Genomic DNA, 144179 nt, shown 5'->3' on the forward strand with positions numbered 1-144179 from the left:
TGCCATCACACCAGTGGCATCCATCCTGCACTATTAAGGGTGACTGAGATATTGTGTGTTAGATCCTGCATAAAATTTTTCTAAGTCTTTTCTTTGGGTCCAGTCATAGTCCTATGCAAGGGCTGGTCATTGGGAGTACCTCCTCAACATTTTTCTGTGTAACTCTAGTGCCTCATCAGGAATTTTCTTTTCTCTTTCTGTTACCTTCCCAAGACCTGCCAAGAAATGCTATATCTCTTACGGTCACTGTGTATCCATGAAGCACTGTTTTGGGCTTTGGACTGTTAGTGTGCTCTACATGATAGTTTGAAATCCTCTCAAGGACACGAATTTTTTGGAATTCTTTCTGAATCTTAATTCAAAACCTTGTATATTATAGACTTCAAATATACTTTTTGATTTTAAAAAATCTATAAATAATAAACGCTGGAGAGGGAAACTTCTTTCACTGTTGGTGGAATGTAAATTGATACAGCACTATGGAGAACAGTATGGAGATTCTGTAAAAAATTAGGACTAAAACTACCATATGACCCAACCCACTATTCAGCATGTACGCTAAGCAAAACCATAATTGAAAAAGACACAAGTATCCCATGTTCACTGCAGCACTAGCGACTTAGCAGCAGCAGCAGCAGGACATGGAATCAACCTAGATGTCCGCTGACAAATGAATGGATAAAGAAGATTTGGTACATATATACAATGGAATATTACTCAGCCATAAATGGGAATTCATCTGAGTCAGTTCAAATGAGGTAGATAAACCTAGAGCTTAAATTTATAAAGAGTAAAGTAAGTCAGAAAGTGAAAAGCAAATAGTATATTTTAATGCATATATATGGAATCTAGAAAGATGGTACTGGTGAACCTATTTCTAGGGCAGCTTTGGAGATGCAGATATAGAAAACAGACTTGTGGACACACTGGAGGAAAGAGGGTGGGACAAACTGAGAGAGTAGCATTGAAACATGTACATTACCATAGGTAAAATATTAGGCTGTTACAAAAGCAATTGTGGTTTTGGACCATGAATTTTAAATCATTATAACTAAGCTCAAACACATCTTTATTAATCAAAAGAGGAATCAGTAGAAGCAACACATTTTTGCCAGTGATAAAGTTCATTTATTCCTGTAGCATAAAAATCCATGCTCTGGGATTTGATGAACTCTTGTAAAGCATTTTCTGCCTCCATGCATTTTCTCTGCAAAAAGCTCTTGAGATGCTTGAAGAAGTGGTAGTCTGTTGGTGAGAGGTCAGGAGAATATGGTGGATGAGACAAAACTTGGGAGCGCAATTCATTCAGCTTTTGAAGCATTGGTTGTGTGACATGTGGTTGGCTGTGTCATGGAGAACTGGGCCCTTTCTGTTGATCAATGTCAACTGCAGGCATTGCATTTTTCACTGTATTTCAATGATTTGCTGAGCATAGTTCTCGGATATAATGGTTCCATTGGGATTCAGAGAGCTGTAGTAGGTCAGACCTGGCAGCAGATCACCAAACAGTGACCCTGAACTTTTTCTTGATGCAAGTTCGGCTCTGGGAAGGGCTCTGGAGCTTCTTCATAGTCTAACCACTAAGGTGTCGGTTGTCATACAAAATCTACTTTTCGTCACATGTTACATCGGTTTGAGAAACGGTTTGCTGTTGTTGCATAGAATAAGAGAAGATGACACTACAAAACGATATTGTTGATTTGCAGTCAGCTCATGAGGCACCCGGACTTCCCTGGTGGCTCAGCAGTAAAGAATCTGCCTGCAAAGTAGGAGACCCAGCTCTGATCCCTGGGTCAGGAAGATCCCCTGGACGTGGGCATGGCAACCCACCCTAGTATCCATGCCTGGAGAATTCCATGGATAGAGGAGCCTGGCAGGCTGCAGTCCATAGAGTCGCACAAAGTTGAAAGTGACTAAGCAGCAGCAGCAGCATGAAGCATCCACTTACCAATCTTTTTCAGCTTTTCAACTTTCTTCAAATGCCAAATGACCATATAATGATTGATATTGAGCTCTTTGACAACTTCTCCTGTAGTTGTAAGAGGATCAGCTTTGATGATTGCTCCCAATTGGTCACTGTCAGCTTTCCATGGACAGTCACTGTGCTCCTCATTTTCAAGGCTCTCGTCTCCTTGTCAAAACTTCTTGAACCTCCACCGCACTGAACGTTCATTAGCGGTTCTTGGGCCAAATGCATTGCTGATGTTGTGAGTTGCCTCCATTGCTTTACTACTCATTTTGAACTTGAATTTTTAAAAAAATTGCTCAAATTTGCTTTTTATCTAATATCATTTCCCTAGCATAAAATAAATATAAAATGAACAGCAAGTAATAAATCATTGGCAAAGAATGCAAGAAATTTACATTAAAATGGTACATAGCATAGCTACATTTATTTAAGAATGCCTTCCAATATCAAACGGCAAAGGTCAACAATGAAAAACCACAATTACTTTTGCACCAACCTAATAGCTAGCCAGTGGGAATTTGCTATATGATGCAAGGAGCTCAAACTGGTGCTCTGGAACAACCTAGCGGGATGGGATAGAGTGGAAGGTGGGAAGGAAGTTCAAGAGGAAGAGGACATATGTATACCTATGGCTGATTCGTGTTGATGTATGGCAGAAACCAAGACAATACTGTAAAGCAATTATCCTCCAATTAAAATAAATTATTAATAAAAGAAAAACATTTGATGATGAATTGGTCATGCTTACCAGACATAAGTTAACTGAATATTCTCACGGTAAAATTCAAGCAATGCTTCAGAGGAAGGGTGTTGGTATTATACAACAGCACATTGGTTTGGTTACACTATACATATGGTATGTTAATGGTAAGTTAAAAAATTGAAGAAAGTAGGGAAAACCACTAGACCATTCAGGTATGACCTAAATCAAATTCCTTATGATTATACAGTGGAAGTGAGAAATAGATTTAAGGGCCTAGATCAGATAGATAAGAGTGCCTGATGAACTATGGACTGAGATCAGTGACATTGTACAGGAGACAGGGATCAAGGCCATCCCCATGGAAAAGAAATGCAAAAAGGCAAAATGGCTGTCTGGCGAGGCCTTACAAATAGCTGTGAAAAGAAGAGAAGCAAAAAGCAAAGGAGAAAAGAAAAGATATAAACATCTGAATGCAGAGTTCCAAAGAATAGCAAGAAGAGATAAGAAAGCCTTCCTCAGCGATCAGTGCAAAGAAATAGAGGAAAAGAACAGAATGGGAAAAACTAGAGATCTCTTCAAGAAAATTAGAGATACCAAGGGAAAATTTCATGCAAAGATGGGCTCAATAAAGGACAGAAATGGTCTGGACCTAACAGAAGCAGAAGATATTAAGAAGAGTGTCTGAACTGAACTCAACTGAAAAAACTAAAAAAGCAAAATAATTTTTAATTTGTTATGTATTTTTATTATATATTAAATAGGGTCATTATTTTTATTAATATATAATGTTACATTCCACATGCTCTGTTATATATTATATATTGGTGCTCAGTTCATTTTAGTTTAGTCTCCCAGCCGTGTCTGATTCTTTGCGACCCGATGAATCACAGCATGCCAGGCCTCCCTGTCCATCACCAACTCTCAGAGTTCACTCAAACTCACATCCATCGAGTCAGTGATGCCATCCAGCCATCTCATCCTCTGTCGTCCCCTTCTCCTCCTGCCCTCAATCCCTCCCAGCATCAGAGTCCAATGAGTCAACTCTTCACATGAGGTGGCCACAGTACTGGAGTTTCAGCTTCAGCATCATTCCCTCCAAAGAAATCCCAGGGCTGATCTCCTTCAGAATGGATTGGCTGGATCTCCTTGCAGTCCAAGGGACTCTCAATAGTCTTCTCCAACACCACAATTCAAAAGCATCAATTCTTCGGCGCTCAGCTTTCTTCACAGTCCAACTCTCACATCCATACATGACCACTGGAAAGTACATGTTATTTATGTTGTACCTCTATCACTACTGTTTTACAAACATGTAAAGGACTAATTCCATATTAGTCAATAGTTTTAATCGATTTCAGTTTACAAATTTTCAGAATGAAAATCTGAACTTTCATAATCTCTATGGTGACCTTCAAAAGAAACAGGGATAGCTATCAACACGTACCATAAAAACAATGGTGTTTACATTTATATAAACTTTACAGAATACTTTACATTTTCAAGATACTTTCATATGTTAGCCCCACTTTAAAATATCCTCGAATTTCCTTGAAGCAAAGCGGGATATGTATAAGATTCTAAAACCTAGTTTAAAGATTAAAAATTCTTGTTTTCTTACAGCTAAAATAATTTATTTTCTTTGAAGCAATCTTATTGCCTGTAAAAAAGATTTACGGATGCAAAGGATGGTTGGATTTAACTTTGTTTTGGAAAAATATTTACTTTATCACTTGTGATTGGATAACCAAAGTTCAAAGTGATTGTATGGAGAATTCCAAATGCTGTCTTCAAGACCAGGAGGTAACTTCAAAGGTCCAAATTATGACAGATGCTCTGAGCCTGAAAGCCACATCTCTGGGAGATTGTGTCACAGATACAGATTCAAAGAATGAAAGGACCCAGAACCAGGAGTGGTCTGAATAGTTAAGATCAAGATGACCTAAAAATGGTCCAGAGCAATGTGTATGATAAGAGTGACAGAGGGAATTGTTTTAACTTTTCTTTTAATTTTGATCCTGTATTTGTTAATAGAATAATAGTAAAATGGGCTTCCTCTCACTTCATTTCTATATTTTTAAAGATTATATAAATTTTTCTCTAGTTTCTTTATTGAGTATAAATTTTTTAAAAAACTATTTTTCTTATTTTTAGAAGTTAATTGTTAATGAGACTCTGTTTATTAATTGCATCAATATATTTTGCATATTTTATCCTTTTTGTTAACTATACTTTTTGCATATTATACCTTTCATATTTCATTCCTTGGTAAAAACAAAATGCTTTCTTTTTTTTCCTTCTTTCTTCTTTCCTTTTTCCTCTTGAGAACAAAAATTTTTTTAAAAATGATTTTTTTAAGAGAGGACAGAATAGCATTTTAGAAAAATTATTTGCAATTCAACTAACTGTATGATTACACAGTACAGATGTTTTCATTTTAGGCTTCCATCCTTTCACCACACTGCCCCATGGTATTAACTTGCTACTAGAAAAGAGGAAATGGCAACCCACTCCAATGTTCTTGCCTGGAAATCCCAGGGACGGAGGAGCCTGGTGGGCTGCCATCTATGGGGTCGCACAGAGTTGGACACGACTGAAGCAACTTAGCAGCAGCAGCAGAAAAAAGGAGAACAGAGATTATGGTTGACAGTACATTTGAAACTTAGCAAAGACACATCTCTTGTTTGTGACATATGATCTCATTGATCGATCCTGTCAGCTTCTGTAATTTCCTTTCCTCTCCCGCCCTCCTTCTTTCTAGACAATAGAATCTATCATCTACATCTCTCTATGTAACTGGTTTATAGGTGGTAACTTTCAGCAAGTGGAACTGGATGGCTGGAGAACAGATGTGAGAGCATTTTTTATATTGCTTTTAGCACTTTGCATTTTATGCCTTGAGTGTTTATTCACCCAAATTAATAATTTAAATGAAGCTCTAGAAAGAATAATTCTTAAATAATAACACAATGAAAAGGAAAAGGAAAGGAAAGAGAAGAGAAAAAAGAACAAAAAAGAAAAAAAAAAAAACCAGAATGCATCCCAGGTGGCACTAGTTGTAAAGAACCCTCCTGCCAATACAGGAGACGTAAGAGATGCAGGATTGATCCTTGGGCTTGGAAGATCCTCTGGAAGAGGGCATGGCAACCCACTCCAGTATTCTTGCCTGGAAGATTCCACGGAGAGGAGTCTGGCAGGCTACAGTCCAAGGGGCTGCAAAGAGTCAGATAAGACTGAAGCAACTTAGCATGCACTCGAGATTAAATAAGGAAGACAAATCTGAAGCTATTTTTGAAATCAAAATTATATAAGATAATATAGAATGCTAGCAAATGGAAAAAGGGAAAATGACAGAACACGAACTTACTAATATAAATAAAACTTGGTTGATAACTGCAATCTAAATGTAAGCTCATTGATTAGAATACCAGAGTCATCATATCTCTGATATTAAAAATTAAAAGTACACAGTGTTTTCATGCAATGACCTGGTACATCAACAGACACTATAAGGAGCCGAGATTTTAGTAGTTTGGAGCAAATTGACAACAATGACAACAAAAATAAAAATAAGAATGACTCACTACAAAGAAGTTCTTAGAATTTACATTGTGCCCTTCCAGAATGTCATTCATAAAAACCTTAATCACAGAACAAATAGTAAGACACATTATCAAGAAGTGTGTCTAAAGAGCATGTATTTTATAATATTTCTTCACATATATTATACTAATGTGACAAAATTAGTTGTAATTTGTCACATTGGAAGGACTGATGTTGAAGCTGAAACTCCCTCTGCTACAAAATTACACAGTAAATTTCACATTTACCTAAATTCTGGTGAAATGGATTACTACAAGAAGAGCCATTTTCTCCTTTTCTACTTCAAATTCCACATAATTGTTGGATTCACCATATCTCCCAAATGTTGATATCCAGAAGTCATTAGTTTTTAGTGAAAGTCACTCCATTGTGTCTGACTCTTTGCAACTCCACAAACTGTATAGTCCATGGAATTCTCCAAGCCAGAATACTGGAGTGGGTAGCTGTTCCCTTCTCCAGGGGATCTTCCCAACCCAGGAATTGAACCAGGGTCTCCTGCATTGAAGAAGGATTCTTTACCAGCTGAGCTGGTAGATTAATCAATGAAGAAATAGGAAAAATGTTATCCTCACAAACACACCCCTTTGTCATGTTTTTCAAACTGTTCATGGGGTTCTCAAGGCAAGAATACTGCAGTTGTTTGCCATTCCCTTCTCCAGTGAACCACATTCTGTCAGACCTCTCCACCATGACCCGCCCATCTTGGGTGGCCCCACACTACATGGCTTAGTTTCATTGAGTTAGACAAGACTGGTTCCAAATAAGAAAAGGAGTACGTCAAGGCTGTATATTATCATCCTGCTTATTTAACTTATATGCAGAGTACATCATGAGAAATGCTGGGCTGGAAGAAGCACAAGCTGGAATCAAGATTGCTGGGAGAAATATCAATAACCTCAGATATGCAGATGACACCACCCTTATGGCAGAAAGTGAACAGGAACTAAAAACCTTCTTGATGAAAATGAAAGAGGAGAGTGAAAAAGTTGGCTTAAAGTTCAACATTCAGGAAACTAAGATCATGGCATCTGGTTTCACCACTTTATGGCAAATAGATGGAGAAACAGTGGCTGATTTTATTTTCTTGGGCTCCAAAATCACCACAGATGGTGACTGCAGCCATGAAATTAAAACATGGTTACTCTTGGAAGGAAAGTTATGACCAATCTAGACAGCATATTAAAAAGCAGAGACATTACTTTGTCCACAAAGGTCTATCTAGTCAAAGCTATGGTTTTTCCAGTGGTCATGTATGCATGTGAGAGTTGGACTATAAAGAAAGCTGAACACAGAAGAATTGATGCTTTTGAACTGTGGTGCTGGAGAAGACTTTTCAAAGTCCCTTGGACTGCAAGGAGATCCAACTGGTCCATCCTAACGGAGATCACTCCTGGCTGTTCATTGGAAGGACTGATTTTGAAGCTGAAACTCCAATACTTTGGCCACCTAATGTGAAGAGCTGACTCACTGAAAAAGACCCTGATGCTGAGAAAGATGAGGGCAGGAGGAGAAGGGGATGACAGAGGATGGGATGGTTGGACTGCATCACCGACTTGATGCACATGAGTTTGGGTGGACTCTGGGAGTTGGTGATGGACAGGGAGGCCTGGCGTGCTGCAGTTCATGGGGTTACAAAGAGTTGGACATGACTGAGCGACTGAACTGAACTGAACTGTCATGTTTTGAAAAACTGACAAACACATCTGACAACTTATATCCCAAATCACAGAAGATTTAAAACACCATATTGGTTTACCTCAGTGAATGTTCTATAAATAGTCCCAAGTTACAAATTGCTAAGGAAAATGATATCATTCTTACTGCATTAAACAAGTGCTAATTTTTAATAGTTTCTTTAAGATATGTAACTGCTGTCCATAAGATTAAACACCAACCTTTTCCACCTCCATGGTTCTGGTATTTTCCCTTTTTATTCACTGTATTTAAGTTCTTTCCAGACAAACAAGCTTCCCTACCAGGCAGGTGTTCCCAGTCCTTCCTAACTCTAATCATCACAACCCATGCAGTTTTATTTTTATTTACAGTACTTTTAGTTACCACAATGACCTGTGATTCCAGAAAAAAAGCCTGGCGGGGCAGTTCTGCTAAGATGCAGATCCCAACACCCTGCAAGAGTAGTAGGTACTACTGCTCATTGATTTTTACCCATCTCATTTCTGACATTCAAGGAACAAAAATGTTCAAAGATGCTTTGTCCTTGGAAGGCATTAAAACATTGAAATTTGAGGATATCCTTGTACAATCCTTGACTTTATATGACCTTGACTAGTAGAGCTTTTAGTCATTTTACAGACAGAGATGACATATAGAGGTCTTGTCAACAATCATGAAATATGAAGCATTTTGATTTAGTAATTTGTCAGTTCAATCTCAACTCTTTTCTTAAGGTTCTTTTACCTTAACAAGGTTCACTTACATCTATTCAACCACTGTATTTGACCTACTTTTTATAACTTAACAAAATGAAAGTATCACTAAGTCAGTCAGTTCAGTTCAGTCACTCAGTCATGTCCAGCTCTTTGCGACCCCATGAATTGCAGCACGCCAGGCTTCCCTGTCCATCACCAACTCCTGGAATTTACTCAGACTCATGTCCATCGAGTCAGTGATGCCATCCAACCATCTCATCCTTTGATGTCCCCTTTCTCCTCCTGCCTTCAATCTTTCCTAGCATCAGCCTCTTTTCCAATGAGTCAGCTCTTCGCATCAGGTGGCCAAAGTATTGGAGTTTCAGCTTTAGCATCAGTTCTTCCAATGAATAGCCAGGACTGATCTTCTTTAAGATGGATTGGCTGGATCTCCTTGCAGTCCAAGGGACTTTGAAGTCTTCTCCAACACCACAGTTTAAAAACATCAATTCTTCAGTGTGCAGCTTTCTTTTTCTGTTTTGTAAAGGCTTTTTCTTTTTTTTAAAGGCTGTTCAAACCCCATGAACAGTATGTCACTACCTAAAGCCTTAAAAAAAAAAAAAAAAACCTAGAGTCTAGTATGAATGATCAAGAATATTAAATGAGATATTTGACTGAGGTTAAACTTCCTAATTGAGATTTTTCCTTTAGTTTGAAAATAAGAGTCTTACCAAGTAATCCAAGTAATTTCAATAAAAATTCACCTTAAGAAATAGTAAGTATACTACTCCCGTAAAAATATATTCCCTGAAAAGTTACATTCCTCACAGAAGATATTTCCTAAAGGAACATTAAACATGGAATAAAATCATACATAATAGTGTGTTATTTCCTACTTCTAAAGAATGTTTAATCACAATTCAAAAAGACCAAAGCAAACAGAAAATGATAATAAATATTTTTATTCTAAGAATGCACTAGATAAAACTTCTTTGCAATTGGTTTTTTCTGAGTTTTTTTTCCAAAAGCTTTCTGATTTTATCTCAGTTCCTTTATTTATTATGAAGGTATTAAGAAACATTTAAGTGTATTATAGCAATAATTTTTTGTCTTCAGAAGTAAAATTCTACTGCCTCCCAGCTCCATTACCACACTGATACTTGGAGCTGATGAAACTTTATAAAAGCCATTGTTTTTAATGTATGTATAATTTTCAAGACAAAGCTCATGAGCTTGATATATTCTAAGTTAAAGGGCTATTGTTCTAATTCTTACAACTGGGTATCTTTTAAAACAGGTACATAGCAATGATTTCCCTTCAATTTCCCTTTCCTAGGATATTTTAGTTTTCAGAGTTTTCAAGCTAGAAGTGCAATATAAATATGGGAATTAATATTGCTGGAAAATGGGATTAATAACTGCAAAACTCTCACTAATTTTGCATTTCAGCCAAATCATTCTTAATAATGTTACAGTCAATTTATGGTCTTTAAGTAGTCATTTGTCGCTGTAGCCTGTAAAAAGATGACTGCTCTGGACAGTAACGTTGTAAGTGTTAATATATAAAAAAGAATTTGAGTTAGAGGTCAGAAAATATTTTTATCTTGAAAATATTTATAGTGAATGTGGCTTCAGTTCCTGTGGGTTCTTATCCCTTGAGGATTTCTTTGAGATCCAGGTTTAAATGAACCAGAAAACTTAAACTCAAAACTCATCTCACACTGCCAAACTTTACATGGTTTCTGCCTGAAGTAATAAATCAAACTTGAAATTCAGCCCAGATTTGTTCAAAACTCCAATTTCATGAAATCACCAAGGTCTTAAAACTTAAATAAAACTTGCTATAAGCCTAAAGCTAGTATGTAAATCAGAAATCAGGTAAAATAAAAATAAATCTACACAGTCAATATGGATCAATTTTTTAGTAAATAATCTTCACTCATCAATATTTCTACAGATTATATACGGGGACAGCATAGATAATTAACATAGGAAATTCAAAAGACAATATTTTAAACATTAAACACTTGAAGTTACCTATAAAGCTTCTCAAAATAGCACAGAAAAAGAAAAGAAAAAAAAAAAAGACTCTCTTCATCTTTCTTGGATTATCATGAAGTTCCAGATGATCCTGTCATCAACCATTAATAATAATTCTGCCCATATGGAAGCAATCATAAAAGCAAAGTAGCAAAAAGGAAAAGAAATATGAAAATTCTTAATCTTTTTATTGAATAAAGATATAAAACTGCCTACAAAATCTTAATGCATTTATTTTCTGAGTTTTAAAATTTAACTTCAGAGTATCACTGACTGAGTGAGTATTCCATTGCACGGAGGAGGAGAGAGATGAAATGATAAGAAAAAAGTTTTAAACATAAGGTAGCAAAAAAGCCATCTGGTGGGAATAGCAATTGAATGAGTAAGAAAACTGTGAATCTTAAAAAGAGCTTTATCTAAATGGGGGTTAGATTCTGAGGGTTTAACAGTGATGAAAGTCAAAAAGAATTTTAATTACAATAAAACATTAAGAATTTTTTATGTATTAGCACTGACAAAGACAGAAGTCAGTATCAGCTCCTGGGAATTATTCCCAATAGTCTTCAAAAGCAAGTACATATTCTCTACTGTTCATAGCTGAGAACAAAGTGCTTGTGTTTTTGTTGCTTTTTTGTTGACTATTTTAGAAGTTTTATTTGCATATTCTAATTGGCTGTGGGTGTAGAGCTGGGATTTTGTGGAGTGACAACAAATATGGGCAGAACCGAACTCAATATCTCATCCAATAGGCTGCTTCAAGATGGTAGAGTGGCTTGTTATTTGAAGTCACTCTACCAGCTGCACTGACTTCTCAGTAAACAGAGCACACTATTGATGACAGAAAGCTACCAAACCTAACCAGGTTTAATGATTGTAACTTCCAGTGTAGAACTGGATTCTTGATATTTAAATGCACCCACTATTCATACAATTCATTTTTGGAAAAGGGCAATGTGTTATTACCTAACGCCTCTTAAGAACTACTTAGAGGGCATCCTACATCGGCTCACTAAAATGATGGAGTGATTTATATCACGTGTCTCTTTCGTATGAACAAACACTCATTCTGACTTTTCATTCGTACTTTTCTTGATAGCTCTTTGGAAGTGTAGAGAGTGTGGTTGGTGTGGTTGTCTGAAAGTCAAAGCAAATAGTAGATTTGAATTGATAACCTTTGGACATCAGTAAAATCATTTTACTCTGAAAAGTCTTCAAAAGACAATAACACAGTATGTACATTGCACAAAGGAAATGCAAATGCCCTTGTGGCCTTAGTATTTCAAGGCCATCAGGGAAATCACCAGGACAACACTCAGAACACAGTATAAGATTCCTCATGCCATAGTATTGTTATGGCTTCTGTGAAATGTGTCTTGAGTGCCACCGGTGTAGGTTTTAAATTCTATATGCCACCCAGTGACTAGACAGTGATTCCATTTTGTTTGTCAAGATCAAATTTGAGAAGGAAAACAAAATTATGAGAGGGAGAGAAAGAAGATGCCTGTCTAACTAGCCATATCACCTAAATCACTGGGACTATATAATACATTTAGACAACCCTCATGCATAAAGAATGCACTAAATCCCAGATTGGATTTTCCAGAACAACAGTCCTTTTGTTGAGATGAGCTATACTAGATTTTTATGCTCTTCCCCAGATTCATTTAACTTCTCATTTTCCAGACTTGTCAACCTGTTTAATGAACCATCCTATTATGTGTATGTGAAATATTGAATACCTATGCCAACACATTGATGATAAAAGGAAAATAGCACATTCTTTATGCATGAGGGTTGTCTAAATGTATTACATAGTCCCAGTGATTTAGGTGATATGGCTAGTTAGACAGGCATCTTCTTTCTCTCCCTTTCATAATTTTGTTTTCCTTCTCAAATTTGATCTTGACAAACAAAATGGAATCACTGTCTAGTAGTAGTATAGAAGTAACTAAATGCTTTTTGCAACAACTTTCAAAAAACTATTGAAATTATGAACCTGTGACTGTGAACCAGGGAGATATAACACTAACAAAGCAAGATTTAAAGTCAAAAGGCATCAATTTTATTTTCTTTTCCTTTATTTCTCCCTGCTTTTATTCCCTTTCCTCTGCTCTTCTCATCCTCCTCCTTCTACTCTGACTGTATATCTATCCAATTTAAATTTAAATACCTTTTTGGAAACACACTGCACTATATCTTAAGCAGCACGACAACAGGGCATGCTGTAGAAGACTGACAGTATTCATCCATTCTACAACTATTTCTGGATCACATATTATATTCACTACTCTTCTAACTTCATGGGATATATTAGTGGACAAAATAAAATTCTCTGTCCTTGGGGTATTTATCTTCTAATGATAAAGGCAGACTTAGGCAACATCATAATAAAAATATAAGCAAACTTTACAATGTGTTGTGGAATGTGACAAGTCAAATGTAAAACATTAAGCAGGCTAAGCAGGCTAAGGGGGTCAGGAATGTGGGCACTCTGGGTGAGAAGAGAGGTGAGTAGCAAATAGCATTTGCAATATTAAGCCTTTTTAAAAAGCTGACATTTGAGCAAAACTATGAAGGAATTAGCCAACCCTCAAGTCAGACAACCCACTCCAGTGTTCTTGCCTGGAGAATCCCAGGGACAGAGGAGCCTGGTGGGCTGCTGTCTATGGGGTCGCACAGAGTCAGACACGACTGAAGCGACTTAGCAGCAGCAGCAGCAGCAAATCAGACAACCTCCAAGACACTCGAAGCTATGGGCAAGAAGTACATATGTAGACTAAACATGACAGAAAATACCAAAAAGCAATATATCTCATAGAACACACTGGTAGAATACAGTGGGTTTCTGTGGGTGCTGAAGAACTGCATAGCACAGAAATGATTCGCGTATAAGATGATAATAAGAATTGAATGAAAGGAAGAGAACATTCCTGCTGAGAGCTGAGTAGAGTTTAAAGGTGGAAAGAAAGAAATGCTGTGATAGGAATGAGCAAACCTTTTTAGTGAGGCAACTTAATTTTATCCTACTGATGACCTGGAAAGACCTTCAAATTGGGGCTTCTCTACTTTCAAACAAGAAACTTACACTGGGGATTTATGTGAGCCTAGGAAGGTTAACCAGATTAATTAAAAGGAATGACAAATCTGGACTCAACCTATTAACATAGAAGAGATAAGGATGAAAACTCTAAAATTATTAATGATGGTAAATCAGGTTTTGCAAAGCCAGGGAGTCAACAAAATACCCTGGGGTGTCAGCTTCAAGGCAGTGGTGCCACAGGAAGAAGGTGGCAGTGGAATGGGATAGAGAAAAGAACCGCAATCTTGCTGTGTTTTAGATGGCAATACACAGATGGCACAGAGGGTGTCTTGGAACTGAATTTTTAAACTCATAGAAGAAAAGAAAACATGTGAGCAAACAAATAATGGATAAACTTTAGCTTATGTATTGAAAGAAATGATAAGATAGCAATTCCAGATAAGCTCAAAAATGAATAAAATGCTAATAATATTGATGCTGGGAGGGACTGGGGGCAGGAGGAGAAGGGGACGACAGAGGATGAGGTGGCTTGATGGACGTGAGTTTGAGTGAAACTTGGGAGTTGGTGATGGACAGGGAGGCCTGGTGTGCTGCAATTCATGGGGTCGCAAAGAGCTGGACACAACTGAGCAACTGAACTAAACTGAACTGAACTGAATATTAGATACACTTTAGGCTAAAATGAATAAAATAAGTTATCGAGTTCAGAGAACTAATATAACTCAAAGTGTATCCAAGAGAATTAGCATAGTTTATACAATATTTTCCAAGTTAAGGCCATATTTAATGAATGAGTTTATATGAATATCTATAACAGATAATTTAGAGGTACAAGAAGTACATTAAGTCATTTATAAAAGTTAAAAGGCAAGTTAATAGATACATTTAACACTGTAGAACAGTCTGCTTTATATAATTTTCATCAGCACTTACATTTTGTTTGACTTAGGTTTTGCTGGTATATGGAAGAATGTGTCACCTTGGAATTACTTTTGCTCAAGTTCTCATGCATGGGATATCAAGAAGGGGAAAAAAAGTTATGCCTCCCAATATTTTTATAGAAAATGTGCCAACTCGGAAAGAATCTCATGAAAATCTATACCTCCTTCTATTATACTTAATAAATACATATTTTAAAATTAAAAAATTTAACTGGCTTAGTGTTTTCCTTTCCTTTGAAGAACCTAATGCACTTATATTCAACTTCAAGGCCAATTAAAACAAATTCAAAATCAAGACAACAACAACATCAACAACCAGTTATTTCCTGATCACATGACTCTGTCCCCAAGATTCTTTTACTACCAGAATAATAAAGTCTCAGAACAGTATCCATTGGTGTGACACTCTGGCCCTTCTGGTTCTGAAAGTATTGGATTTCTTACCCTGTGCAACATTATATTTAACCTGACTTTTAAGAGGGAAGCAGTCATAGTTTCCAAAGAATGAATTAAAATGGAAATTCATGATACTCTTTATATAGATAAACTACTTTTCACCAAAGTATTATATTGTCATTTAATGTTCTACGAGAAGAATGATGTATAAAAGAGATAAGCAAAATAAATTAGAAAAGCAATTTAGGTTTTCCTGTTTATATTAAATCCCATATTGGCTTTTCTTGTTTCTTTCTTGCCCATTTTCTACAGTGCACACATGTATGTGTGCTCAGTTGTGTCCGGCTCATTAAAACTCCACGGACTGCAGCCTGCCAGACTCCTCTGTTCATGGTATTTCCCTGGCAAGAATACTGGAGTGGGTTGCCATATCCTCCTCCAGGGGATTTTCCCGACCCAGGGATCAAACCTGCGTCCCTTGTCTCCTGCATTGGCAGGTTTCCCACTGAGCCATCTGGGAAGCCCTTTCTACAGTTGTTCAGTTGCTCAGTTGTGTCCAACTCTTTGTGAGTCCATGGACAGCAGCACACCAGGCTTCCCTGTCCTTCACCATCTCCTGCTGCTGCTGCTCCTAAGTCTCTTCAGCATCCCCTAGAATTGCTCAAATTCATGTTCATTGAGTTGGTGATGCTTTTCTACAGTATAAGTCAATAAAAATTTGTTCTAGGTAACTGATTTACCCAAGATGGAGACCAGTCACAATATAATCCATTACAAAAAATATTTTCTCAAAATTATTAAAAAGAAAGTACTTACATAACCAACTGCATTTCCAGCAGTAACTAATAATATTTTAATGCTAAAACAAAACCAAAAACCTCTCTAAGGACACCAAACAATGTAACTATCCAGGACCATGGAGAACACAGATTTTCGAGAAGAAAATAAGACTTGTTCCTATATGTTTGCTTTCCATCTTTTAAAAAACAAGTTATCTAAAGTCCTCCTTATGTTTATTTAATGGTTTCCTTGTCAACTTTTTAACAAGTCACTTTTCAGCTGAAAACATCAGGTTAGAATAATTAAGCAATAATCACCTACCTAATTCCTCTGTGTTTAAGCAGAATCACACTTTGAAGTTCTGAGACAAAGGAGTTTTACCTGTGATTCAGGTAGTCCAATGAAGGGAAAATTTGACCACAACACCATTAAAATTTTTTCAGCTTTGTTACCAATAGAAAGTAAACATAGTTTCATATCAACTACAATGTTGTAAATAGCTCAAATGACTATTTATACTCATCACCTTTGATCTTCTAACTTAATAAATTATTAAGAAACATATATTTATATATTATAATTTCATATTTTAGAACCATTTAAATAGTTTCATAAGAAGGGGTAAGGAAAGTATGGAAAGTATTAAAGAATTAAGATTACTAGCAAAGGTGAAATTAACAGATGGATAAGAAAAATGATGAGGAGAAAATGATAAAAAATAAAACAGTGCATTTTAATCACTGAGAGGTTGAGGTATGGATAAGCTTTCCATTTAGAGATGTCCAAGAAATCAGGACTGAACCTGTAAATTTATAAATTACATACATGACAGATGTAATTACTGAAATAATGAGACCAGAAGAGTTAAGTCTAGGGGCAGAACCTTGGGAAATTTATATTTATTTTTAAGATCAGAGGGAGACTTAAGAGAGAGATTGAGGAAGAGCAGCTGGAAAAGAAGATACTGAGAAGAGTCAAACCTCAAAGAATGCAATCCCTTCCAACACAAATGAATAAAATACAAAGAAAAAAAAAAGAAGCTATGAAGAAGCCATTGGATTCAACATAGAGCAAACTTTTGGAAACTTATGAGCACAGCTTTGGTAAAGTACAAAGAATAGGAATCACTCTGCAAGGACCTCATATTGACCCAAATTAAACATATGACTTACCTGGCCACTAAGGTCCCCATTGAGTGGGAAATCTACACCACTTTCCATCTAATGACTGCTACATAGCTGTCTGAACAGAAAGAAGTTTCATACTTTACAACATTCTTCCTGTTTATCTCTGTCTAGCATTGTCATTTTTTTCTATAGAAAAATAGCAACAAAAGTTGTACTCAACAAAAAAATTAATTTTCTTTTGATCAAAGGATATTTCCTATATAGTTAATGGATATTTCCTATACAGTTGATGCTTAAATACATATTTATTATATAATAAATGTCCCCAATTTTATCAATCTGCTTTATTTAATGTAATTTAATACACTTTTTCTCAGGAGTGTTTGGTTAGAATCCTCACGTGATACTGTGTGAGTGGAGATTTGAATCTTAAGATGATCAGAGTGAACAGTTTCCAGAAAAACACATGTTGAAAGAGATACAGTATATCTACCTTAAGATGTAATGACAAAAATTTCAATCTGCTTGCAGACACATCCAAACATATTATCATTTCATTATTGACTTAAGAAAATCTACCACACTATTTATGTTATGACATGAAACACTAATTATGAGGCAAATCTAAATGACAATTTTAGAGAAATCTGGAAGTAGAGTGTACTACAACCAGAATAATCATATTTATAACTGCCTTATTATTACAAAGTAAATTGCAACCTTAATAGTAACCTATTTATATTAACCTTAATATTAATCCAAATTTAAGAGAAGTAGTCAAGAAAAGTAAGTGATATTTTAAAATTTAATGTTTCACACTTTATCTTAAGGCCCATGTTCTATTCTAATTATATTAACTGAAGTAATTCTGAGTTTTCATCATCATAAGTTCATCATCATAAATGAGTTCTAAAATACACATTAAAAGAAATACTAGTTTGATTACTCAGCAGACTTCAAAAGACAGAGTATATCTTCATTTCAAAATAAATCAAAATTTCAAGAATATAAACTTAATGGGACACTAGTTTTATTTACAAAAACAGCCACAAGTGGTAGAACAACTTACGAAAGACCCAACTGGATTAAAAGTCTTAGGTTTGAATGTAAACAATGTGAGAGCAAAGACAGCCGATTTGTTCATTGCTGTACCGAGTCTAGGACAAATCCTGGTGTATATTAGACTCTCAATACTTGTCCCACTTCAGACTCCTTTCTATCACATCTGAGGAAAAAAATCTCATCTCTTGCTTTCAGTTAGAACTCTTAACTAAATCAAAATATTTAGAGGATTTGTTTTAAAGAACAATTTGTATATAGGATGTTTCTAAAATGGGATTTGATCATAGAAATGCAAATTTTAAAAAATACCAGCTAATCCTTTAGCTAAATAATCCTAAATTTTAAATTAATAAGGCTTGAATCTATACTATTTTTAAGAAAAGTCCAAGTTAGTCATCAAAATAAAACCAGTGGTAAAATTAGGTCCTGTTTACATTTCACTGTGGAATTTATTTTTCACCATTTGGGAGCATATGAGGGGGAAAAAAATCTCTTAGTTTAAGAATATTTTCTATGTTTCATTTTAGTTCTGTATTTTTCATTTTTAGATTATTATTTTTTATTTGAATCTGTAAAGCTGTTAGAAAATGTGGAATAAATTACCGAGGTAATCATCTGCTGTTTTACCATTTCCTTCTGGTGCCAGCTAAAATTAAAATGGGAATATCAGTGTTTAGAGGTTTAAATGTTAGGCATGATTGAAATAGTATCATTTGAAAGAAAGGCTCCCAGAAAAATCTCTCAACATGTATTGAAAAGGCAGCTGATTTTAATGAATACCCTTCAGGTTCCCCAATTAGTCTATTTAATGCATTTTTGCCTTTCCAAAAGTGCAGTCTTGATCAGACTACTGATGAAATGGTATAGCTTTATTGCTAGAATTTAAATCTGGTGAGAAATACAAAATAAAATCTTCCTAAAATGTCTAGAGAGTTAGCTGCTTTTCTCCCCCAAAATGTGTATTTCTAGCAGGTTTTAACCACAAAGTTATTGAAGTTACCAGAATTTCTAGCTAAAGGAACTGCAGTGCAGAAATTACTTCTTCTGAGCTAACAAACATGCTACAAAGGTAGGTCAGCTGGTACAGATTCTGACTGCAATGCAGGAGATCCCAGCGCCATTCCTGAGTTGGGAAGATCCCCTGGATAAGGGAACAGCTACCCAGGCCAGTATTCTGGCCTGGAGAATTCCATGGACTGTGTAGTGCATGGGGTCACAAAGAGTTGGACATGACTGGGCAACTTTCACTTTCAATTTTAACAAAGACTAAGGTGAAAAGATTACACCCTCTTCCCTGCATCCCCCACCACCCCATGTTCTGGAATCAGACCTTAGATTTCTGAAAGATAGTAAGAGGGACTCTATCTCTAGTGTAAATAGCAACTGAAGACTGTTTCTTGGGACAACTGTCAAGTTATACAATTTCTCCAATTATTTTGCACATTTATCAGACATACTGCCATTGAGTGCTATGTTTTCAAGGACTCAGCCTTTCAGCCCATATGAGTTTGTACTACACACTATCAAGATGTCCTTATTCTCAAGGAGTTCACCATACTTGGTCAGAACCAAAGCTTGAGTCACTACAATGAGAAAGACTACAAGGAGAAAGGATATATGTAAATTTCTTGTGGGTTAACACAGAGAGAAAAGGGACAAAAATCTATCCATTGTCTCTTATTTCCCTGAGAACCATTGTGCCTGAAACATAGTAAGTGAACTGAACATAGTAAGACCTGAGCAAATATTTGTTGAATAAACAAATGGATGTTTCAAGGTTTGTTCTAGGAAATGTGGGACATATAACTTGAGATAAGAGAAAGTCAGGAAAATCAGGCAACTTTGTGCTAGATTTGAATTTTAACAATAAAGCCATATCATTTTATCAGTAATCTGATGGTGGCTCAGACGGTAGAGCATCTGCCTACAATGTGGGAGACCTGGGTTCAATCCCTGGGACTGGAAGATCTCCTGGAGAAGGAAATGGCAACCCACTCCAGTATGCTTGCCTGGAAAATCCCATGGACAGAGGAGCCTGGTGGGCTACAGTCCATGGAATCCCAGAGTCGGACACAACTGAGCAACTTCTTTCACTTTTTCAATCTGATCAAGACCACATTTCTTTCCCTGTGTGAGCTCATGGATAGACATTAAAGACTGAACAGGATCTAGTATGAGTGCCAAGGTTATATTGGTATTGGAGGATATATTGTTCATGCATGATAAGTCGCTTTAGTCGTGTCTGACTCTTTGTGTCCCTATGGACTGTAGCCCACCAGGCTCCTCTGTCCGTGGGATTCTCCAGGCAAGAATACTGGAGTAGGCTGCCATGCCCTCCTCCAGGGGATCTTCTCGACCCAGGGATCAAACCCACATCTCCTGTGTCTCCTGCATTGCAGGTGGATTCTTTACCACTGGCGCCACCTGGGAAGCCCTTAGCCAAACTGAAATATATATATGTATATATTTTTGATGTAATCAGCAAGCCAAAAGGTAAACTTCTTAGTTTTAGGTACTAACTTAATTTTAGTTGCTTTTAAAATAATATTTCTATAGCTGTGTTAAGCCTTTAGACACCAAAATATATGCAAGTGGCTGATAAAGCATTAAATTTAGAAGGAATGTTTTCTACACTAAAGGCTTTACTATTGAAGCCCCCTTTAGACTCATCCTATATACTTAAACATGAGTCAATTTACAGGATTTTCAACAAAAACTAAAAGCAAGCAACAATAACTCTATTGTCTTTCAGCTTTGAACTCTCATGATTGGGTATGTACAGGAGGAAATACAGGGGTACCGTATGAATCCATTTTGAGGCCAAAAAAATATAAAGGAAAAATGGGTAATTATTTAAGGAAGAAAAGGATGACATGACGAATATTCAAATATAGTGTAGCAGACTGATCCAAAAAAAATCCTTGTTGAATGATCTAAGAAATTCTTGTCTCTTCAAGAGACAAGGAAGGCATTTTCCCACTTTCCCAGATATGTACATAAGGATCGGATCTGAGCTTCTTTTACCTCCAGGAACAACGGTTTTTTGTTTTTGAAAATGTAGCTCTCTGAAGGCATTATTCAACTGTTTTTGCCTATATAAAGAAGTGACTGACTAGAGCCTTGGGAACAGAAAGGGAAGTTGCCCAAGACAGAGAAGTGAAATAGTGTCTTTTCTGTAATGGTGAAGACCAGCAACGGAGCCTCAGACGCATGTCTCAGGAAGTGGGACATCCCTTGTGTTGCTTCAATGTTGCTAGAATCTGGGGAGAACTGCCTGGTGTGGCACTGAGTGTATAAACTCGACAGCAGAAATGCCGTCTTTTAAGCAGATCCCCAGGCTAAGTCAAGGTGCATCTCCAGTGGTGACCATAATATATCAACCAGTCACAGCTTCTCAACCCATTCTCTCAGCCTATGTAAACCCTAGGATCTCTACAACAAAGAAGAGAAGCGTGAATTAAAATGATTGCTCTTTCACATGCAGGGGCTGGAAAGAAATTGTAAGCCAGGTTTGATTAGAGTAATGATCAGACATAAGAAAGAAAGGAAGAAAAGGAGAGAGAGAGAAGGGGCAAAGGAAGAAGGGAAGAGGGGAAAAGGGGGATAAGAAAAGAAAAAACAGCAGAGAAAACAACTTAGAATTCTTAAAACCAGAGACTCGAAATAATTTAAGCCTGTTACAAACATATCAATATGTACTTTCCAGATGATAATGAGTATTTGTTTCCATTACCTGTTCTCATCTTTGCTATTAAGATTGCCGAATTAGGCATCAACATGCTCCCCTAGTAAACCATTCAAAACATACAAAGACCTGAAGAATCAATGTGTTGCTTTGTGTGCAGCCTGTTTACTTAAAACAGGAGAAAAATCAAACAGCTTAAGTGGAAAGAGTTCTCCTATTTTCACAATACTAACTTTGGCAGGCAGCAGATAATTTCTTAATGCTTTAAATTAATAACACTTATTATGTTAGATAGAACATTTATTTATCTTCAACAGTTTAGAAATATGACACATTTCAGTGAGATTCTAAAGCAGGAGTTTCAAACCTTATTCCAATTTAAGAATAACTTTCCATAATTTTTAAAATGTCTCAGGCTCACATACAATACTTTGTTTTATATATATATATATATACACTAGAGAGATAATTAATACTACAAAATACTTATTCAGTAATTTATATTTTATCAGTCAACAATTTCTCCTTATTTTAGAAAGAATACACATGTATGCAAGACATTTTTATTCAATCTTCAGATAATACTCATTTCTCAAATGAATTTGTGATAATTCTTCATCCCCTTAAAGCCAGTGACATACAGGTTAGAAAAGTACAATCACTTTGTTACCTTTAAAATTGAAAAAGAATATACATTTTGCTTTGGGACTAAGCGATATTAATTTAAGAAACCTCCTTTGGTTCCTTAAATGGTTTCTTCTGATCATACATATACTAGCATTTTTAATGTGATCAAAAGTAGTGAACCACTTGTCTTTAAAAGCTAATTATACCAGAAATGTTAAGTGTCTGGTATGCATACAAATAAGCTTAGCTTCAATTATTTTATTTCACTGCATTTGTTTCACTGCAGCATTTGCTTAACAAGAATTCCCTTTTTAAGTGTACACTTTATTGAATGCATAAATATGCTATTTTTTTGGTAGAGCACACTTAAAATGTCTTTGGATGTGCATGCATAACACTTCCTTAGAAAGATCAGTACAGAGTATTATTCTTTCAATTATGAACAATACATTATTTACATGTAGAACATCAGCTGAGTATTATTTAGATGAGTTAGACGTCATTCTAGTTGCTTGGCAATGATTTCTAAGTTTCTAATTAGAGGTTTCTAATGCATTCTAAAAGTTCTCTATATAAGAATCAGATTGATACATTACAACAAAAATAGTTATTTTTTTTCTATGAAGAGAAAACAATCTTTTGACATGTCATATTTATCTAACTGATGTCTCTATCTGTCTTCATTTACTTTTATACCTATATTTGCATCAATATCTATACCAGGGATTCATTTAGAGACCTAGTCAAGCAAGTTTAATTGCAGGGAAGTTTTGTATAGATTTAGGGTAGATGTTGTTAATATCGATCTGAGGTGAGCATTAATTTCTTGATCAGCTCAGCATTGCTCCCATCTCTTTTCTAGAAATATCCCTCCTCTTCTGACTTCAAACTTTAGTCCCCAAATCCCTGTATCCTTACAGCCTGAACATATGACTAACTGGTGACTTTCTCAAGCTGTTTTCAATCCAGAACCTAGAAAAGAGACTGTGTCTCTCAGGAAACAACACTGTGAGAAGTGAGTTCCCAAAGAAAAATATCAGTTTCAATAACAAAAACAGTTGATACTTGTTGGGTTTAACACTACTAAACATTTAAAATGTTTACAACAACCCTTTTCATACTGGTCATACTATTCATGGAGTGAGGGAATTTATTTTATTTTGTGGGGGGAGGGGCTCAAAAATCACTGCAGATGGTGACTGCAGCCATGAAATTAAAAGATGCTTGCTTCTTAGAAGAAAAGCTATGACCAACCTAGACAGCATATTAAAAAGCAGAGCCATTACTTTGCCAACAAAAGTCCATCTAGTCAAGCTATGTTTTTTCCATTAGTCATGTATGGATATGAGAGTTGAACTACAAAGAAAGCTGAGCGCCCAAGAATTGATGCTTTTGAACTGTGGTGTTGGAGAAGATTCTTGAGAGTCCCTTAGACTGCAAGGAGATCCAACTGCTTCATCCTAAAGGAGATCAGTCCTGAATATTCACTGGAAGGACTGATGCTGAAGCTGAAACTCCAATACTTTGGCCAACTGATGCGCAAGAACTGACTCATTGGAAAAGACCCTGATGCTGGGAAAGATTGAAGGCAGAAGGAGAAGGGGATGACAGAGGATGAGATGATTGGATGGCATCACCTACTTGATGGACATGAGTCTGAGTAAACTCTGGGACTTGTTGACACACAACGAGGGCTGGTGTGTTACAGTCCATGGGGTCGCAATGAGTCAGACACGACTGAGCGACTGAACTGAACAAGCCTACATTAGTCACCACATTTTATAGGTGAGGAAACTATATTAGAGTTATTACCCAAATCTTAGTATAAATGAGTGTCTGGTGTTTGAGGTCAGGCAGTCTGATCTCAATCTGGCCACTTTCAAAAGTACATTCCTTTCCGAGCAGCAGGATGAATGAAACCCAGTGAGAACGTGACACACACCACAGAGGAATCACACAAGACTGTCTGGTGGCATTTATGTCTGTGATTCCAATGGCTTCTGAGTTACGGCTATATTAGCTGTCCAGCCTCTCTGCCCCTCCTCCTGTTTAAACATTCCTTTCATTTTGACAGAATCTCCAATTGTTTCAATAAATTTCTTTTTTTCCCCCTGTAAGCTAGTTTGAGTAGGGTTTCTGATACTCCAAAGAAAGGGAGCATAAAGGTCCATCCCTTAGTGACGGATAGGGGGTTTGGGAGGCCAGATGGCAGTGGTTCTCTGCCTCCCTCCAAGGGCAGCAAGGCCCCTTCCTTTCTGCACCCTCTGTCTTCTTTAGATCTTACTCTCTCCCCCGCTGGTTTCCCAGTCTAGGCATTTTATGTTCCAGGGATAAGACTTTCCTCACTTCCTAGGGTCTTTGTTCTTTTTCCCTACACAATATATGAGTTCTTTTAAAGATATCATGAATTAATATAAATAAGTCTTCAATGTAAAACCTGGGCAGCGAATTACTTGAGTTAATGAAGATCTTGTGGAACTAGAAGGAAGCTGAGGATGGAGGGTGGGTAAGTTGGGAGGTTTATGGGGGGAGGTGTTATACCTTTTGGAGGAGTTAGGTGAAAGGGCAGGAGTTTTAGATTCACTCCGATCTAATTAGCAGAGAAATCAACAAAGCCCATTCCATGGTACAAACTGAAAGACTTCCCCTCAATACTAAACCTACTGTACATATAGTTCATTCAGAATTTATTCTGATATCCCAAGTGTGTGTGTTTTTACATCCTTTTGAAAGTTTGGGCTCCTTTTTTTGAGTTTGAAGAAAGCTCACCAGAGCTGCCAGAGTTGGATTTTAGCCATAGTATCTCTGTGCCTCCTACTCATTGTTTCCACAATAAGCATACTAACTCCTGGACAGACCACTTCATAAAATTGTGAGATTAAAATTATGTAATTAATGTGAACATTCTAGGAAAACTGTAAAGAATTAAGCATGGGCGATATGATTCTTAACCTGTTTTATCCAGAATAAGTAGTCAATATATTCTGTGCATTTAAGACACTATTATTTCAGCAGTTTTTTCAACTTGACTGAGAGGAAAGAATGACATTCAGCTATTAAAATAACAGATTTATAATGACACCTTGAAAGCATTTTATTATATGATGGATAGAATAAAGATGATAAGATCTATCACTGCTACTATAATTTTTTCTTCTGTCCAGATTTTATCTGCCTTTCTAACTGTAGTTCAGGAACCGTATCTCCAAATCCCTTTCAATTGACACATTTCTTTAAATTTCTATAACTTTGTCTGAATTATACAAATTGGTTTTTATAAGATAATATATATTCCTTTAAGACAGTGATCATAGTTCACTGAGCAGCACTCTGAGTACTCAATAAACACTAAAAATTTTATTTCTGAGTCACTTTTTAAACACTCATTTGGTCACTACTTTAAAGTCTTGTAACTATATTTAGCCAAGTAGATATAGTTTGTTCATTATAGATAGCATCTAAAATCAACACTATTGATTTTATTATTTAAAACTGCAAGTTACTCACTAAAAGTTATACAGTACTCTTCTTTCTAGTCTCTATCATCATGTTGATATTTAATCAGAAAAATTCCAAAATTGGTAGGAAATAGAGTAGTCAGAGCTTTATGTCTCAACAGAGAATAAATGTTCAACTTAATGAGGCGGGAGAAATAAAGGAGCTATTAATAAGTAGTTAAAATAAATGAATGACAAGAGACATCAGAGGGCTGGTGATTCTGCTCGAGATAAGTCAATTTTATTCAGTGGAAAAAATAACCTGAAGGAAAGCGTTTGCAGCAGGAGTGTTTTATACTACTTGTGCTTGCTGGTTCCTTCATTTACTACAGGGTTATTTGGTATCTACTGTGTGTCAACTGGGCTTCCCCTGTGGCTTAGTTGGTAAAGAATCCACCTGCAATGCGGGAGACCTGGTTTGATCCCTGGGTTGGGAAGATCCCCTGGGGAAGGGAAAGGCTCCCCACTCCAGTATTCTGGCCTGGAGAATCCCATGGACAGTACAGATCACAGGTCACAAAGAGTCAGACACAACCGAGTGACTCTCACTTCACTGTGTGTCAACTAACTGTGTCAACCACTCTAATAATCTCTGGAGGTAATTTAGCTTCTTGGTGTTTATCAGAGAGATGTGCAGAAAATGTGTCAAGTACTATAGTGAATCAAGGGGAGGATAATAAAGGTACCTTAGGTGCCTTAGGGGTGTGTGTGTGTGTGTGTGTGTGTGTGTGTTGGAAGATAAGAGAGTATCTCTGCCTTAAGGAGATTTTATACCAGTAGACAGTGTTTGTAACCTTTCTGTCTAGCGCCTTCCCTCCCAGATACTTATCTTTTCATTTGCTATATTTTCCATATCAGAAGTGGGTGAATATTATTCAATAATATATTACATGACTATAAAATTCCTGAAGGCTTCATGTAAAACAGAAGTCAGAGAATTGTAAGCCAGGAACTGGAAAATCTACATGGTATATCAGAAAGTTTCATTTTATAAAAGAAAAGCATCAACATCTGTAAGAACAAGTGATGCTTTGATTTTATGGCTGGTGTGACTATAAAAATTTAAGCCACAAAAAAGTAACATTCTCTATCAGAAACTAAGAAGAAAATATCAGATATTAAGAAGAAAATCCTTTCCAAGGGAATATTTTTCACCATGTGCCTTCCTTTGTAATCTTTTACAATTAAACAGCACATTATATGTTCTTCCCCAAATATCTAAACATCAATAAAGTCAATAAACTCTAATATAAACTATCAAAAGTATCCTAAGTTATCATTAAGAACTGCCAAAAATGTAAACTAATACATAAATGCTTTTTTAAAAAATGGTCCAACAGACTGATTATTCTACTTGAATTATGCCTGGGTATAAATAATCACTCCCTCTACAAATTACTATGAGCACAACAGCTAGAACCAAACTGACAGGGGACAAACAATGTAGGCTTGAATATAAATATCTAAAAAACAATTTATGAATTATTTTTCAAAAACTAAATTATATTTACCCAATGTAAACATAAATATCTCTAAGGAGATGCAGTTTCAATTTTAAATTTATTTTCCCCAATCCACAACATTTTAGCATGTTATGAAGCATCATAAACCTAGCCAACATATTTTGACTAGCTAAAATAATTTTTTAAAGCGGTTATATTTTTAAATTGTTAGACATATATTACTATATAAGCATCAAATAGAACCATAAATAGAAATTCAAAAAATAATACAAATGCCACGATGCTGACAAGAATATTTACACTGACTTTATCTAGTTTGATGTTACCAGGGAAAAATATAAAGGGAGGAAAAGAATGCAGGCTAGCAAAAAATAGACTAGTCTGCTACTAATAACCACATTCAGCAATAAATTTACTCTTCAGGGTCAGGTGGAAGAAGTGGAAAAAAGACTAAACATATCTTAATTCAAGGTGCAGGAAGTGCAAAATTAATAGAAGATATAAATGTCAAAATTCTTTTAACAGGGTACAAATGAACTTATATACAAAACAGAAGTAGAGTCACAGATGTACAAAACAAACTTATGGTTACCAGAGCATAAGAGGAGCAGGGGGCAGCAAGGGATAAAACTGTGGCACCGGTGGTTAAAAAAAAAAACAAACGCCTGACAATGCAGGTAGATGCAAGAGATGTAGGTTCTATCTCTGGGCTGGGAAGATGCCCTGAAGATGGAAATGGCAACCCACTCCAGTATGCTTGCCTGGAGAATCCTATAGACAGAGGAGCCTATGGGGTCTCAAAGAGTCGGATATGACTGAGCACACACACATGAACGGGACTGACATAAACACACTGCTATATATAAAATAGATATCTAGTAAGGGCATACTGCATAGCACTGGGAACTCTACTCAATATTCTGTAATGGCCACATGGGAAAAGAATCTAAAACAAAACAAAATAAAACTTTAATATGTAATACCTGAATCCTGCTATATGTCTACAAGTCCAAAAACTGCATACACGTGTATCTTGTTATCTATCTAAATATTACCAATCAGTTTACTTCTGACACTGTGTTGAAGAATGAATCCTAAGATTCCCAAGGCTGAGTATGTACAACTTAACCCTCACTCTGTTATAATTCTTCTGAATAAGTTTCAATTTTTAAAATTCTTTAGTGCTTCTTATATATGGTAGGTGCTTTACTGTGTACTCAAGTGTCCTCTTGATAGAGGCTGGAGGTGAGAGGTCCTACTTTGTTGACAACACTTTGCTTTCCTAACAACTGGTGTTTGTAAGCATAAGAAAAATGTTCATTGAGTAGAGAGGAAGATGTGGTTACCACAACTGAAGAGTGATCATAGTACTGTCTTTCATAGAGTTGGTCCAATAAATAATGAAAATGAATATATAATAAATGAATAAATTTCACATAAGTGAAATTCGTGATGATGACAACATTCTCCATATTTTTTCTTTTATAACAAATTCTCTGCTTTTCATATGATTTTCCTCCCTTCCTCCACTTTGACTATTTTTTAAAAAATTTATATTTTGTTTACTTTCCTTTATCCCACTTTATCCTTAAAAAAGAAAGAATGTGTGTGTGTGTGTGTGTGTGTGTGTGTGTGTGACACAAAAGGGCATAAGGCTTGAAATTATTGATGCAGCTTATCGACTGGGAAAGTTCACTGTTAGCACCAGCCAAAGTCACTCACATTTGTGCATGTACCTGAACATGAAACAGAAGTTTATGTACAATTAAAATCCAAAATAAAAATCCAAATAGAAAAAGGGTATTTTGTATATGTGAAAGTACTGATTATTAGTAAAAGTCTCGCACAGGGAAATGAAATCCCTTTTACTAAGTTTCCAAATCTAACACCTCTTTGTTGTCAAAATATTTTTTAATAAGTCCATGTTTCAGAATTGATTAAAAAATCAACAGTTTTTTCAACAATGAAACAAAAATGTATGGTCAATACAGACCTGATTTTAAGCTTGGCTCCTATTTAGTTGGCTTTGTTATTCTTCACATTTATGATAACACAGAATTATTTTTGTTTTGAAAAATATTACTTGTTTAATTCAACTCATGAATTTCATATAAAGAAAATAGTTTCCAAAGATAGGCTTATAGCTAGAAAGCATCAAAAATATGTCATGACATAATGATATACTAAGGTTGATCTTGTATCTAGTAATTCTATTTTTTTAAGAAATATTTCCTCATTTATTTATTTAATTTAAAAATTAATTCAGGGAAACATTAAATTTAGGATGCAATTTTATTAAAAAAAAGAGCCCTTCTACTCTCATAGAAATTTATTTTTTAAGCAGAAAATTCAGTATAAAAGAATATGAAATAATGAAGCAAAGCTTATATTATGCTTTCAAATAACAATAAACCTTTTCTGGTATATATAAACTGGAATCTAAACATTTTTAAAAAACCATAAATATTACTAAGTAACTGACAATACAACTAGAATAAAGCTTGCCAAAAGAGATTGAGGTAAACCATCTCTAAAAACAGTAAATAATTCTGAAAGTACCATTTCATTAAATCAAGACAACTTATTTAACTCTACAAAATATTCAATTACTTTTAAAATTTAATATACTTGAAATCTGTATAAAACATGAGGGAAGATATCACTACAATTTAAAAAAAAAAAAAAAAACCTCAGATGACTGAAATACATTTATGGACTCGAAATTCCTAGTCTAAACACGTTTCAGCAACTCTTGTCAAAAAGACTTTAGAACACAGCATTTTGTACAGGCTCCCATCCAAAAGGTTGATGTCAAACTTATAAAACAAATGATCAGGGAATTTTACCTTGTGATTTCAATTGTACAGTACTTTAAAAAAATTGTTTATGACTGTATATCTTTTATTTATGTAAATTTCCCCCATTTTATTGAGATATAATTGACATGAACACTGTATAGTTTGTAAAGTATATAGTATAATGGTTTGACTTACGTATATTGCTAATCTGTTTTGCTTTTTTACAGATATTTTATTGGAGTATAGTTGATTTACAATGTTGTATTAGTTCCAGGTATACAGCAAACTGAATCAGTTATACACATAACCACTCTTTATAGATTCATTTCCCATATAAGTGTTGAGTAGAGTTCCATGGGCTCTACAGTAGGTCCTTATTAGTTATCTGTTTTATATGTAGTAGTAGTGTATACATGTCAATATTTTATCACTGAGACTTTGCATTTTATACTGTATATACCAAGGAAAATAAAAAGTTAACTAGTTTGAAATTGTAAAAAAAAAAAAATGGAGCATTTTGTAGTAATTCTTAAAAAGTTAAAACAGATACTTGACATTTGGTCTGTCTGATATCAGTCAGTCAAGTTGGCTGCATATGGGTTTATTTCTGATCCTTGGTGCCAAAGAACATTTGTTGAGTTACTACTAAACACATAGCTGTATTAAATGATACTTGGTTGACACCAGATATGCCTCAAAATTGAGGAGCAAGTTTCAGGTGAGCACCTCGAAGTTCTTTAACTTGCTTTGTAAAATTTTAACAATTCATCTTTGAGATTGCTTCCCATTAGTTTATAAAGAGTTTATTAAAAAAACCTCTCTTCCCTCATCTCTCTCTCTTTCTCTCTCTGTCTTTTTCACTAATAGCTGCCTCTTATTCTATCACGATTGTAAAACAATTTTTATCCCATATCATATTCAAAAGTATAAACAGAATTCCCAATCTTTTGGAGCAGTGAATAACCATGCATTCTATAATTCTTGGTGTGTCTAACTGTATCTGCATGATGCATTTTTAGAAGGTGAATTACTGAGTTAAAGGATATGTATATTTTAAAGTTCAAAAGCCATACCTGAATTGTTCTTCATACAATTTTACCAATTTATATTCCTTCCAGTAATGGAGGAGAATATGTGGTCTCCAAACCTTTATCAGTAATATGAATAAAAATATAAGCTTTTCTTTTCAATTTGATAGATGAATTGATTTTCGAATGTTCTGAAAGTATTTTTCCCATGGTCTTCACTGTGATTGTAGTTTCAGTTTACATTTAACAATTGTCCATTTTGGAATTTATTATGATGTAGGATTTAAGATGTGCGTCATTTTTTCCTCAGATAATTACTAAAATGGTGTACATTATTTGTTAATGAATTCATCTTTTTTCCCCACAGACATGGAAAGCTCCTTTCATCATGTACTAAAACCTCACAAATAACTGGATTGTCTGAGTTTTTAACGTTTCATTGACCTATCTTCATAGTTTTACATATAAAGCTTTAAAACATGATTTAATTACTGATAAGACTATTTCTTCATTGCTTTTTAAATTTAAGATTTTAACTTTCCACGTAAAAAAATTTTAAGAGTTAAGTCCCAAGTTAGAAAGCGTACTTCAAGATGTTGTTGGGTTAAGGTAGGTCTTTTTATAAACAATCATGCTATACTTTAAAGAAGACTAATATCCTACAACATTTCCTTGCCAAGATAAAATATTTAAGTGATATGAGGGATAAATAGATTAGTCTTAGCAAGATAGCCATGATTCGTGTTAGCAGGATAGTTAGCAAATAATATCTATATCAAAATATTTTCCAAGTTTTAAATGACTAACTTAAAAACCAATTTTAAGTAGCTAAATTATTGATCTCAAAACTAATTTAGGAGTACAAGCAATTAGTGAAATGAAAGCTGACAACCAAAAGAGATATAAAATTAAAGATATTTTTGATACATCAATCAAAACAAAACTTTGTGGAACATTAAAACAGATGAAATTACTTAAATTTTATTTATCTTAGACAGGTTTACTGAAGCTAGGTTAATCTTAATAAAATATGTCTGCATTTTCAACCATGTGGAGAAATACAGTGATAACCTTGAGTGTCTAGCACCACTCCTTTACCTCTGAAACAAAATCGTCCTTCTCTTTCATACTTTCAGTAGCAACTGTGGAATTAACAGTCTACATATGGTATTCAGCCATGCTGTGGGCTCCAGGCACATGGACATGGGAGAAAAGCCCATACAAAAAGCAGAAGTGAAAGAGATAACATTGTTTCATCAATGAGACACCAGCAGTATTTTTTGAGGATAAAGAAGAATCAGGGAATCAAGCAAGCAGGTGGTCCAGTATCAATTCTGCAGCCCTTCCATAAGCTTTGGCCAGGAGCAAGTCTTCCAGCTCTTGCAAAGTGTAAATGTGAAGTGAAGTGTTCACCCTGCTCCACCCCCTCAGGTGCAGTCAAATCACCAATCATCGTTTTTGTCCAAGGGCAGTCTACACTGGTGCAGGAAAGGAGAAGAGGGAGGGTGAAGAGAGGAGGGATTGGCTAGTGTTAAAGGAGAGCTTTTCCACAGAGTTCTATGGTTGCTATAGTAACAGCTTCTTTTGTTTGTACATATTCAGAACAGCTGCTTCCTTTGGGCTTCTGGTGGCAGGGATATTATGGAGGTAACCCAGAGGGAAAGAAGCAGCACACTGACCATGGGAAATAGTTTCCATATCAGATCATTCTTGTTTAAATGAGTTGAACTTTATACTGGGGTTAAATGTGGGTTTTGAATGTTGGGAACAAGATCTTTTAAAAGATAAATTCCACCAGGCAAAGGCCTAGGTGTGCTGTGATCTGTAAGATGCCTTGAGCTAACCTAAACAACACACCTCCACTCTTTTGTGCCCTTGGGACTTGAAACCCTCCATTATCTTTCTACCTGGTGTACAGGCAACCTGTAGCTCAAGCTCTCTGGGAGGTATTTTTCTCAACAGGAAACAGCACTCCTTCCAAATGCTACAAATCCCTGTCCACCTTTCCAAGTCCTAATTAATTCCTCTAATTAGAGCTCTTTCTGGCAGAAACCATTTACAAAGTTGAGTTGCTGCTCAAAACAAATTGATGAATATTCAGAAATGTTGACTGTTGCGGACATCTACTGCCCTTAAAACCAGCCTACTAAGGCCTTTTATAGGCCTAGTAAAGATGGGTCATCTCCAAGGGAAACGTAGAGAAAAGTGTGGTTTCATTCTAAGGAGCAAATGCCCTAAATAACTATCTATGTAAAAATGTAGTTTTAAGAAACAAGTGTTTTACAACATATATAAAAACACACATATATATATTATACACACAAATATAGATGCATATATACATATCTAGTTATATATGTACACATATGTATATACTCATATGTGTGTGCACTTAGTCACTCAGTGATGTCCAACTGTGACCCCATTGATTGTAGTCTGCCAGGCTCCTCTGTCCATGGGATTTCTCAGGTAAGAATACTGGAGTGGGCAGCCATTTCCTACTCCAGGGGATCTTCCTGACCCAAGGATTGAACCCATGTATCCTGCATTGGCAGGTGAATTCTTTACCACTGAAACACTCGTAAAACTATACATATATATATACACATATCCTGGGTGTTCATTGGAAGGACTTATGCTAAAGCTGAAACTCTAATACTTTGGCCACCTCATGCGAAGAGTTGACTCATTGGAAAAGACTCTGATGCTGGGAGGGATTAGGGGCAGGAAGAGAAGGGGACGACAGAGGATGAGATGGCTGGATGGCATCACCAACTTGACGGACATGAGTTTGAGTGAACTCTGGGAGTTGGTGATGGACAGGGAGGCCTGGTGTGCTGCGATTCATGGGGTCGCAAAGAGTCGGACACGACTGAGTGACTGAACTGAACTGAACTGATACATATATCTGTAAATTCATGGTATAAAGTAGAAATCCAATGGGTTAAAAATAAAGCATTAAAAAAGGCATCTGCTGTTTGAGAAGTCAAATTTTGTAAATACAAAAATTTAAGATGCAAATAAGCAAAGCAGAAGACGCAGATGTCCTTATAAGCAAATTGATACTGAACATAGGTTTACTACTTGTTTCTAACCCTTTGGGATTTTGGAAAAGTGTAATAAGAAAGCAAAGTGATGCTCTTGTTTCTAAATTAAAATTTACTCATAATCTGTCAAATGAAGTGCTTTTAAACTTTGAATTTTAGTAAAATCCATGAAATATTTGGTTGGTTTAATTTGCCAACAACAGGTATCCCACATGCTATATCTCAGTTCATGTCAATTTGACTGTGTATTCGCTTGTGAATTTTCACAGAAAACAACTCATTTTATCCTGCATTGAATTTCAATGCATTTTATACTGCACTGAATCGGAATGAATAAACTTTGACTGATTTAAATTGGAAGGTAACAACAAAGATGTTTAGATTATTTCATTAAATATAGAAGTCCTGGCTTATTATTAGATCTCATGAATATACAAATTTATTTCACTTATTTAACAATATTTTTTAACCCAAAGATCTTGTATTAGCTTCAGTTAATTCAATTTAGAATTAACTAAAGGTGACAGTCTGAGTCCTAAAATAAGCACAAGTATTACAATTTCTGTGCCTTTGGACTGTTCAATTTGGGGCAAATTATCTAATCTCTTTGTGCATAAGTCTCACAAACTGTAAAACAATGATGTTTACACCTTTGGGACACATTTCTAAGAGAATCAATTAAAACAAGATGTAAAAATTCATGCAGAAACTGCAAACATCATATGATGCTGTTACAAAAACAGAGAAAGGAACTAGTGTTTATTATTTGTTCATCTTTAATTGTTTTGATTTCACTTTTATCTTCTTATATTCTTTTTTATTATCAATATGGTGATAACATTAAAATCTCTAAACTTAGTCAAATTTTCTCCCAAACTCCAGACCTGGATTTTCCAAATTTGTCAATGAAGTTCCTTTCAGTATCTCAAACACGTTGGACCCAAATCTAAGTAACTCATTTCATTTTCAAAATTTCTCTTCCTTCTACCATATTTCTAGTAAAGGCATTACTTTCCTCCAGTTACCAAGGCTTAAAAGTTATTACCTTTTCTTTATATCCAGACTGTTAAGTTTTGTACTTTTACAACCTGGAGCTGTTTCATGGATTTGAGTTCTCATTTTCATTCCTATTCAACTCTAGTTGAAATAACATGAATTTGCTCAAACTACTGCAGAGAGTCTCCAGAGCTCCAAGTTCCCCAACATATTGCAGATCAACTCTTTTTCCCAAACACATTAGTCTTCCTCAAGTAACTTGATAGTTTCTGGCTTCCAAATATACAGTTGAAACTTCTTAACCTGACCCGTAGGACATTCTAGAATCAAAATCCAGACTAACTATTACTGTTACTCTCATTGTAAAATAAAATTTCTGTTGATCTCCTAACATAATTCATGGATTTAAAACTCTGCTTTTTGCAAGTCTTTGCTTACTCTGTCTCCCCTGCATGTGCAACTTATCCTGTGCCCTAACTTCTTGAGATCAAATACCACTTTATAAAGTTTTTCTTAATTCTCACCCTTGTATTAAGGTAGACCTCCTTGGCCCATCCTCTGGCACTTACATTTGACTTTATGTCACTCTTATTTTTGTGTATTTCTGACTGCCTTGTGATATTTTTAGATATATTCTTTATTCAATTCAGAGTTCCCTATAGCAACAATTACAATCAACTTTAATATGAAAGGTATTTTAAATGTATAAAATTTCTACAAATCTCTAAACAGTTTATAAATGATTGTATAAATTCTTATTTATCAATGAAGTAAGTCTCAGAGTGAAAGTCAGATTTTTTTTGCAACCTTTTATCTGATTTCATACTTTTTAAAAAACTTCATACGTTTAATCTTTGGCATATTTCTATCGGAATACATCAATAGAATGTATTCAAAACTATTTGTACATTGCTATATAGTTTACACCTTCTCTGGTGGTACAGATGGTGAAGAATCTGCCTGCAACGCAGGAGACCTGAGTTCAATCCTTGGATCAGGAAAATCTTCTGGAGAAGGGAATGGCAACCCACTCCAGTATTCTTGCCTAAAGAATTCCGTGGACAGAGGAGCCTGTGGGCTACACTCCATGGGGTCACAAAGAGTCAGACACAACTGAGTGACTAACACACATATAGTTTACAAACAAAATATTGCTGAGAATACCTAATGAGTAGTCATTGCTCTTAAAAAGAAATGTGTAAGAAAGACAACCCTTTCTCTTTTTGTAGACAGCTGATGCTGAAGACTGAGGTATCTACCTAAGGATCCTAGAAGTGACCAGCTTAAGAGGACAAGCCTATAAGCTGAGGTAGACATGCATAAAGATAACAACCTGCGTCCATGGCGGCACAGAAAAGCTGTTGAGTTACCAGCTCTGGATCTGTTCTACCTTAAAACTTTTTGTTATATAAGTTAATGAACTTCTTGTTGTAATCAGATTTTATATTACTCCTGGCTAAAAAAAAAAAAAAAAAAGCCACAGGAATTCAGAGAAATGACTTGATGACAGACACAGATCATAGGGAGAGAAAGAGGCAGATAAGGAGAATAGTCACAGTGACTCTCAAATTTTATGAGAAAGGCTATACTTCTTTTGATTAGCCCTTAATTTCCTTATTTCTTTTAAAAATATATTCTTATTTTATTTGAATTAGTAAATGGATTTCAGGTTCTTGAATCCAAATATATCTTAAAAAAGAAAATACATATTATCACATTTAATTAATCAATAAGTAAGTAATTAATGACAATATTAATGTAAGTATTATTACAATATTGGCAATTATTACAATAATGACAATATTAATAGTAAGTATTAATGACAATAGTAAGGAAAATATTAGTATTTCCTCTATTTTAAAGATAAAAAAATTAACGGTTGCAAAAATTCACAGCCAATATCCTAGGAAAATTTGAACTTGAACCCAAATTTTCTGACTAAAAAGCTGTTCTTTTCCATCATGTTATGTCCTTCCCATCGCATTCATTTTTAGATCATTACAGTCTTTTATTTCCAACTTTTCCCATAACATCAATTATATCACCCTTTGACTTCATGACAATGAAATTCTTTTCTAGCTCAGTATATATATTTCATGCCTCCATTCAAAATAGTATAGTTTTTCCTCTTGGAGTATTTATTAAATCTGCCTTCCTTTCCCCCACTGGTCACTGGCCACAGGTATTGTTAAAATCAAGCAAGTACCAGAGTAGCCAGCTAAGATACAGCTGCAAACACATCAGTCCATTTCACACTGAAGATCCTCAAAGCACACAGGATCAAGAAAAAGTTAGTCGCTCAGTAGTGTCCAGCTCTGTGTGAGCCACTGCCTGTGCAGCCTACCAGGCTCCTCTGTTCATGGGATTCTCCAGGCAAGAATACTGGATTGGGTTGTCATTCCCTTCTCCAGCGGATCTTCCGCACCCAGGGATCGAATCTGGGTCTCCTGCATTTCAGGCAGATTCTTTATGGTCTGAGCCACGAGGGAAGCCCTTCGTTTTCCTTCTTCAACAAATCAATGTTAGAGCTCAATTAGGACATTAACTAGTCTAAATATGATTCTAACTTTGACATCTCCAGCTTTCTGTCTCTCTTTTCTTTCTCCTGCATGCATGTGTGCTAAGTCACTTCAGTTGTGTCCAAGTCTTTGTGACCCTATGGAATCTAGCCTGCCAGGCTCCTCTGTCCATGGAGGTTCTCCAGGCAAGAATACTGCGGTGGGTTGCCATGCCCTACTCCAGGGGATCTTCCTGACCCAGCAATCCAACCATGTCTTCCTGTTGACCTTGTATTGCAGGCGATCCTTTATTGCTGAGCCCTGAGGATAAGCTCTTCTTTCTCCTACTTCAACAAATTCAGTGTGTTTATTTGTTTATTGTGTGCCAAAGTGAAAGATTCCATTCTTGTCTTTGAGAAGTTTATACAGTGAGGAAAGAGACACAGACAACTCAGAGAAGAAAAACAAAGGGGACTATTTTCCACTTTTTCTGAAAACAGGAAAAATTGGTCCCTACACAGGACTAGCCTTATCACTCTCCCTGAAGCTCTGAATTATCTTTTTCCAAGTGACTGTTATCAAGTCTAAATTGGATCAGTTCACCTCAGTCACTATAGTGACCTTTCATATACATTTATATACAACTGTACTTTCCTCCTGGGTCCAAGTTCTTACTATAGTCTTTTTCTCTTAATTTCCTCAGTTTTAAATCAGTACTTAAAATAGTTTATTTTATATTCAATTTTCACCTTCAACTTGAATAAATTCTTGTTCTCTTTTTATTCTCTTATATTGCACTGATTTTATCACTTGCTCTTATAATGATCAGCAAAACAAGGATCAGAAGTGGAGAGATCTTTTGTACTCAACAGAGAGTGGGCAGAGTGAAGCACTTGGATGAAAACATTTGACTCTATGTGGGTAGATAGAGTCAATCTGTGAGATAATAGAAAATGAAATAAATATTGGTCTTGGTCTGCAGTCCCTGACACAGGGCTCCTAAACCCTTATAAATTCCTAAATGATGAAACACTGGGTGGGCTTGCAGGTAACTCCTGGATGGGGCTGGTCACCAGAAAGACCAAGACAAAACCCCTCATTCTCCAGAGACAGGGGAGGGGCTAGAAATGGAGTTAATAATTGATCACTCTTACATGAGGAAGCCTGCATAAATTCCTGATTGTAAGGGGTTCCAAGAGCTTCCAGTTTGGTGGACACTTGTGCATGAAGCTGTAGGAAAGCAACTGATATCTTCCTAAGGAACATACTTATATAGTTTCAAGTATGCTGAGTTTCATACCTAGGAAGGCCAATCCATTGGCTAACACAAATGACCTGGGGTAAAACCTGCTCCTCTCTGGGAATTGTACTTACAATAGTGAAATACTAAGCCAATTACATTCTTGGGTAATGGGCTAAAAAGATATATTGATTTAAATACTGCATGTTGAACCAATGACAGGTGAAAAATACTGGGTTTGTGGGGGGGAAAGAGAGAGAGAGAGAGAGAAAAGGAGAAACAAAAAAGGCAGAGGTGAGAAAAAGAAAAAATAGAGGGAATGAGGGAAAATAAAGAAAGAGAGGGGAGTTTCAGAGGGTGGTCTGGGAAACAGAAGAGAAGGAAGAAAGGACAGAAGATGGAAACTATGTAGCCTCTGAGAGAGAGTAGTTCAGGCTAGGACTTAGCGATTCCTGATTTCCTTTTCCATGGGGTATGACTGTATTTTATTATCTTGGATGTCAGTGGGATTTCCTCTCATGTTCTTATAACATCTGCTATTGTTTCACTCTCATTTTTACTTGAGATATCTATGTGTAATTTTGTCTCTCATTCTTCATTCTCATTCTTTAACTTTAATTAAGGCCATACACTGACTCAGTGGACACGAGTTTGAGCAAACGCTGGCAGACAGTGAAGGGCAGGGAAGCCTGGGCATGCTGCAGTCCATGTGGTGACAAAGAGTCAGAGACAATTGAGTAAATGAACAACAACAACACAGCAGATAAATATGAAGTAACTTCCTGGCTCGGGCAAGGTGGAGGCAGGGGGCCAGCTAGTCCACAAAAGCTTCCTATATAAATCCTTAAAAACTACTGTCCTCCCGCGATCCTTGTTTTCAGTCCTCTGTTGTTGGAGATGTACTTGGAGCCCAGTGTCCACTCACCATCTCAGGCCCCATATATATATAAGCTGAGTGATTTATCTTACAATGGGATTCTGGAATCTTTATTATTATTCTGCTGTTCACTAAACAGTATTCTCTTTTAGTGGCATTAAAAATAGGAGGGTAAATATTAAAAGTGAGGAGACTAGTATGTCTTATATATGCTATTTTAAGTACTTAATATATACTAATTATATTACCAGATTTTACTCTCCAGCAACTTTGTGAGGTTTGTACCATCCTCATAAAGAAGAAAACTGCCAGTCTCAATAAAAGGAAGCAACTTATCAAAGGCATTAAGGATAGTAGCAGAGTAACTCTGGTTAAAATCCATGGCTCTGAGTAAATTTACAACAGGTACCAATAGAGAAGACCTACCAGGAACTTTATTTGGTTCCTTGTGTGAAACAAGGTAAACTTGTGACATAAGTTAACCTTCATGAATTATTATACTGAAAATAACATTAAATTGAAATAGATTTTAAAACACATCATTTTTCTAAGACTTGTTCTTGTTATTTGTTAAAAAATATAACTTTGGCCTATGTAATGATCCTTGTTGGCATTCAAGTAAAAGGATCATTAAATACAAACCCAATATGTGCACCAAGAAAGATTTGAAATTAACAAAGAGTAAGCAGTAAGTTTAAACCCACTGCCAACTGCTTAAAAAGATAAATCAAAATGCACTAAAGACAGCAATGTATATATGAAACAAGAGGATGAGTGCTCAGTGAGCCAGCAAAGAACCCATCAAGGTGAAATCATACAATAAGTGAAACCATGCCTGCATGAGGGATAAAACATTAGCAATAAAATAAATACCAATGTCAGTGGTGTGATACATCAGAATTCAGGACAACTGAAAATACTTTACACATAAAAAAATACACTAGAGGAGACCAGATGAAAAAAGAGACACAGTATCAAAATGGACTGACATAAACACATTTCTTTGCTTCAGAATAACCTGGGGGCATTAAGCTTGTTAGTCTTCTATTCACATATGTCTAAAGGTCAGAAAGAGTTCTGAGAACAAACTGATGTTCTGGGTGCACACTTACTCCCTTACACTTAATGTTTCCATGTGGAGAAACTTTCTTTAGATGAACACTCTTGACCTTTCATGCCTCTACTAAGTGGCAATGTTTAAGGATCAAATGAACAAGAAGCATCATCAGGTCCATTTGCTTGCATCCAAGCGAAATCTTATTTGAATATTCACTGGAAGGACTGATGCTGAAGCTGAAGCTTCAAGACTTTGGGCACCTAATGCGAAAAGTCACCTCACTGGAAAAGACCTGATGCTGAGAAAGATAGAAGGCAGTAGAAGAAGAGGGCAACAGAGCATGAGGTGGTTGGATGGTATCACCAACTCAGTGGGCATGAATTTCAGCAACCTCCGGGAGATGGTGAAGGACAGGGAAGCCTGGCATGCTGCAGTCCATGGGGCTGTGAAGAGTCAGACATGACTGAGCAACTGAACAACTACAAAAAAAGCCAAATCTAGTGTTCATCAGTAATAAAATTGACCCAGTCATTTGACCACTCCAACTAATTCTCAATTCATTTCTACATCAGGTAGGAAAGAAAAAGTATTCTTTTTACTCCCTAAATGTCTAATGGACTTCCTAAATGTCTAATTATATGGGTCTGAATGCGTATATGTGTTTAGCACCTTAAAAGCCTTTAAACTGTACATATGATCATTCATGTAAATATAAGACCTCTTCACTGACATTACATTAACCCTAATCCTTTATCTTAACCCTAACCCTGTATATTACATTACATTATCTATGTTTAACTTTAATTTTTCTATTTGATTCATGGGTAATATGTAACAAACATACAGAATGACCAGTAAGGTTTAGAACCTCAAAAAGACAAAAATTTTCTAGAGGAATTCTTGGCTGACTAGGCAGGCAGCAATGCCAATCTAATTATGTCCTAGGATAGATGTAGAAAGAAAAATGATGAGGTTAAAGCATTTATTAAAAATAAAAATAAATGTGAAGTTGGAATACTAAATTTTCAGTAGAGAATAATCCATTTAATTATTTTAAAATTATACCAATTACAACAAATAATTCTGTAATGTTAATAAATCATTTTAATTTATTCTTCAATGCCACAGAAATTGATATTATGCCAGTAAGTTTCCAACTTGGACATTTACATGCCAAATTGTCTATCTGTCTATTAAGAACGGAAGTATAAAAGGAGATGATTGAATAGTAAGAAATAGGCCAAAGTGAAACTAGAGGTTCACTTTTGACACACATGAAAATGAAATCTCCTTTTAGTGTAATGTAATACTTATAATGATGGCTTAATTTCCAAAATCCTTTGACATATAACAACTTTATGGGCAATAATAAGAATAACTTATTATCACTACAATTGCCTAACATGTCCCAAGTACAATGTTAACTGTATGTCATCTCATTTGACCTCCTCAAAACACTCCAGTGCAGACACCATTACCCTCATGTTACAGAAAAGGAAACAGTCTGGAAAAGGTTATTTTTCCCTGGTCTCATGTGTACAAGTAGAAGAGCTAGAACTCGAACCCAGATAGCAGATCTGAAGTCTATGCTCTTCCCACTGTGCCATATTTAATACATTATTTATTTCTAAAATAAATCTCCATTTTCCTCTATAGTATTTCCTTTCTTGACTTTCTTATGTCTTTACTCATTCACCAAGGTCCTTTGGCTCAGCCTTGGGTGTTCTTCCACAACTGTGTTCTGTCAGTTCCTAAGTTCACTCCTATCCCTTCCTGCCTAGTCCTACTTGGCGAGGTTCCCACCACTTCTATCTTGCAATAGCAGTATGAAAGTGAATGAATGTGAAAGTCGCTCAGTTGTGTCCAACTCTTTGCAACCCCATGGACTATACAGTCCATGGAATTCTCCAGGCCAGAGTACTGGAGTAGGTAGCCTTTCCCTTCTCCAGGGGATCTTCCCAATCCAGGGATCAAACCTAGGTTTCCTGCATTGCAAGTGGATTCTTTACCAGCTGAACTACAAGGGAAGCCCAAGAGTACTGGAATGGGTAGCCTTTCCCTTCTCCAGGGGATATTCCTGACCCAGGAATCAAACTGGGGTCTCCTTTATTGCAGACAGATTCTTTACCAACTGAGCTATTAGAGAAGCTCAATAATTCCCTATAAATTCATCCTGCATGAGCAACGTTAACTGGCTCATATACATCTATGTCTATATATAGTTATTCAGTTACATTTGGCTCTTTGTGACGCCATGAACTGCAGCATGCCAAGCTTCCTTGTCCTTCATTACCTCCCAAATTTGCTCAGATTCATATCCGTTGAGTTGGTGATGCCTTGCAACTATCTCATACTCTCATCCTCTGCCACCCTCTTCTTAATCTTTCCCAGCATCAGGGTCTTTTCCAGTGAGTCAGCTCTTTGCATCAAGTGCCCAAAGTATTGAAGCTATGGCTTAAGCAACAGTCCTTCCAATAATATTTAGGGTTGATTTCTTTTAGAACACACACACACACACACACACACCATTTTATATGTTCCACATAATCCACTTCACTTGCTAACAGCTTTCAACATCTCTTTATTTTTCCCTATAAGGTAGAATTAGACAAAGTTATTTTCTGGAAAGAACCAGATAGAAAATATTTTAGGCTGTGTGGGCTACATAGTCTCTCCATCAATTGTGCAAAAGTAACCACAGACAATATTAAAAATATGAGGCACAGACTCACAGAAGTGATTGTGCCATAGTTCAATAAAACTACTTAAAACAAGAGGGCAGGCTGGATTTGACCCACAGGCTATGGTTTAACAAACTCTGGTATAGGATAAATGAAAAATAGGAACATCAACTTGTTCTTCAACATCCTTTATAAATTAATAAATAAAATAAAATAAATATTATTAAATATTTATTTCAGCGAGTCAGGTTGCTGAAATAATATCAATATCAATAGTAACATCAATAACCTCACTGCCCCTACTCCTAGCTTTTCTCTTTTTTTTCTTCTTTTTAAATTAACATTATTGGAATATATTTGCTTTACAATGCATTGATTTCTACTGTATACCAAAATGAATGAGCCATACATATACAGGTATCACTTCCCTTTTGACTTTCCCATTCAGTTCACCACATTGCATTGAGTTCCCTGTGTTATATCATATGTTTTTATTACTTATCTATTTATACATAGTATTGAGTGCCTGCTAATTGCTTCAGTTGTGTCGACTCTTGGTGGCCAGATGGACTGTAGCCTCTGTCCATGGGACTCTCCAGGCAAGAATACTGGAGTGGGTTGCCGTGCACTCCTCCAGGGGATCTTCAGGCCCAGGGATTGAATATGAATCTCTTATGTCTCCTGCATTGGCAGATGGATTCTTTACTACTAGCACTACCTGGAAAGCCCATACATAGTATTAATAGTGTACCTGACCCGCCTCTTGAGAAAACTGTATGCAGGTCAGGAAGCAACAGTTAGAATTAGACATAGAAAAACAGACTGGATAGGTAAAGGAGAACGTCAAGGCTGTATATTGTCACCCTGCTTATTTAACTTATATGCAGAGTACATCATGAGAAATGCTGGGCTGGAAGAAGCACAAACTGGAATCAAAACTGCTGGGAGAAATATCAATAACTTTGGATATGCAGATGACACCACCCTTATGGCAGAAAGTGAAGAAGGACTAAAGAGCCTCATGATGAAAGTGAAAGAGGAGAGTGAAAAAGTTGGTTAAAGCTCAACATTCAGAAAACTAAGATCATGGCATCCGGTCCCATCACTTCATGGGAAATAGATGGGGAAACAGTGGAAACAGTGACTGACTTTATTTTTCTGGGCTCCAAAATCACTGCAGATGGTTACTGCAGCCATGAAATTAAAAGACTCTTACTCCTTGGAAGGAAAGTTATGACCAACTTAGCATATTAAAAAGCAGAGACATTACTTTGTTAACAAACATCTGTCTAGTCAAGGCTATGGTTTTTCCAGTGATCATGTATGGATGTGAGAGTTGGACTATAAAGAAAACTGAGCACCAAAGAATTGATGCTTTTAAACTGTGGTGTTGGAGAAGACTCTTGAGAGTCCTTTGGACTGCAAGGAGATCCAACCAGTCCATCCTAAAGGAGATCAGTCCTGGGTGTTCATTGGAAGGACTGATGTTGAAGCTGAAACTCCAATACTTTGGCCACCTGATGTAAAGAGGTGACTCATTTGAAAAGACTCTCATCCTGGGAAAGATTGAGGCCAAGAGGAGAAGGGGACTTGGATGGCATCACCGACTCTATGGATATGAGTTTGAGTAAGATCTGGGAGTTGGTGATGGACTGGGAAGCTAAAGTCCACGGGATCCCAAAGAGTCAGACACAACTGAATGTCTGAACTGACTGACAATGATTCTTCTGCTCTCTCAAAGAAATTCTGCACAATCTAGTGTCACTGTTTTGCTCTTTAATTCCTTTCTGTATCTTAATTAATTGCATCATAAGTAATTTCTCAATGAACTTATATGTCCTTTTAAACCCTCCTCCTCTTCCACTCCCAACTGCCTCCACTTCTTCTAGGTATATGTCTGTTTTCTCCTTCCATCTATTTCAATTGTGAGTTAAAAAAAAAAAATCTTCCTAGTGTGTGATTGATTAGTATATCGAGTATTATCCATATAAATGTATCCAAGGAGAGAGTAAAAACAAATTTAAGCTGTCTTATTAACCTCAGATATGCAGATGACACCACCCTTATGGCAGAAAGTGAAGAGGAACTCAAAAGCCTCTTGATGAAAGTGAAAGAGGAGAGTGAAAAAGTTGGCTTAAAGCTCAACATTCAGAAAACAAAGATCATGGCATCTGGTCCCATCACTTCATGGGAAATAGATGGGGAAACAGTGGAAACAGTGTCAGACTTTATTTTGGGGGGCTCCAAAATCACTGCAGATGGTGATTGCAGCCATGAAATTAAAAGACGCTTACTCCTTGGAAGAAAAGTTATGACTAACCTAGATAGCATATTGAAGAGCAGAGACATTTGCAATTTTTTAAGGAATCTCCACACTGTTCTCCATAGTGGCTGTACTAGTTTGCATTCCCACCAACAGTGTAAGAGGGTTCCCTTTTCTCCACACCCTCTCCAGCATTTATTGCTTGCAGACTTTTGGATTGCAGCCATTCTGACTGGTGTGAAATGGTACCTCATTGTGGTCTTGATTTGCATTTCTCTGATAATGAGTGATGTTGAGCATCTTTTCATGTGTTTGTTAGCCATCTGTATGTCTTCTTTGGAGAAATGTCTATTTAGTTCTTTGGCCCATTTTTTGATTGGGTCGTTTATTTTTCTGGAATTGAGCTGCATGAGTTGCTTGTATATTTTTGAGATTAGTTGTTTGTCAGTTGCTTCATTTGCTATTATTTTCTCCCATTCTGAAGGCTGTCTTTTCACCTTGCTTATAGTTTCCTTCGTTGTGCAGAAGCTTTTGATTTTAATTAGATCCCATTTGTTTATTTTTGCTTTTATTTCCAGTATTCTGGGAGGTGGATCATAGAGGATCCTGCTGTGATTTATGTCAGAGAGTGTTTTGCCTATGTTCTCCTCTAGGAGTTTCATAGTTTCTGGTCTTACGTTTAGATCTTTAATCCATTTTGAGTTTACTTTTGTGTGTGGTGTTAGAAAGTGATCTAGTTTCATTCTTTTACAAGTGGTTGACCAGTTTTCCCAGCACTACTTGTTAAAGAGATTGTCTTTACTCCATTGTATATTCTTGCCTCCTATGTCGAAGATACGGTGTCCATAGGTGTGTGGATTTATCTCTGGGCTTTCTATTTGATTCCATTGATCTATATTTCTGTCTTTGTGCCAGTACCATACTGTCTTAATGACTGTGGCTTTGTAGTAGAGCCTGAAGTCAGGCAAGGTGATTCCTCCAGTTCCATTCTTCTTTCTCAAGATTGCTTTGGCTATTCGAAGTTTTTTGTATTTCCATACAAATCTTGAAATTATTTGTTCTAGTTCTGTGAAAAATACTGCTGGTAGCTTGATAGGGATTGCACTGAATCTGTAGATTGCTTTGGGTAGTATACTCATTTTCACTATATTGATTCTTCCAATCCACGAACATGGTATATTTCTCCATCTATTAGTGTCTTCTTTGATTTCTTTCATCAGTGTTTTATAGTTTTCTATATATAGGTCTTTAGTTTCTTTATGATCCAGAGAGATGATATGGGGTGGGAGGTGTGAGGGGGGTTCAGGATTGGGAACTCATGTACACCCATGGCAGATTCATGTCAATGTATGGCAAAACCAATACAGTATTGTAAAGTAAAATAAAGTAAAAATAAAATTTTTTTTAAAAAAGAAAGAAAAGCAGAGACATTACTTTGCCCACCAAGGTCTGTCTAGTCAAGGCTATGGTTTTTCCTGTGGTCATGGATGGATGTGGGCGTTGGACTGTGAAGAAAGCCATGCGCCAAAGAATTGATGCTTTTGAACTGTGGTGTTGGAGAAGACTCCTCAGAGTCCCTTGGACTTCAAGGAGATCCAACCAGTTCATTCTAAAAGAGATCAGCCCTGGGATTTCTTTGGAAGGAATGATGCTAAAGCTGAAACTCCAGTATTTTGGCCACCTCATGCAAAGAGTTGACTCATTGGAAAAGACTCTGATGCTGGGAGGGATTGGGGGCAGGAGGAGAAGGGGACGACAGAGGATGAGATGGTTGGATGGCATCACCAACTCGATGGATGTGAGTTTGAGTGAACTCTGGGAGTTGGTGATGGACAGGGAGGCCTGGCATGCTGTGATTCATTGGGTCGCAAAGTTGGACACGACTGAGTGACTGAACTGAACTGAACTGATTAATTCATTTTAATGATGAACTACAAAAATAAGTCTCTCTCTACTTTCCTTGTTTCCAGAAAAGCAATTCTCTTTCTCAGAGGTTGTATTATACAGACATAATCATAGAAATATTTTCCTCAACAGAAGTTATAGCTTATAAATCAGATTTTTCTGTGCTTTCATTTCCACAATAATGTATTTTCTTTTTCTCTGTTTTCAACTGAATGATAATTCCTTCATAGTATTGTGTTGCTTTCTACCAAACATCAGCGTGAATCGGCCATAGGTTTACCCATGTCCTCTCCCACTTGAACATCCCTCCCACCTCCCTCCCATTTTCACAATAACATATTTTAGTGATATTTTCATTTAAGTAAACAAGGAGCTGTCTGATCCTTTTTAAGGACTGCATACTATTTCACTGTACAGTTGTGCCTTGTTTATGTAACAAATTCTTCACTAAAGGATTTTTAAAGTTTCTAATATTTTGCTACTATAAAAAAAATGTACTGTGCCAATGCTAGGGTAGTTGTGCACCAAACATAAAAACAGTAACTGAGTCCTAAGGGTAAGGGGAAAAATATTCACTTTTTTGAGATGTGATTCTTGAGATGAAATAAAAATAAAACACTAGTACCCTCAGTTTTGTGACAATATCCAAACACAACTTTCAAACTCTACAAAACCATTTTTATCACATCTTTTTAATAAAAAAGTTAACTGAACTTTTTCCCAAGCATGAAAAAAATGACCTCTTCTCTGATCTTATATGCTTGTAAAAGGGTTTTAGAGTTCCTAACTCAACAAATTTGAGGACAGGATCTATTTCTAAGGATGGTATTTCCTGCAGAAAACATTATTTCAATTACTTATTAAACAAAACATCTTACAAATATAAAATTTGAAAAGGGTACTACCTTAAATTAATATGATTTCTTCCTTAAAAGAAATAACTGTTAAAAATAGCTAATAGCTATGTATAATGACTGTAATAAATCGGTGTGATGAATTAAATATTCCATTACTGTCATTGTCCAATTAATTTAAAAGATTCAATACAGATTACATTTTGTTTATATATCCAAACATGTACCTTTGAACATATAATCTGTAATTCCGAAATACTGATTTTCAGTATCAATAATTTGAACATTGATTGTAACACAGATTTAATGTGTGCTATGTCTTCAGCATTGTGCTAAATATCTTATGTGTATTTACTCATCTAATCCCCATTATTATCTATTATCTACTATTATCTATTATTATTTAAACAGATAAGACTTAAGGAAATAAAAATTTTCAGAATGTTAGACTGCAGTAAATGGTAAAGCAAAGAGTAAATTTGGGTTGTTAATTTTAGTTCACATTTTTATTAAGTCCTTATGTTTATTAACTGACCCCAAACGCAAATCTCTTAATATTATTTGTGCAGATGCTCATGACTAGGCAAATGGGAGCAACTAAATGTTGCAGAAGAGAATGAGGAAGATAAAAATTGGATTGAAACTGGAAAAAAAATGAAAGGAATAGCAGAAGAGATTAGAAGAGTAGTATAATAAGTAAGTAAAGGTGTTTCTGGATTTAGTTATATAATTTTTACAAAAGTTCATTTTGGTCATGGGTTCCCTAAATATTGGGGTTTCCCTGGGGCTCAGATGGTAAAGAATGTATCTGCAGTGCAGGAGACCCAGGTTCAATCCACTCACACTTCCACTTTACTTCACTAACAATAAATTAGTGGCTGCACAGTCAATGTAAGAAATCAACCAGTAAATCTAGACAACTGGTTTTGAATTGTCCTCCCCATAAGTCACCAAGGCCAATCTTTAAGATTTAAGGGGGATCACTTAGAAAAGTGCCTAATTTAGGGCTTTGAGATGAGACCAAATTTTTTTTACCAGGACTGAGAAAATCCTTTTGTGATTGGCTGTCACAAAGGTAGAGATTTAGATAGCTAGGTAAATTCAACAAACATTCTTTCATGCTTCAAGTCTCATCATTAGTGAAATAAAAGGTCAGAATGAAAAACTAACAGGAATCTAGATATTTCAAGTGTAATTAATTTTGAAATATGGCATTTAAAATTATTCCTTGCATTCAAAATACAAAACCCCTCACAATCTTTATGAACAGAACAAACAATTCTGTGACTCTGATTATTTCATTGAATATATTCACCAAATATTTGTCCAGTTCCTACTGAATTACCTGTTCATCAAGCACCAGGCACAAATTTCTGCCCTCATGGAGCTTACATTCTTGAGTGGGAGAAAAGATAGCACACAAAATACATATGGAGTGTATTATATTGTCTGTTAAATAATGAATAGGACAATGAGAAAAACAGATCAGGAAAGATATACAGGGAGTCAAGGGTATAATTTTAAATAAAATAGTCATGAAAAGCTTTTCTGAGAAGTTGATATTTGAAGAAAGACCAGAAAGAAATGATGGAATGAGTCATGTGGCTATTTTGGAGAAAAGCATTCCAGGAAAGGCAAATGAATAGGCACTAAGGCAGGAGAATGTCTGACATTTTTCAAGAAAACCTTGAGGGGGCCAGGGTGCTTGGCATGAGGGAGGAGACAGAGGAGCCTGGGGGATAAGGTCAGAAAGGACATCGGGAGTCCAAGCTTCAAAACCTTTTAGGTCATTGTAAGCTCTTTGGCTTAACCACTGAGAAAGAAATAGAAAAATCACTGGAGAGGTTTAATGAAGAAAACACCCAAGAAATAAGAAAATCAATGCCTCCAAGTGTTTCTGTTGAAGTATTCTGACAACAGAATAAAGTCAAATAGCTTCAAAAAGAGACTAAACATCCTTCACCAAAGACAGCAATGAAACGGGCATCTGTAATGTGGATTATGGAGCATACTGTGATTTGTACTGTGTATCTGGTTAAGTTAGAAACTGTGTTTCCCAAACCCCTTTCTCTAGTGTGACTGCCCAATATACCTGACCACAAGGGGAGTAGGTGCAAGACCTGGAAGGTGGAAGGAGAGCAGTCCAGTAGTCATTACTCTGTGAGGATCTCATCGTCAGATGCTGTGGTAGACGGGTGCAGAGGTACCGAGCAGACTTCAGCCGGATCTAACTCTCCTCCATTCCCCATCTGGCATCTTCCTGGTCACTAGTCCTGTTACCCAACAGTGGCTGGAGTCACCGAGCACTTCACTGTGAGGCCACAGAAGTGGTGAGGTAATAAGTGCCTAGAGATTCCCACCCCAGCTTGCCCTTGGCAGTCCTACCTGGTAGCTGAAATGCATGTTATCTCAGATTGATTCTCTGCTCTGATGATCCAGCTATCCTTCCTTTACTTCCACAGCTCCTTCTGCAATAGTGGAAGGCCTAATTTTTATGATGAATCCTTTATCCCATAACAGTCATTAGTGACTCTGCTCCTGTGCCTGAACTTGCCCAATCTCGCCCATCTACAGAAAACTGTCCATTTATTTTGACATTTGATAGGTTTGGGTGAACTCCGGGAGTTGGTGATGGACAGGGAAGCCTGGCGTGCTGTGATTCATGGGGTCGCAAAGAGTCGGACACGACTTAGTGACTGAACTGAACTGAACTGAACTGAAACTTAGCTAAAATTAGCAAGTTTGGGAAAATTTGTAAAGTAAAGTTAAATCCTTTGCAGGACGTGTTTGGTTCAAGCCAATAATATTTTAAGACTTTTTCAGAAAGGCTTTCTCTGCAGCAGACGGAATGTGGTTTTATAGGCTGATCCAAGGTTTAAGAATAACATCTAATCCCAAATTCTGCTTCCGAATGCTGTCAATTTGGAAAATGAGAGCAGATGTTGACAGAGATGTATTTGCCAATCTGATGCCTCAGCAAACACTTTGAAGGAAAGACAGTGTGAGACTACATTGAATAAATATCCTCTTTTAAATTTATTTAAAAAACCCTTTTGGCTGTATACCCTAAAGGTGACATCTCTCAGATGACGACTACAAAAGGGTGTTGTCAGTAAAACATAGCAAAGTTTTTGTACTTTAGTATCACAGCTACAACCTAAGAAACCCACATTAAAGAGAATCTTTCTGCATGCTTCCGTTTGAAATGTAAATGAATGTCTGATTTATTCATCAGTGATTCCAGACTTCAGAGTTTCTCCTTTCTAAACGTATTGAGTGCATTCAAGTTGCAGCTCAAAGAGCTTATAGCTGGTATGTCTGAGTAAGAGATGTGTAGATACCCTTTGGAAAAAAAAAAAAAAAAGTTGTGTGGCACCATCTTGATTTTTATTCAAGCAAAACTCCCATTTAATCTGAATTTGCACTGTTTGTACAACTCAGTGTTTGGACTTTGTGAAATGCAGAATGTCTGCAGAAGAGCAAGAGTCTTCAACAAATTAAAGATTAAAAAGAAAAGTCTTATGTTACTTGTTAAGTATTGATCCAAAGTCAACAACAACTTTTTGAGTTAATATACTTCAGAAATTCTCTATTACAATGCTTTATTAATCTTCCTGGCCATCCCGTGCACTGGCTTTACAGCATATGGACATTCGGAGAGAGTAAATCACGTGCATATTCTTAACACCAGTGAGGGGCAGAGCTACTACGTGCCTGCGTGCATGCTCAGTCAATTCGCGTGACTGAGTCATGTCCAACTCTTTGTAACCCTAAGCACTGTAGCCTGCTATGCTCTTCTGTCCATGGGAGTCTCTAGATAAGAATACTGGAGTGGGTTGCCATTTCCTCCTCCAGGGGATCTTCCTGACCTAGGGATGGAACCTGCAACTCCTGTGTCTCTTGCATTGAAGGCAGATTCTTCCTGTGTCTCTTGCATTGAAGGCAGATTCTTACGCTGGCATACTGACTACCAATGAGAATTCCTTTCTTCAATCTCTGTCATAGTAGTGTGTAAATAACACTACTGACCCCAATATTTATTTCTCATTTAATCCTTACCAGAAATGTGATAATTCTCCTATCCTCAATCATGAGTACTGAATAATTAACTTCTACTTGAGTGGTTTCATATTAAATTTTATTTAAATTTCTTTTCTAATTCCATTAAGGAGTACAAAGAACTTAAGCCAGAGGATTCCACATGCACCCTTTGGAAACTTGGCAACATTGGGTGAGTGACTCTCTAAGCTTCATTCTTCTCATCCACAAAAATAGCAGCCAGATCACCTTACCCCAAGATTGCAGTGAGGGTCAAATGCAGTCAGATATTCAATAAGGATTAGATTCACTTCCTTTCCTAAAGGTTTCAGAAAATAGCACTAGTTGGGATACATTATTTGGTTTGGATAGTTTCAGCAAATACTTAAAAAAAAAGAATCTTTGATAAAATTACCCTATGTAAGCCACAGTATATTTTACAAGCTTCTAATATAGAATAAAGTCTGGACCAGTGGGGTACAATGCTTTCTAACTGCTGGTTAATCTCCACAGATTAACCAGTTACAACCAGTTCTCCAGGGGAGAAATGGGGAAGGGGGAGAGGAGATGAGATGGTTTTGGAATCATTGTATCTTAGGTATCTTCCAACTTGGGCTCACATTTGTAAGAGCTGACATGGGCCCAAAAAGAATGACTCTATTATGCCAAGACTGTACTACTTTTTAATTTTTTAAATCAATCTCAAATGTTGTCATGTATGTATATATTTCACTTTTAAAAGAAGATTTTAGCTTGTCATGAAATAGCATAAACCAAAATACTACTAGTCTTTTTTTAACAGCTGGGAATCAAATTTAGCTGGAGATAAATATACCAGTTGTGAATCCCATACTTAAGATTAGTGGTCTTAAATACAACACTTTATTAAAAACCTTACTTTTCTACTAACTTTTTATTCTATTATTATAGCTCTTGCTTAATATAGTTAGTTTTAGGATGTCACTACCATTTAGTAATTTATATCAAGTTTTCCAACATTTCACTGATTTATTGACCTATGATCATAGTATGCTATTAGTTAGATATCTAGACTTCCTTCTTCAAAGTTTTATTTTCTTCCTGCAGTTACTTATATTTAACTTGCTTTAAAAAGAAATCATCAACAAAACAAAAGTCTATGGAATGGGAGAAAATATTTGCAAATGATGTAATTGACAAGGAGTTAATTTCCAAAATATACAAACAGTTTACACAATTCAATATCACAAAAACAAATGACTCAATCAAAAATGCTCAGAGACCTAAAAAGACATTTCTCCAAGGAGGACACACAGGTACACGAAAAGATGTTCAACATCACTAGTTACTAGAGAAGCATAAATCAAATCCACCCCACAATGTAGTATCACCTCACATCAGTCAGAATGCCTACCATCAAAAGTCTACAGATAATAAAGGCTGGACAGAGCATGAAAAAAAGGAACCTCTCCTAGGCTATTGGAATGCCAACTGGTGCAGTCACTACAGAAAGCAGTATGGAGACTCCTCAAAACAGTATGGAGATTTATGGAGGTTTCTGAGAATAGCGTTTAGAGTTCCTAAAAATAGAGCAATCCCACTCTAGGATTTTTCCAGAAAAGGACATACATCTGGAAAAGATGAAAATTCTAATTTGAAAAGATACATTACTCCAGTGTTCACAGCAGCAGTACTTACAATAGCCAAGACATGGAAACTTGAGTGCCCATCAACAGATGATTGGTTTAAAGAGATGTGGTATATATATTAATACAATGGAATATTAATCAGACATAAAAAGAATGAAATATTGTCATTTGCAATAATATGGATATACATAGAGAAAATTATACTAAATGAAAATATTATATATCATTTATAGAATATAAAAAATAATACAAATGAATCTATATATGAAACAGAAATGGATTCACAGACACAGAAAACAAACTTATGGTTATCAAAGAGGAAAGTTAAGAGGAGAGCAATAAATTAGGAATATGGAATTAACAGATACAAACTACAATAACAGATAAGCAACAAGGATTTGCTATAGAGCACAGGGAATAATATTCAGTAACTTGCAATAACCTATAATGGAAAATAATCTGAAAAGAATATATATGTCATACTAAAGTACTTCGTTATACACCTGAAAATAACACAATGCTGTAAGTCAACTACACTTCAATTAAAAAAATAAAATACCTAATTTGCTTTAGACATTCAAGTAACTGAGGTAAAAGGAAATCTTTTCTGCATTTTGGATTTTCTTCTGACTTCAATTACCATTCTTTATTCAGGGTGCATGTGGAGATTTTTGTTTTTGTTTAGCAAAGGTTGGAGAAGGCAATGGCAACCCACTTCAGTACTCTTGCCTGGAAAATCCCATGGGTGAAGGAGCCTGGTAGGCTGCAGTCCATGGGGTTACTAAGAGTCGGACATGACTGAGCGACTTCACTTCCACTTTTCACTTTCATGCGTTGGAGAAGGAAATGGCAACCCACTCCAGTGCTCTTGCCTGGAGAATCCCAGGGATCGGGGAGCCTGAGGGCTGCTGTCTATGGGGTCACACAGAGTCGGACACGACTGAAGCTACTCAGCAGCAGTAGCAGCAGCAGGAAGTATGTGGGACTTTGTTTTCATTGTTTTTATTTGTGGGTAGTTTGGGTTTGGGGGGACAACTTTCTCAGGAAAGAATCTGAAACCAGCGCTGCTTAGAAGCCCCTGAGAATGGATACTGAGGTGTGACTGCATCAAATCTATTGGGGCATTAATTTTTCAATTATTTAATGAATTTCCCATTTTAATGGCTCTGAAAACCCCTGTTGGGCTTAAAGCTCAACATTCAGAAAACTAAGATCATGGCATCTGGTCCCATCACTTCATGGCAAATAGATGGGGAAACAGGGGAAACAGTGGCAGACTTTATTTTTGGGGGCTCCAAATTCACTGCAGATGGTGAGTGCAGCCATGAAATTAAAAGAAGCTTACTCCTTGAGAGAAAAGTTATGACCAACCTGCTGCTGCTTCTGCTAAGTCGCTTTAGTCGTGTCTGACTCTGTGCAACCCCATAGACGGCAGCCCACCAGGCTCCCCCGTCCCTGGGATTCCCCAGGCAAGAACACTGGAGTGGGTTGCCATAGCCTTCTCTAAAGCATGAAGGTGAAAAGTGAAAGTGAAGTTGCTCAGTTGTGTCCGACTCTTCGTGACCCCATGGACTGTAGCCTACCAGGCTCCTCCGTCCATGCGATTTTCCAGGCAAGAGTACTAGAGTGGATTGCCATAGCCTTCTCCAAATGACCAACCTAGACAGCATATTAAAAAGCAGAGACATTACTTTGTGAACAAAGGTCCGTCTAGTCAAGGCTATGGCTTTTCCAGTGGTCATGTATGGATGTGAGCGTTGGACTGTGAAGAAAGCTGAGCACCGAAGAATTGATGCTTTTGAACTGTGGTGTTGGAGAAGACTCTTGAGAGTCCCTTGGACTGCAAGGAGATCAACCAGTCAATCCTAAAGGAAATCAGTCCTGAATATTCACTGGAAGGACTAATGTTGAAGTTGAAACTCCAATACTTTGGCCACATGATGTGAAGAGCTGACTCACTTGAAAAGATTGAAGGCTGGAGAAGAAGGGAACGACAGAGGATGAGATGGTGGGATGGCATCACTGACTCAATGGACATGAGTTTGAGTAAGCTCCGAGTTGGTGATGGCCAGGGAGGCCTGGCATACTGCAGTTCATAGAGTCACAAAGAGTCAGACATGACTGAGTAACTGAACTGAACTGAACTAAAAACCCCTATCAAAACAAGTAACATGAGCCTACACTCACAGAGTATCTATTAGTCAATAGGCACTGCTTTCTTTGTCTTGACGTATATCAACTCCTCCTTACCACAATGCCAGTAGTAGGTAGTTACTGCTGCTGCTGCTGCTGCTGCTGCTGCTGCTAAGTCGCTTCAGTCGTGTCCGATTCTGTGTGACCCTATAGACGGCAGCCCACCAGGCTCCCCAGTCCCTGGGATTCTCCAGGCAAGAACACTGGAGTGGGTTTCCATTTCCGTCTCCAATGCATGAAAGTGAAAAGTGAAAGTGAAGTTGCTCAGTCGTGTCCGACTCTGACACCCCATGAACTGCAGCCTACCAGGCTCCTCTGCCCATGGGATTTTCCAGGCAAGAGTACTATTACCCACTTATTCTATACACAAAGAAACAGGCACAAAGCTAAGTCACTTGCCAGAGGACACACACGGAAGTCACAGAGCCAGGATTCAAGCCTGGGAGTGCAGCTTCAAAGCCTCGTGCTTCTGTGAAAAACAAAACAAGTTTAAAAATCCTTGGTTCTATACTGAGTTGGCCAAAAAGTTTGTTTGGGTCTCTCCGCAAGATATTTTATTTCACTAAAAAAAAAAAATGTATAATGTCTTTGAAAATGTTTCAAAATTTTAAGTATATTCTAAATAAAGTGTTTTTGAACTGTTTTCACTTTAACCAAACATTCTGAATATACACTACTGTCCAACAGAAGTACACTTTAATTTACCATGCACAAGTGTGTTAAATTTGAGGATTATCTAGATGTTCAACTTTTAGGCTGAATGATTAAAACAAAACTTGCTGTTTGTTACTTGTTTCTCATCTCAGAATTTTGCAGGCATAATTTCAGATATGTTAAAAAAAAACTTAGCCTTCATATTGAACGAAAATTCTATGGGAAAATAAAGAAGTAAAAACTGATGAAAGCAAATCTGAAAAAAATGGTATAGATGATCTTATTTACAAAGCATAAATAGAAACACAGAGATAGAGAACAAACATACAGATACCAATGGGTAAAGGTGGGGCTGGGATGAATTGGGAGACTGGAATTGACATATATACACTATTGACACTGTGTATAAAATGGATAACTGCTGAGACCCTACTGTGTGACACAGGGAACTCTACTGAATGCTTGATGGTGACCTAAATGGGAATGAAATTTAAAAAGTGGGGATACCTGTATGCGTATGGTAGATTCACTTTCCTATGCAGTAGAAACTAACATAACACTGTAATACAACCATACTCCAATACAAATTTTTTAAAAAAAGAGATTCATGAATGCATAGCTATCTAGCTAGGTAGTAGAGAAAAAAGGAAGAAAGAGAGAGAGAAAGGAAGGAAAGAAGGAAGAATCCAATCATTTGTGTACCAGAGACTAACTCAGGTGTATCATATACCTGGTGTTTGGGCAGGCTAAACACTCCATGTTCTTTCCCACAAAGAATAGGCACACTGCAGATAGCATCACTTTTTCCCTCCTCAAACACAGTTCCACTCAGTGAGGGACCAGAAAAAGATCTGAGAGACACTGGAGAAAAGATTCACTCTAATACTCATTCCTTAATTGCCAGAATAATCTCCACAAGCATTTAACAACCACTGTTCTGAAATGGCAACCCACTCCAGTGTTCTTGCCTGGAGAATCCCAGGGATGGGGGAGCCTGGTGGGCTACCATCTATGGGGTCACACAGAGTCAGACACAACTGTAGCGACTTAGCAGCAGCAGCAGCAGTCCTTGAAATGTTTACTCTTTCTCTTTTTCTTTCATGTATATATTCAATACACATATACTCTTAATCCTTCACCTATACTTCTATTGCACATATGAAAAAAGAGTCTCCGAGAAGTTTTACTGCAGTGAATTTGCCCAAGGTTGCCCTACTAATTAAGCTTACTAATAACTAACCTTTATTGTACCATTTATGTATTCTGATTATTAATACATAATAATGCCTTCAAAAAAAGTCTAACTTCAAACTATAATATGGTTTATGTCCTAGAAAAATTTGACATGGAAAAATGACCTTATTAATATGTATAGAAACACATTAATTTTATTTCTTGATATCCTGCAGTTTTAATAGTTTTAAAAGTTCTAATTCATGACCTTGAGTAAAATACATATCAGAGTTAATGAAATTATACCGCTTTTTTTTCCTTTTTTTGCCCAGTTAGTCAGTAATTAAGAACATGCTTTAGTTTTTAACATCATAAAAGTGAATAAGTAACCACAAAATCTAAAAATCTCTTCTCAGACAGTTAACTCATTTCATAGATATAAAGGGATTCATTAATTAATTGTAGATTAAGGTTTGCCTTGCATGTTATCAATGATTTAATGTTCTATGATTCAGTAGTTAGATAATATAATTACAATATATTAAAGTCTTTTTTATCATTACAGAATTTAGTGGATAAATTGGAAGAAAATTGTCTAAAACTTTATAGTGTCATGAGAATTTGATGGTGAAGGGACAGAGAGAAGATAGACAAGGAGAAGCAGCAACAATTACAAGGAATCTGGACTATACCAATGTAGCTCCAGAAAAGAAAAAAATTTTTAGCTCCAGGGACACTCGCATTTTCAAAGGCCATCCCCCTCAAATGGAGTCCCTCTGGTGAAAGCAGAGTGAAGTCTACCCTGAGGACAACCCCCACCTGCTGACTTCTTACAGCCCTTGTGTCCTATCTTCAGGATCCACACTTTGACATTCACTATTAGCTCTGAAAATCTCCAATTTCAAATCTAGTAAACAAGAAGAATGTCAAGGAAGCTGTGAAGAAGGTCCTCATCTGCATTCAGATTCTGACACTGAGGACCCCTGAAGTTATACTGAGAAGCATCACGAAACCGCCTCTGCACAACAGGGACCGTTTCTTTGAATCTTACCTTGAGACATGCCCAGAATAGACGTGTACATCTGCAGGATCCATAAACAATTTAAGACAATAATTGTGGACATCATGCTCTGATTACTTCCATTTCTACAGTGAGAGAGGAATGAATCCTGGGTCCCTCTTATGAGCAATTTAAAGAGCAAGGGTCATGCACATACTCTGTATACAAATATTGGCTCTGTGTACAGATATTGGCTATTTTACTTCCATGAAGTAAAAGGAAGAGCGAATAAAAAGAAGAAACAAAGAAGAACACAGGGTGAGAACGGTGCCTCAGAAAATCAATTCCAAGACAAGCACTATCAGGTCCAAGGAACAAACAAACGGGAAATTTGAAATTCTAGAATAAGTTTACTTATACCAATAGCATCCATGTTTTGCTTAAATGAAAAGTTGTCTATGTACACTGCAAATGACAAGAAAGAAAGAGCATGGGCACTGAAATCAGAGGCCGGGGCTTGAATCTCGTATCTATCACTGATGAGCTTCATGACATTGGGGAAGTTATCTTTCTAAACTTTAGTTTTCATACATGTAAAATGGGTATAACAATATGAATCTGAAAGTCTTCTTGAGAGAATAGAACATGTACGTGAGGTGCCAAGGAGCTAAGCACAGAATAGGCTTGTAGCCAACACCGCTTGACAAGGAGAATTTCCCACTGATGCTGAGTAACCCAGAATGCACTGGTATGCTCAAACATCTGCCTCTGGTGAGCTTAGTGGGCTCAAGACTTCCCAGTGATAGCCAGTTTAGAGGCTTTCTCCTCATGGAATCCAGGTAATACAAGTGGTCTATAGTCATACACTACCCAAGCGACTGAACAGCTTGTCTTAGCTAACGTAAAATGGATGACAGTATTTCACATCTCTTATTATCAGAAAATGTTTCTGAGGATAGGCACTGCCTGTGGTACCTAAGCAGTAGCATCTATCTACACCATATTCTATACTGCACTTAGCATAATGCATATGTGAACATTTCTTCTAACGAGCCACAGTTTCTATGCTCTAGCAACAGCAGGGTATCTAAAAGAGAGCTGTAGCTTCAATAAAATAAATTGTGTTCCTATTTGTTTGACAGTAATCACTCAGGAGTTAAGAATCGGTTTCTGCTTAATAATGTTTTATTTTTAAATTTGGAATCCCTTTATAGTTAAAAAGTTGTAGCAGGAGACAGAGAGTCAAAAACCTTGGCTTAATTTCATTCCTATTACCTAGGCAGCTTTCCATACATAAAGCTCTGAGATAGGTGCCACAAGTTATTTAGATAATTTGAATGCACACCCACCAATGCTGGGTTACAATCTAGTTGAAGAACGGGGTTGGGGGTAATATGGCAAGCACATAATTATAAAGCATAATATGGTAAATTCTTACCGATTGGAACTACAGAAGTTAGACAAATGCTAATCTCTCACAGTCCATGGCCACCAGTAGCTACAGTCTCTCCTCATACTTGGATTTGGTCTCAGAAATCTTGCCAACACAATTCACTGTCAAGCCAACAACCTTGATCAGAGTCAATAATCTATTTAGTATCCCTAAATCATGATATTGCTGATTCTTGCTGGAAATACACAAATGACCTAAGAGAATTGATTCATTCATTAGTAGTTGTTGGGATATTAACATTCCTTCTTTGGACAGAGAGGTCCAACATTACTTAGGAGAAAATAAGAGCTTTCATAAGGATGAAGAACTAATATATCTTGATTATTACCAAGGTGAGTAATGATCAGAAGTGGAAACAAAAATTGGTGGACTAAGGTTACTGCAAAATAGACACAAAGGCATTTAAACAGAACATTGTCAAGAATAGAATGAAAGCAAACTGAAGGATTCTCTGGGCTACTTCTGAACCATTGGCCATTGTTTGTAAATCCCTGACCTGTGACCTAAATATTAAAGATATGGGAACAAAATTATCAATGCAAATCTTTACACGTGATAGCACAGTTGACAACTCTGACCCACAGGAAGTCCTTAGTAGAGTTCCAGGGACCAGAAGTAAATTCATCACTTTGCCAGAGGCAGCACCTAACTATTAAAACTGGTAAATAGACTTTCAGGCCAAGTTACAGCTCTGGAAATCCAGCAAAAGTTGTGTGTGCTGTGCTAAGTTGCTTCAGTGGTGTCTGACTCTTTGCAATCCTATGGACTGAAGCCCACCAGGCTCCTCCCTCCATGGGATTCACCAGGCAAGAATACTGGAGGTGGGTTGCCATGCTCTTCTCCAGGGGATCTTCGTGATCCAGGGATTGAACACACATCTCCTGTGTCCTCCGCATTGACAGGCAGGTTCTTTGCCACTAACACCACATGGGAAGCCCGGAAATCTAGCAAAAGTTAGAGGGAGATAATAGGAACTTAGCAAATTAATGAAGTGTATAACATTATGGAGCTAGAAGTTTCAATTGCCTCAGTAGTTGTCTATAGTGACGCATTTCAGAATTAAATAGGAAACTAATTTTTATCTTTTTTCCGACTTGATAGAATGAAGAATATTGTGAATAATGGTTGCTGTTGTTCAGCTGCGCAGTCGTGTTTGACTGTTTGTGACCTCATGGACTGCAGCATGCCAGGATGCCCAGTCCTTCACTATCTCCGGGAGTTTGCCCAAGCTCATGTTCATTGACTCCATGATGCCATCCAACCATTTCATCCTCTGTCATCCTCTTCTCCTGCTTTCAATCTTTCCTAGAATCAGGGTCTTTTCCAATGAGTTGGCTCTTCACATCAGGAGGCCAAAGTATTGGAGGTTCTACTTCAGATTCAGTCCTTGCAATGAATATTCAGGATTCAGGGTTGATTTCCTTTAGAATTGACTGGTTTGATCTCCTTGCTATCTAAGGAACTCTCAAGAGTCTTCTCTAGCACCACAGATTGAAAGTATCAATTCTTCGGTGCTCAGCCTTCTTTATGGTCCAACTCTCACATTCATGCATGACTACAAGAAAAGTCATAGCCTTGACAATGTGAATAATGGTAAGAATAATAATACTCTTTATAATGTGCATTCAAGCAATCCTTAAAAATACATAATTTTTCTGCCTTCAGTAAATGAAAAGCAAAAAGCTTTGTTGCCTTGTGCCTCTATATACACTATATACAGATATAGATATAGTTTATAACACTTTTCTGTTTTCCTTACTAGAAACTTCCTTTCTAGAGACAGGAGTGTTTTATCCAGAAAATGAAGGTGGTTGGCCCTATGGCTTTTTAAAATTTACTTTTTATTCCTCTATGAATTTTATATCCCAGAAAATTGTTTAAGTATTGTAGAAAAAAATTTCAAACAAGCTAATTTTTGCCAAAGTTTTTATTTGCACTGTAGTGGTATTATTATGGTAAGATTCCCAAAGAGACGCATGAATTTCAGAAAAATTTATGTGACTATTTCCAAGGATTCATTGAACATTCTACATTTTATATGACAGAATCTTGAATAAACTTCTAGAATTTATTTTCTATGAACTTTTTGCTTCTCTAGTAGAGAAATATAGTTACAGATCTCCTCCAAACACATAATAGTTGAAATTTTGGCTCAAATCAATATAATCCACAATATACATTGAATCCTTTTTGTTTGTATTTAATTTTGTTACTTTCTTTAAAAAAAAGGCACTATGATAAATCTTTCAAGATTTTTTTAAAATATTGTCTTCAAATAATTTTTAAGTTTCAAAATAGAAAAATGTCCCATAGAATGTGCTGCTGGAAAATCTATAACAATATTTACGTTATTTTTATTCTTATCCAGTACTTAGTATGTGTTAGGCACTACACTATGAGTGAAAAATGGTTTGCACCCATAATGAGCTTCAGATTCTTCAATGGAGATAGAAATATAAGTATAAAGTCGCTGTGGGAAACCAGATATCATGCTTCACTTGTCAGGCCGTGTGTCTTGTATCTGCTACTTAACAGTGCAACATTTGTAGGCTAGAAAAATTATACAGATGATCTTACTTATAAAACAGAAGTAGAGATAGAGACATAGAGAACAAACACATGGACATCAAGAGAGGAAGGAGAGGTGGGATGAATTGGGAGATTGGGACTGATATATATACACTACTATGTATTAAACAGGTAACTAATGAGAACCTAATGTATATACAGGGAACACTCCTTGGTTCTCAGTGGTGACCTAAATGGGAAGGAAATCAAAAAAGAAGGGATACATGTATACATACAGCTGATTCACTTTACTATATAGTAGAAATTAACACAACATTGTGAAACAACTATACTCTAATAAAAAGTAACTTAATAAAAGTCACTAGAAAACTTTAAAAAAAACTTTGGTCACTTAAGATTAAAACTGACATATTCTTTAATTTAATTTTTTATGTAGTAAAAGAACATTTAATATGTGATCTATCCTCTTAAAATGTTAAGTGCACAATACAGTTATTATTAGCTACAGGCATGATGCTGTACAATTCATCTCCAGAACTTACTCCACTTAAATAACTGAAATGTTACACTCCTCAAATAGCAACTGTCTACTTCCCTTTCCCTGCCCAGCCCTTGGAAACCACCATTCTACTCTCTGTTTCTATGAGTTTAATTCGTTAAGATAACTAGGTAGAATCACAATATTTGTCTTTCTCTGACTGGTTTATTTTACTGAGCATCATTTCCTCAAGCTTAGTTCATGTTGTTACATAGTGCAGGATTTCCTTTTTAAAGTATGTCTATACTGCATTTTTCTTTACCCATTCTTCTGTTGATGGATATTTGGGGTTTTTCACATCTAAGCTATTGTGGACGATGCTGCATTGAACATAGGAATGTGAATATCTTTTCGAGTTCTTGATTTCAGTTGTTTTAGATGAATAGCCAGAAGTGGAATTGCTGGATCCTATGTAGTTATATTTTTAGCTTTTTGAGGAACCTCCTACGGTTTAGGAGTTGCACCATTTTATATTCCCATCAACAGTGCACAAGGCTTCCAATTTCTCCACATCCTTGCCAACACTTGCTACTTTTTGGGTTTTTGATAATGGCCAATATTCTTGGTTTGCTTCTGTTATCCAAAAAAAAAAAAAAAAAAAAGACCTGCTTCCCAGTCAGTGACAGACAATTCCTGTATCTCAAATTCTGGCAGTTAAAAGAATTTTAAATTGACTCGAATTCAGCAACATACAACTGAAAGAAATGGGAATAACGAAAGATTTTGAAAGATATTCTTGATAGAAATTCTTAGTTTGTTCATGATTTTCATCTATGGACCCTAAAAGAAATGAGCCCTGTTACCAGGTTTGCTGTTGGGTAGTATTGGAGCAAATTCAGTTATATTTGTATTACCAAAGATCCTTTGTGTAGAAACCCACTGGAGAAATATCTTTTATTCTTTAAGTACTAGGGAGAGCTTTGCTTCCCTGAGAAACAGATGTTTTCTCCTTTTTTAACTGGCCCTTTCTTCATTTCCCTTAAGCTGTCAAGAAATTCAGTGCCAAATTCTGTGTTCAAATATAGCGACTGAGAGGTCTGAATGGTCTTTGTGTTATTTTTTCTCCATAAATTTTTCATTTAATTTTTGAAGATAAGTGAGCTTCTGTTTAAAATTTGGGAAAAATTGTATTATTAAATTGCATATGTTTTTGCTAAAGTGGTTATATATTTCTTGTAGAATAACATGAAACATGAGCCATAATTAATCAATTAGTATTATTTCTAAAATTAGGTAAACATCAATATCATCCATCATTATAACCCAGATATTAAATATTTAGGAGATTGTTTTGTGTGTCACTATAAATAGTTATGGAGAAGGCAATGGCACCCCACTCCAGTACTCTTGCCTGGAAAATCCATGGATGGAGGAGCCTGGTAGGCTGCAGTCCATGGGGTCGCTAAGAGTTGGACACGACTGAGTGATTTCACTTTCACTTTACTCCTTCATGCATTGGAGAAGGAAATGGCAACCCACTCCAGTATTCTTGCCTGGAGAATCCCAGGGACAGAGGAGCCTAGTGGGCTGCTGTCTATGGAGTCGCACAGAGTCAGACACGACTGAAGCAACTTAGCAGCATAAATAGTTATAAGTAATCTTTCTTATTTTATCAAATAGTCCTATTCAAAAAGTATCTTATATTCATAAAATTAAAATGTATCTCAAGTCAGATGTAAGAGTATATAAATGGGCAGTTCCTTTTCACCCCTAGAATACTCAAACATTTTGAAGCTAAAAGTATGCCAAGGGCCAAATTTCAATCAATTTGTGTATTATAGCAAAGCACAGGTGCAGCTGGAACAAACTGCTGTCATACAAGAAGACATTTTCATTTTTGGTAAAACAATTTGCATGTCTGGATTTCACTTCAAAGCTTTAGAAAGTCTAGGGCATCATCAATTATACATTTGTCTTTTCTGTAGTTCTGTACTACTAGTGCTTACCTAAGAGAAGAGTCTTTGTAATATAAACATAAAACATTTTGTTTCACACATATGGATACACACACACATCTATATGCATATGTACAAATATACTATAAATACTCAGAATGGGCTTCAAATGCAATAAAATATAAATTGTGCCTATTTTATCTTTTGTCAGAGAAACAGATCTCTTACTAGCCCATCACCATAACAAACAACGGGGCATTGTGCCTGGGGTCATACGCTAAACCCTCTGAAAAGAGGAAAGAAGCACTGTTGGTGGCAAAACTTAAATCAGTTAAAAAAAAAATGACCAGGTGAAGCACTGTAGAAAAGGAAAGTAAACAGCTTTCCTAGAGCTTCTACCAGATCATTTTAATGAAAGTCATGTACAGTAATAGTGGTTTGTTTTTTTTTAATTTTTACTGGGCATGCTATTATCACCTATGTTAATCTGCACCCATCATCATCAAAACTCTGATTAAAAGAGTTTAACTCCAGGATACCTCAAGCTCTGATTCCAAACACTCCATTAAGTGCCCTTTGAAGCATCTAAGCCCACCTGTCATGGTAAAGAATAGTACTTCTCTTTCACCCACTCAAAATGGACTATAGCATTTTTGGGTCAAATACTACATTTTTGACAAGGTATTAGTTATGCACATGAATAAGCATAGCACTTGTTAACACTAATGAAGAGAAAAGCTGCAACAGCTTTTATTAATCCTATGCTTTAGATGACAAAATACAATAGTCAGCCTTGCTGGCATAGATGCTATCTGCCAGAATATGAGGTCTTTGATACCTTCATTATGTTTAAAGTTCTTTGAAGAATTCCCAGCTGTAAAGTGGTAAAAGTAATGCTGTGTCCTTGTACACTTATCCTGTTTATTTAACATTTCTGTCTTGTATGTTGAAGAAGTGCTTGGAAAAGGAGGCTATAGGGTTGAAAATAGTTAACAGAGCTTTTTTGCTGGAATTTATCTCTGCATAAGAAGGTGAAAATGTACTCAAGTAGTACATGCATATATTGACTTTTTATTTTACATTTTAATGTAAAATTCATGTTTCATTTCTTTTAAATCCATATTTAGATTTCTGTTGAGATTGAGAAAAAGGCTATCCATTTTTAAAAGAAGGAAAAATTCATTTTGATATATTTCAAACTAATTTTAAAAGGGTAGATATGTTTACAAAACAGGTGCACAATACTCTATAGACTTGATAAAACCATCCAAAAAAGTAAATGAACAATAAAAGAGAAAGTGGATTATTGGGAACTTAGAATACAAAAAGGATAAGCTTTTCCTTCTCAACTTAAGTATTTAAGCTTATATATTGAGAATGCTAAATATAACAGCAGGTATATCAAAAAAAGTAATTTTCTTTTTAATTTTAACTTACACAAGCAAAACTGGAATAAAAAATCAGTCAGATTTTGAAGTGATTTCTTAAAACACCCTTTTTTCCTTACCAAGAATGTCACATCCAAAATAATTTAGCACCATAAAAGTTACATAATCATTCTGACATTCTCAAAAAGTAACACAAGAGTGCCTTAAAACTAACATATCCCATTCAGCAATTCTATGTACACTATGAAGAGCAAAAGCATTGTGGCCTATTAGACTCATGTCACAATAAACCAGGAGTTGCTTTAGGATGCTAAGCTGCTGCTGCTGCTAAGTCGCATCAGTCGTGTCCAATTCTGTGCGACCCCAGAGACGGCAGCCCAGCAGGCTCCCCTGTCCCTGGGATTCTCCTGGCAAGAACACTGGAGTGGGTTGCAGTATACTCCATTAAAGCAAAGAATACTCCATTAAGGCAATTGATAACTAAATACTAAACCAAGAAAATCCTTATCTAGAGGTCTTCATGAAGACTAATGATTTAATACAAGAAGCTGCTCGAAGTGGGAGTCATGATTATGACTGTGCATTAATGAGCTCCTTACAGCTTCAGTGCTTAATTATGGCTTTATAGTTATAAATATCTGTTGACTTACTGATATCTCAATTGATTAGTTAGTAGGACAGTTAGCAAGAATATTATATTCCAGTAGAAGAATGTTATATCTCAGTGGTTCACAAACTTTAGTGTATCAAAATTATCTGAGGAGCTGAAATTGGAGATTCCTGATCCCAACTCAGAGTTTCTGATTCGGTCCATTTGGAGTGGGGCTGGAGAATTAGCATTTGTAGTGATTACCAGATGATGCTGATGATGTTGGTTCTAGCACTACTTTGAGAATCATTCTTGTGGTTTAATAACTTTCTAGTTTCTTTTACAAAGAATGAGAGGTACAATATGATCAAAAGTTTCCCAATAGTCAAGTGAATCAGGAAAACCTAAGCTATTACAGGTTAGGTAAAGCTGTCTGTCGGAGAAGGCAATGGCACCCCACTCCAGTACTCTAGCCTGGAAAATCCCATGGATGGAGGAGCCTGGTAGGCTGAGTCCATGGTGTCACTAAGAGTCAGACATAACTGAGCGACTTCACTTTCACTTTTCACTTTGATGCATTGGAGAAGGAAGTGGGAACCCACTCCAGTATTCTTGCCTGGAGAATCCCAGGGACAGGGGAGCTTGGTGGGCTGCCGTCTATGGGGTCGCACAGAGTTGGACACGACTGAAGCGACTTAGCAGCAGCAGCAGCAAAGCTGTCAGTAGCACTCTAGCTAAAAGACAGTTTTATATACTACTTGCTAAGATTAAACTCAGTAAAAATTTCTGACAGAATCTGTAAGAGCCGGCAACTTTTGTTTCCTCTGCCACAAACTACCTTTGCTCTCCCAGCTCACATTCTAAGCTTCGTTTGACTTATCTGGGACTTGATCTTCCCAGTGTGGGATTTTTTATTTTGCCATCTCTCTATATCATCGTTGTCCAACAGAAATAGAATGAAGGCCATAAGTTTAATTTTATATTTTCTAATAGCTACAGAAAAAAAAGAAAGAAAACAGGTGATATAGATTTTAACAATATATTTTAATCTAACCCAATAAATCAAAAATATTATCATTGCAACATGTTATACAAAAATTGTTAATGTGATATTTTACTGTTTGGCACTAAATCTGTGAAATTTTGGTATCCATTTTATACTTACAGTACATTTCAATTTAGATGCTAAATTTTCAGTGGTTTAAATTAAAATGTAATTTGACAGAAACAATAGTTTTGCTTAACAAAAAAAGTATTTAGACTGCTTTAAGTTTACTTAAATCTAACTAAATAAAGATTGAGGGCAGGAGGAGAAGGGGATGACAGAGGATGAAATGGTTGAATGGCATCACCAACTCAATGGACATGGGTTTGGGTAGGCTCCGGGAGTTGGTGACGGACAGGGACGCCTGGCGTGCTGTGGTTCATGGGCTCACAAAGAGTCGGACACGACTGAGCAACTGAACTGAACTGAATACAAAAAAAAAAAAAAAAAAAACCAGAAAATAACAAAATTCAGTTTCTCAGTCATGCTAATCTGATATTTAAGTTCTTACTCGCTACATATAGCTAAGTGTGCCATAAAGGACAGCACAATTCTATATGTTTAACAACCACACGGATCCATTTTCTTTGGTAGGAAACTTGGGAGAGCCTTGAAGCAGCTAACTATTGGGGAAATTCTTGAACCTCCCAAATAACCCACAAGCTCTACTGAAAGTGGCAGAGGAAAAACTGGACAGCTTGAAAAGGAGTAAACCTCTGTGATGTGACATCACCAGTCAGAAGAGGAAGGACTCTGTCCACACTGAAAATGTCTTTTGTTTAAATAATAAAGCACAGCTGAGAGTATAAAATCCAATGATCCCACACAATCAATTTATTATTCTACTGTATTTATTGTATTGTATTCTACTTAGCTTCTCCCAAATTTCTATTGTGAAAACTAAATACTATTCTAACCTAAGCAATAGTTTTACAATTCAAATATCACTAGTGAGATAGCCTGGAGAAGGTGATGGCACCCCACTGGAAAATCCCATGGACGGAGGAGCCTGGAAGGCTGCAGTCCATGGGGCCGCGAAGAGTCGGACACGACTGAAACGACTTAGCAGCAGCAGCAGTAGCAGTGAGATAGCCAACTTCTTTACAAATAAAATTCTAAAATTCTCTACAGACTTCTTCAGAAGGGATAATTAAACTATTTAAAATGTATTTCAATTTTAGATCAATTTCCTTGAGAAATTTACTTTAATTAATATAATTTTAGAAATAGACAAAAGGAAAGAGGGAGAATTTTAAAATACTTCTGGAACAGTTGCCACTGACAATATGTTTACAACAAACATAAGACATTTTTATGGACATACTTCCATGAGATACTTTAATTACAACATTGGATTTACCTCTCCACTCATAGAGCTTTGCCTGTTTTAATATGAGGAAACTGAGTATGTGATTTTCTTAAGGACACATAGCTAGTAAATTTTTTCTGCCTGCAAGTAAGTAAGTGAAGTCGCTCAGTCGTGTCTGACTCTTTGTGATGCCATAGAGTGTAGCCTACCAGACTCTGAGGAGCCTCTCAGTCCATGGAATTTTCCAGGCAAGAGTACTGGAGTGGGTTGCCATTTCCTTCTCCAGGGGATCTTCCCAATCCAGGGATCGAACCCGGGTCTCCTGCACTACAGGCAGACGCTTTACTGTCTGAGCCACCAGGGAAGCCTAAATTGTTTCTACTTTAAGACTCTGGTACCACAAACTAACAAAGAATTTAATTTCTGAAGAATATCATTCACAGGCTGATAACCTGAGAACTAAAATTACTGACAAATATTTCATTGTAATCAGAGTACTTCTGGAATCTTAGTGTTTGAAGAGAACAGTTTTCACTTTGGTATATAATTCACAGAGTAGTGTTTAGGGCAATAAAAGAACAAAATAATTTACTGGAATTTGGACCTAAGCTGATGCTGCACTTAAAATTACAAGTGTTCTCTCCTCATGTTCCCTTGTCTTCATGCCTTAGTTACAGAACATGTGGGCAATGGCATATTCAGTAGACATATTGAGGTGTCTCCAATTTTCTCCAAAGAAAAAACCAAGGAATGTTCCTCCAAAAATGTTTTAAAATCTAAGTAACTTCATTTCATTTTCATCTCCCTCACAGGCAATTATACTATATTTGAGACTACCTAAATTCACAGACATGAACTTCTCTAATATCACTACATCAAAGAATTATGCAGATTTATAAAACCACTCTAAACTAACTCTAAGTTTAGGTAACTCCATTTTAGGAATAGCAGCTTGTCTTTTCATAGTTCATCTTGAATAGAAGAGCTTTTGGATGAAGATAATAAAATGCTCTAACTCACAACTTATTGAGTTCTTACTTTGTGCTCTGTTCTGTGATACAAGAAAATAGCAAATGCCTTTGAACTGTATCTGACACAAATTGTTAGTGTACTTTATAGATTTCCTTGTCTCAGTAATTCATGGGTAGAGAGCAGGCAATTAAAAATAGCTGTCATTACTGTCAATAGAAAAGGAAAATATTTGGCTTTCTAGTCCTCAAATTTAGCTCTTCAGCAAATTTACTTTGTACTCTAGGGCATTCTTATGGAGTCTTCAATGAAGAAATATTAGTAGTCTGAGATAATATTACATAAGTTGTACTAATAAATACTTTGTATTCCATTAGGAATTTATACCACTGGCAGTAATATGTTTGAATAAAATTTGTGATTTCAGTAAAACTGAAGTTGTGGGAGTAAGGAGAATTATTTTCTTAATGAGGTCAAAACAAGGAAGGAATAAATAATTACTAGTAATTAGATAAATCTTAAACTGGAAGTACTAGTTAAACTAGCTGATATTGATCATATCATCATATGTTTAAAAATACTATACAGAAAATCACTAAAATAAAAAACTATAGTATTAGAAATAGAAATTGTAGCATAGACATAAAAAATATAATAATATTAATAGAATTGTATAGAAATAGAATATAAGAAACTGCAGTAATAGAAACACAATAGACGAATAATAAATGCTTTCATGTAAAAAATGTTAAAAAAAAAAACTTGCAAAATATTTACCCCAAAGTGTTAACTTTAATAGTAACTGAAAATTCAGAAAACAATCTTGGAGTTTATTTGCATTTATAAAACCTAAAGTCTAACATTCCTTTGCATCCATTTACAAGTTGAAAATAAAGAAGACATGATGTAGAAAAGTGATTTTCTTTCTTTTTTTCATGATTTAATAACTCACTTCTTTTTAACACTGAATAATATTCCTTTGTATGGATATACCACAGTATATTTATGATTCATCCACCGAAAGACATCTTATTTTTGGTAATTATGAATAAAGCTACTATAAACAACCATGTACAGATTTTTCTCTGGACCTAAGTTTTCAACTCCTTTAGGAAAATACCAAAAACATGATTTTTGGATTACATATAAGAGTACATTTAGATTTGCAAGAAACTGTCAAACTATCTTTCAAAGTGGTTGTACCATTTTGATTTCTTATTGGCAATGAATGAGAGTTCCTGTTGTTCCACATCTTCACCAGCATTGAATATTGTCTGTGTTCCAGATTTTGGCCATTCTAAAAGGTATATAGTGCTATTTCAACATTTTAATTTACATTTCCCTTATTTGCCATCTGTATATCGTCTTTGGTAAGATGTCTTTTAAGGTCTTTGACCATTGTTTTCATAGTTTCATAGTTTCATGATCTTACTGTTGAGTTTTGAGAATTATTTATATATCTTGGAAAAGAGTCCCTTATGCTTTTTGCAAATGTTTTCCCCCAGCCTGTGGTTTGTTCTTTCATTCTCTTTATTGTGTCTTTTACAAGACAAATTTTTTTAAATTTTTTTTTAATGAAGTGTAACTTATAATTTCTGGTTTTCTTGGGTCATGCTTTTGGTGACACATATAAAGAGTCAATGCCTAGTCTAACAATCTAGATTTTCTCCTATAATATCTTCTAGAAGTTCTATAGTTTTTTAAGTTATACATTTAGGTCTGTGATTTGATTTGCAATAGTTTTTGTGAAGGGTGTCAGTCCTGTGTCAAGATTCTTTTTTTTTTTAATGTAGATGCCCAGTTGTTTTAGCACAACTTGCTGAAAAGACTGTCTCGGTTCCATTGACTTGTCTTTGCTCTTTTGTCAAAGATACATTAACTATATTTATATGAGTCTATTTCTGAGCTTTCTATTCTGTCCCATTGATCTATTTGTTTATTCTTTTACCAATACCACACAGCCCTGATTACTATAGCTTTAAATAAGTCATAATGTCATGTAGTGTCAATCCTCCAGGTTGTTCTTCTCCTGCAAAACTGCATTAGCTAATTTGGATCTTTTTACTCTCCATATAAACTTTAAATCAGTTTTTTGATACTGAAGATTAATTTGTTGGAATTTGATTGGCATTACATTAAATCAAATGGATCAAGTTTGAAAGAACTGACATCTTGGTAATATTGAGTTTTCTTATCTATGAACATGACATATCTCTCCATTTATTTATTTTTTCTTTGACATCCATTCTATTTTTTCAATGAATATTCAGTGAATGCCAGTATATACCAGACACTATGTGAGGCTCTGGATCCATGGTGATAGTCTTTATCCCACAGAGCTTTTAGTATAGAAGCATTCACAAGAGGCTAGCTAAAAGGAGTTACTCTTTTTTTTTTTTTTTTTTTTACTTTATTTTACTTTACAATACTGTATTGGTTTTGCCATTCATTGACATGAATCCACCACGAGTGTATACAAGCTCCCAATCCTGAATCCCCCTCCCACCCCACATCACCTCTCTGGATCATCCCCATGCACCAGCCCCAAGCATCTTGTATCCTGTATCGAACATAGACTGGCACTTCGTTTCTTACATGATAGTATACATGTTTCAAAGCCATTCTCCCAAATCATCCCACCCTCTCCCTCTCCCTTACTCTTAAAGGTGTAGAGCTGTATTGAAAAGGAAGATAAGTAAGACTCTGACTTTTTACTTTATACTATTCAGCCTGGGCTTCTTTTATAACTAAATGTTTATTATTACAAATGTATTTATTTTTTAACTTAGAAATTGTCAGTATCCATGTAAAGATCAGGCCAAGAAGAAATATAACAATGGAGTACGAATGTTAACAGATTTGAAAATGTGAGCCACTATCTTATGCCCGATTTCTCCAATTTACTTCCATTTTAAAGTGTACCATATACATGCATGCAGGTCAGGAAGCAACAGTTAGAACTGGACATGAAACAACAGACTGGTTCCAAATAGGAAAAGGAGTACATCAAGGCTGTATATTGTCACCCTGCTTATTTAACTTAAATGCAGAGCACATCATGAAAAACGCTGGGCTGAAGGAAGCACAAGCTGTAATCAAGATTGCCAGGAGAAATATCAATCATCTCAGATACGCAGATGACACCACCCTTATGGCAGAAAGTGAAGAAGAACTAAAGAGCCTCTTGATGAAAGTGAAAGAGGAGGGTGAAGAAGTTGGCTTAAAGCTCAACATTCAAAAAAATAAGATCATGGCACCTGGTCCCATCACTTCATGGCGTATAGATGGGGAAACAGTGGAAACAGTGACTGACTTTATTTGTGGGGGCTCCAAAATCACTGCAGATGGTGACTGCAGCCATGAAATTAAAAGATGTTTACTCCTTGGAATAAAAGGTGTGACTAACCTAGACAGCATATTAAAAAGCAGAGACAGTACTTTACCAACAAAGGTCCATCTCATCAAGGTTATGGTTTCTCCAGTAGTCATGTATGGATGTGAAAGTTGGACTATAAAAAAATGCTGAGCACCGAAGAATTGAAGCTTTTGAACTGTGGTGTTGGAGAAGACTCTTGAGAGTCCCTTGGATTGCAAGGAGATCCAACCAGTCCATCCTAAAGGAAATCCTGAATATTCATTGGAAGGACTGATGTTGAAGCTGAAACTTCAATACCTTGGCCACGTGATGTGAAGAAGTGACTCATTTGAAAAGACCCTGATGCTGGGAAAGATTGAAGGCAGGAGAAGGAGACAACAGAGGATGAGATGATTGGATGGCATCACCGACTCAATGGACATGAGTTTGAGTAGACTCTGGTAGTTGGTGACGGACAGGGAGGTCTGGCAGGCTGTAGTCCATGGGGTTTCAAAGAGTCAGACACGATTAAGTGACTGAAGTGAACTGAACAGATATATGCATGCACACACTTGTACATGTATACATGTGCATATTTATACATGTGTGTATAAACATATGAGATACAATAATTCTATTTTCCATAAAGTAATTTGGGGATCAGTTTCCATTTTATAAATATATGCAGCTGTACAACATAAAACAGCAGGAAGAAGGGTGCTGGGTGGTGAGGTAACAGCACTTGGTAGTTGAACTTTGCTCAAGATAAACCCTCGTGCTAGTCCTATTTTAGATAGTCTACTGTTTGCTCTGCAAGGCTCAGTGCTTGGAGGGTGAGCATTGTCTGTACGCTACTGATCAGCCAGAATCTCCTAACAGATTTTTCTAATCCATTAATAATTGAATTCAGCAGACAAATCTGAGTCATGACTGAGATGGAGTCATTTTTGAGATCCATCATCCAAGAGTTAGTTTAACTAAAGAATGATTATTATCACCGACTACACAGTGATATGAAGCTATATTATTTTATGAAGCTTTTTGTTATAAAAGAAAATTCAAAGAAAAAAAAATTATCTGGCTACTCTTTCCATCCATTTCTTGAGGCAATCTGAATAAGAAATTCTAAAACTTGTATTTTCTACTCATACCATTTATGTCATATGTCTGTTGACATTCTTTACTTTCTCATTTCTTATGATATGAATTTATTAAGAACTACATTTTTTTCAGAAGATGCTCTTCCTTTAACTTAGAACACTAAGAAATGTTAGAATGACATTTTAGAAATTCTTCTTATGCCTCTTCCTAAAATAAAGTCAATACTTTATTGATATGTAACTCAATCTCACTGACGGCAAAGCTTTATTCAATACTTATAATGCCTATAATAACAATGTTCATTTTACTAAACAACAAATGTCAGATTACATATCAGAAGCAAATTTTGCTGCAAATATTTTAGGAAGCATAATAAAACCATTAGATCTTACAAAAAATAAAGCTTTATTAAAGCATCTTTCTTTTAGGATACCCAAGATAATCCAGGTTTAACTATTCCATGTCATATAAAGATTTCTAGAGATTTTTAGGTTAATAAATATATAAGAAAAAGATAATTTGCAAATTTTCACATTACTAATTGACAGGATCAGAGGTAATCTGGAATTTGAATAACACTAACTGGTGCATTTGAATCTATAAAAGTTTTTATAACTTTTGATTGCTAAACATTCAAAGATTTTAGAATTCTTTTGTAAATCATTCTCACCTATTCTTGATGAGAATTCTCACTTATTATTGATTATATATACATTTATAATAACATTTATAATAAATCTATACTATAATATTCATATAATAGTTGAATAAAGCAAAATCAATTGAGGTTATGCTTTTAAGAGGATGATACAAAATAAGTTTAGAATGTTAAGAACATATTTCAGAAATTCAGAGAAAAATAAGAAAATCGAGATACAAAGTAGGTGTCAGAAGAAAGTCTGTCAGAAATATATCATCATACTAAATGTTACATGTTTACCACATATAATAAAAAAAATGAAACAGAAAAGAAAAAATAGGTTATAATGAATTTAATTTGAAGGTAGATAACTAGTAAGGAATGTCATATTTATATTCATGTAGCTTATCTCACCCTTCTTTAGCCTTTGTATCTGTAATAAGTCCCTACTGCTTATGCCATCTAACTGATTCTAGATAATTTATGCCAGCAAGTTCCATTCTTGGGAGACTTGGTGAGTAAAAAACTATTTTTTAAATTCAAAATGCTTAACAGACATGATTTTATGTGTGTCACTTTCCTTTTAATCTGCATATATCATTGCAAGAAAGTTGAAACTGAATTTAAATTTAGTTCTAAAATCTGATGCAATATGTGCCTCTAAAACTTCGTGTCCTAGTTTATCTTAAAATACAAAACCTTCCTTTCACAAATTTAAAATAAAATAGCATCTCATAATTCGTCAAATAAACCAGTTATGCTAAAGGCCAAACTACCACCTTTCCAAAGATAATGAGGAATTAGCTCAAAACATTCCCTTTTTTATTGCAGAACCTTTTTTTTATTTTTAAGTGAAACATACTTAAATCAATTTGATTTGCTATAAGTAACCTTCAGAGATTGTGGCCACAAATCTTTTGAACAAACATTCTTCTCCAAAGGAAACCTGATAAAGAAGTTAGTTGTAGCTACTTGCTCTAGAACATTAGAAAGTCAGGTATTGAGTACTACATGGGGAGACAAGAACCTGAAGACATCCATAATATTCCCACTTATTGTTCATTTGAACTTGACTCAAGCATAAAATTTAGAAAAATATGTCTAGTGGGCAATTGGCATAATCAGAAAAGAGTAACAGGAAAAATAGAGAAAGCATTACATTTGAAAATATTATAAACAAACAGAAGGAAAACTAAGCAATAGATGTAATAAAATGTTTATGCACCAGGGCAGGATTTTAACAACAAATATTCATTGGGCCTCTACTGTACACCAGAGGTTTTCAATGAGCCTTCTCATTTTATCTTTTTGGCAATTTTCTAGTTAAGGATTTCATCCAAGATCACATTTTACAACTAGAAGAGATAAGATTTGTCTTTAGACTTCTGAAACTAAGTTTTTTTCACATCATCACTAGATCCAGTAGCTTGAAAAATGAATTTAATACTTTTATTAATATGTCAATATTAAAAGTACTTAATATCATTATTTTGACGACTTAGACTGCTGTAGGGAACATAGTGCTATTCTTAATCAGTTTACAAACTAGATAGTCAGAAAATATCAGGTTTACTGTTACAGTTCAGTTCAGTCACTCAAACATGTCCCATCCTTTGCAGCCCTATGGACTGCAGAACGCCAGGCTTCCCTGTCCATCACCAACCCCCAGAACTTGCTCAAACTCATGTTCATAGAGTCAGTGATGCCATCCAACCATCTTATCCTCTGTTATTCCCTTCTCCCGCCTTAAGTCTTTCCCAGCATCAGAGTCTTTTCCAAGGAGTCAGTTCTTTGCGTCAGGTGGCCAAAGTATTGGAGCTTCAGCATCAGTCCTTCCAATAAATATTCAGGACTAATTTCCTTTAGGATTAACTGGGTTATCTCCTTGCAGTTCAAGGAACTCTCAAGAATCTTCTCCAATACCACAGTTTAAAAGCATCAATTCTTTGGCACTCAACTTCCTTTATGGTGTCATGTCCATACATGACCACTGGAAAAATCGTAGCTTTAACTATACGGACCTTTGTCAGCTATATAATGTCTCTGCTTTTTAATATACTGCTTAGGTTTGTCATAGCTTTTCTTCCAAGGAGCAAGTGTCTTTTAATTTCATGGCTGCAAGTCACTATCTGCAGTGATTTTGGAGCCCCCCCAAAATAAGTCTGTCACGTCTCCATTGTTTCCACAATTATTTGCCATGAAGTGATGGGACTGGATGCCATGATCTTCGTTTTTTGAACGTTGAGTTTCAAGCCAGCTTTTTCACTCTCCTCTTTCACTTTCATCAAGAGGCTCTTTAGTTCTTCGCTTTCTGCCATAAGGGTGGTGTCAACTGAATATCTGAGGTTATTTATATTTCTCCCAATAATCTTGATTCCAGCTTGTGTTTGCTTCATTCAGTTCAGCATTTCTAACAATGTACTCTGCATATAAAAACTAAGTGTTGTGACATTATACAGCCTTGACGTACTCCTTTTGCAATTTGGAATCAGTCCTTTGTTTCATGTCCAGTTCTAACTGTTGCTTCTTGACCTGCATACAGATTTCTCAGGAGGCAGGTGAGATGGTCTGCTATTCCCATCTCTTGAAGAATTTTCCAGTTTGTTGTGAGCCACTCAGTCAAAGGCTTTGGCATAGTCAATAAAGCAGAAGTAGATGTTTTTCTGAAATTTGCTTGCTTTTACTTTGATCCAAAGGATGCTGGCAATTTGATCTCTGGTTCCTCTGCCTTCTCTAAATCCAACTTGAACATCTTCAAGTTCTGTTTCATGGACTGTTGAAGCCTGACTTGGAGAATGTTAAGCATTACTTCACTAGTGTGTGAGATAAGTGCAATAATGTGGTAGTTTGAACATTCTCAAACATTTTTTGGCATTGCCTTTCTTTGGGATTGGAATGAAAACTGACCTTTTCCAGTCCTGTGGCCATGGCTGAGTTTTCCAAATTTGCTGGCATATTGAGTGCAGTACTTTAAAAGCATCATCTTTTAGGATTTGAAATAGTTCAGCTGGAATTCCATCACTTACACTAGCATTGTTCATAGTGATGCTCCCTAAGGCCCACTTGACTTCACACTCCAGGATGTCTGGCTCTAGGTGAGTGATCACACCATTGTGGTCATCTGGGTCGTGAAGATCTTTTCTGTACAGTTCTTCTGTGTATTCTTGCCACCTCTTCTTAATATCTTCTGATTCTGTTAGGTCCACACCATTTCTGTCCTTTATTGTGCCCATTTTTGCATGAATTATTCCCTTGGCATCTCTGATTTTCTTGAAGAGATCTCTAGTTTTTCCCACTCTACTGTTTTCCTCTATTTCTTTGCATTGATCACTGAGGAAGGCTTTATCTCTCCTTGCTATTCTCTGGAACTCTGCATTCACATGGGTATATCTTTCCTTTTCTCCTTTGCCTTTCACTTCTTTTCTCAGCTCTTTGTGAGGCCTTCTCAGACAATCATTTTGTCCTTTCTCCATTTCTTTTTCTTAGGGATGGTTTTGATCACTGCCTCCTGCACAATATTATGAACCTCTGTCCATAGTTCTTCAGGCACTCTATCAGATCTAATCCCTTGAATCTATTTGTCACTTCCACTGTATAATCATAGGGATTTGATTTAGGTCATACCTGAATGGTCTTGTGGTTTTTCCCTACTTTCTTCAATTTAAGCCTGAATTTGGCAATAAGGAGTTAATGATCTGAGCCACAGTCAGCTTCTGGTCTTGTTTTTGCTGACTGTATAGAGCTTCTCCATCTTCAGCTGCAAAGAATGAATCAATCTGATTTCGGTATTGACAATCTGGTGATGTCCATGTGTAGAGTCCTCTTGTGTCATTGGAAGAGGGTGTTTACTGTGCATTCTCTTGGTAAAACCCTGTTAGTCTTTGTGCTGCTTCATTTTGTACTCCAAGGCCAAACTTTCCTATTACTCCAGGTATTCTTGACTTTCTACCTTTGCATTCCAGTTACCTCTGATGAAGAGAACATCTTTTTTGGTGTTAGTTCTAGAAGGGCTTCTAGGTTTTCATAGAACTGTTCAACTTAAGCTTCTTTGGCATTAGTGGTTGGGTCACAGACTTGGATTACTGTGATATTGGATGGTTTGCCTTGGAAATGAATAGAGATCATTCTGCATTTTTGAGATGGCACACAAGTACTGCATTTCAGACTCTTTTATTGCCTATGAGGGCTACTCTATTTCTTCTAAGGGATTCTTGTCCACTGTAGTAGATACAAAGGTCATCTGAATTAAATTTGCCCATTCTGGTCCATTTTAGCTCACTGATACCTAAAATGTCAATTTTCACTCTTGCCATCTCCTGTCTGACCACTTCCACTTTACCTTGATCATGGATCTAACATTCTAGCTCCCTATGTAATATTGTTCTTTACAGCACTGGACTTTATTTCCATCGCCAGTCACATCCACAACAGGGTGTCATTTTCACTTTGGCTCAGCCTCTTCATTCTTTCTGGAGCTATTTCTCCACTCTTCTCGGGTAACATATTGGGCATCTACCAAATAGGGAATTCACCTTTCACTGTCCTATCTTTTTGCCTTTTCATACTGTTCATGGGGTTCTCATAGCAAGAATACTGAAATGGTTTGCCATTACCTTCTCCAGTGGACCACATTCTGTCAAACTCTCCACCATGACCTGTCTGTCTTGGGGGGCCCTACATGGCATGGCTCCTAGTTTCATTGAGTTAGACAAGGCTGTGATCCAAGTGATCAGTTTGGTTAGTTTTCTGTGATTGTGGTTTCCATTCTGCCTGCCCTCTGATGGAGAAGGATAAGAGGCTTGTGGAAGCTTCCTGATGGGAGGGACTGGCTGTGGGGGAATCTGGGTCTTGCTCTGATGGGTGGGGCCATGCTCAGTAAACTTTAATCCAATTTTCTGTCAATAGGTGCTGTGTCCCCTCCCTGTAGTGTGGCCTGAGGCCAAACTATGGGCAATGACAATCTCCTTCAAAAGGACTTATGCCAGCACTGTTGTAGTCAGTGCTCCAGACCCCATGGCAGGCCTCTGTTGACCCACGCCTCCGCCGGAGACTCCTGGACACTCACCGGCAAGTTGGGCTCAGTCTCAGTTTTTTACTGTTATAAAACCACTACAAAATCAGGAGAGGATTATGGGTCATCTTGGGCAGATCTGCTTGGGTTATATATGTTGTCCTTCAGGAATTGGAGATTTTTAAGAGCCTAAGCTGGCAGAGATATCTTTATGATTAGAAGATACTTGAATTGGAAAAAAACAGGAATGAAAACTCAGAGAGTTCTTGTGCTTATAGGGTAGAGATGAACTCTCCTGGAGAGAGTCAAGGAAGTAGAATGTGAAGAGGTGAGAAATCTGAGAAGCTGGACCACTTCAAACTATCAGATCATGACAGGAAGTCAGTTTAGGGGCTCAGAAACTTCACATTTTAAAGGAAACAAAAAAGAAAATAAGAGTAAATTATACGTAGCTTATGTAAATATTATTTCAAGAAAGATATTTCAATTACATGAGTGTAAAAGAGTGTGTATTTATGTGTGCATGTGCACAAACACTCAGCTGCAATATAAAATTTTTTCTCTGGTTATTGTTAAAAAGTTTGACAAACATCAGGCTGGAGAATGGAGTTAGTTCATGGGAGACCTTGAAACTTAACCTGTATCAAGAAAGACTTTATACAGAAAGATGAAAGAAATGGGAAGCCCTTGAATATTTTGATAAAAAGGGACACAAGTGAAAACAGGGCCAAAGTGAGGTCAGACTGGCAGTGAAATACAGGATTGAACTGCAGTGAAGTTTAAATAACCAATAGGCATTAAGCAATGATACTTTTTTTTTTTTAATTGGAGCACAGTTGGTTTTCAATGCTGTGTTCATTTCTACTGTACAATGAAGTGAATCAGCTGTATGTATACCTAAATCCCCCTAAATCCCCTCCTTCTTGAGGCCTCCCTCTCATCCCCCATTCCACCCCTCTGGATCATCACAGAGCATGGAGCTGAGCTCCCTATGCTATACAGCAGCTTCCCACTAGCTCTCTCTTTGGCACATGGTAACGAATATGTATATGCACACATATATGTATGTCAATCCTACTCTCCCAATCATCTCACCCTCCTCTTACTCCTCCATGTCCACATGTCCACTCTCTAAGCCTGCATGTCTATTTCTGTCTTGAAAATAAGTTCAATTTGACTAGACATGGAGACGGTTCCACAGATAGGAATGAAATTAAATTACAAATGAAAAAAATAAAAAAAATAATAAAGAATTAAGGTTCAAAGATAGCACAAGATGAGAATCAAAGAAACAATCAGAGGGTAAGGACACTGCAATATCAGGAAAGGTGAGAAAGGAGAGTTGTGTGGGGTATATTCTGAAGAAGACCAGGTCGACCCTGCTGTGAAGAGATCCTTGGTGACCTGTGTGAGTACAGTGTCTTGAGGATGGCTGGGATTCAAAGATTTCTGAGACTCAAAAATGGAAAAGGGAGTGAGGAAATGCAGAGATGGTAAGAAGAAGAAATCTGATCATTCTTGGGTGGAAAGAAAGGGTCAAAATCAGAGAGGAACCAACAAGAATAGATCTCCTCTCTACCCTCCTTCTACAATTTAAGAAATGTCTTAAATATTCAGAGTCGGACAAGACACAACTTCAGAGACGGGATTGGAAATGTTAAAGTTGAGATATAAATCAGAAAATACAGTGGCCTGTACAGTTAGCATAGATATCTTTCCTCCCAGAACCCAAGCAGGTCCAGGTCATTCTCAATTCATAGAAAGATAAAATAATAGTTCCCAGGTGGCTCAGTAGTAAAACATCTCCCTGCCAGAGCAGGAGACACAAGAAATGCAGGTTCAATTCCCAGGTTGGAAAGATCCCCTGAAGAATGAAATGTCAACCCACTTTAGTATTCTTGCTTGGAGAATCCCCTGGACAGAGGAGTCTGACAGGCTACCATCCAGGGGTTACAAAGAGTCAAACATGAGTTAGCGACTCAGCACACAGCACGCAAAATACCTGTAGATGAAATTTCAGGCCAGACTTGCATTCTCTCCTCTTCCAGAACAGTCTTGTCATCAGGCGCACTTACTGCATAGACAATAGTGTCACTGAACAGTAGTGAAATGTTAGACTTCCACTGAGGCTGATTGGTGAGGCTCATCAAAACTTGAAGAGTCTTCTAACACCTTTAGATGACACTTTTTGTCTCCTATTCACTCTCAGTTTTTCATGGGAAAAGCTATTCAGGCACTGAGAGACTGAATTACTTCCCACCCATTATAAGCCACTGCTCACCAAGTTTTACATATACAACAATTCACCTGAATTTATCTTAGGTCTATCCTTAGGAAAATTAAATTTTAACATTTTTACATTTTTACCACGCTAAACATGACAGGAACATCTAATAAACCATGCCCTAGCATTGTTTAGAACTCTGGAAAAAATCATACTTACAATGAATTATCTTAGCAGTAATATCATCTATCCCTTTCAAGATAGTTCTGGTAACTTCTAAACTTCATTTTCTAAGAAACTTCTAAGCAGATACATAAAAGGAATTCACAAAAAATTCTTAAACTTTTTATTTGAATAGCTATTATTGAGACAAATTCAGGTATGTTGTAACAATTCAGCTATAGTAAAAGAAACTGTGAATCATTCCATCAAGACATTCTTGATAAAAAAGAATTTTAGATATAAAAACCTATCATCTCATGCATGAATGGTACAATCTTCTACATTCCCTCACCTAATAAGTAACTCCCTTCCCCAATTTGACTCTAGTGAATTTTCTACGGCAGCAGAGAAAGAAATTTACCATATCAAGCTTTCCTAATGGAAACTTGCATTTAAGAATGAAAATCGCTTAACACTATGTAGCCACTAGTAATCCACATTTCAAGGAATTTTGAAACCATGGTATAATTAGAATTCTAGTGAACATTAGGAGACAATGCTGGACTTAGCTAATAAATAATAGTTTCCTCTCATTCTAGACTTAAACCAAGCAAGACAGCTAGTTACATTGTTTATACTGAGAAAAAAATCCACATGTGTAATTAATAGACATAATATAGAAGGGGGAGGGGCAATATAGGGGTAGGGAATTCATAGGTACAAACTATTATGTGTAAAATATATAAGCTCTAAGGATATATCGTAGCACACAGGGGAATAGAGCCAAATAGTTATAGATGGAGTATAACCTTTAAAAACTGTGAATCACTATGTTGTACACCTATAACATAATAATCAACTATATCCCAATAAAAATAATAAGGCATAGTGTGATACATGCATAAAATCAACACATACAGTATATGATACTTTGGTAATTACAGGCAGTATTGCCATTCCTATTAATAAAATTCTGAAGTACTTCTGCATACTTTGGCAAACAGCCACAATCACAGCCCACTGAATGTTGCCCACACTGCTCTGGCTGCACTGGACCCCATGAATTACCACATTATCCAATTACTACAGGGTTATTCCTGGCGCAGCAGGGGCCTCCAGGAATCTGATCCTGTCTACTTCGGATGGCTCTCTATCTTTCTGGGAAGCAGTCTTTTCTCACTGATGGTCTAAGCCCATGTCGCGTGTGTGTGTTCAGTCACTGAGTCATGTCCAACTCTTTTGTGACCCCATGGACTGTAGCCCACCAGGCTTCTCTGTCTAGTGGATTTCTGAGGCAAGAATCCTGGAGTGGGGTGCCATTTCCTACTCCAGGGGATCTTCCTGACCCAAGGATCAAACCCACGTCTCTTATGTCTCCTACAGATCAATTAATATTTCATCCATCTCATGTAAATAAAAAGTTTTAAAAACAGCCATATTATTATTATGACTCCCAACTCTGGAATCTCTTTATCTTCTTAAATACTATACTGCATTATAGTGGCAGTTACACAGGTTTATAATTGCTTTCTAATAAAAGTTAGTAATAAGATTTACGTGGAAAGCTACTTCGATAATGATCCCCTCCCATGTTTAAATGTCTCAAAGACTTTGTGCATGAGTACATGCTCACTCACTAAGTTGTGTCCGACTCTTTGCAACCCCATGGGCTTTAGCCTGCCAGGCTCCTCTGTCCATGGAATTCTCCAGGCAAGAATACTGGAGTGGGTTGCCATTTCCTTCTCCTGGGGATCTTCCCAGTCTAGGAAATGAACCCACATCTTCTGCATTGGCAGGTGGATTCTTTACCATAGCATCACCTGGGAAGCCCCCCAATATCTTGTAATACAACATAAAAGTAAATGAGAAAAATACTATATTAATGAAATACTATATTATATGTTTCTTTACCATTTAGGAATTAAATTAAAAAATCATTTGGAGAAAAAATGAGCCACAGACACATACACCTTTGAGTAAAAAAAAATAATATGATTCTCACAGAACACTATTATTCTTTATTTAAAGATCTAAGGCAAAAATACGTTAACAACATTCATATACAATAATATCAGGGTAACAAAGACCTCATCTACCAAAGGAGGGTAGAGGCAAATGGAATTGTATATTTTCAAAATTCTAACCAAACACCCTATCAAGAGATAGAGTTTTAAAAAACTGAATGTTTCATTGTTTATTAAAAGTACAATCAGCAGGGCAGATCATACAGAAACTAAAATATCATTAACTGGGGTTTCTGTAATTGTGCTACCACCATCTTCCTCTGGGGCACACTGAGAGCCAAGAGGGCAATGGGTAAAAATAATCTGTAGGATGGAGGTGCTTCAGCTAGGGCATAATGTCTAAGAATTGTATTCAATTTCTGAAACTCTACTGAGAAAAATACAAAAAATACACAAACTCAAAAAATCTAGCTATAACTAGAATGTACTATCCTCATTTGATTTTCCTTTCTCCACAGTGAACTTGAGTTGTCTTCATGGCATAGATAAGCCTGGATGATATTAGCATTTCTTATGGACACAAATACTAGCATTCTCTAAAATTCTCTGCAACAGCTCATTAACCAAAAATACCAGTGGGAGCTCATAAAACAGAAGAAATCAGATTCACCAACTCAGACCAGCATTTTGTTTCATTTCTAATGCCCCTGTAGATGCACTGTAAGAGATGAGTTCCCTTCTTAGGATATTGCAACATCATTTTATGGCAAATACTGGTGCCCTATTATTTTAATATACAGTACAAATAGCACCATTCCTTCTTGAGTGGCTTAAATCAATTTATAGATTCATATACTACACATATTATATTGGGGAAAAACAGTGTCATGAAAGGTTGTATAAAAAACACCAAAAGAGCAAATGAAATGCTCAGGGTGGAAATAGAAAGCTATGGGATTACTCAAATTCAGTGAGAAACACTGTTTTGAAATGCAGGCAGAGTGTTCTTCATCATGAAAAAGAAACTAAATCTTTATTTATACTTATAAGAATATTGCTTGTTTGTGAACATGAGCAAGAAGACAAAGCTTTCACCATTAAATGGGAAATCCAGTCCTATTTTAGAAACTGTTAAGATGTGAGTCCTGATGCCAAGTGAGCCTGGACTAGTTGCCTGGCCTTGGTTTATTCATTTGTAAAATAAAGGCTGTTGAAGGAAAGAAGAAAGAGAGGAAAAGAGGTAGGAAGGCAGGCAAGCAGGAAGCTGGTTAGTGAGCATTTTGGGGGCACTCACTCTGTGCCACTTCCTAAAAAGCATTACAGATGATCTCAGTTTCTTACCATCTTAAAATTCTGTGATTCTGCAGCATTTCATCTCTAGACCCTATTGTTTTAAACTGACTCAAGGGAAAAATGTCACCATCATTAGTATCTTGTTTTCCACACAGTTCAAGCTAGTTGCTTCACCAATGAGGTGTGGACGGCAAAATATGCCCCCAAGTATCAGCTTCTACTTCTAGAAAAGTAATCTTTTGTTTGTAACAGAGACCTGTTATCTCTCAAGGGGAAGTTCTTTCATCTGTGTAACTGTCAATATATAGTTCTCACACAATAAGATATAATGAATTCCAGTGCTGCTGCCTTTGTTACTGAAACAATTAGGGTGTCCTCTTATCCATTATTCATCACTCTTGCCTCAGCTCCAAATAGAACAGTAAACAGATCTAAGGAATAAATATTCTTCGCGCTGAAGAATTCATCCTTCTAGGATCATGGTGTCAGTCTCAGATAACCCACTTGAACTTGTCTTGTCTGAGATTTCACTGGCATGTTTTCTTTTGAGGGAAGGACTAGCAGTCTATTTTTTATTTTTTTTCTAGTTCTTTCTATTATTCCCTCATTATCTTGAAGCAGTTGTCCTATCTTATTTCTTATTTACTCTCCACTACAGGCTTTTATATATGTTTTTTTTTTTTTCCACTTCACAGTTTTCCTACATTTGAATCTTCTCTCCTTTTATTTCTTTCCTTCCTCCCTTCTTTCTTTCTTGGTTTTCCACTTCTCTTTTTACCCCTTCCAATAACTGAGTAGCACACACAAATTTTGTTTTATACTCTGAAAATCTCTTTTTTTTTGCATAGAAAGTAATCTCCCCAAATATTTTAAGTTTAAAGACCATAGATCTAAATGTAATGTTTACTACAATTAAAGGAGAAGCTACATCTTATCCTCCTATGTATCTAAACATGATAGTTCAGTTTATAATTAGAGGAACAGTATGAAAATAAAGCCTCTGTTTAAACAAATAAAATTCTAAATATTACAAACTGATAGAAATAATCAGAATGAAAAAGTAAAAAATGAGAGACATGATTTTTCCCAATAAAAATATAAATATGTATTCAATTATGATTAGTGGCCTACCATGTGACAAAAATGAGAATATAGTTCAATTTTTATTATGGTAAATGTGAGTATGTGCACTCGGTTTAAGGTGTGGTTTTGAGTTGATTTTCAGCTATTATACATAAATAAGAATAAAGAGAAAGACAAAACTTGGGTCAGAATGCCCTGAAGAATAATGCCTATTAGAAAGCAAGGTGGGCACCGAGGGATGGCCACATGAAGCCTGATTGCCTTTCATGTCAATGTCAAAGTCAATAAAATGTTAAGTTTGCATCTCTAACTGGTCTGTGGTGTTGGAGAAGACTGTTGAGAGGTCCTTGGATGGCAAGGAGATCAAACCAGTCAATCCTAAAGGAAATCAGTCCTGAATATTCATTTGAAAAACTGATGCTGAAGCTGAAGCTCCAATATTTTGGCCACCTGATGTGAAGAACTGACTCACTGGAAAAGACCCTGATGCTGGGAAAGATTGAAGGCAGGAGGAGAAGACAGCAGAGGATGAGATGGTTGGATGGCACCATCGACTCGATGGACAGGAGCTTGAGCAAACTCCAGGAGTTGGTGATGGACATCGAAGCCGGGCCTGCTGCAGTCTATGGGGTCATAAAGAGTCAAATATAACAGAGCAACTGAACTGAAGTGAACTGGTCTAGCTCAGCTCTGACAGCGTAAATAAACTTTTCATCTAAGATATATTTATAAACTCAGCCAATATCATCTCTTGGGGAAAGTCTTATTGATTCCATATAACTATACATTTAAACATGATTTCTTTCAATCTTCAAAGAAAGTTCTATCATTCTGGGCTTCTTTTGGTGAAGAAGCATCTGGCTACATGACTAGCATGTACGTATCTCTTGGATTACATAATTAATTTTCTCATAACTTTCATCCTCCAGATTAAAAAAAAGCCTACTTAGAAATCCACCCTACCAAAGAAACCCTTTGTCCTATTCTTGTTTCCTTTCTTTACTGACCCATGTTTTCTTTTAGTAGAACTCTTTGGCTCAGCATCTAAGAAAAAATGACTTTCATTAAAATGATCATTTCTGCTCTTCCCCATAAAATTGCCTTGAAAACTACAAGCAGAAATCAATAGCAAGCACTCTACCCTGAAGGGTTCACAGATTACTAAAGGTTCACTTTCCACTTAAAAATAAAAATACCCTTAAACAAAACTGAAATACCACTGATTAAGGAGAAAGACTTAAATGCCATTGGTTTAGATGTAGTTTTAAGATGAAATGTTGAATTCAAAGTTATAAAATACCACTTTTACAAGGGATGAAAGTGAATAGAAATAGATCAACATATAATAAAAAATAGATTTAGTTCCTTTGAGGCATTTCTAAAATCTGAGAGGCCACTGGGGAAAACAGACAAAACTAGTTGCTAAGCAAGCATGCAACCTTTTTTCCTAAATCCTGGCCGGTAATCATGATGTTACTAACATCTTTAAATTTAGGGAAAAAGGTGGAAAATGAGCTATGGACTGTGATTTTATTGCTATGACAAAAATCCAATCAGTGCAATATTAATCTTGAAGTCTATATTAGTGAAACTGTGCAGTATTTATTTATTTATAAAAATAAAGCTTTTTGCCGAGTTTTGAGAGCCACTCATTACCTTTTTATATCAATATTTTATTTATTGCTGACTGGTGTACTGCTGATGACTATTTGTTGCTGTTGTTCAATCACTCAGTCGTGTCTGACTCTTTTGTGACCCCCATGGACTGCAGCACACCAGGTCTCGCTGTCCCTCACCATATCCTGGTTTGCCCAAGTTTATGTCCATGCATCAGTGATGCCATCCAGCCGTCTCATCCTTTGATGCCATCTTCTCTACCATTTATTTAGATATTTTCCTGTTGGTGAATATTCACGTTGTTTCCTGACTTGTTGCTCTTCAGTCACTAAGTCATGTCTGATTGTTGCAAGTCCATGGACTGTTACCTGCCAGATTCCTCTGTCCATGGGTTTTCTCAGGAAAGAATGCTGGAGTGGGTTGCCATTTCTTCCTCCAGGGGATCTTCCCAACCCAGGGATCGAACCCACGTCTCCTGCATTGCAGGCAGATTCTTTACCACTGAGCCACCAGGGAAGTCCACTTCCTGACTTGGGCTATTACAAATAAAGCTACTGAGAACAATTTATACAAATCATTTTATGGATATGAATTTTCATTTCTCTAGGAGAAAGACTTAGGAGAGGAGCTGCCAGACCACAAAGCAGGTACATTTTCGTTTTCTAGTGAAGCCTAAACAATTCTTCAGTATTAACTCTATTTTGTAATCTTACTAGCAATGGATGAGAGCCTCAGTAGCTCCACATCCTTACCAACATTTGATATTGTCAATATTTTAATTTTACCTGTTCTGGTGGGTGTTAAATAGTATCTTCCTTTGGTTTTCATTTACATTTCCATTTTCAGGTGCTTATTGGCCACTGTGGATCTTTCTTTCATGAAATACCTATACAAGGCTTTTGACCATTATTTTCATTTGTATTTTATTATTGATTTGTAGACACATACATATATCTGTTCTATCTACACACACATATAATTACTTAGTCAAATAAATGCATTGATGATATTTTCTCCCAGGCTATGTTAATTTTCATGCCTTTAATGAAATTTTTTAGGTACTACATTTAAGGTTTTAATTTTGATGATGTACAATTCATTTTTGTTTTTAAGGATAGGATCCTTTATATACTTTCTAAGAAATCTTTGCCCAGTAAAAGTTAAAAGACTTTTTGGGTGGTTATTTCTAAAAAAATTATAACTTTAACTTTTATGTTTATGTTTATAATGTTAGTGAGCATGCATGCTCAGTCATGACAGCTCCTTCCAATTCCATGGACTGTAACCTATCAGGCTCTTCTGTGCATGGAATTTTACAGGTAAGAATACTGGAGTGGGTTGGTTTCCTACTCCAGGGAATTTTCCTGACCCAGGGAATGAACCCACCTTCTTGGTGGCTCCTGCATTGGCTGGTGGATTCTTCACCACTGTGCCACATGGGAAGTATATTTAGGTCTATAAATGACATCAAATTAACTTTGTGCAAAGTATAATGTAAGGATCTACTTACTCCCATGTATTTTTTCAGTTAATTTAGCTAATTTATTGAAAAGCATCATCTTTCCCCAATTAAATTATCCTGGTACCTTTATCAAAAATCAGTTAACTATATATGTGAGGATCTATTTATAAACTATTCTGTTCCATAGATCTCTTTATCTCCATGTATGCCAAAAGCTAGAACTGGTCATGGAACAACAGACTGGTTCCAAATAGGAAAAGGAGTACATCAAGGCTGTATATTGTCACTCTGCTTATTTAACTTATATGCAGAGTACATCATGAGAAATTCTGGGTTGGAGGAAGCACAAGCTGGAATCAAGATTGCCAGGAGAAATATCAATAACCTCAGATATGCAGATGACATCACCCTTATGGCAGAAAGTGAAGAGGAACTAAAGACCCTTTTGATGAAGGTGAACAAGGAGAGTGAAAAAGCTGACTTAAAACTCAGCATTCAGAAAACTAAGATCATGGTATCTGGTCCCATCACTTCATGGCAAATAGATGGGGAAATGGTGGAAACAGTGACAGACTTTATTTGGGGGGGCTCCAAAATCACTGCAGATAGTGATTGCAGCCATGAAATTAAAAGATGCTTACTCCTTGGAAGGAAAGTTATGACCAACCTAGACAGCATATCAAAAAGCAGAGACATTATTTTGTCTACAAAGGTCCATCTAGTCAAGGCTATGGTTTTTCCAGTAGTCACGTATGGATGTAAGAGTTGGACCATAAAGAAAGCTGAGCACAGAAGAATTGATGCTTTTGAACTGTGGTGCTAGAGAAGACTCTTGAGAGTCCCTTGGACTGCAAGGAGATCCAACCAGTCCATCCTAAAGGAAATCAGTCCTGGGTGTTCATTAGAAGGACTGATGTTGAAGCTGAAAGTCCAATACTTTGGCCACCTGATACAAAGAGCTGACTCAGTGGAAAAGACCCTCATGCTGGGAAAGAATGAAAGCGGGAGGAGAAGGGGACAACAGAGGATGAGATGGTTGGATGGCATCACCGACTCAATGGACATATTTTGGGTAAACTCCAGGAGTTGGTGATGGACAGGGAAGCCTGGCGTGCTGCAGTCCATGGGGTCACAAAGAGACATGACTGAGCAACTGAACTAAACTGAACTGACTGATGTAGGCCAATACTCATTTTCATGATTGGTGTAATTTATAGTAATTTTTAAAATCATGTGGTTCAATTTCTCCAACTTTCTTATTCTTTTCTGAGATCTTTTTTGGCTATCTATATCCTTTGCATTTTCATATAAATTTCTGAATCAGTTTGATACTTTATATCAAAAATCTGCTATAATTTTGTTAGGATTACAGGTCAATTTGTGAAGACTGGACATCTTTACAACATTGAGACTTGCAGTCCATTAACATGGAACATTTCTCTATTTACTTATTTGCTCTATAACTTCTCTTAATAATATTTATTATTATTTTCCTGTAGATATCTTGCATGTTTTTGTTAAATTTATCAACAATAATGGGACAAACTGACATTCCATGATTCTGGCAATTCTGTAAAGGATACGACATACAAAAATTTTCAACTTGAATCAAGCTGTGAGGACTCATCAAACAAATCCAGATTGAGCATTCTACAAAACAATGAGTTTGTACTCTTAAAGAATATCAATGTCATAAAGACAGGAAAGGCCGAGGAACTGATTCAAATTAAGAGATTAATGATGAAATGGGAGGTTGGCGTGAGCAGATGTAAATTGTTATATATAAAATGTATAAATAACAAAGTCCTATGGTACAGTACAGAGAACCATATTCAAAATCTTAGGATAAACCACAGTGGGAAGGAATATTAAAAATCTTAATATATATATATAACTGAATCACTCTGCTGTATAGCAGAAGTTTATACAATATTATAAGTCAACTATAATTCAAAAAATAATTTTCAAAAAAGGAGACTGCAACATATGATAATGGTTTCAATTCTGAACTCTTAAAGACTAATTAGCTAATTACCTGGGTGAGTGACAAGCTGGAATCAAGATTGCCAGGAGAAATATCAATAACCTCAGATATGCAGATGATATACCACTCTAATGGCAGAAAGTAAAGAGGAACTAAAGAGCCTCTTGAAGGAGGAGAATAACAGAGCTGCCTTAAAACTCAGTATTAAAAAAAAGAAAAACTAAGATCATGACTTAGATCCCATCACTTCATGGCAAATAGAAGGCGAAAAGGTGGAAGCAGTGACAGATTTCCTCTTCTTGGGCTCTAAAATCACTGTGGATGGTGACTGCAGCCATGAAGTTAGAAGATGATTGCTTCTTGGCAGGAAAGCTATGAGAAACCTAGACAGTGAGTTAAAAAGCAAAGATATCACTTTGCTGACAAAGGTTTGTATAGTCAAGGCTATGGTCTCTCCAGTAGACATGTATAGTTGTGAGAGTTGGGCCATAAAGAAGGCTGAGCACTAAAAAATTGATGCTTTCAAAATGTGGTATTGGAAAAGACTCTTGAGAGTCCCTTGGACAGCAAGGAGATCATACCAGTCAATCTTAAAGGAAATCAATCCTGAATACTCACTGGAAGGACTGATACTGAAGCTAAAGCTCCAATACTTTGGCCATCTGATGTGAAGAACTGATTCACTGGAAAAGACCCTGATTCTGGGAAAGACTGAAGGCAAAAGGAGAAGAGAGTGACAGCAGATGAGATGGTTCGATGGCATGACCGATTCAATGGACATGAACTTGGGCAAACTCTGGGAGATTGTGAAGGACAGGGAAGCCTGGCATGGTGCAGTCCATGAGGTTGTGAAGAGTTGGACAAGACTTGGTGACTGAACAACAACAATTAGCTAAAAGAAAATATTGGGACAACTGACAAAATTTGATCATGGGGTGTGTTAGATAACAGTGCTGCATCAACATAAAATTCCCTGAATTTGAAAAGTAAGCTGTAGCTACCTAAATGTGTTTCCTCTTTATTAATTTATAAAGCACTGAAGTGCTTTATAAGTGCTACTCAAGGATGAAAGGTCCATGATCTGTGTAGAATTTTTAAATGGCTTAGCAAAATAAGTAAATAGACATAAGACAGCAATGTGTATATATGTTATATGGAAAATACAAAGATAAAGCAAAGGTGGCAACTTGTAAAACAGGTTCATATATATCAAGGTAGTGTGAGAATTCATTGCAATATTTGGCAACTCTTCTGTATGTCTGAATATTTTTCAAAATAAAACTTTTAATTAAAGTGATAATAGTAGATTAAAGTATCACTTTAAAGTGATAATCTTTTCTGTAAATTTTCAAGAATAATGCTAATTTGGTTGTACTTGAAAGAAACCAGTAAATTTTGCCCTTTTCAGCTGTCAAAGATTTCTACCTTGTCTAGTTCACTTTTCTTTGTTTAGAAACAGGACAATATTTTTCTAGAAAAAGGAGCAGAGGAAGAATGCAGGGTAAGGGACTAGAAGAAATCACTCCTTAACTAAGGATGCTCTTTTCTATAACTTTTCATTAAGGATAAATTGACAATAATGTTGACAAGATCTGTGTATTTCTTCTATCTTAGTTCATTAAAAAGGGGATGGACACATTTTCATTGAAAAATATATGACCACCCACAATAATACAACTTCTATTTCTACATATCATATAAGTTCTTCAATATCTGTGAAATTTTATTTAGCAATTATAAAGTAAATGGGACACCATAAGTCAAAAGGAAAAGAAACAGATAAATGTGAAGGGTATAATTTCTCATGCCTTAATATTTTTCCCACATCCTCCTGGTAATGTTTTATCATGGGCAATGATCTCAAAAACCAGGGGTAATTTAAAATGAATAATTAGTTGGATCTGGAAGGGAAAAAGGATTTTTGTGATTACTGTTATTCATAGGCTTTTGTCCCCTTTTTGAATTGTAGCACTGCAAAAGCTAAATTTACTTACAAACTCAATTTTCACAGACAAAGATGATTTCCCTTATGTTTGTGCTGGATCTGGGAAAACACAAACAATATGAGAATACCAGCTGTACCGCTTTCATCTAACTTTCTTCTGGAAAAATAATTCTTACTCCTTAATTTTGATTTTCTGATTCTTGCACTTTCTCCTCAAATTTGGAGATCAATTTTCATTTAAATTCATGAGAACTAATAAGTTCACTTCTGAACTTATAGTCAAAATATGAATAAATTAACTAACTACTTTTTAAATTGTTTTCATTAGAATGTTGATAACTTTATGCTTAATGCTATTTGTGCCAACTGTTCTGGAGTTGTCCTTCCTTCTTAATCTTTTAGACAATTAATTTTACACACAAAGCAAGGCTAACTGTATCACAGGATTACAAACAGATAAATACATATGACTAAAGCCTAACAGAGAAGATAGAAAAGAGATGGCTGTGCACTCATCCTGTGCACACCCATGGTTTAAAAAACAGATTCAGAGATAAGTATCCTTTCTAAGATCTTTGAAAGTCAAAGGTATCCTTTAAAGAACTGGTGGCATTCAACAAGGAACTCAGTCTCTTTGCCTTTTGTCCATTCTGCTCTCATGACTCACCATGGTCCACAAAGTGGTTAAGGTTAATTCCTTTGCTGAGAGCCTTTAACATGGTATTTATAGAAAGATTCATTTGTAGTCTCGTTTCAAAGAGGTCAGCAGGTGCAATATATTCTTTAGAGGAATTCTGACTCATTTCTCCAGATTGCAAGATACTGCCTTTGTCTACACAGTAAGCATTTTAGGCATCACAAGAATGAATGGCTACATTTTTAAGCTCATCATTCTCAGGAATCTAAAAACTGTTCATGAAAAATATGTACTATAGAATGGATTACGTTTTGAAAACCCTGATACACAGTGACAGATATAGGTTGTATTCAGAGTACTCATTCATTTAATTTGTCTGGACAGTCCTGGATTTCTCCTGTCCTCCTGTTATAATTATTAATAACTTGCCCTTTTACATTAAAAATAATCTTGCTTTGGATTATAAATGATACGGTCACCTTAACTATGGTGTCAATATTTGGGTATTTATAGTTATATATTTTCTCCAAATCAGTAGGTTTCAATTAATTCCACATATTCGTCTTAAATAAGATTTATCTTGATTTCCACTAAATGTAGGGAGGAGGAAAGGTAAACTGAGCTTACACTTCACTGTGACTTGAGGAACTACTGCTTTCAAAATGCACTGGTTTCTGGAATACTATTCTGGAACTGGTGCAGTGTAGCTGAAAGATAGCTGTGCAGAGAAAAATTGTAAAAAATTACCCAGACTGCTGACATTTTCAGGGCAACTATACCTAAAACAAAATGAGCCTCAGCATTTCAAAATAGGTATAAAAATAAATTATACAGAATGTGATTGAGGCCATAATCTCCAGAATAAAGTCCCGGGAATTTCACATTTTAAATTTTCAAGAAATACAGTTGATGTCTTCTTTTACCTACTGACATCAAAATTTCATTCACATTTTTTACTCGGTCACACATGCGGCTCCAAATTTCCTTTTGAGCATAACAGTCAGTAAGTGTATCAACTTTTCAAGTATTTTTAACCCAATCTCTTTTTCACATTTTTTTCACATGTTTATATAATTTTATTTGTTAACACTTACATTGCACTTACTGGGTACCAGGAGCTTCTGTAAGTGCTGTCACAAATACGGACAAATTTAGTCTTCATAAATCCCTGCAGGATAGGTCCTATTATTATCATGGTTCCCATTTCACTCATGATGAAGCTGAGGACAGGGCAACTAAGTAACTTGCAGATCACACGATGAATATTTCAGGATTTAGACCCAATCACCTGACTACGGAGTCCATGACCTTAGCCACTATGCTAGGTTTCTTTTTTTCTGTGCTTTTGTTTTACCATTTTAACCATTTTTAAGTGTACAGTAATGTTCATTATGTGCACACTGTTGTACAACAATCTTTGGAACTTTTTTTATCTTGTACAACAGAAAGTTGATATCTCAAACAACTTCACTTTGCCTCCTCCTACTATGCAGAGTACATCATGAGAAACGCTGGGCTGGAAGAAGCACAAGCTGGAATCAAGATTGCCGGGAGAAATATCAATAACCTCAGATATGCAGATGACACCACCCTTATGGCAGAAAGTGAAGAGGAGCTAAAAGCCTCTTGATGAAAGTGAAAGAGGAGAGTGAAAAAGTTGGCTTAAAGCTCAACATTCAGAAAACGAAGATCATGGCATCTGGTCCCATCACTTCATGGGAAATAGATGGGGAAAGAGTGGAAACAGTGTCAGACTTTATTTTTTGGGGCTCCAAAATCACTGCAGATGGTGACTGCAGCCATGAAATTAAAAGACGCTTACTCCTTGGAAGAAAAGTTATGACCAACCTAGATAGTATATTCAAAAGCAGAGACATTACTTTGCCGACCAAGGTCCGTCTAGTCAAGGCTATGGTTTTTCCTGTGGTCATGTATGGATGTGAGAGTTGGACTGTGAAGAAAGCTGAGCACCAAAGAATTGATGCTTTTGAACTGTGGTGTTGGAGAAGACTCTTGAGAGTCCCTTGGACTGCAAGGAGATCCAACCAGTCCATTCTGAAGGAGATCAGCCCTGGGATTTCTTTGGAAGGAATGATGCTAAAGCTGAAACTCCAGTACTTTGGCCACCTCATGTGAAGAGCTGACTCATTGGAAAAGACTTTGATGCTGGGAGGGATTGGGGGCAGGAGGAGAAGGGGATGACAGAGGATGAGATGGCTGGACGGCATCAATGACTCGACGGACATCAATCTGAGTGAACCCCGGGAGATGGTGATGGACAAGGAGGCCTGGCGTGCTGCGATTCATGGGGTCGCAAAGAGTCAGACACGACTGAGCGACTGAACTGAACCATACTCTGGCAATCAACATTCTACTTTCCATTGTTAAGAGTGTAACTATAGTTGACACCACATAACTGAATTATTTCACTAAGAAACTGTCGTTAAGGTTCATCCACGTTGTAGCATGTGTCAAAATTTCATTCTTTTTCTCAGGCTGAACAGTATTCGCTTGTAGGTATACATCACACTTTTTCATTCATCTCTTGATGGACTCTAAGGTTGAGTCTACCTGTTGGCTACTGTAAATACTGTTACAACAAACATGTAGGTATGAAAATATCTGTTCAAGAGGCCGGTGTTTCTCTTGAAGGAATATCTGAATGGTATGCTCCTTCTTTATCATCCCTTTCAAACAGGCAAAAGACAACTTACACATTATTGAAGAAGTAACAGACAGATCAAATGGTTAAGAGAGTTTGCTTCAGATTTAATTCATTTATATATTTATTTAAAGAAATTATTTGTTGAGCACCTACTTCAGGCATGGGGGAAACAGAGGTGAATTTAAAGTATTTCTGAAACACCAGAAATACATGTTTACTTAATTGCATTTGAGAGAAAATTAGGAGCCTCAAAATTTAAAACATTTAAGTGTCTAAAATCCAGAAACAATTTACATTTTTCTATTAAGATGGAACTTAACTCTAATGTCAAATTTGTGTGCACTGTGTGTTTTAGAGAACTTACATGGACAGGAGGGGGCCTGAGGTGGTGCAGTAGAGTTCTGAGGGCAGAGGCTCCGAAAGAAGACAAGCTACACCTAAATCACAGCTTTGTTATATTTCACTTGGGTAGCCTTGGGAAAACTTACTGACTTCATCTTTTCAATCTATAAAATGGGAATAATCAAATACCTACTTCATAAGATGTCCTGAGGATTGGGGAAAAAATGAGATGGGTACATGGTAAGTACCCAATAAATGAAAGTTATTAATATCAATTAAAGTGCTCATACCACAGTCTACTACTTAATTCATCCCAGTTACAGAATAACTTGTCCACTGCTATAGATAATTTCGGAAGCCTAGACTTTGAACTCATTAGCAAGATACCAGAGTACACAAACGTAAATAAACTAAAAGCAATAAAAAGAAAAAATTTCAAGATCTGATTTTTACTTGAGTTATGATTAAAATGGGTGTGCGGATAGAAGAGGATGGTTATTCTAATTCTAGAACAAATGGTAGCAAGAAGGCCCTGCCTGGTTATAATTCATTTCTTTAGAATAAGTTTTCTGGTTTTTCTAAGTGCATGTTTGTTGAACTCTTTAACAGAATTAGCATGATTACTTCTTCTAGAATGAAAAGATAATACCTGGAATTTCTTGTTTGTTTTTTCTCAGGATTCTAACATGCACCTAAAATAATTAAAAGGTCAGTTTCATCCTCATTTTTTATATTTTAATATTTTAATTCTATAACCTCAGATATTGTAGCTAAAATCTCTAAGTACTCTCTTCTGAAAAAAATTTTAAATGTTACTCATTATGTTTCACATGTCATATATGAAGTATTTATGAAGCTTCTCTTGCCTATTTGTTTACAGTTGAGGTTAATTTTCATTTCTGTAGCTGAGCTGTAGTTCAAACATTTAGCTTTATTTTCTATTAGTGAAAAAAACTCAAGAGTAGTGTAAAATTCTTACTTGGTAAAGATTTAGAAAACACATTCACCATTCCTCATATTTTCGTAAAAATTTAGATTAACAACAAAAAGTACTAACTAACAGAATTCTTTTAAATGAGTTATGCTCCAGAGGGAAGTTCATCATTTAAGTTATTGGCATCCTCAAAGGAGCCAATATTTAAAACAAATGCTATGTAACTCACACTGTACTCACATTGTTCTGACCTTATTTAAAATAATGAACTGAGGGGTATGAAATTTTAGTAGGACGCCTTCTGCTCAACTCTAGAAACATGAACTGTGCAAAGAAACAAGCCCTGCAATTTTAGAGTGAGAACTAAATAGACGCCAATGAATAAGACAGTTGAAACTATGCATCATTAGTGGAATTTTTGTGTAGTCCTTCCTTCATTCAGGGAGCAAATTCTGAGAACAGCAATTTGGGAATCCATAAATCCTTCGGAGTCTTGGTTAAGTGACATTCATTATAAAGAACACCTGGAGGGAAAACCTGAGAATTGAGTCACAGCTAGAAAGATCAGATTACCCGAGCTCTGCTTGTCCTGATTAAGTAAGGCAGCCTAGGAAGAGAATGATCTTTCTCTGCAGTCATTTCAATAGTATTATATTGGGATAAAGTTAGCAGTCTATTTAATATTATGTTGAGTTTCTGTTGCTTGTATATTTCCTCACATATTATTGTGTAATTTTGAGTAATTGATATCATTTATAGTTATAAGTACATTTTGGTTGAACGGCATCATTGACTCAATGGACATGAGTTTGAGCAAACTCTGGGAAATAGTGAAGGACAGGAAAGCCCGGCTTGTTGTAACCCATAGGGTCGGCAAAGAGTTGGACACGACTGAGTGACTGAACAACAACATTTCTCTTACATGGAATCCTTGCTGGAAGTTTATTATGAATTTATTACTTTTCATGCCTATCACTTGAATCTAAACAAAGCTATAAAATTTGAGATGTATTTACATATATGACTATATATTCATATGCAAACTACTGAATAAAAACTTTTCACTAATCAAGATTTTCATCAGAGTTTACACAGACAATAAGCAATACTGAAAATAACTTAAAATCAAACTCGTAAACAGAAAGAAAAAAAAACTTCAAGGAATGCTGCTAAACAGTCAATAATTGGGATGAGTTTGTGAATTTGAGACTTGGAAAACTGCCAGAAAATCACTGAAATGAGAATGTGAATGTGAAAAGGAGTTTTTGGAGAGAGAACCTGGTATAAGAAGGGGCATCTACACTGGACAGTCCTACAGCTCCATCAGCTCAGTTCAGGGCCCTCAGTCGTGCCCAACTCTGCGACCCCATGGACTGCAGCACAGCACGCCAGGCCTCCCTGTCCATCACCAACTCTGGCGCTTGCTCAAACTCATGTCCATTGAGTCGGTGATGCCATCCAACCATTTCATCCTCTGTCGTCCTCTTCTCCACCTGCCCTCAATCTTTTCCAGCATCAGAGTCTTTTCAAATGAGTCAGTTCTTCGCATCGGGTGGCCAAAGTATTGGAGTTTCAGCTTCAGCATCAGTCCTTCCAATGAATATTCAGAACTCATTTCTTTTAGGATGGACTGGTTGGATCTCCTTCCTGTCCAAGGGACTCTCAAGATTCTTCTCCAACATCACGGTTCAAAAGCATCAATTCTTCAGCACTCAGCATTCTTTATAGTCCAACTCTCACATCCATACATGACTACTGGAAAAACCACAGCTTTGACTAGACGGACCTTTGTTGGCAAAGTCAAGTCTCTGCTTTTTAACATGCTGTCTAGGTTGGTCATAGTTTTCTTCTAAGGAGCAAGCGCCTCTCAATTTCATGGCTGCAAGTCACCATCTACAGTGATTTTAGAGCCCCCCAAAATAAAGTCTCTCACTATTTCCATTGTTTCCCCATCTATTTCCCATGAAGTGATGGAACCAGATGCCATGATCTTAGTTTTCTGAATGTTGAGTTTTAAGCCAACTTTTTCATTCTCTTCTTTTACTTTCATCAAGAGGCTCTTTAGCTCTTCTTTGCTTTCTGCCATAAGTGTGGTGTCATATCTGCATATCTTAGGTTATTGATATTTTTCCTGGCAATCTTGATTCCAGCTCCTACTTCATCCAGGCCATATAGCTCCATAGGCTCGGCAATATTGAGCACTGTTAGAAATGGCAACCCACCCCAGTATTCTTGCCTGGAGAATACCAGGGACGTGGGAGCTTGGTGGGCTGCCGTCTATGGAGTCGCACAGAGTCCAGACATGACTGAAGTGACTTAGCAGCAGCAGCAACAGCTCTAAAGATTTTCTATACATTGTCTGACAGAAATTTTGGAGTAAATTCAGTGATCAGACAGTAACATACTATTTAATGAGTCAACAAAAATTAAAATGAGTACCAAGTTTTATTATACACAGGAAATATGTACTTAAGTGGAACATAATTTGACAAGAGGAACCAAAGTTTTGGAAAATTTCATGAACAGAGAATCCTAGTGGGGTATATAGTCCATGGGGTCACAAAGAGTCTGACGTGACTGAAGTGGCTGAGCATGCACGCACACAAGCACCAAAGGTTTTTAAGGTACACTTACCACTTTACTCAGCAATTATATTTCTAGATGTACACAGTAAGGAAAAATTAGTCTGTTTTTATAATTATGAAGAATTGGAAGTGTTAGTGGTCAATAATAAGATATTATTGGTAATATGTTACTTCCTTCAAGGTAACATTTTGTGAATATTAAAATAATTTATAGACTTGCCATGTAATACATATTATACAATCATTAAAACACATACCTGTTCAGGATAAATTTTTCAGTGAGGGAAACAGGATAGAGTTTGGTATATATAGTGCTATTCTGATCGTGTAAAAAATGGGTGTGCACATATGTAAGTGCATGTGTGTGTGTGCATTATTTGTATAGAAAAATTATGGACCATATGCATACCATCATTTCAACAATGGCTATCTCTGAGGTTCGAGATTATGTCTTTTATTCTATTTGTTCTCTTCTCTTCTTTTTTTTTTTTTTTTGACAGTGGAATTAATCCACTTTGAGAGATTTAGAGACATGAAATCCTTGCCGACTGAAATCCTGTGTCAGGATATGACTAATGAAGTGTCTGCTGATACCATACAGACCTTACAATCTCAATCCATGACTCAGAGTTGGGGTAAAAGAATTAAATGTGTTTGGAGACACATGTAAGTACCAGGCTGTTTTCAGTGTGTTAAGAAAGATAGCAGAAAAAGACATCAGAATAACTGCAAGATTGCTGAGAAAAATATCAATAACCTCAGATACGCAGATACCATGACCCTTATGGCAAAAAGCGAAGAACTAAAGAGCCTCTTGATGAAAGTGAAAGAGGACAGTGAAAAAGTTGGCTTAAAACTCAACATTCAGAAAACTAAGATCATGGCATCTGGTCCCATCACTTCATGGCAAGTAGATGGGGAAACAACGGAAACAGTGAGAGATTTTATTTTGGGGGGCTCCAAAATCACTGCAGATGGTGACTGCAGCCATGAAATTAAGACACTTTGCTCCTTAGAAGAAAAGCTATGACCAACCTAGACAACTTATTAAAGAGCAGAGACATTACTTTGTTAACAAAGGTCCGTCTAGTCAAAGCTGTGGTTTTTCCAGTAGTCATGTATGGATGTTAGAGTTAATTATAAAGAAAGCTGAGCACCGAAGAATTGATGCTTTTGAACTGTGGTGCTGGAGAAGACTCTTGAGAGTTCCTTGGACTGCAAACAGATCCAACCAGTCAATCCTAAAGAAAATCAGTCCTGAATATTCAGGACTGATTGGAAGGACTGATGCTGAAGCTGAAACTCCAATACTTTGGCCACCTGATGCGAAGAACCAACTCATTGGAAAAAAACCTCTGGTGCTGGGAAAGATTGAAGGCGGGAGGAGAAGGGGACAAAAGAGGAAGAGATGGTTAGATGGCATCACCGACTCAATGGACATGAGTTTGAGTAGGCTTCAGGAGTTGGTGATGGACAGGGAAGTCTGGTGTGCTGCAGTCCATGTGTTTGCAGAGTCGGACATGACTGAGTGACTGAACTGAGCTGAACTGAAGCTTTTATAAATATCTTATCATGTATATTCAGCTAACAAGATGCATGGAGAGTTAAGGATGGCTTACAAACTTGCATTTATTATTATCAGCATATGTAGACATACTCTCCCTTTTACTGACCTGTGTTTGCCCCTACCAGAATCAACTGACTGTGCAGGCATTAAGGATTTATCTGGACTGTCCTGACCACCTCTCTCCTTCTAGGTGAACCAAAGAAGGCTGAGTAGTTGTCATATCCTTTAGAGCTACAGGTATTAAAACAAATTGTTTCATAAATATAAGCTATATGGCAGCAAATTAAGCTACTCAACTAATAAACAACATATGTTGGTAATTTTTACATCTCTCATATCTAGATACAGGTTGTTGAATGAGAGAGACTTCTCTAGAATGTGCTGACATTTTCATCAGCAAACAAGTATATTTCTTGGTTCCTTAAATTTATTTTTTTGTTCTCCTTCCGTTTCTTTCCCTTTTTAAAATAAGTGCATTGATAAGTCCTTTTAGACAGTTTGACTCTGAGTGGAAGAGACAGACATAGAAATAAATTATTACAAGGTAATCTCATAGGTGTTCTTGTAGAGACAATGGGAAAAAAATGTTAAGACAAGGTTGGCTGAGAAATTTAGAGATCATGTAAAGGAGAGGATGGCAGCCTTTGGGAGGAGCTGGGAGGCACAAGACATAAGGTGTGTAGCAGAACTGAGTCTGACGTTTGGCCCAAGTTGAAAAAAACTGGAGATGCTTTAAATAAAACAAGGACTCTGCATGCCAGTACATTTATGATTCCCCTCTTAAATATTTTGGTAAATTTCATTAAATCATATAATTTTGCCAAGAAATAAAACCTTCCTTGTAGGAAGGAGAGAGGATATGAACATAATAGGGCTTCTGCTCCTGAATCACACTACCACACACAGTTCCTTCTGGACCTTCTGGATAAGTACTGGACACATAGTAGCCGAGAGGTCTTTCAGTACAAATGTCCCCCAAACCTAAGTTGACAGTCCAAAGCAGAGACACTTTTAAGAGCAAAAAAAAAGAACACCATTAATAAGAATGCAAAGATTATACGCACACAATAACTATCCTCACCCTACCGAAATCCAATTATCTGCCAGATAAAGATTCATGCTGAATGATGGTCCTATTTAAAATACAAATTGCCCAGGATGAAGTTTGCTTCATTCATTCACCCTTTGGTGAAAATTAATCAGATTTACACCTCATACAACCAGTAAGAATCTATAATTAATAACTAGAATTTGGACACATAGGATGTGGTAAAGTTTAAAAGTATAAAATATTTGGAGGCAGCAAAGTATGCAAGCATAGAAAATTCTAGATTTAAAATCTCAACTCCACTTTGCCCAATGATCATCAGTTCTCTACTCTTAACTTTATTTTAATCTGTAACATGGGACATCTACTCCCAGAGCTGTCATGAAAATTAGATAAAGTAATTCACATAGTCAGTCAAAGAAATGGAACTCAATTAATCCTTTGGGAGAAGATCTATATTGGGTGAAGGACTATAGTTCATATACTACAACCAGGAGAATTAAAACCTAGAGTGTAAAACTGTGTGTATAAAAGACCTAAAATAAATGTACAGCTAAACATCAACTGATTAACATGATTAAAGAAAATGGATGGTGTACATAGAAATTTTTAGCAAAAGCAGAAGAAATTTTAAGTAATTTAGCTAAGAGAAATAACTGGGAACCTGATTAAAAATTATTCACACAACATATAATGTTATTTGGCTCTACTATTGATTTTATCGAATTAATGGGATCTTAATTATACCCTAAGGATATACTGAAAACACTTAGGGCTCTGATTTCAATATGAGATCTTTTCTAACACAAATAGTGTTCCTTTTTTTTTTTTTAACATATAAGTACCTTGTTTAGTTTTTCCCTAGATTTCATTCTTTATTTGATCCTTGAGAAATTGATTATGAAACCACCATCAATTTTATACTTTAATTTTTGTCATCATGCCCACCATCTTGAGTCATTAATACAGATTTCTTGGAAATACAAATGGTATTTTGAACACAGAGGTTAGTATGAGAAGAGATTTTTAATGACAGAAGGTCATCTTAAGTTGTTTTGAACCCATGCAGTTATTACGTGTTTCTCAAAAGCAATATTTCAAACAACAAATAAGAATTAATGTCCTATCAAAACAGTGAATGACAATAGAAATGCTCTTAATGATTCTCAGGAAAGAAGAAAATAAGGAGACAATAAAACCAGCAATGGTGAGATTTCACCCGCTGTCTTCTGACTCTTCATCCTGGAGTAAAAAATCAGGTAAACAAAAGCAGGGTGGCCTGGGCAGCCTTGCCAGGGTCACCAGTGTGGTTTAGTTTGCAGTTATTTTACAAACTGAGTGCAACTAAGTGCCAAAATGCACCCCAATCCTCTCACTTCTTCCAAATTCTTGCTCACCAAGCACCAGTCCAGGCTATTTTACCCTTTTTAGAAGTAAAAAGTAGGATTTCCTTGGTGGTGCAGTGGACAGGAATCTGCCTGATAATGCAAGGGACATGGGGTCTGACCCCTGGTTGGGTAAGATCCCACATGTCATGGAGAAACTAAGCCCATGTGCCACAACGACTGGCTTGTGCTCTGAGCCCACAAGTCACAACTGCTGAGCCCACGTGTCACAAGTACTGAAGCCCAGATACCCTAGAACCAGCAAATTATAACTACTGAGCCTGCGTGCTGCAGCTACTGAAGGCCGTGCACCGGAGTCTACGCTCTGTAACAAGAGAAGCCAATGCAACGAGATGCCCACACAGCACAAGCAGACAGCAGCCCTCACTCCTTGCACCTAGAGAAAGGCCTCATGCAGCAACGGAGACCCACCACAGACAGAAGTAAGGCAGTAAACAGAAGGAAAAAGTAGCGTGAGACACTCCACCCAACAGTGGAAGCCACACACAGGAGAGCTTGTGCACACCTGTGTCCATTTAACAGACTAAAGGGCACAGGGGCTGCCTCTGTCCTAATTTAAACTGTTCACAGAAAGAGTGCCTTGGTTTTTTTCAATTAGATATTTTACATAAATTATAGAAGCAAGAGGACGATACGAAATAGTCACGGCAATAGAAGGCTGGTACTCGGTTTTCTTGTAACCCATCCGTGACAAGTGGCAATTTGACCTTCCTAATTGTTCAGTAATAGGACAAATTTCTTCACTATGGTGATTAATGTCTTACTGCTGCCTGATTCTATTGCTTCTTGGTGGTTCTATAATTTTGCAAAATGTAGACAGCAGAGTAAAGAGAGAACATGTTCATTTGACAGTAACAATTAAGAATTATTACTTATATTTTTAATAAGCTAATTTTATAATTTTAGATTTAACACTCATTATTGACTGACCCTGAAATCAAGCTTCACTGTCAATTAAGAATTCTCAAGGAAACAGTGAAGAATGAGATGTTCTACTAGGTATAAAATGCCAGTACTATCTAACTTGTAAGTTCCTGTGGGAACTATGTGAAACACAGCAATGAATTCAAGTTAAAAGAGAACTTTGGCTGCTATACAGATATAATTGGAGACACCAGTAAGCGTCATTTTGATATACTGGTGAGTGAGTGACATGGGTAACTATTGATTATTACTACTAATTATCGAGAATTCATGATCAATAGCTTATCATTTTTACTAAATATTTTTCTAGCTATCAGCATAGCTACAGACTATGAAGGTTATTTAATACCTTAGCTTATTAAGCAAAGAAATAAGTCCATTAATATAACGATGTTGAAAATTGTTCTTAACACTTTAGAAGTATTCTTAAGAAGATAAGAAAAATCAAAACATCACACTTTCCCTTTAATTACACTTTTTACAACCTATCCTGATGTTGATCTGTTTCTTGTTTCCCCAATTCTATGGTTCCATTTCTAATCCTCTCTTCATTCTTTGTGTGAATGCTAATTGAGCACATAGTTCATACCAGACAGTTTTCCATACATTCTGAACTTAGAAATTAATAAGACTTGGCACTTTCTTTGAATGAGCTCAAAATTAACAACCACATATAATGACATGTAGCACACTCTGGGAGCTACACTGGAGTTGAGAACCAAGGGAGGGAGAGTTGCAGTGGTTTAGGAATAAACAGTGGAGGCATCAGAAGACTTGCTTTGATCTGCCTTTGGAAAGATGATAATGGTTTCTTCAGGGTGAGAAGCTGAGGGAAAGACAATCTAATCATTGGGACTTTGTTTATTATAGATAAAGGAAGACTTCTGAAGGGTGAACAAAGCTGTGGTGACATAAAAGGTCATGGCTTCTCTGAGAAACTCTTGAGCAGTGAAGTATTATGGGAACATAAGATTTATAAGAAAAACAAAATTGCCAAGATTCAATTAATTGATACTTATCAAGCACAGTTTATGGGCAAGAAATCATACTAGGAATAATGCCATGTACTTTGTTCTATATAAAACAATCAATCAGCCTAACAAAGTAGATGTTATTTCCAAATATACAACAGAAAAGGATATTGAGGCACCAAGAAGGTAATGTTGATTGAGAATCCACCTAGTTCTCTAAATACACTCTACTTAAAAACCCAAGTGAATTAAACTCTGAAGGCACCAAGTATTAGAGTCCAGAACTTTATTTGTGAGTTTTAAGGAGTTAAGATAGCTTTTAAAGCCAAAGTATGACCTGAGTACGTTGAGCAGAAAAAGTTTTTAAAAGCTTGGGCATCATCACTTAAGAGTGACTTGCTAAGTTCATCTCTATGGGGTGTAGGGTTCTCCTAAGGATAATAAGAGCATGTATCTTACAGGATTGTTGTATTCATTATTTAGTATATGAAATTCATTTATAGGGATGCCTGACTCTGATAATTATCACTGTTTATTTCAGAAATAGCTCTCTGCTGGTATAGTGGAGAGTGAATTGCAAAGGGAGGGAAATGTCTGTTCTCCTCTAGAAGGATAAAGAGGGCTTCAACAGGGCACTTGGCAGTGATGGGAATGTAGGGTTGCCATTAGGAAATGTTTCAAACGTAAATAGTGAAAGGAATTAGTGAACAATTGGTTTAGGGAGAAGAGAGAGAGGAAACAACAGAAAATGACCCTGAGGTTTCTAGATTAGATGGCCAAATGAATGTTGATGTCTTAACATCTCATACTCCAAACCGCTACTTCCCTATGAATCAATTATTCTAGGACTCTCTCTGCCACTGACTGCCAGTAATTGATTTAGTGACTATTTATAGCCAAAAAATAAAAATGAAAACAACACTGGAAGCCAATAGAAGCCAGAGAAATTAGTTCCTTCCACTAAATCTAGCATATGCCTACAGCCCTAAGCTGACCCTGTTCTCAAGCCCCTTGGGTGAGAAAGTAACTGAGCAGTTATTTCTCAGGCTGGCAGACAATTCAGCTTCTTTCCAGCACCAAACCTGCTTAGAGGTGAACAGCGCACACCCAAATTTTTAGGATATTTTGTTTTCACTTGGAAAATGAAGTAAAGTTTTCAAACTATGAGGAGGAGTGTTGAGAAATCTTATTTTATCAACAAATACAATTGATCAAATCTAAACTCTATAAAATAACTACTGCTAAGTCACTTCAGTCATGTCCGACTCTGTGAGACCCCATAGATGGTAGCCCACCAGGCTCCCCCGTCCCTGGGATTCTCCAGGCAAGAACACTGGAGCGGGTTGCCATTTCCTTCTCCAATGCATGAAAGTGAAAAGTGAAAGTGAAGTCGCTCAGTCATGTCCGACTCTTAGCGACCCCATGGACTACAGCTTACCAGGCTCCTCCATCCATGGGATTTTCCAGGCAAGAGTACTGGAGTGGGGTGCCATTGCCTTCTCCTTCTACTCCTCCCTCTACTAGAATCTCCTTCTACTAGAGTCTATGAAATATACTCTTTGCAACCCCAAGGACTTTAGCTATCTATAGAATTCCCTAAGCAAGAATACTGGACTGGGTAGCCATTCCCTTCTCCAGGCGATCTTCCCAAGCCAGGGATTAAACCTGGGTCTTCTGCATTGCAGGCAGATTCTTTACCATCTGGGCCACTAGGGAAGCCCAATGAAATTCAGATATGTAAAAGAAAATGTAGTTTATGTTACTCTTGTTACTAAATACTATTGGACAGAACAGAAAAATGTACAAACTGAAAATTTAAATGAACACCAAAACAAATTCTAGGCAAGATGCTCCCTGGCAAACTTTCTTGTTGCTTGAATTACACACACACAAAATATGCTTCAATTTTTCTCTCAAAACTACCATCTTTATCTCTACCACACAATTCAGGAATTAAGAGATCTGAATATTGGCATGCAATATAACTTTATAAAGCTATTATAAAATTTATTTTGAGCTATTAAAATTTTAACTAAACTTCATTGCTTCTTTAATAAGTCTGTATCATGCACAAATAAAAAATAAGAGGAAATATACAAGTTTATTTTAGCTTTGAGGAATAAAGAAAGAATGGTAATTAACCCTAAGTTCTTTTCTTCATTAATATAAAAGCTTCTTCATTTCGTAGTCTATGTAGTCTTTTTTCTTTAAAAATAATTTCAAGAAAACATCTTGGGATTTAGAAGATAGAAATGAACTTTAGTCACCCTATGATAAAAACATCCTGAAAGTAGAGATAAGATAGATAATCCTTCGCATCTTCTCCTGCTATTTCTCAGGTGCCTGGAGAGAGGTGGCACTCAGTGTGCGTCTTCAGTTTTACTCCTAACAACATAGCATTTTCCATAAGGTCTTTTCAAATAATTCTTAGAGATGGTAGATTCAGTGTTACCAAACCAAAACCTTTCTTGAGTTGATTTGAATCAAATGATACCTCTGGAACTTGATATGACTGGGCTTCCCTGGTGGCTCAGACAGTAAAGAATTTGCCTGCAGCGCAGGAGATGGGAGTTTGATCCCTGGGTCAGGAAGATCCCCTGAAGAAGGAAATGGCTACCCACTCCAGTATTCTTGCTTGGAGAATTTCAGGGGTAGAGGAGCCTGGCGGGGTATAGTCCATAGGGTCACAAAAAGTCAGACATGACTGAGCGACTTTCACACTTTGCACATGACTAGCGCCCTGTCTGTATCTGGTCCCCATGTACATCAGGAAAAGACTTCCCTCAGCCCTTTCTCATCATTTAGTCCTTTAGAAGCAATACAAAGAAAGGGGTATTTCTGATTTGCTAACAACAACAACAACAAAAACTGCCTTTGCACTATGTCTGAAAGTATAGTGGCAAAAATACAGAAATGCTCTAACCTCTAAAAATAATACATTTTAAGTCCTGTTTTTCTACCGAGGTAAGACCCTTACTTCTTTTGGAGAAATTTACTTTGATCTTTCCAAATGTTTAGAGTGGCTTGATAATTTAAGGTAAAAATTATATATGTAGATCTGATGGAAATGGTTTAGCACTTCAACTAGCCAGCTCTGTTCCACGACACACCCCAAACCAGATGAGCAATAACTTAAAGGATGACCAACTAAATTGTTCTTCTGTTACCTTACCAATAACATAATTTCCAAACTATGAGTGGGTTAATAATTGAAGTGTTTGCTATTTCTCAATCACTTTTGCTAAAAAGGTATTTTTAAAATGCACATATTATGCTATTAAAATACATGCTTGTCCTTATATAAGCTTCAGCATAATTATAGTTTTGTATAATTAGAGTTTTATGTCAAAAGATTTACAGCTTTATCACCTCAAGCAATATTTCACAGCTGCCAAGAATGATTTATGCAATAATGACTTAAGCTGTAAAATAGAATCCTCAAAGGAAGGGCTGTCAAATATTCCTACTGCAAATAACCAGGTTTATAAAAACTGATATTCTAGTAAACAGCAAGCCCAGTTGTACCTGGTTAAAAAAAAAATCACTGGAAGGAGTATGGTAGGAAGCACTGCTTCACAATGGTGACCATGTGGCTCACATACACTTAATCAGCGTGAACTCATCACCCAGATCAAAAGTTTAAACTACTTATGAGCCTCTGGGCCACTGTGGGGAACAATCTTTCAGAAATAAGGCTATGCTCATATTTTTGCTACTCCAATGTGAGTGAATGGAAAAAGTGGAAAACAGTATATCTCAACTTTTTGTTCAGTTTGCTCATTGTGCATACTGCATCACAATTCATACCCCAGTGAAGTGCTAAATAAAGAATAAGTAAAGGAGGCATTTACCATATATACTTAAGAAACCAAGAACCTGTCACAAGTAAATGACCTCAATAATAAAGATTTAGGGAAACTTTCGGAAACAAACCAATGAAAACATTAGTGCTTGTCCTTCCCTGCTTTTATAAATGTAGAGCTGGCTGGCAGGTCTCTAAGAGACGAGACTTTCAAATCATTTGAACTTCACAAGCTCTAACTGATTTTTTAGTTGCCATGTGAATAAAACCAATACACTCAGAAGATTCTATTCAAGGCAGTTGTATTAGTAGCAAAAACACAAGTTGATTACATTCAGAGAAATTAAGTCTGTCTGTGTCTTCTCAATTTACAAAGGTCATTCAAATTAATATTTTTCTTTGGGGAAAAAAAAAAAAGCCTGGCCCATCACTTCATGTTCCCCAAATCAAAAAAAAGCAAAATAGGCAGCATTTGTCATTGATTCTAAAGATACTCAAGTCCTTGTAGACTGAGTCACATGTGAAAATGAAGCCAACAGAATCAAAATTATCAACAAAAGTTGATATTTATATGTCTAAACAAGCTTCCAAATAAAGACTCCTTGTCTAAAACAAGATTTTAATTCATTATAACCAAGCAATTACTGATAGAAAGATTTGCATTAGTCAATGCACCAGCATCTTCACTGTAGAGATTTTTACATCCATGTTTGTGATTCCACATTAAAATGTTTTTTAAAATTGTTTTGAGACCATTTTACACAGTCACATTGTACAAAATAAACTAGGCTTCAAAACATTACCATTTACTTACAGCTTAATAAGTAACACCTTTTCTATCTGAAAATATAATTTGAAAATTATAGTTATCTAAGTGAACTATATAGTCCATATTAATTATATACTTAAATTCTATAAGCTGAAAAAATTCTGAAATGTACCAGAAAATATTATGACCAATATACTGTACAGTAACCACAATACAAACAGTGGGGACATCATGACATATTCATAAAGGCAAAATGTCAAGACATTCAAATTATTCCAAAAGTCCAAACTGTTGGCATCACATACACACACAAAGAAGATGAGCTGCATTTGGGTAGTGAGAGCTTTCATCCAAGAAATGCTTTCAAGACAACAGAGCAACTGGGCTATTTCTAGCATGTCAACCCTCCTGATTAAAAAGTAGTGGGGAAATGAGAACTTTAAAAGACTCTATTTGATTGATAATGATATAACTGGTTTCATTCCAGATTAATCCAAAGTTATACAGACCTGTTCCAGTCATACTTTGTTACTCATACCCATTCAAATTGATGTTAAGGATAATCTAGTAATTTAATAATTGTATGTTTCTATCATGAAATATTTAATTATAAGAAAATAGGAGGAAGAGCTAAACCTTTTCCCTGTTAGAATGCATCTTACCAAATGATGAGTCATTATAACACATCACTCATTTATAAACTTTAAGAGTTACCTAAATATCTGATTAGATAACCCTCTGCCTCACTGATTTCTAACAATAGAATTTAAAAAATGATAATGCAATATCAACAAATCTTATACCATTCCTTTTTAATCTATTTGCCTTTAAGCTTCAAATTGTCAGATATCATTAAGTGTATACATGAGAAAGTATATACTTTAAATGGGTATATCTGAATACTTATACACATAAGTTCATATATATATATAATATATTTTAAAAATGCATGCCCACTAAATGTGTACTTCTTTGAGAACTATTAGAGGTCTAATGTACTTATGCTCCCAAAGCAATCCTAAAAGGAGAAGTGCCCTTGAAGTAGAGGTATGACCTTAAGTTTCAGATGCCAGTTTTGCTGCAGCTGTAAAAATGAATACCAATAATTCTACATATCATAGTTCCTTTTCTCTATTTCTTATTTTAGAATAAATCTTGAATACATGAATAGACTGTTATTTGAATATACATAGGTTTACTAGACCAGTTTTATAAGTTCCTATATGTCATCCTTAATCTTGCATAAAAAGCATCAAAAGAAACAAAAGGTGTTGCCTATCAAATAAAGCTGAAGAGCCAAGAAATATCTGTAATTATAACAGTTTTAATTTCAGATAGGCATTTTTCTGTAAGACTTTGCTTAGCCTGTAAGTCCCTAGTTGAAATAAAACTCTGTATTTCTCTCCAACCAAATGCATATCAACACAACCACTAAATTACTAGCCTTTATTCCTTAGGGAACAGTGAGATTGATTTATGGCATTTTGTCTTCAGTGACATTAAGTTACTGCACTTTTGAAGAGTACAGAATACTCATTCAAAAAAGAAATTGTACCTACTGTCCACTGAGGAGAGTCTCCACATTCCTTGATTCCTGCAACACTATAAACAAATCATGTATCTTCAACTGACTCTTCGGGGTTTCTCTGCCTATGAACTTTTAGTAATCAACTGTCAAAATTTCATCAATGGAATAAAACACAAGGAATCCTAAATAGATCAACTTTACCATTTTTGTGGTAGTAGGTGACCTCCACTTTCCTCTCCTCTGACCCCAGCAACGCCTGGGCAATTTGAGCAACATCATGCCTCTTGGTCTCGGGCCCATGGAGAAAGTCACAGGTGCACGGCTTTTGCATGACATCTGGCCTGGAGAAACCAGTCATCTCACAGAACCCATCGTTGCAGTAGATGATGGCACAGTTCTGCACTCTGGCATTTGCAATGATAAATTTTTTATCTGTAATAAGAAGAGAGTATGGTATCATTTACAAAGCTTCCTCAAGATTCTTATAAACAGTGAAACATTTTGTTGCATAACAGGAAATCTGAAATGCAGGTACTTCCCAAATCACTAACTACCTGGACACAGACACCCTAAAACTAAAATGAATGGTCCCCTGAGCAGTTTTAACAAAAAGTACTAACAAGCTTTTCTTCAAATTTGAAGAGTATCATTTCCCAAATAGTTTAGTTCTCAAGCCCTATAACTCTCTTTGGTCCTAATGAGCAGTCAGCAAGCAGCTGGCACACTGATATTTCCAGAATGCCATTTAATTGTAAGGTAAATATTTTCAAAGCCCAAACAATGAAGCATCCTGTAGCTGTCAGGTTCCTCACTTCAACCTTGGCCCGCAGAGTACAACTTTCTTAAAGTAGTTATTATTCCTGGATTTGGCTTTTCTCTAGCTCTCTAAAGCATATGACACACATCATGTTAAAAATAACAAATCCTGAAACTACTAGCAATGAAACTGTTTCACATTAATTAGCAGTTCAATAATGCAAAAGTTTATCTTTTCATAATATATATTACCCAGAAGACAAAAATATTTACACACACAGAGTAAATATCATGTTAACCACCTTTTCACTTTTACTTTGGGTGACCTCACAGTTTTGTGTAGTAGTAGGGACTTTAATACAAAGAGCTTCTTAATATTGATCATAGATTATATTTACTATTCCCAAATAAACTATGAAGCGAGATATACAAGTTTCTTTTGAACACAAGGTACTATATCCTCCCACCACTAAATGCAGCACCAAAATAACTGCACAATGTGCAAAATTAAATGTGTGTTAATGGAGTTTAAAGGAAACGTCAGATATAAATTAACTAGTGTAGGATCTAAAATCAATATATTTATAAAGCAATAATTTATTCCCTATAATTAGTACACATGAGAATACTAAATTTCTCTGCATTCAGTCTTTGTGGGATTTACTTATTACAGTTTAATTTTTAAATTTTTAGTGGAAATTTAAGGGGGTAATAAAGGGACACAAATATTCTTAAAATAATGAACTGTTTGCCTTGGGAATCAACATGGATCAGACACTGCTTTCCCCAAATTCTCCTGCTTGGGATTTGCATTGATTCAATGCAAAGTTTAGCTTCTATAAACTAGCAGCAAGCAAGCATCCCTGTCACACCACAGCCTTGCAATTTAACCGAAGTAAAATACAGCTTGCATAGACATTTACATCGCTGCTACCATTTACATTCTCTCGTTCCAATAGTGTGCTCTGCCCTGCTCCTGACTTTCAAAAAGTCTACAATAAAACAGCCACGAAATAGAAACCCGTTACACTAGTACGTTCCCTTTAAGATAGTAGAAGAGTAGGGCATTAAGTAGCAAGGCAGATAATGGAGCAGTGGGAGAGGAGGATCAAATTGCCTCCTATAACGGAGACCATAATCTAAAATGTAAATCAAAATTAATATCACGGGGAGAACACTTGCGCTGCCATTTGAACCTCCTGGCTCCGTTTCACAGTCTCTGAACTTGACGGAGCCCCGAGTCTCCTCAGCTTGGAAGCGGCAGACGCCAAGTGCACTATCAAAGCGAAAAGCGAGGGAGAGAGAAGAGAACAAATGAACTTACTTTGCCCTTCAAATTTCCGTATGATGGTCCCCAAAAATGTGTTTTGTGGTGCCACGTGCCCCCTGCGAACAGGCATGTTGACCCCGGTCTTCCGAGGAGCGCTCCCCGCGAGCTCTGGAGTTCTCCCGGGATCTCTCCTCGGCTAGAGCCCAGGCCAGCGCGCGAGCCGCTCTTTGTGGCAGAGCATCCTCTTTTGAAACCAGAAATCTCTTCCCATTAGCACCACTTCTAGACACCCGCTTTCCCTACCGGAGTCCAATCCATTCCCCTCACCTTCTGGAGGGGACCTCGCACCGGACTGCCGCGGGTGAGAGGGTTTGGGGGTGGGGAGAGGGACGGAGGCGGGGTGAGGGGAGGCGGCGGAGGAGGGAAGGAAGGCGGGAGCGGAGGGGGTGAGGAGGGGGAGGGGGGCGGGGAGTCACAAGGGCAATCGATCTGTTTCTCTTCTCCCAAACAGCGTCAATTTCCCGGTGCAAATGGGCTTAACCTGGCGGTTGCCCAGAGCTGTAAGGATAGCTGGGGCGGGGGGTGGGGGGGAGTGGGAGGTGGAGGAAGAAGGGGGTTGGGATGAGAGACTTGTGCAGCTTTTGCAGGAAGGGGAGAAAGAAAAGGAGGCTGGGGGTTGGGGGGGGCGGGTGATGGTTGACGTTTCTATCCCCGCCCTCTCCCCTTACACACACACACACACACACACACACACACACACACTCCCTTTATCCCGGCAGCTTGGGCGCCGCCACAGCTCGGATTACTCAAGCGTGCTTTAGCGGAAGCCAGCCAAGAAATCTCCAAAACTCAGTGACAAACAGCTATACTGGGAAGGTGATCTCTGAGGCCACCAGCCACAGGGCCCCATCCCTGAGCTCCTCACGCCGCAGTAGCTAAAACACCCTTAGCTATAAAGAAAAGACAGGTGGGAAAAAACAGTTCCTGGGTGAAGCTTTGGTGGCTCGAAGCTTTGGTGGCTCAGGAGGTTGAAGACTGAGGATGAGCCACTTAAAGGTGCAGGTTTCGCCTCAGGGAGCAGCTCGGATCCCTGGGCTCGGCGGCGGAGGTGGGCGCTGAAGCCTACGCTGAATTGGCACTCCTGTCCCAACCCGGCGCTGAGCCGCGCCTCCGAAAGACTGGAGGCTGCTGGCTCCGCCGCTGAGCATGCCCAGTTTCACTGCTTGAGCCCCTGAGGAGTTGCAAGACTTGGGGTTGATTAGGTCTCTCTCGGAGGTTGCGAGAAAGACGGGAAAGCCAAAGACTGTGCAAGCAACTGGTACAAATTAGGGAAAGAGTTTGAAATGGGTGAGGCTGGGCAAGAGGGGGAAAGAACAAAAGGTGGGTGGGGCTAAGAGTTACCAGCCTTGTTGTGACCTCCCGTGCCACTCATTTCCTGAACACACTAGGCACACCATTCTGCTCTCTTATACCATGTCTAAGAAATCATCTCGTATAGGATAGGAAAGGGTTCAGGCGAGAGACTAGTCCTCTGTGTTCTTGATTTTCAGAGCCTGCTAACTCGGGAATCCCGCGGTATACATACACTTCTGTCCAAATAGTCCTGGAGATTTGAGAAATCATGTGACAAGCCATGCCAGGGGTTGGTGTTTTCTAAGTTGTTTTTCTATTTTTTCATGCTTCCTTCCCTTTCCTTTAACCTAACAGTCAGTCCTCTCCACGCTCCTTTCTCTTAATGGAATTTGCCACCACTACTGAACTAGAACACTGACAAACCTCTTGTTTCTACTGATGATAAATAAAGTCCTATCAAATACCTAGTTGTATAATAGAGCTTTGGGTGTTCTTGCAGTCCGTTAGCCTGCTCTGCTGTGCCTTGAATAACTTGAGTTCTTTTTTTTATTTTTTTTCAGTTCCAACATTAAAGCCTGAAGTGGAAAAAAAAAATGAGAATGGAACTGCATAGGGCTGAGAAGGAGGGTTAAATTAGGAGGGTGATCGTGTGGATTGCAATAAATAAAGAGGAAACAAACAGAACTTTTCATTTCTGCTCCAGGAAACACGAGCCAAGAAAAAAAAACAATTATCAATCTTTCATATCAAAGTAACTAAAATAAATCAGAGACATTTGCCTGGGAATGTTGAATTTTCCAGTTAATTAGCTTTACTTAAAAAAGAAAACAAAAAACATAAAACACTCTATGACAACTCTTATGGTAACTTGAGCTTTCTTGAATCCGTAAAGTTCCATCGCTCCGAATATAAATAGGCACGCTCCTCCTATGTATGGCTTTATTTTCTCCCGGTTTTCAGTAAAAGCAGATCTTTCTGATCACTAGCAGCAGCAGAGTTCATGAAACGACGAGTTCCTCTCCCAGGTACTAAGCGTGGGGAGCTATCCATGGTGCTGACGCTGACTCTGCTATTAGCAACTGCACTCTGGACGACACTCAGCCACAGACAACGGAACTGCAAACTCAGGCGAGTGTTCCTGATATATTCAAATACCTTACTTGTCTTCACTGAATGTCCACAGAAACACAGAACGCTATTAGCTGCCCATTTCTAAAACACCTTCTTTTTCTAATTAGCTTCTTAGTGAAACCCAAGCTCAAATGTATTCCTCCCAAAATGCATCAAGGGCTCCAGAAATAAATGAGTACACCATACATTGTGTGCACTGCAATTAAAGTTTCATGTACACTATAAAGGCATAGTAACATAACATTAAGTTAGAGCAAGGTTGTGTGGTAAATATATTTTTCAAATTACATGTAAGTTCAGTGAATGAATATTGCTTTAGAGGGAAATGGGCATTTCCAAATGCAGTTTAAACACATTTTTCTGTCATATGACAAGATGTATTGGCATGAAAAAGATAACAGTGCACAATGTCTCTAGTTATGAGTCTGATACAAACTTTCACAGATTACTAAGTGTGGAAACTCTTGAAATTCCACCTTAAAGGTGGAAAAGTGGCTTCTTCAAGAGAAAACCTGACTCTCTGTTTCCCAGAGCATTCTTTCTTACTCTACAAAGTTTAGTGTGGTCTCTGTTCATTCATTCTGGATAATTAAACATATGATGGTTAAAGTTTCATTGTCTGTGTTCATATGAGCAGTCACTGTGGGCTTCACATTTTTTTCCAACCCCATTTAGTTCTAAGATTAGTTCTATTAAGGATTCAGTGTAAGATCATAGGACATTCTATAATCTATGTATTGTAATTGATTGATCTGAGCAGAAGATTAAAGGCATCCTGTTTCAAATTACCCCAGTAATTGTGTTCATGCATTATACATTGGTACAGTGGAGACAAGTACATCAATCTATATTCAGCCAATAATAGAATCAAATAGAAGATGGCAATCATGGCTGCTCACTGGCTGGAAAATCACCCCTCCCTTCATCCCCACCCTTTACAAAAATGAACTTTAGATTCATTTTTGTGTTGAAGCCAGGTTTCATAGCATTTTAGCAATTTGGGATCATTTTTGGAAGTCTGCGTATTGAACAAAGCACATATGTTCTACCACTGAAATCCTATCAAGTGTACAGCTTAACACCTAATGCAGTATACTTAGGGGCAAGGATATAGAACAAATTCTGATGTATTCTTAAAATTACTTGTCTCTGTTCCTTTAAGTAGTTTAGGATTTACAGTATTTTAAAACTTTAACAATGCCTACCACATAGTGAGTACTCCATATATTTCATGCATACAAAATTATGCAAGCCCACAGAATTAATGCAGCCCTGCCTAAGAATCCTACTTTAGAAATTATTTAAGTATCATACATTAATGCTTGAATCTTTAAACTAATAAGCCAGTAATAATTATGGGCTACTTAAGTGGCATCCTTAAACTGACAGAGAAAGAAATCATTTTGAGATCAAATAAACAGTATAATTTGCTTCATATTTTTCAATAATGTAGAATATAAATCAATGAAAGTAATGTGAAGTTTTTTCAGTTTAGCAAAAATAGTTTAATGATCTGATGACCACAATGCAGCATTATAGATGCTATTTTAATGTGGCCTTCTATGGGAATCCTGGGTATTATCTTAGTAACTGGGTCACATTAAACCTAAGACACATCTGACTTTATAGTTACAAGTTGGGCAAATTTTAGCTTGTATTATCATATGTAGCTCTACAATATCTTAATAGGCAGAAATTTTGAGGTCATTAATTAAAACAGCAATACTTCTCTGCAGCATGAATTAGTAAAGAAGGCAGGAAAAAACTGCGCTCTAACTTGAAACTGTCATTTACAGCAGAAACCAATGAAAATAGTGACACTCATAACTTCATTTCTATAATCAGTATAATCCGAACTTTCTGTTCTGTGTAAGGAATGACTAGAAAAATAGATATAAAATGCTTAGTATAAACTCTGACAGGTGATGAACATTTAAATAACAGCTGTTTGACAATCTAAAATTAGTGAATTAATAATATTTACATTAACATATGGGATTTAACTAATTTATACTAAGGCTGTGCTAGGGGTGTGTGGGGGGGGGCATGAAAAGTTAAGAACAGAGTAGGTGAATTATACTCATACTCATTCGCCTAAGTGATTTGGATTGATACTAGTGACTGTTTCTAATATACTAACGTAAACATATTTAGTTAGAAAATTGGATATTGCTTCAGAAAATTTAGATGCTTTTCTGATAATGTTTTATATATTACTTTTAATTCAAATGTCTACTATTAATTTCACCTGAGATAATTTTGTGATAACATACTCTATATTATAGGTTTTATCCAAATGGCTAATATTTTGGCTCATCTTACTGATTACTTGTAAGCCTTACTATAAGTTTAGATGTCTTCTCTGTGAGGAATAAGGTGTTGGTAGATAGTTTCCTAAAACAGGCCACCTATATCTGCAAAAAGAATTTTTTCCTATGTGCGGTATTAAGGCATTCATCAATAACTGATGTAGAAAATAGTTAGTGACTCAACTGAGCTCTTCCAATTTATGAAAAAATAAAATATACCTAGAAATTTGTTGAAAATATATGTATATATATTTGGAGATTTGATGAGTTATTTGGTAAGGTTGTTTCAAAGAATAATTTCTTTACTCAAATTAATAAATAATTTAACACATTGGTTTAAAAATGGGCCAGTTGTTATACATTACACCTTTTTAAAGACTAAGATAGTATATGAAATTTCTTTTATATCAATAGACCTTTAAATCATTTCTTAGTTGACAAATGCACTAGTATCATTATCTAGATTATTTATTATTTTCATTAATCCTAATTTTAATTGATCCTTTATCTTGCAGAAATATTTTTCCCTAGAGTTACACTAAGTTAGATTGCTTTTTTTTTCTGGAAGAAGTTTGCTTTAGTTATTTTTAAAAATTGTCTCTATATCTGTGGACATATTTATTCTACCATGCAAATTCTATAATGTTACACCAAACTTTGAGAGATGGTGAGGAACAGGGAAGCCTGGAGTGCTCCAGTCCATGGGGTCACAAAGAGTCAAACATGACTGGGCAAATGAACACGAAATAGCAAATCTATACACTAGGAATTAACTTTTTCCTAAACTTAAATAATGTGAAAGCTGTCATTTGGGCTTTCCCATCTATTCATGACAAGAGTACTGGAATCAGGTGTAACTTCTCACTTGTAACAGCTATATAATTGGACAAAATGTAGAAAACAACACTGTTCATACATTGGACAACAAGAGGTGCAAGAGACTGCTCCCGAAAGAAGAGCCAAAACAAGGCAAGCTCTATTGCCCTGGCTTACCATCTAAGAATTTCCAGATCACAGCAGATGAAGTAGGAATCCTATCAGAGCTCGATGAACTAAATTGAGGAAACAAAGTTTGGAGTTCAGGGAAATCAATGCAACTTGAATTTGCAGAACAGAATGTTGGAAGTTGCAAAGAAAGAGAAGTCCAGATATCTACACAGTGTATGTAAGGAAACCATCCAAGAGCAAAGGAAAAAACTAAGAAAAGCATTGTATGGAACAACTACTAAAGCTTATATGGGGTTGGGAATAGTTGCTATGCTTCCTTTTAAAGTGAAAATCCTATCATTGCATGGAACACTTGTTAGAGTCTTTATAAATTTGTTGCAATTATATAAAGGGGTGAAATTAGACCTTAAGGAGAGACTGATCTACTAAGCTCAAAAGCAAGTCTCAAAGGGATTATATTAGTATACTTGTAGGTCAGGAAGCAACAGTTAGAACTGGACATGGAACAACAGACTGGTTCCAAATAGGAAAAGGAGTATGTCAAGGCTGTATATTGTCACCCTGCTTATTTAACTTCTATGCAGAGTACATCATGAGAAAGACTGGGCTGGAAGAAGCACAAGCTGGAGTCAAGATTACCGGGAGAAATATCAATCACCTCATATATGCAAATGACACCACCCTTATGGTAGAAAGTGAAGAGGAACTAAAAAGCCTCTTGATGAAAGTGAAAGAGGAGAGTGAAAAAGTTGGCTTAAAGCTCAACATTCAAAAAAAGAAGATCATGGCATCTGGTCCCATCACTTCATGGGAAATAGATGGGGAAATGGTGGAAATAGTGGCTGACTTTATTTTGGGGGCCTCCAAAATCACTGCAGATGGTGATTGCAGCCATGAAATTAAAAGATGCTTACTCCTTGGAAGGAAAGTTATGACCAACCTAGACAGCATATTCAAAAGCAGAGACATTACTTTGCCGGCAAAGGTCCGTCTAGTCAAGGCTATGGTTTTTCCTGTGGTCTTGTATGGATGTGAGAGTTGGACTGTGAAGAAAGCCGAGCACTGAAGAATTGATGCTTTTTAACTGCGGTGTTGGAGAAGGCTCTTGAGAGTCCCTTGGACTGCAAGGAGATCCAACCAGTCCATTCTAAAGGAGATCAGCCCTGGGATTTCTTTGGAAGCAATGATGCTAAAGCTGAAACTCCAGTACTTTGGCCACCTCATGCGAAGAGTTGACTCATTGGAAAAGACCCTGATGCTGGGAGGGATTGGGGGCAGGAGGAGAAGGGGACAACAGAGGATGAGATGGCTGGATGGCATTACTGACTCGATGGACGTGAGTTTGAGTGAACTCCGGGAGTTGGTGATGGACAGGGAGGCCTGGCGTGCTGCGATTCATGGGGTTGCAAAGAATCGGACACAATTGAGTGACTGAACTGAAGTGAATTATTTTCTAGACCAAGACCCAGCTATCTTTAAGGAGTACAACAAAATCTAGTACCATAAGACACAAAACTAACAATATCCAGCATTTAATCAAATATTATTAGGTATTTAAAAAAGCAGGAGAAAAATCAATCAATAGAAACAGCTAGGAAAGCATAAAAGGTCATCACACAGTTATTGTAAATATACCACCCACATCCAAAAAGGTAGAGGAAAAACATGAAGGGATGAAGAACATGAAGAAAGAAGTGGAAGATATAAAAAGATCCAAATCAAACTGTACGTATGTAAATATAGCATCTCAACTGAATACATATCTCTCTTTCTATACTAGATGAGACTAAGGGTAATTCAAGAGAACAGAGTCAGAGGACGAGATGAGCATTACCAAAAGAAACAAGAAGAAAATCAGTGAAACTGAGGACATAGCAATGGAAACTCTCCAACAATCAAGTGATCAAATATACATATAACTTCATATAACTAGAGTCAACAGGGGAGAGGAGTCAGGATAAGAAAATTATTTCAAAAATAACGTCTAAATATTTTCTAAATATTACTTAAATTTTTTGAATCCAGAGATATGCAAACTTCAATTAAGCTCAAACTGAAAAAAAAAATAAAACCATACCAATACACCAATTATAATCAAATTAATGAGACTGTTTGATAGAGACTTTTTAGATCTTAGAAACAGTGATAAGAAAGAAAAGACATAGTCTATACAAAGAAGAATTTTCATCAGAATCTATGCCAGTATATATATAATCTGTCATATACATCAAGTACTTAAAAAACAGTAACAACAACAACAAAATAAAATAAAAAAGACAACAAAATAAAAAAATGAAAAAGCTGTCAAAGATTCACTATACAGTAAAAGTTTAAAGTGTTCGGGCAAATTAGAGACTTTTTCAGACAAACAGAGCCAAGAGAATTCATTACTAGCAGACTTGTAGTAAGATTACTGGTAAAAGAATAACTTTAGAAGGAAAAATTATATCAGAAGAAAAACTGCATTGGTACAAAGCAATAAACATCACAGAAATGGTAAAAGTATCAGTTCACTTCAGTCACTCAGTCGTGTCCAACGCTTTGCAACCCCATGGACTACAGCCACGCCAGGCCTCCCTGTCCATCACCAACTCCTGGAGTTTACTCAAACTCATGTCCATTGAGTCGGTGATGCCATCCAACCATGTCATCCTCTGTTGTCCCCTTCTCCTCTTGCCTTCAATCTTTTCCAACATCAGGGTCTTTTCCAGTGAGTTAGCTCTTCACATCAGGTGGCTGTGGTATTGGAGTTTCAGCTTCAACATCAGTCCTTCCAATGAATATTCAGGACTGATTTCTTTAGGATGGAATGGGCAGATCTTGCAGTCCAAGGGACTCACAAAAGTCTTCTCCAACACCACAGTTCAAACGAATCAGTTCTTCGGTGCTCAGCTTCTTTATAGTCCAACTCACATCCATACATGACTACTGGAAAAACCATAGCGTTGACTACACGGAACTTTGGTGGCAAAGTAATGTCTCTGCTTTTTAATATGCTATCTAGGTTGGTCATAACTTTCCTTTCAAGGAGTAAGCATCAGTTTCTAGGCTGCAGTCACCATCTGCAGTGATTTTGGAGCCCAAGAAAATAAAGTCTGACACTGTTTCCCCATCTATTTGAAGTGATGGGACCAGATGCCATGTTAGTTTTCTGAATGTTGAGCTTTAAGCCAACTTTTTCACTCTCCTCTTTCACTTTCATCAAGAGGCTCTTTAGTTCTTCACTTTCTGCCATAAGGGTGGTGTCATCTGCATATCTGAGATTATTGATATTTCTCACGGTAATCTTGATTCCAGTTTGTGCTTCATCCAGTCCAGCGTTTCTCATAATGTATTCTGCATATAAGTTAAATAAGCAGGGTGACAATATACAGCCTTGACGTACTCCTTTTCCTATTTGGAACCAGTCTGTTGTTCCATGTCCAGTTCTAATTGTTGCTTCCTGACCTGCATACAGATGTCTCAGGAGGCAGGTCAGGTGGTCTGGTATTCCCATCTCTTTCAGTTTATTGTGATCCACAGTCAAAGGCTTTGGCATAGTCAATAAAGCAGAAATAGATGTTTTTCTGGAACTTTCTCACTTTTTAGACGATCCAGTGTATGTTGGCAATTTGATCTCTGTTTCCCCTGCCTTCTCTAAACCCAGCTTGAACATCTGTAGGTTCACTGTTCATGTATTGTTGAAGCCTGGCTTGGAGAATTTTGAGCATTACTTTACTAGCATGTGAGATAAGTGCAATTAGTGGTAGTTTGAGCATTCTTTGGCATTGCCTTTCTTTGGGACTGGAATCAAAAGTGACCTTTTTCAGTCCTGCTGAGTTTTCCAAATTTCCTGGCATATTGAATGCAGCTCTTTCACAGCATCATCTTTTAAGATTTGAAATAGCTCAACTGGAATTCTATCACCTCCACTAGCTTTGCTTGTAGTGATGCTTCCTGAGGCCCACTTGACTTCACATTCCAGGATGTCTGGCTCTAGGTGAGTGATCACATGATCGTGATTATCTGGGTCATGAAGATCTTTTTTGTACAGTTCTTCTGTGTATTCCTGACATCTCTTCTTATAATATCTTCTGCTCCTGTTAGGTCCCTACCATTTCTGTCCTTTATTCAGCCCATCTTTGCATGAATTGTTACCCTGGTATCTCTAATTTTCTTGAAGAAATCTCTAGTCTTTCCCATTCCATTGTTTTCCTCTATTTCTTTGCATTGATCACTGAGGAAGGCTTTCTTATCTCTCCTTGCTATTCTTTGGAACTCTGCATTCAAATGGGTATATCTTTCCTTTTCTCCTTTGCTTTTCACTTCTCTTCTTTTCTCAGGTATTTGTAAGACCTCCCCAGAGAACCATTTTGCTTTTTTGCATTTCTTTTTCTTGGGGATGGTCTTGATCCCTGTCTCCTGTACAATGTCACCAACCTCCGTCCATAGTTCATCAGGCACTCTGTCTATCAGATCTAGTCCCTTAAATTTATTTTCACTTCCACTGTATAATCATAAGGGATTTGATTTAGGTCATACATGAATGGTCTAGTAGTTTTCCCTACTTTCTTCAATTTAAATCTGAATTTGGCAATAAGGAGTTCATGACCTGAACCACAGTCATCCCCCGGTCATGCATGTTTTTGCTGACTCTGTAGAGTTTCTCCATCTTTGGCTACAAAGAATATAATTAATCTGATTTCGGTATTGACCATTTTGTGATGTCCATGTGTTCTCTTGGCAAAACTAGATCAGCCTTTGCCCTGCTTTATTCTGTACTCTAAGGCCAAGTTTACCTGTTACTCCAGGTGATTCTTGACATCCTAGTTTTGCATTCCAGTCCCCTATAATGAAAAGGACATCTTTTTTTTTTTTTTTTTTTTGGTGTTAGTTCTAAAAAGTCTTGTAGGCCTTCATGGAACTGTTCAACTTCAGCTTCTTCAGCATTACTGGTCAGGGCATAGACTTGGATTGTTGTGATATTGAATGGTTTTTCTTGGAAATGAACAGGGATCATTCTGTCGTTTTTGAGATTGCAGCTAAGTACTGCATTTCAGGATTTTTTGTTGACTACGATGGCTACTCCATTTCCTCTAAGGGATTCTTGCCAACAGTAGTAGATATAATGGTCATCTGAGTTAAATTCACCCATCCCAGTCCATTTTAGTTCACTGATTCCTAAAATGTCGATGTTCACTCTTGCCATCTCCTGCTTGACCACTTCCAATTTGCCTTGATTCATGGACCTGACATTCCAGGTTCCTATGCAATATTGCTCTTTACAGCATCAGACCTTGCTTCCGTCATTAGTCATATCCACAATTGGGTGTTGTTTTTGCTTTGGCAAAGTAAAGATAAAAAAAAAGTTACCTACAAGTTTTAAAAACTTTCTTAAAAAGATAAGTGAATGTTTATTTGAGGTCTGTTGTGTTTCCATACAAAATTTTAAATTTTTGTTATAGTTCTTTAAAAACTGCCATTTGTAATTTGATAGAGGTTGCATTGAATCTATAGATCCCAAATAATAAATGCTACAGACTATGTGGAGAAAAAGGAACCCTCCTACACTGTTGACAAGAATGCGAATTGGTATAGCCACTATGGAGAGCAGTATGGAGGCTCCCTAAAAAACTAAAAATAGAGTTATCATATGATCCTGCAATTCAGTTTGTAGATGTGTACGTGGGGGAAACTATAAAAAAATTTGAAAAGATATATTCACCTCAATTTACAATTTGCAGCACTGTTTACAATAAGCTACACATGGAATCAACTGAAATGTCCATCACCAGATGGAGAAAGAAGAACAGTATACACACACATACCCCACTGGAATAATGCTAATCCATAAAAAAAGAGTGATATAACGCCATTTGAAGCAACGTGGATGGACCTAGAGTTTACCATGCTAAGTGAAGTAAATCAGACAAAGGCAAATATCATATGATATCACTTTTATGTGGAATCTAAAACAGAAAACAAGACATAAATGAACTTATTTACAAAACCAGAAACAGACTCACAGACATAAAAATCAAACTATGATTACCAAAGGGAGAAGAATATATTGGGAGTTTGGGATTAACATATACACGCTACTATAAATAAGGCTTCTCCTGTGGCTCAGCTGGTAAAGAATCTGCCTGCAATGCGGGAGACCCGGGTTTGATCTCTGGGTTGGGAAGATCCCCTGGAGAAGGCAAAGGCTACCCACTCTAGTATTCTGACCTAGAGATTTCTGTGGACTTCATAGTCCGTGGGTTCGCAAAGAGTCAGACAGGACTGAGCGACTTTCACTTTTATATATAAGGCAGACAACCAACAAGGACCTATAGCAGTATAGCAGAGGGAACTGTGCTCAATATTCTATAATAACCTATAAGGGAAAATAATCTGGAAAATAATAGATGTATGCATGTATGATGGAATCATGGTGCTGTACACCTGAAAATGATACAACATAGCTATACTTCAATAAAAAAATCAATCAGGTAATTGTTTTTAAAATAAAATCATAAGACTAAGATGAAAAAATAACTCTCTAAAGTAAAATAATAATAAATTTTGAGGTGTAACAATATAGAATTAAATAACACTACAAAAAACAAAACAAAGGACAAGAGGGGAAAATGAAAAGTTTTTAAAAGTTTCTTATTATACTTGCAGGATATTGTATTATTTGAACTTAGATTGTAATAACCCTAGAGCAACTACTATAAAAATAATAAAGACATGTAGTTAATTATTTAAGAACAAAGATAAAGTAGAATTATAAAAAAAATTCCAAACAAATGCAAAAGAGGAGAAAAGAAATCAAGAACAGGAAGACCCCCCCCAAAAATAGCTACATAATTGACTGCACCAATCATGCCAATAATTATATTAAATACAACTCATCCAAACATTCCATTAAAAAGGCAGAGTTTGTCAAGCTGAAATCAAGATTAACTATTGTTGGTTGCGACAAATCCACTTCAACTATAAAGATGCAAATAGGTTTAAATTTTAATCAGCAAAAGATAGAGAATACAATTTTTTAAAAGCGAGAATTGCTATCTTAATATCAGAAAAGGGCTTACCTGGTGGCTCAGATGGTAAAGTGTCTGCCTGTAATGTGGGAGACATGGGTTCAATCCCTTGGTTGGGAAGATCCCCTGGAGAAGGAAATGGCAACCCACTCCAGTACTCTTGCCTGGAAAACTCCATGGATGGAGGAGCCTGGTAGGCTACAGTCCGTGAGGTCACAAAGAGCTGGACAGGACTGAGCAACTTCATTATCAGAAAAAGTGAATATCAGAACATAAACCATTATCAGAGATAATGAAGGACATTTCATAATGATAGACATTAAAACATCAAGAGAATATAATGATCTCATTCACTTACAAGTTTTAAACTACATAAATCAATAGCTAATAGAAGTGATATATTCATACAATAGATACTGTTAGGCCATAAGAAAGAATGAAATACTGATACATACTACTATAAGAATGAACGTTGAAACCACTATGGTGACTGCAAGAAGCCAGCCACACAGAGCTACATAGGGTATAATTCTATTTATGTCAGATGTCCAGATTATACAAGTCCCGAGAGTCATGAAATAGATTTGTGGTTGCCAGAGACTAGCAGAGGGATGAATGGAGAGGAATCTCCAGTGAGTGTAAGGTTTATTTTTGGAGTGATAAAAATGTTCTCAAATTAGATTAGTGATTGTTGCACAACTCTGTGAATATGCTAATTAAAAAACCCAGTGAATTGTGCATGTTAAGAGGAAAAATCTTATGGTGTGTGAATTATATCTCATTAAAACTGTTATTACAAAATTTTAAACAAAATATTCACAGAAGGGAAGAAATAGACCAGTCTATCATAGTTAGAAATGTCAACACTCTTCTTACAATAAAAGATAGAAAATGTGTACAAAACTTCAGTAAGGATATAGAAGAATTGAACAGCTTTATCAACCAATTTAAGCTTTTGACATTTACTCAACTTCACCAGAGAATAATAGAAATCACACTGTTTCAAGCACTTAAGGAACAGTCACCCAGATCACCAAGATAAGCTCTATAAACATATTTAAGACATATCAAATATGTCCTCTGACTAAATGGGATTAAATTACATTGCAAAAAGAAATATATATAAACAATCCCCAAATATTTAGAAATTTAAAAGTTTATTCCTATACAATTATTGGGTCAGTGTGATGATCAGTTTATGTGTCAACTTGGCTACACTACCATTCCCAATTATTCAATAAAACACTAATTGAGGGTTGCAGGGGAGGTATTTTACAGATGTAATTAAAGTTTATAATCAGTTTACTTTAATCAAGATTATATATACAAGAGTGAGCCTGATTTAATCAGCTAAAAGGCTCTAAAAGCAGAATTGAGATTTCCCTAAAGAAAACTGAATTCTGCCTGTGAACTGCAGCATTAGGGCATACACAAGTTCCAGTTTGCCCTAAAAATATAGGACTACCTAGACAGTCACACAATCACGTAAGCCAATTATATTCCTTGACACTAAATATTTTTACATATAATTTATCTATCTATCTATCTACCTGTATGTGTTTTCTCCTAGAACCATAACTGATACAGTCAAGAGGAAATCTAGTAAACTTAGAAGATAATTTGAACTGATTAAGAAAAGGAAAATGACATGTGAGATTCAACCAAGGTGGAGATGAAAGGGAAATTTATAGAATTCAATGCACATCAACAATAATTAAATCACAAATCTAAGCTTCTCACAAGAAACAAAACAACAAAAAAAACAAAACACTTTAGCAAACAAAACCCCTAAAAATGTACATAAGGAGGAAAATAAAAATAATAGCAGTAATAATAAAAGAGAAAAATGGAAAACTATAGAGAAGATCAATGAAAACAATAACTGACATAAAATTGGTTAACTTTTAGTCAGATAAATTAGGAATAAAGAAAAGAAGCACAAACTACCAATGTCATGAGTTAAAGAGGGATCAATGCTTCAGATCCTATAGACATTTAATTTGGAAAAACTATGAAAAAAACTTTATTCCAACAAATTTAAAAAATGCACCCAACCTTGAATGACAGAATGACATAAATTAAGAAAATCACTCAAAAAGAAGTAGATAACCTGAATAGTTCAATATTATTAAATAAAAATTGGATATGTAAACTTTTCCTTAAAAAAAATAGTTTCAGATGGTTTCATTGATGAATACCAACAAATATTTAAGGTAAGAAATAATAGCAATACTTAAGAAACTTTTACAGAAAGGAGAACAGTAAAAGTCCTCAGATCATGAGAAGAGCAATCAGGTACTGCAATCAGATAAAGAAATTCCAAAAATCTTAGAGGTATGTCTCTCAAGAACATAGATGCAAACCTCTCCTCACCCAAATTTTAGAAAACTGAGTATAAAGTTTCTCTTAAGAATTTAAAGTTGATTTGATATTTTAAAATCTATCAATGTAATTCACTATATTGACATTAAAAAGAAAAAAATGGAGTTCTTAATAGATGTAGAAAAAATAACAATATCAAATATCAACCTGTCTTTAAAAAAAAATTCTCATCAAGTTAGAATTACAAGAGAATTTCCTCAACATTACAAAGGTCATCTATGAAAAACCTCTTTTAAATAGACACAAATAATGGAATCAAAGAGAATTCAGAAATTGACTCAAACATATATGACTAATTGGTTTTCACAGATTTGGTCTAGATAATCCAATGGAGAAAGGCTCATTTTCCTTTGCTCCTTTGTGTTCAGTTGTATCCTATTCTTTTTTACCCCGTGGACTGTAGCTAACCAGATCTATGTATTGCTAATGAGTACAAATGTTGACCTTATTTTCAAGTATTCATTGCTATATTTGTATCTTCTTTATTAGTGTCTGCTCATTAATCAATAACAATTGCCCATTTTTTATTGATGTTTGTCCTGTCATTATTGACTTTTAAGAAGACTTTATATATTCTGGATACAGGAACTTGCTTGGATATGTTCCTTATATTTTGCCTTAATCTTTTAATTGTCTTTTCATTTTTTAATAGAAAAAAGTTTAAATTTTGTTGAATTCCAATTTATCATTTTTTCTTTTATACTGTAGGCTTTTTTTTTTTCTGTGTCCTATTTGAAAAATCTTTGTCTAAGCCAAAATCACTAGGATTTTTTACTATATTTTTTCTACAAACATTATAGATTTAGCTTTCATTTTAGGTCTATGACTTGTTTTGATTTAATTTACATGTAACCTGTGACAGAAGCATTGAAGTATTTTTGTTTGCTTTTTCCATATGACTTTCAATTGTTCTCATACTAATTATTGAAAAGAGTATCCTTTCTCCAGACCTCCCAGTTGGATCATTTGTAAAGAATCTGCCTGGAAATGCAGAAGATGCTGGAGACATGAGTTTCATACCTGGGTTGGGAAGATCCCCTAAAGTAGGAAATGGCAACTCACTCTAGTATCCTTCCCAGGAAAATTCCATGGACAGAGGAGCCAAGTGGAAATTGATCTGATCTGCTCTATTCCAGTCTAAACTGGTCTGAATCATTCTGAACCAGTCCAGATCAGCTCAAAATTGTAAACTGGTCTGAATCAATATAAACCAGTCTGAACTGGTATGATCTGGCCTGATCCAGTCTGAATCAGTTGAATCTGGTTTAAGCCTGTCTGAATTAGTCTAAGTGGGTCTGACCCAGTTTAGACAGGTTTGAACCAGTATTATCTGATCTGATCCAGTCTGGACTGCCAGTTTGAACCAGATTAAACTGCTCTAAATCGGTCTGAACCAGTATGAACCAGTCTGATCCGGTCTAGATTGGTCTGGACCAGTTTGATCCAGACCAGTTTAGACCGGTCTTAACTGGTCTGAATCAGTTTAAACATTTCTCTACCGGTCTGATCTGGTCTGAACCAGTCCAAACCAGTCTATCCTGGTCTTCATTCAAAATCCATAATATTCTGATGTGACCAAAATAAAATTTCAGAAAAGACCATTTTAAAAAATTAATATTTCAATCATCCTCAAATTAGTTCCTTGTGCATTTAAAATGCCTTCACTAATAAAAAAGAAGACAATTTTACAAATTATAATTGATTTAATCTTCTTGATTTTATTATTTAAAAAGTAAAAATAGCACAACCAATATGGCTCATTAATATATTAGCAATGCAGAAAGTAGTAGTTATGGTTGTTGCACAATTTCATATGTCTTTAAAACATCTTTGGTCTTATTCAATGTTTCTTAGTGAAATCATTTGTATTGTTTATTTTTTAATTTGCTTTTCATTACCTACTTTGCAATAAACACATGTTTACAATTGCACTTAGCAAAATTCATGATTGTAACATTGTACAACAAAGTGTACCTTCCTAGCACAAAATAGCCAATGTGCAAATACTTCTCTAATGTTTGGGGTTTCTGTCTCAGTTGACAATATTGCAAAATATGTATTGGCCAAGCAAAACATTATGTCAAAGCCATGTTGAAAATCACTCCATTCAGTCAAAGCCAATTGAAATTCCCTTCCTAGCAAAGGAAAAAGGGTCCAAAAGAACCGAGTGCAGGATTGCAGGTGTCCCCTTCCAGTGGACAACTCATGTAAGGACATGTGAAGTGCTGCCAACAAAACAAGTTCAACCAAGGTTTGGCATCCAAGGATTTTATTGAAGAGGATATGTTGCATGCAATGCTTATGCAACTGGCCTCAGCTACTCAATCTCCAGTCCACCACCACAGCAGGTGTCAAACCACAGCATGGCCCAAGGCCTCAAGCATATAAGTACATTCTTATCAGACAGGATATTTCAAGGACTCAGAGGTCAATTTATAAGAGTCTAGCCAAGGGCCAGGCCTGAAGACAAGCCTTTCTTGGGACTGTGCTGGGTTGGAGAAGCCCAGGTGTGTGGTCTTTGTTGCTTGACTAACCCAAAGTCTCTTCAGAATGAACTTCCTTATGACAATATAATGGGTTATTGAAAGAACTGAGATCTGCAAAGAGGGCAATTCCTAATTGTGATAGCCACTAATATCATAGCAGGGATGGGCTGTTCACTGGCTGCATTAAATATCACAGGTGGTCTCTGAAAGCAGAGATGGATGATAGAAAAGAAGCTTTGTGCACAAGCCTCATTTTTACAACCCATACCTCTTTCTCCATAGTCCTCTATATGATTTTACTACATTTTAAATTTCTTCTTCCACCTTGGACACACATTTCTCTCCTGGAATACCATGTGATATTTATTTAAGGATTCCTAATATTTGGCATGCCATCTTGGGTGCCCCCAATAAGTACCCAATAAATGTTTGTTATAAGAGAAAGAAAAGGAAAGCATATAAAGCATAAATGGATGAATGGATGTATGGAAGAGATACAGTATGCATGAAAGGAAGAAAAAGATGCAAGCAGGATCAATGACTGGAGTTGAGCTAAGACCTATAGGAAAGGCAGGAGGAAAGGAGGATAGGAAGGAGAAATATTAAATGCTAACAGGAAGAAAGGAAGAGAAGGAAGGGATGGGGGAAGCAAGGGGAGGATAAAGAAAGAGATGGAGGAAGAGAAATGGGATGAAATACAAGGGGAAAAGAGAAAAAGGAAGAAAACAAGGGTAAAAGTAAGGAAGCAGGGTTGGAAGGAAAAGAAAGAAAAGAAGAATGAAGTAATTAAATACTCATGAGCCCACCATACCTTTGTGGAAGATTACTGAATAATCATTGTACAATCCAACAGTCATTTAAAATAGCGCCTCCAAAAATCTGCACAGTTTCACCACAATGACATGAAAGAACTGTCTCATTTCCTAAGTATCAGTAAGATTCTATTTCTAAATAAATGTAAACAAGTTTCATTTAGGTTGATATACAATTGTATCATATGCCTGGTATTATAAAAGTGCCTAGAAATAATTTACTGCAAACTTGACATCTATTTTAATGACATTATAAAGAAGAATAGCATGTGCGTATAATAAAGAAAAATACTTATTGGCAATATAAAATCCATGCCACCTTGAAACTGCTGAATGGAAATATATATTTGCAATTAATAGCTGTACTTGACTATAATTTACTATAAATCAAAGATAATCATAGTTGCAAATAGTTGTTACTACAGCAGTAAAATCTAGGGCTTATACAATCAACACTATGTGCATTCACATTTGGTTTGAATTCCTTTTCCTTTTCAGCTTTCCCTATACTGACTTTGAAGGGAAGTTCCTGCCCATGGAATGAGGCAGGTGAGGGAACAAGGACTGTCGTCTCTCTCAGCTCACTTTTACACCTAGGGAAAATTGAGATCAAGAGATCTGTTTTAGGTCACAAAATGAGTTCAGCTCAGTTCATTTTCCAGCTTTGTAACTAATATGTGAATCTCATACCCTTACTAACTGCTAAAACAGCCTCCCTCTTCCAAATCTGTTAAATTTCTAAATTTGATAACTAATTTGAATGTTTCTTTTTAACCAACCCTGTATATCTAAGCCATTCTGCACATTCATGCACATTTTAGTAATGTTTTACAGAAGTTTGGATCTTGAAATTCTTTGAGCTGCTTTTACCCAGTGTGAACGTATTTAATCTTTTCAAAGACAAATTTTCATTTCTCTTTCTCTAATTTGTCCTAAATGAATATTCTGTCTCTTTTTGAGCAAAATATAATTATGAAACTGTATGACACTAATCTTTTATTTCAAGCCTTCTACATTAAATTCTTTTGCTGAATATTGTTAATGCGTTTTATACAGGGAGTTAATCTAAATAGCAAAACTGGTGTTCCACTGAATTAGTCATTAACATTGTTAGCCCTGGATAAAATTAAGCACTGGAAATAATTCTCATCTATTCCTTATGTTCTTCATACTGTATTTTTAAAGATGTACTCTCTCACCACTTTTTATCTGAATTATTGCTTCATACCCTAATACCCCATGTGTGTGCTCAGTTGCTCAGTCATGTCTGACTCTGTGACCCCATGGAATGTAGCCCTCCAGGCTCCTTGCCCATTCAGTTCTCCAGGCAAGAATACTGGAGTGGGTTGCTATTTCCTCCTCCAGGGGATCTTCTAGACCCAGAGGTGGAACCCGCATCTCCTGTGTCTCCTACAACGGCATACAGTTACTTTACCACTGGGCCACTTGGAAAGCCCATACTACCAAGTAGAAGCAAATATACTGGATCAATTTCTTTGGGAGACCATTTTTCGCTGTCATTTCTCATTATGTTGTCAACCATAATCTAAGGAATACATTCAGGCCAAGAAATTCCTCTTTCAATTCTTCTTTCTTTTGTTTCATGATACTTTGTCATGCACCATTATGGGTAAAATAGAGTTTCTTATACCTTATCCTGGCAGACATTACATTACAAAACACACTAAAAATAAAAGTGGGAGAAAAAAAGATATTATAGTAGTGGTGACTTTTTTCTCTAAATGATTATTTAAATAGTCCATGAAAGAAACCATCCTTGGGCATTATTTGGTTCATGAGTGATAGTTTCTGTGTTGAGTATGTTTTCGTAATAATTCTTTAGGATAGCCCTAGAATCCTTCACCTTTACAAAGACTTTCTAACATTAGTATGGGTATTAAGCGACATGGCTTTGGCACTCTTGTGGGGAGTTTCAGGTGATCTCATCAACTTTGGTGTTGCAGCAATATCAGCAAGTGATGGAGAAGACAGTTCTCTGCACGGTGTGATTGAAAGTGTATCTGTTAGAATTGCACTTGGCTACAAGCAACAGAAAGTTCTAAACGAATGTGCTTGACTCAGAAGTCTCTGTGTTAAGCCATAAAAAGCCCTTGTTAGGAAGTTCTGGACAGGACAGCTCAAGTATATACCAGTGAAGGTACAGAATTATCACATCTTATACTTTACTATTTTTCTTCCATTTGTTTCTTTATGATTGCAAGTGAAAATGAAAGTGTTAGTCTCTCAGTCATGACTGACTCTTTGCAACCCCATGGACTGTAGCTTGCCAGTCTCCTTTGTTCATGGAATTCTCCAGGCAAGAATACTGAATTTGGTTGCCATTTCCTTCTCCAGTGGATCTTCCCTGCCCAGGGATTGAACCTGGGTCTCCTGAATTGCAGGCAGATTCTTTACCATTTGAGCCACTAGGGAAGCCCCTTATGGTTGCAAAATAGCCTCTAATTAGTATTCCAGGCAAAAAGAGTTAGGGAGAAAAGAAGAGAAGAGGCAAAAAAAGAGCAGAAAAGGGTATACCACCTGAAACTGCCCTCTCTTAAAAAATGTCTTAGAGATTCTACCTACTGCACTTTACCTTATGATTCCTAGATCAGCACTATGCGTCACGGTCACCCTCAACCAGAAGGGAACTAGAAAGATTCTTAAAAATTTGTGCTTGATGTCTGAAGTTTTACCACAGTTTAATTTCTCTCCATGAAATGCAAAGACCTCAAGAAAGTATATACACACTCAGGCTACACAACACCCTCATTCTATACTCTTCCTCACATAATTTCCCATAGAAAATATTCTGGCAAACACATTTTTCTAAGATGTTTAGTGACCCGAAACTTTGCAGAAGCCCTTAAAATTTTCATATATAAATCAAAACTTCATTGCAAATAGTAAAGTTTTAAAAATACATTGGGAAATTTTTGGGAGAAAATTCTACCTTTCACATGTCCCACAAACTTGTTACTTTAAGGCTCAAATCACATTAGCAAGACACAAACACACGCACAGAACTACTCTTACCTAGATTATGATTTCCAAAAGTTTCACTTTCTTTTGTTCTGTCTTTATGTTAGGGTAGTCTAATGATTTTTTACTATTTTCACCAAAACTCAGTGTCAAAAGTTAATCAGTCTCAAGGATCAAGCACATGGTAACTCACTTGATGTGACCAGTATTTTGCTGCTTTGTCAATCATGCTATGAATGGAACTTGGTTGTATATAGTCCATTATTTGCTAACCAGAAAACAGTAACTATGACTTGGGAAATGCAAAATTTAATATATCTGCTGGTGCAAATATTATGATGGTCTATAATTTTACACACAGATAATTCTGGTAGCTCAACGGTAAAGAACCCACCTGCTAATCCAGGAGACCCAGGTTCAATCCTTGGGTCAGGAGATCCTCTGGAGAAAGAAATGGCAACCCACTCCAGTCTTCTTGCCTGGGAAATCCCATGGACAGAGGACTCTGGAGGGCTACAGTCCATGGGGTCGCAAAGAGTCAGATGTTACTTAGTGACTAAACAACAACAAAATTTTACATAAACCTCCTTGGTTATTAAGCTGTATAGCTTTAAGAGCCATGACTTTTGCAGTTAATGAACATTCAGTTAAGGTTATAAAACATGTTTTCAAATCCGTATTGTGAGTTGTTGGGAGAGAATAGATGGGTTAATGTAATTTCTAATTTTTGCAAAACTTTATGTTAAACAGTTTCCTCTGCTTCCATCTCTTTGTTTTTATAATTTATTTAGTAGACTGACAACTGGCAACTTCCTCTAACTATATTACTTGAAAAGAGTAGTTCACAATGTGCAAATATTATTCATGGGAGACACTGTTGCACTTAGAACATTTGACATGCACCAGTATATTTCAAGATATAAATAAAATTCTAAGTAATTTATTATTTATACTTTCAAATTTTTGGATAAAGACCAGATTAAAAATAGAGTAATAGTGTTAAAATCTGTGGTACTTGCAAGTACATAGCTTAACATCTTTACAGCTTACAAATAAACATTTGAATAAAAAGAGAGAAAAATATAGCCAATTATTTAGCTCAATGTAATTCTTATGATTGAGCAAAGTTAGATTTTTGCTCTTAGTCTTTAAAGGGGAAAAAGCAAATGGAATCTGTTATGTAATTTTTATTGATTGATGAATATTCAATATTTCAAGGTAAACCAAAATTAACTGGGTGTAAATTCTAAAATTAATATACGTTGGAGAAGGTCATTGACAGGACATGACTGCCCTTTGCCTGCAAGAGGGCAGGATGGGGCAATGGGATATTCCTTACTCCTTTCCCTGTGTCTGGAATGTAGGGTCTGCCTATTGTCCCTGTACTAGGAGTTGCTTCTAGGATGCATTTTTGAGAGAGTGATATTGTTGAGACCATCTGCATTGTATGTATCTCTCTCGACCCCATTAGGGCCTCTCTATAAATTCTTAAGATTCTAGAGGGCAGATGTAGAGATCTATTTATCCTGTGGCCACCCAAGAGGAGCTCATCAGTAACTTCTCTCGTATACTAGCCCTGTCACCTCCCCATCCTGAGTGGCATGCCTCTTTCTTTGGTTTCTCCTTGCCCTCCCTGTACCAGGATCAGTTACTAGTTTCACCCCAGAAACTCTTGAGGTTGCTAACCAATACTATATCATGTGGTTATTTGTCTCAGAGAATCTTACAAATGGCTACAGACACACAAAATGAGAGAGAAATTCTGGTCTGAAGATAGGGAAATAAGTCTTTAAGGGAAACACTTACTTTTTGATAGACAGCGGGGGAGGTTTTGGTAATTGATTCAACAGTTAACTGACATTTCATATAGTAGCAGATTATTTTTCAGTTATTCTATTTCAAATCACTGATCGTGTATGTATGATCTCCTTTTAAGAAGTGACTGAATATAAATATTCTGGCTGCAAATGATGTAAACACCTCCAGTTTCAGTGAGAAGAAAGTGGTCTTGTAAATGTCCCTCATAGCCTCTTCTTAATGGACATAATCAAATAGATTTATTTGTCCAACCAAAATACTTCGCTGAGAAAAAAACTCCATACTTTCTAATATCTGCTTTTCTGCAGTGTCATTTTCTCTTCCTGAAATGTTATCTTCTCTAATCTTAGACCAACACAAACAAAATAAACAACCAATAACAACCTCATTGTATAGGGGTTAGCTCAAATGTTTGTTTTTTCCCCAGAAGCATTACTTGTTTGTGTACAGTTGGTATCACCTCAAATTCCTAAGTCTAGGGACTTAGAGTCACAATTTTCTTTTCCCCTGTGTTTCCTTTAGAACTAGGTCAGAAACTTCTTAAGAACGTTGTCTATTCCCAATGTATCGTTTTTCCCCCATAGTACCTTTCATAGTGCTTTTTATGCACTTGGTATACCAGAATAATAATTAGGCTCTCTGAAAATAATTGATGATAAATGTCTGTGTCTAAGATTCTGTCCATGAAGATTCATTTTAAGTTCTTAAATCTTTTTGTTCTAAATATTTGACATTTTGATTAAGAAATATCTACTCATGTTGAATATGTTGATAAAGAGGCTTTTGGCAAACTCATAGGGAAATGGAGAGTTAACTGAGTTTCATAAAAGGAGCCAACAGATATTCATAAGTGCACCAAAAATTAATGCTTTGAAATAGTGACTAAATTAGTGCAATTCTCATACTAACATTTGAAAAAGCTTTACAACGCCTCTTAGTGTCATTGATTTATCATGGAACAATATAAAAGACTATGTTGAGCGTTAAAATTAAGAGATTTAATACCTGATTTTCCCAGAAAACATATCTTAATCAAAGAGGTAATGTGTGGAACTAAACTAAGCACAAGTTTGGCTGAAGTTTAGCTGTTAGGGGCAATGCTCTGCATCTGTGGAAATTATTTATATCAAAGCGCACACACGTGCACTTGAGTGTTAAGGTTGAGGCTCTGATCTACATATGCAGATCCATACCTGTTTATCTAGTATTAAGTAAACATTATAAGGATTTATAGAAAATTAATGATATATTAAAAAATATTCCTTAATTTAACACAGAAATTTTAAAATTCCACATATAAATTTTAGGTAAATGTATGTACTGTGTAGTACTTTGTCACATAATTGACCTCTTGTATTAATAAATCAATAAACTATTTAGATGAAGTTTTTGGTTATGAAATTTGAAATCTAGTAGAATGCATCTTTGGCATATGCCAAAATATTTTATAGTTCTATCATACACCCTCTGTCTATGATATATGTAATCTCCAGGAAACAAAGATATTTTTGAGTTTGTTTGGTTACTAGTATTAAATACATCCTCAAGACTAGAGTAAATGGGCCTATAATATGGTAAGTATTTAAAAAATATTAATTTCATTAAATAGCAATCATATAATACATACCATATTAAACACATAATTACATTAAAGTAAATACAATTAACAAGTATTTATAAAGTATATATGCATATAATATTCCTATAGTTCTGCCAGGACTTATGAATGCTTTGGATGATACTGAAGCCCTTCTTCTATCTGCCTCCACTAATCCATTCTCCAATATTTTCCACCCTGTTCTTTGTCCCTAGAGGCAGATCTACATGGATTACATTAATAGGACTCCCTTGCCTTATGGTTTTGACTGAATCTGTCAATAGCAGCACCAACTAAAGTGAGACCAAGGTATTTATTCCCTTCTAAGGTTGACTGTCTCTCTCAAACAACAATCACTGCTCCTCTCAAGACAGCTGATCACAAAATATTCTTCTCTTCTGAGTTCTGGTATCTGTTCCTTGCCTTTTATGTCTTCTTGCTTAGGGACTGTATTAACTTGCTAACAATATCCCAAGGTTATTCCAATAATCCCTTATGCTTCATCTACACACTCACATTTATGTAAATTATTCTTTTGTAAATAAACTCTACTCAAATTATCTTACTTGTGTGTGCCATCTGTTTCTGGTTGAGACTTATTGCATAGCTTAAAAATTACTTGGGAAGATAAACTTGTCCCTTGGACTGCAAGGAGGTCAAACCAGTAAATCCTAAAGAAAATCAACCGTGAATATAGATTGGAAGGACTGATGCTGAAGCTGAAGCTGCAATACTTTGTCCACCTGATGCAAAGAGCCAACTTATTGGAAAAGATCCAGATGCTGAGAAAGATACAAGGCAGGAGGAGAAGGGGACAACAGAGGATGAGATGGTTGGATGGCATGACTGACTCAATGCTTATGAATTCGAGCAAGCTCTAAGGCGATGGTGAAGGACAGGGAAGCCTGGTGTGTTGTAGTTCATGGGATCACAAAGAGTTGGACACAACTGAGCAAATGAACAACAATAACATCATGTTAATCAACTACATAATGCAAAAACTATGTGAATGTATCAGTGTATTGATAAAGACATCCAGTGTAAGATAAAGCATTGATATAACATCTCATTTGAGAGCAGGACATTTGATAAGGACTAAAGTGACCAGGAAAGACTTTTTTGAAAGTGGATATATTTGAATTATGTTTGAAGAAAAAATAAAATTTGGATGCAGAAACTATCCAACCTCCAGGCAAAAGGATAACAGAAATAAAGGTGTAAGAGGGACTTAAGTATACAATTATTTTACAGTACAGTGAAAAAAAAATCACTGGGCTAAAATCAAGGTGTCAGAGCACTGGTTTCCTCCTCAAAGTTCTAAAGGACAATCCTTTTCTCTGCCTTTTCCACCGCCTAGAGGCCACCTGCCTTTTCTCACTCATATTCCCTTTCCTTCATCTTCAAAGCCATCCCAGTAAGTCAGATCCCTGCTCATGCTACCATTTCTGGTTGTCTTTCTTCTGCCACCCTCTTTCAAATTTAAGGATACCTGTGATGATATTGGATAATTCAGAATGATCTCCCTATACCAAGAAATGCCAAGCAAGACTCTTAATTCCACCTACACCTTTAATTCTCCTTTGCTATATGTATTAATTTTCTAGGGATGGCCTAACAAATTACCACAAACTGGGTGGTTTAAAACCACAGAAATAAATCATCTTATAGTTTAAAAGGCCAAAAGTACGAAATAAAGGTTTCTGCAGGGGTGAGTCCTTCTTAAGGCTATGGGAGAGATATCATTCCAGGATTCCCTTCTAACTTCTGGTGGTTGCTTCAATCCTTGGTGAGACTTGCCTTGAGACTTATCATCCCAGTCTCTGCCTCCATCTTGTCATCTTCTTCTTCTCTGCATCGCTTCTGCCTCTTATAAGGACACGTTCATTAAATTTATTTTTTTAATTATAAATTTATTTATTTTAATTGGAGGCTAATTACTTTACAATATTGTATTTGTTTTGCCGTACATCAACATGAATCCACCACGGGTATACACGTGTTCCCCATCCTGAACCCCCCTCCTCCCACCTCCCTCCCTGTACCATCCCTCTGGGTCATCCCAGTGCACCAGCACCAAGCATTCTGTATCATGCATTGAACCTGGACTGGCGACTCATTTCATATATGATATTATACATGTTTCAATGCCATTCTCCCAAATCATCCCACCCTCTCCCTCTCCCAGAGAGTCCAAAAGACTGTTCTATACATCTGTGTCTCTTTGCTGTCTCTCATACAGGGTTATTGTTCATTGGATTTAGTGTTTATACTTTATACTAAGTCAATATTATCTCATCTCAATCCTTAATTACATATGCAAGGATTTTATTTCCATATAAGGTCACATTTTGAGGTTCCAGTGGACATGAATTTTTTAGGGGATACTGTGCAACCCACTCTATCACATAACCTAGTATATTCAATCTAACAAATTTCTGATTAAAATGAGAATATATTTCAAGGTCCATTGCTCTACCTACCATATTCAGAATCTCCCCTGTTGGAACCCATGCATGTGAGCTAAGAGGAGATTCTGGTGCAACAGTGATGTATGGCATAACAGTCTAGATTCCCTGGCATGAAACATGTGTTCTCTTGGCCCTCCTTCTGATTCAAAATGACCCACTTTGGGGCTTCCCTGGTGGCTCATTGGTAAAGAAGCCTCCTGACAATGCAGGGGACACCGGTTCCATCCCTGGGCTGGGAAGATGCCACGTGCCATGGGGCAACTGAACCTGTGTGCCGTATCTATTGATCCTGTGCTCTGAAGTCCAGGGCCACAACTACTGAGTCCATGTGCTACAGAAACTGGAGCCCCCACGCCCTAGAGGCTGTGCTCCACAGCGAGAGAAGCCACCACAATGAGAAGCCGGTGTTCAGCAGCTAGAGGGTAGTCTCTACTCACCACAAACAGAGAAAAGCCTACACAGCGATAAAGACCTAGCACAGCCAAAAATAAAGACAGATATTTTAAGAAACGGAACCACTTCCACCTTATTATGGATTGCCCATGGGTCCACCTGATTTTATGACTTGACAGGTCTGGTGGAACTTTGCTCAAGATGAGCTGCATGGTTGCTTGATGATACTTAGTCAAGCTGTCTCTACCAAGGCCCCGAATCACTCCAGAGGCTGCTTTTCAATTGGCATGTATTGTCTGCTTTCTCCAGAACCACAGGAGTATGTGTTGTAATTTTTCTACTGGAACTTGTCACAGACTCTGCTACACAGCATCTTTTCTCATCACAGGTAACTCTTCTATCAGAGACTCAGCTGGGTCATATGTACGTCCAAAGTGGCAGAAGTTCATGTGTTGTACAATAATTTCCAATGTATTCGTCACTTATCATTTGATCTGATTAATA

The sequence above is a fragment of the Oryx dammah genome, unplaced genomic scaffold (genome assembly GCF_014754425.2).
Source record: "Oryx dammah isolate SB20612 unplaced genomic scaffold, SCBI_Odam_1.1 HiC_scaffold_27, whole genome shotgun sequence".
Lineage (NCBI taxonomy): Eukaryota > Metazoa > Chordata > Mammalia > Artiodactyla > Bovidae > Oryx > Oryx dammah.